This window comes from Apteryx mantelli, chromosome 5 (assembly GCF_036417845.1).
Source record: "Apteryx mantelli isolate bAptMan1 chromosome 5, bAptMan1.hap1, whole genome shotgun sequence".
In the NCBI taxonomy this organism is placed as follows: domain Eukaryota; kingdom Metazoa; phylum Chordata; class Aves; order Apterygiformes; family Apterygidae; genus Apteryx; species Apteryx mantelli.
The window spans coordinates 32109109-32253287 of NC_089982.1; the positions used below are offsets into that span (position 1 = coordinate 32109109).

At 40.2% G+C, this 144179-nt stretch overlaps 1 protein-coding gene across 1 annotated transcript; it reads right to left on the bottom strand.

Moving 5' to 3' along the window:
- Window positions 1–21550: 21550 nt before the first annotated feature.
- SLC7A11 (solute carrier family 7 member 11) lies at window positions 21551–83422 on the bottom strand. The gene is made up of 12 exons (XM_013951575.2): window positions 83060–83422; window positions 80087–80213; window positions 75874–75989; window positions 67898–68023; window positions 65062–65161; window positions 61931–61975; window positions 35614–35737; window positions 34335–34438; window positions 33748–33844; window positions 30848–30997; window positions 28924–29101; window positions 21551–23766 (listed from the first exon to the last, which is right to left on the bottom strand). Exons 1-12 carry the CDS (start codon window positions 83334–83336, stop codon window positions 23699–23701), a joined length of 1512 nt encoding a protein of 503 aa, XP_013807029.2. The 5' UTR covers window positions 83337–83422; the 3' UTR covers window positions 21551–23698.
- Window positions 83423–144179: the final 60757 nt, after the last annotated feature.

Sequence of the window (144179 nt, forward strand, 5' to 3'; positions counted from 1 at the left end):
ACTGTCATTAATGTCTGACTGGAATAAGGCCATGCCTTGCTGGAACAAAGCCATACTGGAGAAAGTGTCTTAATAAACTCCAAAGCTTGTCCAAGAGAATTCCCAAGCAGAGCTGGTGAGAAAATTTCCAGAAAAACAAGTTTTCATTGAAATACATCAGGTTCTTCAAACACAAAATATTATATGAAAACATATTGATTTCAGTTAGAGCGGCCCTAAGAAATATGGCAGATTTCCAGTCCTGTGGAGCAACTCTGAGCCATCCAGGGTCTGTCCTGAAAGCATTAAGAGCCCGGCAATTATTCCATGGTTCATAGCCCTAGCGCAGATCCCACTTGCAGACTGCCACAGGTAAGGGACTCCAGGAATTTTTCAAGATTTTTTATTTCCTAGTTTTCTCATCCATTACAATTTTCACCCACATATTTCTTTCCCTCTAAAATTCCAATTAAAAATATCCCATGCTCCAGGACTTCTGAATACCTCAGGACTGTGAAGAGAAATCTCTGTTTTTCACTAGCTCTGTTCTGTGATACTGACTTATTCAAAGATCTTATAGTAAGGTGGAAACACACAACTACAAAATACAACAACTCTACAAATACAGAAAAAGTGATTAGACCCATACTAGCAATGGTGCAGTGTTGCCTGCCTCTCTGTTTTTCTAATATTTCTTTCTTTTTTGGTGGAATACACCATATTCCAGATTTTTCAGTGGTGTCATCAGCAACTCTTTTCTGCTGGACTGTACAACCTCATAGTACATGAAGTAGGCTTCTTGAAGAGTTCAGTTGGAGTTTATGACAGGTTTAATGGTCTAGATAGTGTGCACCTTTTCTTAATCTGACTCTCATTACAGCTTGCCTGTGTGAAATGATATGAAGATCCAAAATAGATGAATAGGTACTACATCTGCAAAATGAGTATAGCATTGAACTCTGCTCTTCTCACTAGTATGGTGCAGCGCAACTGTTGAGATGACTTATGAGGCAATTCCTCTATATTAATTTAGACGACATGCTCTCCCCCTCACAAATAACCAAGGCACTCTTCTGCCCATGCTGCAAATACATTTTGCTGAGTCAGCTGTAAGGTAGCTCTTTATTTCAATGCCATAAATTTAAACAACTGGCTATAAAATATATACATTTTCTTCTTAGGAGCACCAAAAATTTAAGGTCTGCATTTTTCTGAGTGTGGAGCTGGGTTTTGTCATTTCAGTGGTGCCTGGGGGTAAAGTAATTAGTTGCTCCTAAACCTCACTTTCCCATAAAAACAATCATCCTTGTTATGTATAGACATACACATATGTGTGCATGTGTGTGGGTATGTGTGTGCATGGGTATATGCATTCCAGAAAAAAAAATTCTTAAGCCAAAAACTGAAAAGATGTGACAAATGGTCTCATACTTATGGGATGCTGACAACCATATTTACAAATGAAAATATGTTCTTGTTTGATTTTAAGATCCAAATATGCCTTAACTATTTCATCAGGTGTATCACTTGCATTTATTAAAGGAGTATCTATGTATAGCAAATCATAAAAGAAAGATTTCATTTCAGTATTATTCTGAGTCTGAAAGGGGCCTGGGTTGAAATTTCTGTCATTTTAATCCTCTTATTCAGGAACTTTGCTGATGACTTTTGCCTGGCATGCATGGTATCATGTCACAGGAGGGGAGAGGTTTGCTTTTCCCTGGAGCACTGGGAACAGTACGTAAATGTTCACAGACGCTTCATGGAATTAACTACTAAAGTGCTTGGTTCTGCGTCCTACCTCACATTCAGTACCCACCTGTAAGCCAGGTATTATGTCTGACAGATTTTATGTCCTGTCAGATTGGCAGGGACAAAAAGATGGGGGTTTTAGTTCTCTGTTGTGTGGATTACAGAGTGCTTCCCAGAGTCAGCTGGGAGTTTTACTAAAGAAAGCACTGTGCTGTAGGAACCTAGGATATTGGTGTGTATCTATATCTATATATACACACACATACATACAGGACCTACTTTCAGTCATTCTCTCTTCTTTGTCTCCTGCTCCTCTCCAGTGCCTCCTTCTGTGGTCCATTATTATTTCTGCCTTTGGTTCACTTACCACAAGTCCTATGTTGATTATTGGGTATCAGAGTGATTTGTGACCTGTGGAGGCTGGTGACAAGTGGAATAGATGTTTTGTAGACCCTTCTAACCCAGACATCAATAATACAGTTGTATGTGGTAGCAATCAGATGATTCCTGCATTTCTAATATTTGAGTGGTGTTTAATGAACTCTACATCTTCCTTCCCTTTTTTAAATGTAATTTGTAGATTTAAAGTCAGAAAATATCTGACAATATCAGATTTAAGACTAAATTTACCTCTGCTCATGAACATCTGCCATGCAGAGGGAAGGACTGTAGCATCTTGGAGAAAACACAGAGAGAATCAAAACAAACATTGTGAAGAAAATAAATACCCCCAACTGCACACCAGATATCTTAAGTTATGGAAGTGTGTGTGTTGAATCTTTAAGTTAATGGGGCCAGGTTGTGGTTGTTTTGTCTGTAAATACTGTACAATGAAGGACCCAGCCCAAAGGCAGTGATTCAGCTCCAGGTTTGCAAACACCTCTCTGTATTGCACCTCAAGCCCCATGGGTGGGATCTCCTGCTCGTTCTGAAACCCTCTCTGGAAATATCCCCTAACTGCAGAAGACTGTAGGTAGTGTCTAAGGTTAATGTTTGTGACTATTCCAAGATTACAGCCAAAAGTAGAAGTTTCAGACAATGGCAGACAACTGAAATTAGATTATTATAATGGAATGGACTTGCTTTGGTCACCATTATAATGTTTGTCCCCTTCTAGTAGTACCAATTTCATTTATCTCTAAGGTGTTCACCTCTTTTCTTCTAAATGCGAGTCATCAGTATGCTCTTGTGCTGATGAAGGGTAAACACAGACTGGGCTGCATTAGTGAGATGATTAAGACAATTATTGATAAGACATTGGAGGCAGCAAGTCAAAGAAGTGATTATTCCCCTCTTTGCAGCACTTCTAAGACTACACCTGGAGGGCTGCAACCAGCCTTGGGCTCCCCAACACAAGAAGGATGTGGACAGACCAGAGCGAGTCCAGGGAAGGGCCATGAGGATGACTAGGGGCCTGGAGCATGTGCGCTGCGAGGAGAGGCTGAGGGAGCTGGTCAGTCTGGAGAAGGTTAAAGTCTTCAGCTACCCAGTGGGTGGTTATAAAGAAGACAAAGCCAGATTCTTCTTGGAGGAGGAGCAGTGAAAGGACAAGAGGCAACAGCCACAAGCTGCATCAAGGAAAATTCTGACTGAATATTATTTAAAAAAAAAAAGAATTTCACCATGAGGGTGGTCAAATGTTGGAGCAGGCTGCCCAGAGAAGCTGTTCAATCTTCATCATTAGATGAAGGGGACATAGCAACGGGACATGGCCCTGAGCAGCCTGATCTAATGTAGAAATGTTCTTGCTTAGATCAGGAGATTGGACCAAACAACCTCTAGCAGTCGCTTCAAGCCTCAGTTATTCCGTGTTTCTGGTCTGTGAGCCTAAAAGCTCTACTGAGGAATGGAGCAACATCTGAACCAACAGACTGAGGTATAAAGAAATGGAGGAAATCAGGGCAATTTGAATCATGAGCTGTATTCATTTGCCATTTGAAATGGTAAATTATTTCATAAATGTAGCTAGGAAAGCATCCAGTTCCTGAGGCCCATTTTTAAAATGTACTGACATTGAAAGAATTCTCCCAGAACAACATCTTCCCCAGCCCTCTTCCCAAAATGTGCTCAGATTTTTTATGATATTTCAGAAAGGGACAGCCAGCCTTTAGAGAGCTGATTAATTCTGCTCCCTGTTCACTGGGGGTAAGTTAAAAGCTGGAATGCAGGCATATAGCCTGGCAATACCAATTATAACAGTAAGATGACTAATGAGATGAGTAATGGAGGATATCATGGCTTAAAATTTCACCTTTCCCAGAGATGAAAGGCTGAGAGAGATAGTTGCACTTACACTGTAATTCCTCCCATATAAGGACTAGATGGCTTTTAGAATTGATTTCATTGATTTTTTTTTTTTGCTTTTTTTATTTGAAACTCCAGCAAGAGAGCTCTTCTTTCATAGGTGTGACTTATCTTTGCATAGTCCTACAATGGTTCCTTCTTCCCTTTCCTTTTTCTAATCTGTGCTGTTTGAGAAACAAAAAGCTAATTTCGCAAAGTTTAAATGTGACAACAGTGCAAGACAGAAACATTACTCTTTTGCTTGTTATTAACATGGTTTGTCACTTAAGCTAAACAAAAATTCTTCCCTCAGAAGAAAGGTTACACACAAGAGAGATAAATGACTGCTTACTGTACAAAATGTTAAAATGTTGCACTTTCTGCTAGGCCCACATGCTCTACAATATATGTGCATTTAGGTCCGCACCCAGAAAAGCACTTAAGCACATACCTATTTCCAGGTGGCAGAAACAGTTTGCTAACTAGGAATGGACTGCTCAGGTGGGGATCACATTTGTGAATTGCACATTTATCAGCAAATCTGAATAAAATATTCTAAGAGGAACCTTCTAGATAGTATGCATATGGCACAGCAATTTCAATACTACCGGAAAGGAAATACATATAATGATAATCAATCACTGTTACAAGTATTTAAATCAGTGGAAACGATGAGTAACCAGTAACAAGTACCCCACTGTTTTGATCTGAAAGTTTTTCTGAGGCCAGGAGTTTCACAAAAGTTTGTATTATAAAGGGCAATATTTCAAGAAGAAAGGAAGGAAGAAATGCTTAATGCCTTATTTTAAAGAGCTCTAAACATCAGGATATTTCAGCAGTTCAGGCTGCTCCCAGTAGTGTGTTGAAGGTAGTCACCAGATGGCACTCTTTCATCCCATGCCAAGAGGTTTCCTTCTCTCTGTGAAAGCAATGAATGGTCCTTAAACCAAAGCTATATTGTGCTCAGTGCTGTGATTAAGGTTCTCGCCAAGTGGAATGAGGGTGTTGGAAAAAGCAAGAGATTTTGTACTCTGCTTTAGCCTCTTCATCTGTTGCCAGTTAGTGAAGTGAATAAGTAACTTCCTGAGAATTCAGCACTGGTGTCAGGGTCAAGATCTCTTAAAAAGTGGGGGTTTCCATATGCTGTTTGACAATCTTTGCAGTGGTGACTCTACCAATAGCCAGGCTTGCCTCACAAAGTAACTCTGGCCTTTGTATCCCTAACTTCCCTCTGACAAGAAGACAGCTTGCAAGACTGTAACATCTGCTGCCTCTTGGAAGTAGGAAGATGATATTAGCTCAGATGCACTGCAGTCAGGATATGCATCCATGGAAATGTTGAGAGCTGACCACAGGGAGTGCCCTGACCTCCTAAGTCACTTAGAAATTTTTGAAAGTCCTGCACATCAGGTCAGATTCACAATTCCAATTAGTCTTATTTACGTCAATAAAAATCATCATAAATACACTTTTTTTTTACAGTTTTCACTTCAAAAAGTGATACAGAGCCTGGAGACTGCCAGTTGTCTCTGCTAGGTGACTCAGTCTTCAAATCCCTGGTCAAGAGACTTGTCTCTTAACTTGGCCAAATTTGTTTCCAGTTTATTGCTCTGGGTTACTTTCAGTTGAATGGGAAATACTCCAGTTTAATCATTTGAAGTTAATCTGATAAAAATTCATGTCACTGTGGAGGGTGAACAACAATGGTAAAGAAACAGTGCAGTCTTATAGCAAAATAGCTTTTGCAAATTGAAGTAGAATTTACACCAATGTAGCTATGAATAGACATAACTTGTCTATGACATCTCTACAGAGAAAAATAACACAGCAGGGGTACTTCTCTTGGATTTTCTCATACCTCTTTTTCTGATTATTTAATGTCTTTAGCTTCATGCACTTCAGACAAGAATGGTATCAATGGCTAGTTGCCATGTCAGTACTAGAAAACCATTTCAAATTAACCAGGAGGGTAGTTTCTTGCCTGTACATACCACATGCATGCCACCAACATTTCTTTCTCTTTGTGTTAGGTGGCCGTGCATGGTCCCGATCCATGCAGTGCCCATGGGAAATGGAGAATACTTACCGTGTAGTGGGGAGTGAGTACCTGAGCCCTCACGTGGGCTGTTCCCTGCTCCACACCTTTGGGAGCTGTTCTTGCTTTCACTAGTGTAAGCCAGACCTCAAAAACCACTGATTAAGTCGGGGAAAAGGGCTTTCCTCACAGCCTTTCTTTCCCTGTTCCCCTCCCATTGCCTAACACAGCTGATATAAATATATAAAACAAGAAGAAAACATCCTCCTGCCTAATAGCAATTATTTTGTTTGTAGTTAACATTTATCCTGGGCTTAGACATCACCTATCTGTAGTCTTCATCAGCTACACACAGCTCTCTTCTGGAAACATGAAACATTTCAACTCTACTGCCATTTCTGACTTCCGGATGGAGCTTTGACTGCAGCTAAACTTAGAAAACTCTCTGTTACCCACTGACATCTTTTTTTTTTTTTTCCTGCAACTGTATTGCAGTGCAGCCACTGAAGTCAGATTAAACTACAGTATCAGGAATTGAGGAATCAAGAGTGCAAATTTAAAGCATTGTACAGACAGATCTGCTATATAAATATGTGGGTGTGTGCTCCCGCTCTCGCTCGCTCGCTCTCTCTCTCTCGCTCTCTCTCTCTCTCACACACACACACACACACACACACACACACACACATACTACCATTGCTAAATTACATTTTTTTTCATAGCTTCAGTTTGAGACAAATGAAATCCTCCTCCTTCAAGAAAATAATCGTATGAAGCCAAATTGATCTCCTAAGTCGATCAATAGAAGCTTAACTGAAATGGATTGGGGAGTTTATCAGAACTGATGTAGTAAAACTCTAATAAGATCACTTCCAATTCACACATATAGGACTAAATTTTCAGCACAAATTAATCTCATTGCTAAGGATGAATGGGAACCTTTAATAATGAATTAGGGCTGTAAAGTATTCTTTTTCTATACATATAGTAGATGTTCTTCTTATCCTTACTTGATTGCATGTTTTTAATGCTGCCTTTCTTCTGCACATGCCAGTAGATTTATTTTCCAAGTGCTTAATTGGTTTAGAAGACAAACTATTGGGTCATATTCTGCACCATTTTGCACTGAATGGTACCGGAGAGAAACAGTATGGTGGTGAAAAATCACTTACAGCCATGAATGTAAAAACATTCTTCTCAGAGTGCTTGTTGCCTACCCCTATTCCAATGAATATGTAAAGATTTTACATTAAGTGGAACAGCCGCAAGAGAAGATAGGGAGAGAGTCCCCAGCAGGTCTTCAGAAGAAGGAAGACCTGAACTGGAGTCTCCCATTGCTGGGTCTGACCATTGGATATTTGGCACTTTCTCCTTGAAATTTTTGTTTTTGAGGTTTTCTATTAGAAGGAAATGACTACTTTTTCCCCAGCTTCTTGACTATGAAATCCACAAAGAATAGGTAACTCACTCTGTCCCTGAGATGATAGACACCAAGCCACCTTTTGAGCAATGGGTCTCTTCCGCTTTCCCCACTCACTAGCTAGATGCTTTCATCTCTCAGCACACTGTCATAGGTAAACAAATCCGGGTAAACGAACTCAGGCATTTGTGCCACTAGTCAGATTGATGGTCTAGCTGGGCTTCTCAATACTTCAAACAGTGGATTTACCTCATCTAATTTGAGCTGTCCTAAAGTTAGTAGTGTATAGCTTACGTTATTCTGTAGTCCGAGGCTATTCTCCATGGTCAACAGGGAAAAATAGCTGCCTCCAGAGGAAAAAATAAGGGAACCCTTTGTATTCAAATATCTTTGAGCTGAGATGTGTCAAAAGGTATCAGTATGAAAGGCAACAAGGTCCAGAAATACTGGAGACACAATGAAAGGAAAACTCCACTAAGAGAAGAAGGCAGGTGGGTAGAAATTCATCCCACATACACCAGAACAGCTTGTCTCACTTTCTAGAAGTGCCAGTTTCTCTCCGCTGACTACAGAGAACTCCAAGACTTGCATTGACTAAATGCTTAGCTTTTAGATAGTTAAAGGCAAGTGAAATGAATCCAACTTCGAATAAATCCAGCTCCACAGCTGTGAAGTTAGCTGTTAAGCTGTTGCCTTTTTTTCTGGAAGGCTGTTCATGCAACTGGAATATAACTTGTTTGCTGCAGATTGACCAATATAAAGGAGAAAAAATGAGGGGGAGGACTAAGCACTCTCCTTCCCACTTTTAGTTATATATATGTAAATAAATGTAGGCAAAAATGAAGCAGACCTTGCACAGCTTTCCTTTTTTCTGCTCTACCTGACTTCTGTAATATAACAAGGGAAAATAAAATTAATTGCCAAGAGAAATCTTCCTAGTGCTACAGAACGTAGGGGAAAAAAAGACATAATAAAATTTGCAGACCAAAAAACAAACCTGGGTTTTGAATATGTAAAGTTTTAATAATATTAAGGGATATCCTCTGTACCAGCAAATTCTGTACCACTCTACATAGGATATAGAGTTTTGTTGTAAACCGGTCGGAAGCTATAGTACTGTCTGTGAAGTGACACCAATCATTTTGATATAGAGCCATTCAGTAGTGAGTTTGGTGTGCTCTGGGGTTAGATGACCCAGAAGACTTTCAGCACCACACAGGAAAGATGGCTGGATATTTATATCCTAAGTGTTTAGAACAACTTACATGTAGAATAAGGATCAAATTTTAACACAGCATAGTAACAAGCCTTTTCTAATGTTTTTATATAAAGCAATATTTAACAGAATTATTCATGTTTTTTAATGTTAAAACTAGCTATGTATCTTTAAGAAAATGGACTTCATAGAATAATTATTTTTATTTTAAAAAGTGTTCTACCAAGGTAATAATCTCTTAGTGAGTAAACCCTGGGGCAGTATGCAAGAACGAACACTATCTAGCAAGAAAATCAGAATGGTACTGAAGATATCTGACAGAAAGAAAATTGGAAACCAAATGCAGGACTCTAAACATTACCAATTACTACACATGAACATAATGAAAACCAGAAAGAACTGAAGAAAGATAAGATTTCCTGGACCAGAACTTCCAAACATGAATTGTTGTCTGAAAGAAGCACATTAAATGTGACATACTATAATATATGGAAAAATCAACTAAAATGGAGTTACAATCAATGTTTGAAGTAACAGAAACATGAATAAAAGAGCAGCAGTATCATGATACCCATCAGACATATATTTTGTTAATGAGGAATAAAGGATTTCTGCAAAATAGGCTGTTAATGTAAAATCTATAACTGTGCCTAGATTTCAGATAGCTGTCTCTGGAATGATAACTCCTGACTTGCTCTTAATATTGCCAAGAATACAAGAATATAAATTGTGTCCAGTACACAGATAATAAAAACAAAGTCTTTTTCATTTTCATGAACAAATTTTTTTAGTGGTGGACTTTAATTGCAGACTGTGCAGGCAAAAAGAAAAAGTGCTTTTGGAACCAAATGAATGATATATGTAACTTGTGACACTGTTCAGCAAAAAGAACTTACTGCCCCAAATAAAGTCCACAACTTCTAAATTAAGCTTCTGGAAGTTCCCTTCAAGTCTGAAAATTAAGCTCAAAACATCTCAAATTAGGCACTGTAAAACAGAGACAACCAAATCTGTGGGGTTTTAAAATATTTTTTTTATCTTTTTACCTCAAAGGAATAATTGTAAAATGGAGCATTCTGGGCACACCCTTTCGATTATCATTTAAGCTGAAATGTTTGGAATAGGTGTCTTAGCAGAACAGAAACAATATTATGTGCCTGTCTTAACCAACCACAACTGGTTTATGCATCTAATTTCCCCATTGTAGACTAAAGAATTCAAAACAATATTTCTCAAATACTTTTGTACATCTTCTGACTCTGAGGAAACCACAATTTGTTCATAGATACAATATTAGCAGAAAAAGGAGATGCAACTGTCATCATTAAAAATGCTTTGCCTATGTATTAGCTGCAAACCATACCAAGAAATTAATTTGTGCCAGATCCATGTGCATTGGAGGCAGAATGGGGAGCCACGAATGTTATCAGACTAACTCATTTTGGTGAGGCAAGTGAGGAAAGAAGCAACTTTGAAAAGCAGTACTACAGAGAAATTTACCACCATAAAGGAAGTTCATGTGCTTTTGCAAGTGAAGAAATAGGTCATTAGTGTGCCGTTTAAGAAGCACATGTAGAGGAATATGATGGGTGTCTGACTGGCTGACAACGTGACCCGTCTTGGGCCATACGTCACCTTTGGCATCTGAATTTGAGTGGGACTTGTGAAAGTACCTGCTGAAGGTTCATGGCCAGCTGGTCCATCTGTGAGCTTGTTTCTTCTTTCTTAGCCTATTTCCTGAAATATTCACAAGATGGAGACTGATTCTTTAAAAGCTGCGATTGTCTCTGTGAGCAGAGAAGCCAGCAGAGAGACTTGCTGAAGATAGGTGTGGTGTGAAGTTTGGCTCAGCCATTTCAGAGTCTAAAGAGGAACATCTTTTGGTGGAAACTCATTAATTCTCAGTTATTTCTTTAACACACTTTGCATATGGCACAGCTATCTGTTATGTGTCTGTCCCTCAGCCAGAACCAAAAGAGCGTCTGTTTTATAACTCATTAAAAAGATTACTGCCTTTCATGAAACTTGTGAGTATGTGTTTTGTCCTAATGACTGATTCTGATTTGGAAGAAAATTAAGGTACACTAAATCAAAATGGAAAGAAACTATTAGTTTTTAAACTTCAGAGTATTAACACTAACAGAAAAGGCTATCTAACTTTCTTCCCAGGTAGGTTCAAATAGGGACCAAGCACATTGTTTGAGGCTGGGTTCCTCATAGCTGTTAAACACAATAGTCCAGATGCAATCTCTGGCTCAAGAAGTCCTTGTTACACTGATTGCTGGAAGTTATTTTGGGGACAGTTATATCTGACCCTGTTTCTGAGACCCTTTTGCTCCTAGAAGAAAAGCCACTGTCAGAGAAAAGACATAGATTATATGGTCGTCTGTCTCAGCCAATTCAATGATTTTTATATTCATAGTCCTGTATCATCCATTTACAATGGACTGCACAGAATACAAAGAAATTCCTGGTTCACAAGTTCTCATTCACAGCAAAACTAATGGTAGAAACCTGAAAGCAGGCTGTATTTTCCTGCTTTTTATCACCCTGTCTGGTGGCTGGAGGCACTAAGGACAGACACATAGAGCCTAACCAGGCCCAGTGATGGAAAGAATCCAAACTCAAATACATTTGTAGCCTGAGCATAAATAAGGGGAAAAACATGGAAGAACAAACAGACAGTTTGAATGGTTTATATGAATGTCCATTTTGTATTTGTACAAATGAAGGCTGCTACAGCTTTCACCTTTTTTTAGCTCAGTCCTAGGCTATATAACTTGTCCTGGACATACCTTAACCTCCCTCAGATTTCATCCATCAGCCGCAGTTTTTCTCTGGCAAGGAGAGAAAGGTCCCTCTCTTTGGTGTCCTTGTTTAAGAAGACTTTAAGCCTGTAGTTGCCTCTGCAATTCGCCATGACTTTAAACTCATGCAGACAAAACTCTGCCCATTCTTTCTTACAGGCAATGACTCTATGAGTGTATTGCTCTGATCCTAGATCTAGCCCATCTACCTATTGTTAACTTTCTTCTTTTCTCCAGCCTCTTAAAATCATCCAGCTTCTGCAATTGCCCTCAGGAAATGAGGTTTTTTTAAAAGATTTTTTTTTCCAATTTTTTTTAAGATGTGCTGGAGTTGAATTAATTATCCCCCATGGAGACCTGAACACAGAAATACGCCCAACACTGGCAATGTTGATATGTTCATCTTTTGGGCTTATTTCTTTTATAGGGTCTATTGTAGCTCGGTATAGAAGACTTAAAGGTTTACAAGCTTCCAGTAGCTCGCAGTGGTCACAAACACCAGTTTTGGGATGGACTTTAAAAAGCCACCTATTATTCTCCAGACCTTTCTTTCATTAAATTCAACAATACCCCTGGGTAGAGTAAAAGCAGGAGTCAACAGCACCCATGCTTGAAAGCCCCACCACATAAGTCACAGGCCTAGCCACATTTCCACTGAAGCTGATGACTTTCCTGGGCACATGCTTGCACTGAGCTCTAATTGCTTTGCTGTTGCCCTACATATCATACTTCCCATTTCCCTCACCCAGACAGGAATGACTGTTCCACCCTAATTTCTCTGTGGTGCCAGAATTGAAAGACTGCGGCAGCACGGACAACAGAGGCGCGTGGTGGGTGAGCTCTTCATATCCAAGCGTCATTCCAGAATTACGGCAGCACAGCGCTCCGGCTGCAACACAGGCACTTCTTCCTCGCAGACTGTGGCCACCAGTTCAGAATTAGTATACAGAGCATTGCTGTCATACGCTGCCTCCGCCTGTAATTCTTTATTCCCTCTCACACACACACACGTATACACACATATATCCACTTTTATTAGAAGGAAAAGGTTTTATATCAGCCTGGAGGATTGTGTTTTATTTTTAAAATGTTTGCAGTAGTTCTTCTGAAGCATCCATATCATCTGGCAAAAAAGAGAATTTAATGCAAAACCGTATTTCAATCGCTTTCCTAACACTGCCACTTCCCCTACAGAAATTGTTTTATTGAATCTGATTTTTTTAAATGAATTTGGTATTCATGAAAGAGCTCAGACTGATGGCTTGGAAAGTGATGGCCAGATTTCCACACAGAACCCAGGTAGCAAAACTCATTTCAAACCTGTTGCAGTTACTTCTTGAAGATCAGTTTTTAAAGAGATTTAGCTGGTGTTTTGGTTCTAATTCAGAGAGAAACATTTCACCCGGGCGCACAACTTTATCAAAGCAAGTATTCCCACTGACATCATAGACTTATTCCCAGGCTTATTTTAAAGACATGCCGCATTGGTTCTCCCTCTATCAGAAAGCAGGCTCCATATTTTGTGCCTGTTGGGAGGCGGTGTAATGACAGACAGTGACCAATAATATGGTCAAACAGTGATTCAAACAACTGATCCAAAATCAAAAAGCTGATTTATTACCTGATAGATTCAATCACCTCATTCATCAGTTTAGTAAGAAAGGAAGGAAATGGTTGTATTTTAAGAGCAATGTTGAAAAATATGATATGGATGAAGTATGAAGTACAAAACTTTTTCTGTCTAAAAATAATGGAAAAGTCTGCCTGAAATCTTACACTAGTGGTCACATTCTCCAAAGGACTTCAAAGTCTGCAGCAGCATTTGTGTATATCCAAGAGCTAGCTTCGCATGACCTGATATGCACTGAGAATTTTATACTTACTTTTTTTAATGAGTAAACACAGGTGCAGATTTGCATCCATCCAAAAAAATTTGTGTTATGGTTTTTCAATAGCTCCCTTACATTATCTTTTCCATTTCCATCTAGCTTTGTTCCAAGTTCCAAATAACAAGCCTTCACTTCATGAATAATTGTAGTCTTTGGCAAATCAGGCCCTGATATGATACCTTACCAATAAAGATGTTCCCATTAACTATGTATAACAAAAAGAGGGACCATCTTATTTTGTCTTGTTCATATTGGGGAAAAAGAGATTCTGAGGTCATGTAGGTTTATTACAGAGAGCTTGAAAGAGTGTTCTAATTATTATTCGCTGCTTTATATGTCATTGTTAAAACTGTTAATTTCAATTATCTAAATGTTTGTCTGGCTTGTATGTCATTTGCAATAAAATTACTGGGGCCAGATTTACTGGTGTACACCATTTGCTCTGTGCAATCCCAGCCCCAGGTTTATGACTGCTTTGTGTTGCTGGAATGGTGCACTGAGCTTTCTAATGATTCTGGCTTATTGCCTTTTCCCCACGCATTCTATATCAATTTATTATTCCATGGTGGATGGTTATATGCTTTCTGCTTGAGTCTTCTTCCAAGGGATGAAAGCTTAGCCAGTGCATAATAAAACATTAAGCAAGCACCCACTCACAAGTTACTTTAGAAATAGTATTAAAAATGAAGTTGACATGCATTAAAAAATACTTTATTGATTTTTTTTTTACTTGCAACACAGGAATGCAACTCTGCATAGCTAGCCCTAAACAATACATACATACATATATTTTAAATGTGTATATATGTGTATATACAGAAAACCATGTGTATAGTACAAGAAGAAGCCAACAAAAGTAATACAGGTTGAACATAGATATATCTCAAATGACATTTCATTAAAAAAAGTTGTGAGAAAAAACGCTGTATTGGACCAGTCATCTGTGTTTTGCATGCAGGCACATTCATAACATAAATGAAACACAATTTCACCATGAGCACATCTTCCAAATGAGCCACAGTGTTACAGTGATTACACAGACCACTCATAAACAAACACAGGAATGAGGGATAGCCACATGCTGCATCTTCACTCTCTCTGTTTAGTAAAGTTGTTCAGTTTCAGGACATATTTCAAGTACAGAATTTTGGTGCAGACATCCATCGTCAAGAGTCAAGTAACAACAAATCAAACCCTAATCTGCAGGACCAGATTGTTTCAGATACCTGATTTGACCAAAAAAAAGTTTTTTCTAAAGCAGGAATAAGGGGATTGTTGGGTAAGCTAACCTTTTGACTAACCTATAACAATTTTCATTTCTAAAAGTAGTAACTGTAAGTGAACATGGAGACTAGGTATTTTATTACCCACATGCGTCTGCTTTAGATAAAGGCTTTGCATTTCCATTTTGGAAAGGAATTTGAAAACTAAAAGAATAAAAATGGGTCAAGGTGGATTCAACACAAGAGGTAATTATTAGCATGAGCTACAGCCTGAAGCATTTTGGAGTATGCATACTGCTAGATAAATATGACACTGGTACAACACTGTATGCTATTTTCTAAGCTAGCTTGCTCTTCATCATCCAAATGCCTTTCTATGATCTAAAGTAGAGCTGCATGAAACTTGCAGTCAAATGTAGCGCTGTGAGCAAGGGGTGATCAATCATCTCTGCCAAGCTGACTGTACAGGATCTGATTTATCCTGCCTCTTTCTGACTCATGTATTTATTATAAAACCAAAGATAGCTAGAGTTTAGCATCAGTGCAAAGTGCTGGAGGTTTGTTCAATTGTGAGCTGTTACATGTGAAACAAACATCAAATCTCCTGGCATTTAATGATTCATTTTAAATATATGTGGCATATAAATTAGCAAACAGAGCTGCAAAATACTAACAGCAGCCAAAAGTAATTAATGAATATTGAATTGCACTGTGAAGTGTGTCAACTCAAAATACAGCAAGAATTCCCTTAGAAGCTTATTTGCTTGTCCCAAGTTTCTGGTAGCCAGAGCACCTGACAATACTGTGCTGAATGTAATGCTCCCAATCTCCAAATGAAGAAAAAAAAAGAAAACAAACCCCAAACTCCTAAAAATGGGTAAAGGTTACTTTTTAAATGAAGCTTTTGTTAGTTGAAAGTGTGCAAGTAATTAATTAGGTATACAAAGATAGCTAATCATAAAATTCACTGCTGTGCACATAATCATTCAGTTTGTACAAATCCATCAATATCCTCAGAGAGTTTTCATAACCTACAGCAAGGTTTGCCATGTGTCTAAATTTCCTAATGTAAGTTGCCCATGTCAGGACCTCTAATGGGGTGCTGGAGTGCTAGTGTAAGGAATCTCTTAAAACACTGCAACACATCCAAGATACTCTAGAGGAGCTGAGTATTTGATGTAATAATCTTTAAGATCCTCTGTCAGCAATCTGCAGACAAAACTGTATGAGCCTCTATGGGAGGAGCTGCTTGGAAAGGCTTCAGATCCTTATGTCAGCACAACTCATGACCATTTTAGTTTTTAAAAGTACTGTTACAGCCTGGAATAGTGGTTTTCTATGACATGACAGTTTTCAGATGAGAAAAAATATGAGGCTTAAGAAAATCGAAAGTGCAGCTTAAAATTAAATACAGATGTCTCAGAAAGCTGGCTTGCAGAGGAAATGCTAAAAGGAAATGCTTTCAGTGAAAAGTTATTTGTAACCTTCAGTCAGGGTGAATGTAGGAGAAAGCACTGTGGAAATGGTAAGAAGAAACATTCTGCCTAGGAATTCCTATTTATACCTATAAAAGTTTCCTCACTTTCTTCCAGAAATTATGCCAGCTACAGCAGAACACATACATATACACAGTCTAAAAAACATCAGGCTATGTACACGCTGCTTCCTGGGCTGTGTCACAAGGCCTTTTGAAAGCCTGCACTCACTTTAAACTAGAGATCCTTCCTTGATATGTTTAAACAGCTTGATATATAGCTACTGTGAAAGCTCAAGTTCTCATTAAGACCAAAGTCATTTATCAGTACAAGTCTATCTACTATGCTATGCATATTCATTGATTAGTATCCTTAGAAATCAGCTGGATATCATAATTAAAGCAAGCCAGCCTTGCTAGTAGCAAATTATACATGTACTTTAGATCCAATTACACTGTAATGACTGAGTGGCGAATAGCTATTGGCAGCTAAAACTGCATCAAATGGCTTTTTTGAGGCAAAGCCAATAGCATGGGGAAAAATTATAAAGCTGTCCTGTAACATTTAAACTTCTTATAATAAACGTGGAAGAAAAAAAGCACACCAAAATTCTTAGGTAACAACTTTTAAAATGTTGTAAGTACAAGTATAACTGGTGATTGAAAAAGCTAGCTACTTTTTAAAATTCAGGACTGCAGCCCTCGTTTAACAACACAAGCTGTGGGCTCAGCAAGGCACCTCTCTACAGCCACGGTCACTCATTATCTTCCAAAGCACCAGCTCTACACGGTAAGGTCCACCAAAAGGAAGGGATGATGTTTCCCTTTCAGAGATCTAGCTGAATTCCTGGGAGTGGAAAAAGGCCTGCAAAAAAGCTTAGCAGTGGGCAAGAGACACTGTGAGCAAGAGACACATAAAAACACATTAAAAACATAAAACCAGTTCTAGTCACAGTCCTTCTATAACTGCATTTGGATCGTCACCAGTACAATATTTAGAAAATATCAAAGCTTTGTTTTAGGTCATAACATTGTAGGCATACCTGTTACAAGGACTTTAACGAGAATCCAAATATCTTGATAAACTCAGCTTTTGTTGAGAAAGATATTTATTCACTTGGATCTTTGTGCTTCAAGGAAAAAATTATTTCAAAAGTTCCTTTGAATAAAAAAAAAAGAAATAAAGGAAATGTAAATAGAAATTGGTGAGTCTATTGTAGTCATGCTGTGCAGCAGGTCCTTGAAAAAAGACAACAGAAATCAAATGAAGATGTGGCCTAACACAGCTTTGAAGGAGCAGGGTCCATCGCTCAGTGCAAAAAATCTATTATCAAATCAATGTCCTAACATACTGCGTATTGCAAGTTAGGTGAATCCAAAATGTGTTTAATTGTACCTTGACATCTATCGATGCCTTGAGTCTTACCTTCCAAACATAATGCACAAATTCAAATAACATTTATAACCCTGCTATAACATTGTGACATACAAATGTCCTTTAGTTATGAAAGTGCTAAGTGCCAAAGAACATCTGGACATATTCAAGGGGAAAAAAAAATGGCCCTGAATTCAAGAAGGAGGTTCAACATCAGCTTGCCAAGTCTCAGCGAGTCACCAGCAGGTATTTAAGGCAAGGAGGCTTTACTAGGCAACTCACTGCAGAAAACTGAATGAAACATAATGTCATATTCTGCAGAGCAGAGCTGTTATCTGGGCAGCGGGATGTCTCGGCCCTGCCATCGCATGGAGCAGTCCCAGCCTTCCCTCAGGACTGATCCGGCATCACCCCAGAGCCAGACCGAGCAGGAGCCCCAGCACCCTGCATGGGACACAGGGCAGCACAGGCAGGGACACACTGTCCACAGTTGAGATGCTTGTACAAAAACACCTCTGCAGACTATACAGTGCACGTAAGCCTAAATCTCTGAAAATCCAGTGCTGTTCCTGAATGAGTGTGTGCGACTGGCCGTATAGGTGCCTCTTCCAAAACTTACACCCTTGACCTCTTTGACAACAGCAGCCTTGTGGGCACTGAAGTTGCTGCAGCAAAGACTCTAATCTCAGCCTTACAACCGACGAGTGGTTAGTGCATGTTGTCCTGCACTTCCCACTGATGACTTCCTGAGGTCAAAATCCCAGACTCTGTCATTCCCATCCTTCCCTGACATAAATGCACGTTTTGTATTGGATTGAAGTGTGTTCTCTGCTCTAGGCTCTGCTCTATGAACCTTCTGTGCTCTGCTGATCATTAAACACAATGTATGACATATGTTTTGGAAAAAGTGAAATATCTGCTTCCTCCTCAAGAAAAATTAGTGCTCATTTTTCTAAGAGCTATATTTATCAAAATATATAGTGCTCTTAGAAAAATGAGCACTAATGTGTCTGGACCCTGATATATGTCTAATGCCTGAACTGAAAATTCTGGAGTAACTAAACATTAGGGAAAGTCCCTTTTGTCTTGTTGCATCAAAAAATTAGCTACCTGTGTTGTTGTTATAAACAACTGAAATCTTTTTCTTTAGAATAACATTTAAAAAGCTTACTTAAATTGAAGGCTGATTTTCCTGTGAAGATCAACAAGCAGAAGCACAGACAGCTAGAGTTACATCTTTTTCGCTGAAATATTAGAGTTAGCTCCAAAAAGACTTCCACAAAGTGCTGAAATTTGAGCCTGGTATACAGTCAGTCAAAGACAAATGAGCTTTTTTTCAAGAAAATTTATTTGTTTTTTTCTAATTGTAATTAGAAAATCTGAAAAATGTAGTGTGTTCTAGTCAAAAGAAAAAAGATTGCATGGAAAAAAGTAATTCTTATGGGGTAATTATGCTTCTCAATATCAATAGTTTTATAAGGGCTTTTAGTAACCTTATTATACTGACTGCAGCTACTCAGGGTTCATCTCACTCTAGCTCAGCTATCTAAAATGTTAAGCATCTGCCTAGTCATCCCAGCTCCTTCTTTAGAAAAAACAGAGTTAGGAGCAATTCCAGAGACCAGTTCATCTTACCTACCTTAAATACCTGTCTTAGCATGGAATGTATCACACCCTGGGGCAGCTTAGTTTTCTCAGGCTTGTTTCTCCCTATGCCTGCTGGGCCCTTAATTTATGATGTCAATCAGATGTATATTTATATCAAATCAGATTAAATGCCTTTGTTACTGTGTGTTACTATTAAAAGGTAACATCTGATATGCACTGGCGAGAGTAAAAATAAGTGACAATTTCTGTAAAATGTGAAAAATGTGCCAACATATTTAAAAATATGGTATAAAACTTCTAAAAGTTGCTTTGTGAGTTAAAAGCCTTTCCTAGAGTATTTAGGTGTTTTCTCATAAAAATACAAATTGAATGCATGTATTATGGCAATATATACAAATACATACATATATATAGAGAGACACACACACACACACACACACACACATTTTTATACATTCCTAAGAGATGTTAGCTATTTGGAAAGTTTATAAAAATAGGTATAAAATTTATTTTTTACATAGAGTTTTCACACATAAACATATCCCAATGTTTTCAGCATTTATAAATATCCACTGTCCACTAATAACTAGGGGCTAAATTCATCCATGCTAGATCTGATTTTAAAAATACCAGTGTCGCCTGTGTTTCATTAAAACTACCCTATCTTTCCAGTTAACAGCAAAATTTTCTCCTCTCTGTTCTCTTCATGCTGTACTAGCCATTCTTTTAGCATCCAAAGGGGGTAACACTATCTACCAGTCCTTGCCGGGATCTACGTGGATCTCACCACCCTTGTAACTTCACGCCAGATTTTAAGTTTCTCTGCTCAGGGCTCTTGGCATTTGGGGCAGCCGCCAAAGCTGCTGCTCCCAGCTCTCTCCAGCTGTTCGCTGCACCTACGCCGCAGCCAGCTCCTAAAGCAGCATGATTTATAGTGCAGTATTTTAAGGCAGACCCAAATCAATGCAGGTTAAGTTAAAACACTCGACTGCAAACGGCCGCAGTCTGGGAGCTGACTGACAAGCAGCCGCACTGCAGGCCGATCGCTGGGGATGCACGTCACTTTGGCTGCCCCAGGCTGGTGCGTCTCTGCTCGTGGGCCAGAGCTGGGGCGCCAGCTCCCTGCAAAGGTCTGTGCCGCATGCCAGCCTCACCGCTCAGCAAGCCCCATGTCTTTGTCTCACACCAAAAATATCCATGTTTACCTAGGTAAAAAAAAGAGTGCAGCACCTATGGAAAGCTCTACAGGAGGGATCTGGAAGTATCTCACATGACGTGCACAATAACTAAATTTTGTCACGCCACAAGCACCTCTTCTGAAAAATAAGATTCTCTTTTGCCCCCTTTGATTCCTGTGTTTAAAGGAGATTACCCAGAGCAGCAGCAATGACCTGTGAAAACCCCAAATCCAGATGAGGAATGTGTTGCTGATGCAGGAATGTAAGAGGGAACCATCTGGCTCCACTCCAGCAGCCCCTCAAAAGCCAAGGCAGACCAGCAGGCTGGGAGGGGCTGGCTGGGACAAACCTGATGCCTGCAGCACTGTGGAAAATGTGGCTGCACTTGTGCCTGTGGAGAGCTGGGAGCAGGCTTCAGAAATGAAAACGTGCCCCTCGGACAAAATTACGCCTCACACAGTCCAAATCCAGAAGTGCAAAGGTAGGTCAGCATCTTCTTAGGCTTCAAATACTGAATTGTTTCTCTAAGAGGGGTACTAAACCTCATAAGTATTTGCTATTCAGATAAAATTTTCATTTTCTGTTTCTGTTTTTAGTGGGACTTCTGCAAAAGCCCCAAAAGACCAGTAAGTTCAAAGAAGGAAAAGAGCAGCACCCACCTTAACATAAAAAAACAGAAGTTTTGATAAAGTCCATTTAATAAGCAGGCATGATAGGCAAGAAACAAATGAAGAAAAAATGTTTGCTAAAATTCTTCACAAAAGTAGTGTCATTGCCCTGACTGCTTCAGGCCCTAATAAGAAATATATATATAAAACTTGGCCTTTATTCCAGAAGAATTTCCTTTATGAATCCAAAGACAATACTTAAAAAAAAAAAAGTCTTAAAAAATATCTCAAGGCTTTCTATTAATTTTCTGTTACCCATTTCCCCTCCTTTTGTTAGCACATGCATAGCTTCCAGGTGTCATAAAAGTCCATAACATTGACTTTTATAACACAGTGGAAATCCCATTAAAATATTTCTGTATTGTGATCATATATGCTAATGGAGCTAAATCTGAATCTAGAATCTATGTGCATTTTCAAAAATTGGTTTGTTATTTTGCAGAATACTTTTTCTGTTCCTAATACACACCTGCACAATTAATGAGTCAAACGATTTCCAAAGGGACAAATTAACCCCTTACATGAAAATAAACCTAGTAAAAAAAGTCATTGAATCAGACTTTAGTAATATTTCTGAACTTCAAAGTCCACGATGGGAGAAACAAAAAAGCAATATTCACTTAAACTTACAGAGACCATTTATTTCTACAAGTTAACACTGGCTGTGTCTAAATTATCAAGTAATGCGGCGCATTTGGAGTGAATACATGGAATTAAAGAGTCCGCGTAGAAGACCCAGCATCCTTGCCATCGCTGTTGCAGGAGGTTTTGCTTCGGACCAGCTCTGGTGCGATGCACTGAACGTCCATGAGCAGAGCAGCGTGTTAGGTGGCACTTCCAGGCAGCTTCCTTTCATCGGAGAGGAATGCAGCTGTGTGCTTTGAAGATGCACCACGACGATGTGAGCTGGAACGTGGTGAATGGGGAGGGTCAGGACATGGCCTCAGAAGCCCACTCCTGACTCAGACGTAAATGCTAATGAGACACGTGCACTGTCAACATAAAAATCTATCTCAAAATGTTTGTCTAACAAAGTTGCAAATAACACTTTAAGTTACTGTAAACAGAAAACATTTAAAGAAAAAATATTTTGTAATATGTTTTCTGTGTCTTAAATTACTTCTCTTCTACATCATCAGTTACTTCCATTTCCCTATTTCTATGAAGCTCCACCATAGAAATATAGGTAGGAAAAACAAGTATAAATTTTAAGACATTTTACTGTAAACCCTTAAAATTGTAGGAGTTGTTCTGGATATATACAATACATATACAATATGCAGTCTCCCTTTACTGTAGTGGTCTGGCTACTAGTTGTGCTTTTCTCCCAATTTAGGAAGTCTGTCTTAATTTCATAAAAGTTTTGATGAAACATACAACTTACTAATAGCAAACAGTTCTAGAAGTAGTGCACTGAATATTTAAACATCTTCTTAACAGAGTGATAACAACCTTAATCTTAAGGTTGAGTAGTCTTTGACTAACAATATAAAACAGCATTTTTAAGCATTAAAAAATGTCTTTTATCCACAGCTATTTTTAATAAAAAGGGCAAAACTTCAACTCTCATTTGAGCCAAATCTCAGCTTAAACATTATTCTGAAGATGAAACTCAATTTAGTTTGATTTTATCAGTTTTGATAGCTTCTCCCTGTTTCAGCTGAGATAAAACCAAGAAGATGTTGGCAGAGCACCGCTTTCATGGTGTTCAAAAGCCCACTTAATTGAAATGTGCTCGAATAAAAGCCCACAGATTAGGCGCATGTCCTGCTCAAATCAACAAACCTGTTGTAGCTTGCCTTGCACCTTACTCATAAAACAGTATTGCATTTATTGCCATGTCTGTACAGAATTCCCACTGATTATATAACCAGTGACTATTATTCATTTCTGCCTACCAACAGCTATACAAAATAGTTTTGCCTGACTGATACCTGGAGGTCCATATTTTTCCAGATAGAAAAATATTCGTAAACCAGTGGAGGTCACATTCAAATGGTTTGTTTTACTTGTTTGAAGACGATTACTTTGTTGCTGTATTTCCTATGTATATATACACAAAGAAACGTCAGTAAAAACAGTAATAATTTTCGGAGTGGTAGAAACTTTAAAAGGTATGAAATCACTGCCCCAAGGCTAAAAGCTACCTGCCCCACTGGCAGAAATATTCGTTCTCAGAAGGTGCTCCTATATGCTGTGCTGTAACAACTCTGGAACAAAATAACCTTGAACTTGCCACCGCAGAGGTGGTAGAAACCATTGTATTTCTACATCAATGTGCTGGTGCTCCCAGTGGGACAAAAGAAGTAAAATATGGGTGCCAGTCAGAGTGACAGGAAGAACGTTATTAGCTGAAATTCAGCAGCTTTATCTCACCCTTTCTCTGGTGAGAATTAGGTTCTTCAGGGACAGCAAGCAGGATACATTCTTCACAGTATACCCGACTATTACTTAAACATTGCTTAAACATATTTTCAGTGATAATGCAAAAAAAATCCTAGTTTGAAGAACCTAGAGTTTGTTAAAATATGACACTGTAAAGAGGAAATAGTAAAGAGAGGTATTCTCTTCTTGTTTCTGTTCTTGCTTTCTACATATAAACCAACCACATTAAGAAACTTTGCAACATGATAAAATACAGCTCTGGTAACTGACTCATCCAGTATGCATCTCAGCTGTGACTTGCTCTTCCAGTTTGCAGAATACTAGGATGGGAAAAAATCTCGCTACCCTCATCCTCAGGTTGAAATGAAACACCAAGTCAAAAGCTGCATTTTCAGGTATGTGAGGATCATGATTTCTGGTCTTCCTCTGATGGGACGACTTCCAAGATGATTTGCAGCGTTATAGTTACCCTGTCTGCAAAGATAAAAGCAAACACAGAGGGGAGTGATGGGGTGGGGTGGGGAATGAGAAGGGAAAGCAACCAGGAAAAATATCTTAGTTGCTATACATCCTACTTGCACATACTGTTCATACCAGTTGTATACACTTGGTGCATAGATCATTTAAGTGTCTCACATAAAATTTTTCTTTTTAACTATGCTTCTTTGCCTCTGATCCAAAGAGATGCATATACAATGATAGCAGAAGGGTATATAGGTATAAACTTGTCCAATAAAAGTATGTATGCCTTTAAAGGCTAATTTAGAGCATGATTACTCTGCACAACTATTTAGTTTTAACAAAGTTGTAATGTTGAAATAAAACTCTGAAAGAGTTCAAGCAAGTTAATTCAGCTGTGCCAAAATCAGCCTAAACAAAAGAGAAAGAAAAAAAAAGGGGGAAATGACAATTATAATGCCTCTTTACAGGTCTAAGAATGTCATGCACATGAAGCAATTTCATATTATTTGTTTGACATTTTGGACATTTGTTTCCTTTTGGTGCTTTTGGTGATTTTCTGTTTAGAGTACTGATTCATAAATGGCATGGATTACTTACCTAACGAATAGTAAAAGAACATTCAGTTACTACTCTTTTTGCTTACCACTTTTTTTTTTTTAATAACTCATTTTAAACCAGCAGGAATTACTATAAGAGAAATTTCTGGTTTTCCATTGTTTAGCACTCCCTGTTGGCACTGACACCAATATAAAGTGAGGAGGGGTAAAACACAATGTAACTCACAGAAGACATGAGCTGAATCCACTTTCCTGCTCTCCTGTCTAACACAAATTTCACCATCTTTTACTTTCCTCTCTGGGGCTACCGGTTCAATGCAAGCCAGGTTGCCCTTTGGCTAGAAACTGATGGGGTCAGAGAGGCTGAGAGGTGATGGAGACTGCGTTTTCCTCCATCGCCCTCCCCTCTGTGCAGCAGGGACTGCCAGCTGGGAGCTGAGCCAGGAGGAAAGCCGGCAGCGGGAAGCCAGCAGGGGTTGACTCCTGCCTTCCCGCCCCTTCCTGGTTTGAGGTTGAGCAACTGGAGGAGAAGAAAAGAGTTTCTATCAAGCTGAGCGACGGTGTAAAAGTGCCACGAAAAGGGCACAGAAGACCCAGGCTTCTCCAGAACTGGCTGTGAGTTTAATATCGTGTTTGATTAACTGGACTGTGCCACCTGCTGCAAGACCTTGTCCTCCCTGTGGCTGCGGGCAGGCAGCAGTCTCTGTTTTCATACAGCAGAGCATCACTCTGCACTGCCGCAAAGCACAAGCAAAGCAATGGAGCCAAGTTTGGGAGGGGGAGTCTGCTTGCATGGGTTTTTTTTTGGTTGCAGTATGCACAGAGTAAGACAGTGTCAGGAGTATTTTCTTGAAAAAAATGATTCAGTCTGTAGCCAGGCAGTATCTCTATACCATCTGCTTTGAGTGGTACCTGGAGTTACAGGACCAGATTCTTATTTATACCAAGACAACTTAACATACCATGAGACTAAAGGCTCGTTTTCTTTCTATTTTAAAGCCCATTTTTCGTTTTCAAGAGGAGAACTCACTATAAATAAGGCCCAGTGGGCAACCTTTATAAAAAAACTGAGCTGCTATCTATAAGCACCAAATAAAGCTTGGGGAAGGAAAGAAAGCAGAAATTTACTGAATATGTATGAGACTGGGGCAGCATAATGCTGAGATGAATTCCTATGGAGCCCAACATCATCAGCTCAACAAGGAGAAGTAAACTGAATACACAATGTTATATCTTGAGTGAGCAAGTGGCAAGTGGTGTTTGTAAATAACCCTTAAAGTAGCAATTTGTTATATAAACAGAAAATCTGTTTTCCGGTATCAACTCAGGCTATGAAGAAGCCAGCACCCAGCCTTTAATTCTTCCCAGTTCAGTCCACTATAAAGAAATAAAGGATTTTTAAATATGAATCTAAGGTTGAGTTTTCAACTGAGGAAGTCCAAATGTAAGAGTTCTGCTGTGGGTGCCATGTCCTTGTAAACATTGATCTGCCTACTTCTGTAGGATTTGCTAGACTTGATTCTTTTCATTTTCAGATTAATTCTACAAAAAGAAAAATAGCAGTGGTCAAATGAAGCCTGTGCTAGCTGAAAATGATCTGTGCAAGCATGTCTGGCGCCACACTAAAATTCCTTTGGAAGACGAGAGAATGAAAAGTTATTTTTACTGCAGAGTACCACCCAGACCCTACTAACCTCACAAACAAGCAGGTTGTTTTTTATTTAACATACTAATTTAGTAAGAAGAATGGGCAATGCAAATGCAATAGAGGACAGTCAAAATATACTTTTCCAAAGAGCAAAGAAGTTCAGACTTGGAGATGGGTAATTCATTTGAGGGCTCTGCTGTTGTGGCCAGCTTGAAATCCCTTTCATAAACTGATCATGATCCATCTTCAGCCTGGGTCTTTTTCCTCACTCCTCCTTGTGGTTGTTCAACTTCCCTCTCCTCTGATATTTACAAACCCCATTTTTATTTTGCAGTCTCATGTTATGTGGGGCTGGTCTGTACCCGGGTGCTTTTGCACCAGTGCTGTCCTTTACTTAAACACATTCCCCACGGGATTTATGAGCAGCAGTCACCTCTCGTCTCAGAGCCATCTTGGGACAGCTAAACAAGTCACGTTCCTCTAAAGGTGACTTTGCAAATGGCGAGAGAGAGACCGCCTTCTCTGTTCGTGCACTGAGCTGCGCGGATGAAGCAGCCTGGGAATAGCCTTGTTAGCATGACGCTGTGTTCAGGCTAACATGCTCTGACTTCCCCTGTAGTACGACACAAAATGCTTTGTTCAAGTCTGAGTAGATTAGATCTATCACATTATCCTTTGTCAAGAAAAATCAGTTGTCTTCTCAAAGAAAGTAACCCAGTTAATCTGTCAAAAATCTACCGTTGGTAAATTGCAGTCACATTTTATCATGTTGTCCATTTACCTCAGTGTCTGGAATTATCCTTTCTTTTCTAACTTCATCTAAAGCCTTGCATATTATTTCAAGGTTAGAAATTAAAGCTTGCAGTTGCCCAATGACTTTTGTTTCCCACATCTCACAGAGGCACCTTAAATGAATTTATCCTGATTCAATGCTTTTGAAAAATGCTCTCAGGCTATGCAATGGAGCAGCCTTAACTTTCACAAAATAATTCAGTTTTTTTTTATAATGACTCCATGGAGAGCATTTATTGCTTACTCTGAGAAAAAAAGAAATATTTTTATTTATCAAGTGGATCGCCACTTTTCTCCACCCCAAACTGTCAACTTCAATTTTCTGTCATTACTGTTGTTATTTGGGGAATAATAATTGCAAAGCAAACAAGTTATTTCACCCACTGACTGGTGTCTGCTGCTTTCCCCTCTGAGCCAGTACAGTGTGTCCGTATGTATTACACAGGCATCTGGCCTTCTTTCTAGGAGAAGAGTTTTGTATTATCTGAAGAGCTAGAAGATTTTGCTTCATTGTCACAGCTGGCAGAAAAACCTTCACATGTATCCAGTCTACCTTAAAGAGAATATTTTTTCTCTCACCCAAGTAATGCAGTTCAACACTGGCATCCTGTGGCCAGAGATTCAAGTAACTGTTCCAAAACCTCTGAGACTTCACAGAAAGCGCTAAAAAAATCTCCTGGGTTTGGTAAAGGAAAATTCCCTAGTCCCTAAATATCAAGGCTGAGAAATTATAAGCAGACAAATAAAAACTATTTAATATAATGTCCTTTTGCATACAACTGTGTTCATTTGCACTGAAACTTTCTACCCGTCCCCAGGTCATTCCAAATAATATACAACTTCATGGGTTTAAAATTAAGGAGGCCAGATTTTGCTGGCCTTAAATTGACTAAAATCATTTCTGTAAATATTTTCTGCCCTATTGTCTATGGACTTTCCAGCATGAACTGAGAGGAAAATTCATAGATTCTATAACAGACACAATATATGTTATGTGTGTGTGTGTGTGTGTGTGTGTGTGTGTGTGCTATAAAAACTAAACTATTTATATATATATATAATATACACACACACACACTCATATAGTCTTTTATTGTGAGCAGTGCATTCTAAAACATCCTTTACTCAATACTAAAGCAGTGAAGACAATCCACATGTTTTTAATTCGGCAGCTATACAAAGAAACAAACTTTTGTTGAAAACTCATAGGTTTGGCTTTTGTTTTGTTTTGTCTTGCAGCAGAAAAGATTTTCTTTCTGTTTCAACAAATTATCCATCACTTCTTAAATATTTTCAAAAATTTTGCCTATATTTTCATTTCTGTTTTGAAAATTGCCTCCATTTTGGTAAATTCACATCATGTTGAGTCACAAAAAAGAGAAAAAGGATGAGGGGTTATAATAAATGGTATTGATTTTTTTTTTCTTTCTGGCTGAAGTGCTTTGAATAAGTTCTCCAACACATCAGAACTTTCACAAATGCTTTTAAAATTTTTCAGAAATGGTATCAAAATGATTCTCAGTGCATTTCAGGTGTGAAATACTATAGCTAAGTCCCTTGGAAGTCATTTTGTCATGAAACACAGCAAGAGTTTCCACAGATGTGTGCCAGGTACGGTGTATTTTGTCATCCCTTTGTCTGAAGCTGTCCCTAATGACAATACACCCGGACCGAGCCTGACCGCGCCTGCCCCTGCCAAATATTACCCTGTGGCCCACAGATGCATGGCCCCAAAGCGAGTACCGAGCCTGTCCTGTCATCACAACTGTGATGTTTATGTTTCCAAAACAATTTCCCTATCAGGAAATACTTCCTCTGTTAGCATAGGCAAATGGTCAGGGGAAAAAGGTCGGTGATTTAAAAGGAATCAGATGTTTGTTGGGGAGGGAAGTGAAAAGGGAGCAGTGGAGAGATATGCAGTCATCTGAAGTGCCTTTTGCTTGGGAAAAACTCCAGTCAGTCTCTGTAGCTGAAGGCATAGGCTGCTGTAAACCTATCTCTTTAGTTAGCTGACATTGATTGTAAGTGGCAGACCAGTGCTATAGCATTCACCAAGGAGAAACATGCATTGTCACCCCCAGATCAGAGCAGGGAAGAGGCTCAATCGAAAGGATTTCACAATACAGGGAGCCCTGAAAAATTCCCAGAGCCAGCGAGGAGGGGGGGACTTACCTAAGAGCCTTCTGAACCACTTTGGCTTCTTGTCCCATACGATAAAGAGGTAGTAGGCAGGAACTCCAGTCAGGGTTATTGCAAATCCAATCCCTGTATTGACAGGATCGGAGTAAAGTGACAGTGCAACCATGAAGAGACAAGTGAAAGAAAACAGTGCTGGTATAAATAGAGGCACCTGAAAGATAACCACACAAACAACCATTACTTTACGTTGACCTTGTTATTGAATGACAATGGCATTTAGTGTTCCATGCAATGTATATTGGATAAAACTCAGCACTACAAGATAGTTCCAGAGAATTACAAGTATCTAGAACATCCATGCAAAATGCAAGCAACTGCAAAAAGCAACTTAAGCAGAGGACTATGCATTAAGTACCACAGCAGTCTTTTAATTACACACCAAAATACTGTACTGCTTTACATCCTTTAAAATGTAAGGGCTGTAAATATGTTACATTACAAAAGTCCTTTCTCTAATCCTCCATTAGGTAAGTAAGCAGCACTAACTGTAGTAAAGATTTTCTCTTTGATAATTACCTATTAGAAAACATTTTAAAACACAGCGAGGAGCTCAAGTCACCTTTTAAAACTATTAAGAACATATTGATTTTCTTCCTAAGGTAAAAATCAAAATCTGGCAGGAGGAGAGCAAATTAAACACCATTTGACTAGTGATAAAGATATTTGATAGCATTATGCAACTGATAGCTACTGAAAAAGCACTTTCTGACAGTATGACTGATAGCGTTATCAGTGTCAGTGCTCAAAGTACAAAAAATAGCAATATCAAATTAATTCTCTCAATTTTCAAGAACACCACTACAATCACTATCTTAGCACTCCTCTGAAGGAAATGCCTATGGGCATGGCTTGTGAGATGTTTGGTGTAATGGAGAATTGGCAAATTCCTTGGAGATTATTCCCTTCCTTTCATGCCTTGAAGCATTACTGTTCTTCTTTTGTGCACTGTCAAAGCATTTTTTTAATCAAAGCAAAATGGGTTGTGCCATTGACCTTCTTATTTGCTGACAGGCGTACAAGAATGCAACAGTGCACATTCTTAGTCCTCTGTAAAATAGGCTTCTTGACTATATGTATAAATAGGGAAAGATTCCTCCACTTTTATTCATGATGGACATTATCTTTCCATACACACAATGGGACAATTTACTTTGCAAGATGCTACTTACAATAAACAAGAAGAGTGGCAGAATCAAGGCCAAAGTGACTATTGTGCTGTTGGCCAGACTATTAGCATTTTCTTTCTGGGTTCACAATAATGGTGTCAGCAAATCAATTGTGAGTCCCAAATATCACAATAAAAGGACTAGTAACTTATTTGCACATCAGATTGGCATATTCTATATGGGATAGACAATATAAATGAAAGATAAATGTTTAATATTAATGCTTATGCCTGACACGAATACTGGAGGCAAAAATATTCAGGCTTTTACCAGGGCAGATGTCAAATTGAGGACTGGCTGAAAATCAGGTTGGCACATGTCACCCTAATATTTGCAGTGTGAAGCCTATGCAAGTACATAGGACTAGGGGTATTTTCACACAGGTTGTTAGAGTATAAAGACCTCAACTTACGTCACACTGCCTCAACACGACAGGCAGGCAAAACTGAGCAAACATCTTCACTTTCACACAGCCACCTCAATTGCTCCCCCACAACCACCGGGGAGTTGGAAAGAACTCTCTTTCCAGAAGACAGCTCAGCCAGGGTAACCCTGGTGATCTTGCAGGAAAACACAAGGAGACTCTTCAGTGTAAAAGACTATTTTCTATTAATTCTGCTTTTCGTGAAAAGGAGGTTAACTTTTTATCAGAAAATGCTCCTTTACTGTCTGACTACACAATAGATACAAGGGAGAAGGATTCATGTAAAACAGGCGAGAGTGGAGGTTACCTTGAAAGGACGAGGCATATCAGGATGTTTATATCTGAGATAAATCAACCCAGCAACTGCTAGTCCAATAAAAAGCCACCTGGCAAAACTGAGGAAATTCAGGAGGCTGTAGAGATCCCCATTGAATAGCATTATCATTGTGAGAGGGTGCTGCAAAAGAAATTCAGAGCATCAGAGTTTCAGTGGCTTGACCTCTATTATTTTACAGCAGTGATATCAAACCTTTCCATGGGGACAAGAAACGCAGCCTTTCCTGGGGGACACCTGAGGGTCCCAGACTTCAGGCCTGCCTTTTGCATGTGACCACGTGCGTGATCAACACGTAGCTGAGGTGGCCAGGTGTCTTGGGGAAGAGGAGGGAATCGTCCAGGCCCCCAGGCCCACCAGGAAGACTGGGTGAAGAGGGCCCAGTCGGGGTTAGCTCCACGCCACAGGATGCTGGCTGTACCCACAGGGTTGACACCAGCTCGCGTTTGCAGCATGCCTTTCAGGCTCGCAGGGTGTAGGCTTGCTGCGCGGCTGAAATGCAAACACTTCTAAGCAGAGGGAGCATTTAGCTGTCACTCAGGAGGCTACTGAACAGCGAGAAGGGGAGACAAGGGCAACACTAGGATAAATACATCTCCTCATTAAAAAGGTATTCTGAGATACGTAAGGCATCTCTGTGAGGCAGGCAAAAGCTTATGGATAAACTCAAGTGTTGTACCTTAAGTTAGATGATTTTTATAGGCTACATGGCTCTATTTCAGGGTAATCTATGGACAAAAGGTGAATATTTGAAGCCTGGGTCAGCTATGAAGGACAGTCCACACTTGACCTATGAGACACATTGTGTCTGAAATGACACAGTCCTGGCATCTGGAGATGAAGGAATGAGTATCCTTTACTAGAGCCTCATGTTCAGAAAAACGGAAGCTCCTGGTAGTGACAGCCTCTGTAGGTTTGTAACAAGGCAGCCAGGTAAAATCCACTGCAGATGTGGTAAAAAGCTGGGCTAAATCTTTATGTCAAGAAAACTAACTTGTATTAGTTATCTTGAGTCAAAGCCTTGCCCCCTCCCCTCCTTTTTCCTATCTTTTAAGCAGTGAAGACAGCATGGATTTGAGCAAGAAGGATCAATATTTCAAATACGGGTCTCTGGCTTCCAACCTCTAATGATTTACAAAGTACTTGGTTCTTTACACACAGATATTAAAAAAACTCCTTCCATGTAAAGGTCAACAGAAATTTTACCACTGACTTATATTGGGCAGGATTTCTTCTATATAGACTCAGGCCCTAAAAGTTTTAAAATTCAGCTATAAGCATGATAATGTAACAAAGGGCCATGGCCAGTGAAGGAGTGCTATTGAGAAAAGAAACAAAGTAGTGTTACAATAGGATTGCATGGTTTCTTGGAGTTGTTATACATACATCTATCAAATACCAGCATATATGTAATACACAAATTTATGAATTCCTAAAGACTTTTTTTTATTTCCCAAGCCTAAAGGATGAATATGCTCATTTTCTGAATTTCTCCTCAAAAGCTCTTTCCGTTCTTACAGTGTTTAGACCTCTGCAGGAGAAATAAAACAAGAAAATGCTAAAATGCAGACTGTCAGCAGAATATATCCTGCAACTACTCTCTTGCATTGGGGCAAGAAGAAAATGACAATTTCTGAAGGAATGCCATCTTCATATGAGAATCTGTGGCTTTTTCAAAGGAAATTAATGCACTGGTGTAACAGGATCAGATGCAATAGTAGAATTTTATTTTCAGGGGAAAAAAATGCATTAACATACTCAGTGCATTTTATTCCAGAGAAAACAATCAATGCAATTTACACAAAAGATGTGACTTCAACCTAAATAAATAAAATGTGAAGTAAATGTTTATATAAAATGAATTCCATTAAAACTTTTCATCATAATTATGTTACCTAACTTTCAAAATTTGGATGCCTACAGTTGTATGTGTACATATAAAATTCAACACTTCGGTTGGCACTTCAGAAGAGCACTTTTAGAAATCTAGTGCAAAAACTGATTTAAATTCCAGTATAAGCATCTGATCATACTAGAGTACACTCACATACACACACACACACATCTTCTACTGAGATTAGAAGTCCACTCAGGTACAGAGGTCTGCCCAGACACATTACAGTCATTGGTCCCAAAAAAGGGGTTGAACACCCACAGGTTTCCTAAGAAGTTTGCATATTAAGTGCACATCCACTTGGCATTATGCAAACTGGCTTGAGGCCTGTACTTTGCCATTTTGTCCTAGTATTTTACCATACAAATTAACCTGCAATGCAAACACATGGCCAACGTCTAGTTCTGCCTCTATTGTAGAAATCAGTATAGGAGTTCCTCTATAATTCTGGTGTTTGTCCTCAGACAGTTCACAGACTATTGTCCAGGCACACGCTTACTCATTTTCTAATCACCAACACACAGCACTGCTGAGGGTTCCCCCTGCCATTATCTTGGTGCATAATTGTTTGAGTTTTTCACTGTAAGGTGGTATAACGAGCCTTTAGGGTGCTCCCAGATGCTGGTGCTTCGCTGCACTTTCAGCTAAATGATTCCCCCCATCCTTTTTTTTTTTAAAAAAAAAGAATTTGTTTCTCTGAAAGGCAACTAGCTAAGCACTAGCAGGTCCCTAAAAACACGGGACAGTAAGACCTGAGTTAGGTGGCAGCTATAGGTAGTCAAGTGCTGCTGCCAAGAGGAGATGAGAGAACAAGATGACTCCCGAATCTCAGTCCTCTCTTTCCTGTCCTCCGCCCTGCCCAAAGCCCAGATATACATTAATAAACGAGACTCAAGCAGTGCCCAAATTCTGTCTGAATCCTCCGGAGCAAGGCAGTAATATGAATGCTTGTGCAGGAACATTTGTTTGCATGATTTACCAAAACAATGACAGCTGGCAGAGGAGTGTGCTTGCGGACATGAATCATGGAGAGGATTTCCGGAAGGTGACCCTCGCGGGAGGCAACAAAGAACATCCTGGTGGGAAATAAATGCAGACAGACTTTAAATGTGCTCATTACTGTGGCTAGGCAAAGCAGCTCATGAAAGTCATAGAGCACAGCAGTGCTGCTGAGGCTTGTTTAAGATATTTGGAATGAAGAGAGTAGCAGGAGAAGCCCATACGCAGAAATCAAAGCCATCTCTGAATGTGTGCCCTCCTTATACTATTATCGGTGTTTCAAATTGCTTAATATTTTCCCTCCAATTTTCCTCCTTCATATGAAATAAAGAGGCCATTAAATGCTACACTCAAAGGGATCCATTTTCAAACCATTCAAAGGGTTTCAATAATGTGATATTAGAGCCAACGGGAACAAAGGGGGAAAAATCCCCACAGATGGTAAACATTATAGTCATTTTTCATTTCCTGATAAAGGGAGGAATCCTCTTCTCCCTTCCCCTTGCTTCCTTACTTTCCAAGTATATCCCATGCCTTTCAACCCCAGCAATATTAGCATTTTCTCACCTGGAGACAGCAAAAATGCCACCATTCATAGAGCCAAAGCAGGAAAGAGCAACAAATACTGGTACAGCTAAAGAAAAGTTTCCCATTAAACGTTCAGCAAACGTCTGTTAGAAGAGAGAGAAATATGCAGTGATTTTTCCATCATAAAACATGAAAGTAATTTTACTTTATTAACAAATTATTAACAAGTATTGTAAGTTTATTCGTACCCCCTTCTGCATTCCCTTGAAACTTGTCCTGTGTGTTTGGTACCTCTTTTTTTTTGTGTCACCAAGATTACTGTGGACAGGCCTCCCACTCTTACCCAGTACCTGACTGCATATGGCAGCCTGCCAACTGCGGCAATGCTGCAGAGGTGGAATCAGGCCCTAACTTAGGTTGGTTTAGATCATTATGACTTCAAAGAGAAGACCCAGCCTGAACAGGTCAAGTTCTAATACCTAATATCTTTCTCTATAGCCTTCAATTTACTTAGCTGATACCGTCCAACAAAATATGCCACCCATGCACATTTCATTGTCCTAGGTTACAGTAAGAGCCTCAATTTGGATTTTGGGCACCACAGGAGATGTGCTTAATTTTCTTGAGGTTTGCAAAACATTTTGCTTCTAAATCTCCCATGAGCTACAGAATTTGGTCATTTTTTAAATGCCACATCAATTGAAAAAGCCATAGCAGTGTCATTACTGGAAAGTACATGCAAAATTTTATTTCCTCATTGCAAGTCAGATAGCATGAATATAAAAATCAGTGTCATCACCACAAATCAGGACAAACAATCACAGAAGCATTTCCAAGCCAGGCTGCCTTGCAGCTCCTTCCCAAATGAACTCCAGTATTCACACCAACCCCCTTCTTAATGACTCAGGACACAATTGTGCAGAGACAACTTTACTGCTTCCTGCTACAAAAGTAAGTGCAGACCTCCTACTTCCTCAAATCCCTCTGTGTTGCCTGCTTCCCAAGAGGTCAGCCCACCATTTAGAGGAGAATTTTTTGAGTGTGTACTTGGCTGTAAGTTTGAGTCCCATTGACTTTGTTATCTTAAGTAAATAAAGATGGGCTAACACTATGTTATAAATACTATCAGCAGCCTTAAGTGCAATCCCATTCATCAGTAGAGAACCAAACTAAGTTCACCTGGACGCTAATGCAAAAGAGAAATCATACAAAAGCCTGACTGGATGTGTCCCACTGATTTTTTTCCTGGAAATAAGAATACATCAACAAACAAAACTGCAGCAGGGATATAGCTTCGTATTTGTCTTCTGTAACTTACCACTGCTACAGCTTTTGAAAGCAGCAATTCCCCAGCACTGATTGTAGTGAAATAAGCCACGTTTGTTAACACATAGCCAACTGTGACGATAATCATTGAAATGCATATTGCGAGGGGTATGTTTCTGAAATACACAAGGTAGCTCATTATTTTGCAATCTGGTTGCTATTCCCTGAACATGAAACAAATAACATGAGAAGAAGCCACTGATGATGGCGAATGCGTATTTGGTGATCCAGGAATATCATAATTAGAAACGACCAGTAAAAATAATGCATCTAAACCAAACCACCTAGACAAAGCAAATAGCTTTATAACCAAGAAGAGGTGAGAAATCCTTTGGAGGGAGGAATGATATGAAGAGGCTCTGGTCCCCATGTCTCCTAGACAAAAAGTATGGCCCACCTAAGAAGTCAGAGCTGCCTAATTGTATTTACATCCAAGCAGAGCCCAGCTAGGAAGGCCGCAGGTATCAGCGCTTGAACCAGCGGTAAGGTGAGTAACAGACCCGGGTGATTCGGCCCGGGGTCTCTCCGGAGAGCAGGCGCAGCGGCAGCCCCGGCAGGGGCCCGAGGCAGCAGCCCTCTCCCCGGCGCCTGGCAGGGTGACGTGCCTGCTGGCAGGAGGTAGCTGCCCACCTGGGGCAGGGGGGATACAGCATCTTGCCAGGATGAGAAACGTTCCGCATGCAAAATCCTGCCCTCCTCTCTGCAATTCTTCCCTCGCGCACACTACCATGTCCCAATGATCTGTCTCACTTTATGGGGATACATGAGAGCAGAATATGTCCCACAAATAGGAACAGTACAAATTTTCACTTCTAATAGCTTAGCTAAAGGACAAAGAAACAATAATGCACAAATAAATAATAACATCTAACTTTTACACAGCATGTCCTCCCAGATGGGAAGGCAAAAAAACAGAATTATTCCTATTTTAAAGGAGAGGAACAGAAGCACAGTGAGATACAGTGAATCCTACAGGCAAATGTTCAAATACAGAACAAAACCAGGATGTCGCCAGTGCTACTCTAGTCTCTTTCCATGCGGTATCACTGCTAGACTGAAGTGATACCTGCATCGCACCAAGAAGAGAGCCATATCTGAAAGTGATGTTTGGTTCCTTAATTCCAAACCAGCAAGCTGCTGTTTGACAGACAGGGTATATGCATTGCCTCTGAGGAGAGGCTGGGAGCTGCTGCTCCAGAGCCTGTTCCCTCCAGCTGACTGTATTAAGATTGCTTTTGAAGGCATGCAAAGGTTGCTACATCTAGCAAACTTTGCTGTAAGGGTTGCCTGATCAAGGGAGGCAGGAGAGAGACAAATGAGGAATTCTGATATACCAGAAGAGACTGCAAGCACAACCCCAAAGGACATGACTAATTAGCTCAAGGGACAAGGTCAATTTTGGAATTCAACATGAAGATCTATTATTTGCTGATTTTTTCCTCAAAGAAATAGAACTGGGTCAGAAATTAAAGATCGTCTTCACCACTAGTCCTTATTTCTCAGAGATATACTTGACATAAGGATGCCTTCATAGAGCCAAAAGGAAGCTATAAACCAAGCTTAAAAAAATAAATAATAAAGCAGGGGCAATATCACTGTTGCTCATCTTGCCCACCTTAGAAACTGTGGTGTCAAATACTATATTAACCCAGACACATAAGTAGGAAAGATGATCGTGCTGTATTGCGGTATCAGATCTGGATAGACATGATGACATTGCATTAACCCTATGCTACCTCAAGCCCACGGTTTCGGGTGAAGAAGCTGGACAGAGGGGAGCCCGTCAGTCTGTAAGATGCACTTGTTGATGCAAAAGGCAATGGCAAGGACCAGAGCAGATAACCCGGAATACAAGTGCTCTGTGGCTAGAAAAACTACAAAGTTGCTGACTCAAGAAACAGTGCAAAACTGTATGTCAATAATACGGCTTTATGAAAAATGTTTTTGTAGCTCTGTTGCCAAATATTTTACAGTCAGTTTGGTTAAGGTCCTTACCTGACCTGTAGTAAACTGAGTTCAATCCACTTAGCATCTGATTCAAGGTCAGGAAATATGGTTTCAAATCTTCTCAGAACAGAAATTTTAATTACATCTTCCACACCATGGATGAACCTTTCGATCACTGAGCTACTGGATAAAATCCACTAACCTCAGCGTTAAAAGAAAGTTTCCAGCCAAAAATAATGCATTCGAACTATTTTCACAAATACCCTTTCATTGACTGAAACCACATCTTCTGTCAAACTTCACAAAATATATTTGCCCATTCTGTTACCAAATATCTGGTTGCTTTCTTTGCTAGGTACAACCACTATTCTCTCTTGAATTCAGGCAGTCCAAATGTTTGCCTGCTTGGGATAAAACCTTCTGCCCTTCATCTCCAATACTTACCAACCTTTATACAGCCTAGTACTACCCAATGCTTCTAATTTAAATCATAGTCTATTTCCTCTAAAATAAAATGGTGGTTTAAAATAAGGAATCATCCCCTGTATTTCCAAACATGAGTATCCTTGGCCTGGAGTCCTGCCTCATTATGCTTAACAGCACTAACCCCGTTCATAGTAATAGCAACAACCAAAAAAATCCTCCCCAAACAAACTAGAACTAGTCAGAAAGTACCATTCATTGCAAAGCCTGAAGATCATAACTCCTGCCTTGAGCAGCATAAGGAATTTTGTGACTTCTAAGCTTCTGAGTGAAATAAGCAGTCAGGTTACATCTCTTTTCGTCTCCCAACAGGAGCAGGCCCTTAGAGGGCTGCAGTATGCTAGTGCATAGCACATTTGAGAGCTGCTTATTAGGCCCTGCTTTCAGTGGCAGATTTAGACAAAAATGAAAGGCCAGTTTCAAGATTTCAGGGATGAGTAATACAATGCGGTTCATTTCTTACTGACACTTGAGTTCAGATTTACACTTGGTCCTTGAATCATCTGAAAGCACAGAAAGACAGGTGTGAACCATATGTAAAAACGCTAAATGAGAGCTTTAATCATGTCTATTCTATTCATCCAATTTAAGAGGCAGTTCCCAGTCTGCAAGAGAATACTATTATCATACTTTTTGCTATGAACTACAGTTACTGCACCAGCAGAAAAACTGTGATGCCATTAGCATTAAAGATTAGCTCCTTTCCTTAGAGGATCATGGTATCAATTTTCCTGTATTTTATATATTCTCCGAGACTTCCAAATCTTCTCTCCGAATCAGGACAAATCATACCTGAGTTCTAGTCTCCGTTAAATTGCCTCTGTCTATGAAGATTTCACCTTTTCACTTCTGCATCCTATGAATCAAATGTAACATATTACCATGCTGATAAGCCAAGTTTCTATTCAGATAAGAATTCACAACTACGGTGTGGCTAGCCAGAAGTTTTTGACTAGAGCTAGTCAGAAATTTCTGAAAAATGGTAATTTTTCATTTTAAATGTTGATTCATTTAAACCAAAACTTTTGACAGGAAACTTGACCATTTGGTACAACATTTCTTAGGAAAAAATCTTAGAGCCAAGACAGAATTCTTGTCTGACCCAAACAAACCTCAGAAGGGCTAATGGTCTCAAAATCATAGCATTATGCTTGGATAAAGGATACTGCAGTATATGATCTGTATAAAGCAGACTCAGGACCTGAACTTGCATTGAAGTGGCTACTAGTTACTGTAGGGCAGGGTTCTTCCAAAAAATATTTTTAAAGTTTTCGGCATTTCTTCTCAGAATGAAATCTTACCAGGTTTCAAAATCAAGAAAATTTGTTTGCAAATTAGCTGTTTTTTGAGTAGAACTTCAGACGCTGGTGTTAGCCCCAAACCCATAAAATGTTTTCAGACTGCACTTTGCATTACTGCTAAGATGATGTTCAAGCTGGCTGTTCCTCTGGTGTAAGGGGAAGCAGCTGCCAGGAAGGTCTTTTGCAATAGTCACCTCTTCTCCCAGGACTTTAAAGAAAATCAGTATCAAAGGATAAAAATTCTGAGGAAACCTGAATCAGGAAAATATGGACCATATAATTAAAAGCCTTTAAATCAGAGGAGAGTCAGTTAAGGTAGCTTCTAAACAGCTGAATGTTGCTTAAAACTGAACTGAATCTCTACCCATTTTAAGATTTACCCCCTACTTACTACTCACAGCCAAATCCTCTCTTTCTGCCCTATATACAAAGCAATTTTAAGGAAGCACCATGACAGCTTAAATAAAAGGCACATCCACCTTGCGCTTTCAACAAGTCACTGAGGCACCTACCATCACAGAGAAATTTGGCATTGGGGTACAGCTAGTCAGCCTGTGACTGTACGGGGCTGCAAGGCATTCCCATGCAGTGCTAAGCACTACTGTATGACTTGCAAGCAAATTTCCTCCTTCTAGAGTCTGTAAGGACCCTGGAGCCAGGGCATAGGGTTCAGTTAATCAGGATATCCACTGGGCTTTGAATTTGACCTTAAGTGTCACAGAATCATAGATCTTTTGATAATCTGCTCTGGTACTGCACTACCTCCCGCAAATATTTTTGATACACACAGAGAGACAAAGCAAGCAAAAAAAAAAAAAAAAAAGGTAGATAGAGAAATAGAGAACCTGGGGATAAGAAGAACAATATCAATAAATCACCTGAGGAGCATTCCCAGAAGTCTACAGCTCATATCCCAGCTTAATGACAAGTTTTATAACAACAAACAGTAAGTGTTAAGAGCTGTGACCACTGCAGGCTGATCTTTCTATGAAATGACAAGCACACAGTCAAAATATGCCCCACAGATTCAGCTGAGTTCACAAGCATAAAATACGTTGTCTTCACGTCCTTTGTTGTTTAGCGGCCATGCCAAAATCATTTCCTTGCATTCGCTTTAAATCTGGATTTTATAAATGTTCAGTCTGAGTCTACTGTCCTGGGAAAAACTGTCAATGAGACCCAGTCAAGAAATATAAGGGAACAGAATCTGGACTATTGGAGAGTCTAAAGAAACAATTATTTGCTGGCAAAGTTAAAAGAGATAAATCACATCTTTTCTGTGTTGTCATAATGGTGAAAGATAATTTATGTTATATTTAAATAAATAGGTAAATATAAACAAATGTCTCATATTCATATATCAATATAATGTATTAAAAAAAAAAAAAGAGAGAGAGAGAGAAGAAAAGTCCTAATTCCTTCACATGGCTTCCAGAAACAGCTTTTTTTGGTTTTCATGAGCATGAACCTGTACGTTCTGTATTTCTTTAGTTTGTTGAAAATTCACCACCACAGGAGTTTCAAGATTCTGCTCAAAAGTTCCCTCGTGCAATAATTTATTCACCATTTGCAATCTGTTAAGCAATTTTCCAAACAAACTGTTCCCAGAATTTGGCACTCTTAAAATCTAATCATCCATTGCACAGTTCATAGGGCCAAAGCTTGGCTGAAGAAGTCACAAGTACAAATTTATCCAAATAACCTTATGTAGGGAAGAAAAAATACAACACAGAAGGCAGCAAGAAAGCCCTGGTAATTTAAAAATCCCAGGACTTCAGTGCAAGACCAGAAGATGTACAGCCTTGGCTTGGCAACTACCATGCTCTAGAGTCCAACCTATTTCTCTAGGCCTTCCCTGGTGGTCATTCTAGCTGTACAAAATGAACACGGTGAGCTAAGGTAATTCTGAATCCTGGACAACAAAGCAGGATTTTCTGACATAAACTTCCCTCTGCCACATGTTTTTCATGTGAAAAGCAGCCTATAGGACAGCTCATTACAGTGAAGGGATCAAATGGTTCCCACCACCTCAGAGTATGAAAAAATTACTATCTTACTCATCTGTTACAAGAGATGGAGTAAAAAGAGCACAAAAGCTTAGAAGGATGCCACCTCACCAGACAGAATCAAAGTCAGGAACACAGAGGCAAAAGGTGTGGAATTGTCACAGCACATCTTGAATCCACATATTTGTAAATGCTAATGTGGATCCAGGCAAATTTTTTTTTTTTTTTTTTAGCAGTGAGCTATTATTATTTTGTTTATCATCATGAACATGAGCCTCAGCAGGTCGCTGCTTCTCTCCTTTCACTGCCTCCCAATATGCTCCATCCTTCTGTTCCAGACTAGAATTGCTATTTGTGGGCTTGCAGTTCAGACACTACTAAATTGTGTGACTTCTCTTTATCTTCTTTTGATTGCGATTTTGTAGGGGAGAAATTAAAAAGGAAAGACTAGCTATTAAGGTATGCTCTCATTTACACCACCACATGCTCCATGGATGTTACTGCTGGAGTGAGAGTTAAAGGACCCTGTTCTCCATTTCGACGTGTTGACATCTGCAGAGATACAACAGCATGCCACTGGCATAATAGAGGGAAGAATCAGGCCACAGTCTGTGTTTAAAGAGTTTCTCACTTTCCATCACCTAGCAAGAGGAGAAAAAGGCTTCTGCTGTGACTAATTACTTGCTTTCTTCCTAGTGTTTGATTTCAGTGGTTTGGATTATAATTGGTTACACTTTATAAAAAGGGTCTTCTATGACCAGCTGACTTCGAAGGGTCAAACTGTGTTATAAATGTGCTGGGAAGGGCAGTAAATTTCATTAACTTCTCAAAAGTTTCCAATAACTTTTCCAGCAGGGTTCCCTAAAAAAGTGAATTAGCGTAAATCCACTCCTGGCTAAAGCTTAAGACCCAGAAAGGTACCAACTACAGAGATTAACACTGTTCACCACAGCATCTTATTCTAGACAAACACTTCTAGCTGCAGTATGAAGCAGAAGCAGATCTGTCAACAGCCCTTGAGAGCCTGGAGATAACTGTTACATTCACAATGTGATTTGTTTTATTTTAATAGAGAATTTTACCGTATGTTTAAATCAGAGCATTAGAATGTAAAATAAATTAGTGAATAAAACAAATCATGTAAACAATTTTTAAATGATTTATAGAATCATAGAAATTGACCAAGTAGGTCTTCGTTATAAGTTTGAAACTAACTTTAGCATAGTTCATGATATTCAGATTGACCGATTTACAATTTATTTAAAAATGTAACAGCTATAGCTATGAACTTAATCCTATCAAGAATGCTAGGTATGATCAAACTGTCTTGGCAGCCATCACACCGTGTACCAACTCTGGTTGGTTATCCAAACCGCACCAAAATCAGGCATTCATTTATGTCACAGTCCAGGGCATAACTTGTTAAGCCCGTATCTTTTATAAAACACCTTTCTTTGAAGAGCAGTGGTCTGAATCGATTCATCTGAACCTTGGAATACAAGCTAAACAGAGATCTCACATTCAATGAGATCCTGAATCTTTTTGCACGGAGTGGATAGCATTCCTGGTATTCCCAAGGAAAATTAGGACAATATGGCAGTTATTAAAGATAACAGCTAAATCCACAAAGGAAAGCTGAGGTTACAACATCAAATATTAGACACGCTGTCTCTGCTTGGCCACACCACACTGCTTGCACAGCAAGTGCATAAGTACTGTTAAGCACCAAAAAGTAATAAGCACAAAAGGCAGCGCATAGAGCTGCTGAAACAATGTGAAATACAAGTAGAATGGGGGCTTTATTTTTAAAAATGCACCTTTAAAAATGAAATGAAACATAGACTTAAAACATAAGATGAATATCATCCCCTGTGACTTCTCAGTCGACTCTTTGATAAATCACTTCCATATGTCCATCAAGTGCCAATATCAAACATCCTCAGATTACCTCAGTTGCATCCTGATTGTACAATGTTCACTACAGTTTCCAAGAGACATATGAATACTCAGACCTGGCTTTTATCTTGCACTGTAACTTGACGCTAAGTCCCACCCTTCCCAAGGACCTCAAGGTCCCAATGACCTAAGCTGGCTTTTCTTTCTTATTGTAATAGTCAGGCCTAGTCACTCCTGTACAGAGTCAGGCTTGCCCCGGGAACTCAGGATTACCCTCAGGTGTGCTTGCCTACAGATAGCTGAGGAGACTTTACTGATGAAAAGTCAGGTGCCCAAGAGACTGGGCAGCAGCTAGTTAAGGATCTGTATTTAGAATTTCCATACCAAAAATGACGGTGAAGATCCTCGGTCCTTTTGTGGGTGGTGGCTGCCACCTCTAATAATTATGTACGCTTGTTCATCCTTTGTTTATTTCTGTTGTGGGGAAATTTTATGTACTCTAGGAATTTTGTGACCTTTTCCACTAGAGACCCAAAACCACAGATTTGTCTTTTATGCTGTAGCTTGCACTCAATCAAGAGATGAAGGGAGCACCTCTACTCTTTCACAAGCTCCAGCATTTTACTTTCTTCCTTGGCCTATTTTCTGGAAGTGCTTACCACTGCGAATAGCGTAGATTATGATGAGAAGCAGTAGTAAATCACAGCGCTTACTTAGAGGCAAGGAAGGTATAACCACAGACCTGACATGGGATTCTAAAAATAAAACACCAGCCTGCACCAAGCTTATCTATGGAAATGAAGCGGCGTGGGGCAAAGGAGACACTCAAAGCATTTCCTCCAACCTGTACTGCACCAACCTGCACTGGATCTCAGTTCCAGCTTTCTCTTAACTGCTATGCACAGACACACCCTCACTGCAAGACTTAAAATAAACTCAGTAAGAAGGAAGTGAAGATGTGATTGCGCATTAAAAGCTGTTTTATTTATTACAAAGGCTCTGCTGGGAATTTGCAATGATGAAATCTCTGAGCACCTGATTTATGAACGGGAGCCTACTTTCCCCAGGCAGAATCACTTTTAGCAGGAAAAGGAGTCTCCTGAAGTTTCCTGAAGATTTACTATCAAGCAAAGCTTCAGTCCTACATGACTGCTTTCCCGCAAAGCACGAAAACTGCAGTAAGCAAAGAGCTGGCAACAACTGGGGAGGAACTTAGCAGTATAACCAAGGGAATCCAAGATGGCAAACGAGTAGATCAGGCCTCACAGCTCAGAAACCTAAGCCAGCAGAGAGTGATGACCATGTAACAATAATGTCATTGCCAGGTAAGAGATTATGGTGGTCACAAAATGAATCCCATTAAAAAATATACTGGCTGTCGCACCCCCCTTCCCATACTGCTGTAGGTACCTGAGCGTGTGCAGGTAGCGGAGCTGGGGTGGAGGTGGACACTGCCTGGATCTGTATGTATTTCTATTGTCTGCTGAGGACATATGTTTCTGATTGATGGAACAGCAAATGGCACAGTGACACTTTGAGTAATGTAATGGAGCAGGCTGGTGAGGCTGCTATCATTCTCAAAATGAACCGCTGGAGTTCAGAGCCTGGAAAAAACAGCCTGAATACAAAACACCTCGCTCACCTCCTGCCGAGGGCATGGGGGCAATGCTGCCCCCTCCTTCCTGCACCTGAACTTTTTAGGAAGCACCACTGTTAGTATATTAATAACTTCTTACGGTAACAACAAAAGACAAATGCTTCAGCATGCTGAGGGACCGAGGGAGGAGTGTGTGTCTGTCTGTGTGTGCGTGTGTAAAAGGAGTCAGATTTTTCATATTTGTTCAATTCTTTGACATTTAATTTTGAACAGGAGAGTTTCCACAATGACAAGGATCATAAAGGAACAATTTGCTGCTGTACTTTACCATTGATATTTCGGCATGAATGGAAATTGCACCATTCAGTGATGAAAAGAGCAGCTACTTGTAATAAGGAGCACCATGGAAACTGAAATATCATTTACCAAGAAAGGCTCCTCTTCTGAAGGAATTCAAAATGAGAAAAATGGTAACTGTGGGTGCCTTGAAGCATTAGCATTTTTAAAGTTATAAAAGGGTGTAAATGAAATTAAAGGGAGATGTTTTAACAGTATTGCATTACTATGAAGGGGTTTGTCCAGCGGGTAAATAGTGAAAAGCAAGTAAATAGTGAAAAGCAAGGAAACAGTGAAAAGCAAGGAGATGAGGCTCTTGTTAAGGATATCCTAGCAGACTGGTTACATTCACAGGATGGTCTATATAGCACACTGAAATACTGCAAGAAATGACTGTGATCTCACATGGACGGGAACTCCAGGAAATTCCAGGTGTGAGCTGGGCTGCTCATTTTTGCAATGTGCAGTAACTGGAGGCCCCTGAATGGTGTTCAAATGGGAAAATAGACTTAAAAAATATATATTACCTTTACTACTTTGAGAAAGGAAACGTCAGATAGCTGAAATTGTCTCTCACTAAAATTTCATAATGCCATTCTTGAACTACAATCACATGCATAGGAGAAGAAGAGCATATGTTTTATTTTTTTTAGTGTCCAAGCTGAGAAATCTTAAATGCCACCCTTAGAGAGTTAATACTGAAACCTTTCTGCAGATCAAGTTCCTTAAAGGTATTTCAGATTGGATAGTGACATGAAAGTCAGAATTATCAACCTTTTTCCAGTGATCTTGAACAGTATGGTCAATGAGACTTAGGAGTTTTTTAAGAGAGCTCATCTCTGCGATGGCATGCTGTTCAGGGTACCCTCTGTCAATGAGGCACTACTCTTGCATGCTGAAATCTTAAAACAAAAGTGATAATGATGGTTTATACAGGACTTACTACGCTTCCTCTTATTCTAACTCCAAAAAAGAAAAAAAATCGCAACTAACCTATTAAAAACTGTCCAGTGGTGCCATCAAAAGGCCAGGTAGCCAAATACCCCCAAAGCCCTATATTCTGGGATTCCATAGCACACTCTCCTTCTTGCAGTACTCCTGCTGACACTTCACGTGAAAGCAAGCCCAGAGAAACCACCAGTTAAGTGGAAGAGGATAAATTTATGTTTTAGTTCAGCAAAAATGCTTGCAAGGCCTGCTCCAGTAACCAAAATGAGCACAAAGCAGATCACAGGATTTGAGCCTTCAAGGATAAAAGTACTTTCTTAGAAGCAGGGAGAAAATGTAACCCATAAGGCTCTGGGGTAGCTCTTCTAGGCCATCATCATGTCTCTGATAATGGTCAACGCCATGCCCGGGCGCTCTGCAGTCAGCTCTGCTCTTCTCTGGGATAGCCTGTACCTAGGAAAAAGACTTTCCCCATGGCCTTTACAATTACAGACTAAGGATGCTATCATGATTCTGCTTATTTTTCACATCTACAGAAATACTTTCTTTAGATCCACAAGAAGCTCATTCTCTAATGATGTTTTACCCAGGAAAAAGCAGTTCCATGGCCTTCTACGCTTTTTGTGGATAAATCTTTAATTTTATCTGCTTTTACTTAGCAGCTTTTTTTCCTGTAAAGGTAGGTATGAAAAAAATAGAAGTGTCCGTCCTTCCTTCACTATATGATGTGTGTGACTCTTCTTTTCTCTAAAATAACCCTACTCAGAAGTTAAACCTCATCACACCAGTGTTCTTGTGCTCCACCATTCTCATGACCTATGGAGGTCTCTCCTTTGCTGTTAGATCCTTTCAAATGATAGTATCAAAACTATTCTTCTAAGGGACACTTCATTCCATTATACTTCAAAAAGTTAAATACTATTATTACATAGTCTTTGGGGTGTGTTTTTTTTTTTTTTTTGTAATGAACAAAATGTAATGACAAGGTGAAGACGCAAATAACAGTACCTGTTCAACAACAAGTGTTACAAGTGAACGAGGATTGACATAATAGACCACAGCAGTGCAACTTGTAAAATGCAGATTATTCACTTCACAGCTCCTCTGGAGCCATTATAATCCTATATAAATCCTCTTAGTTTACAGTTCATGGAAACAGGCTGCACTGTAATTTAAATGATTGAAAACCCTTATGGGATGTTAGTTAACAATATTCTTTTCCCTAAATAATATACCACTGTCACTGTGTATTTAAAATTCCAGCATACTGAATGCCAAATATCAAAGTGTAAGTTACACTGTGAGCAACCTACTTCCAGAATATCAGCACACCCATAAGCACACCCATAAAACAGCTGCCATGTAGGGAAGGGGCGTGCAGTGAAATACGGATCTGAGCACTCACTGGTTACAGGAAAACCTAAGCCTTCTCTGCGGGAAATTTGGCAAGGACGTCTGTGATCACACAGAACGCTATACGCTCTTCTAAGGGAGAGGTGCACAAAGCCAGATTGTCTTGTTTTGATATGACTATTACATAACTTATATACAAGTCAGCAAGTCACTACTGATTAAAGCTGAACAAGTAAATATGACAACCCTGTTGAATTTTTCATCCAAAAACACCTGTGATAAAAGTTGAATAAATTATTCTGCTAGCTGACCAAGGAGAACATATTTTTTTTCTTGTGTATGATAATACCATCATTACAGCTGTTTTTACTGCGCTGTTTTAATGGAAGATAACTACTCTTGACAGCATGGCAGGTGGTCATAACTGCTTATACAGTTTTAAAACTGTATGCATATGAATACCATTAAAGCATCTACTACCCTTGCTATTTTATTTTAGAAGTCTATTCCTTTATTTGTTTTCTTCTTCCATTTTGTATTTTATGCAGTCAAAGAATGCCATCCCACTTTTCCTGTCAGTTAGTTGCCAGCATCAGCCTATGGAAGTTTTAGATGATGTTTAAGTAAAAGGTTACCGTTAATGGCTTACGAGATGCTAATACTGCAGTAATGTAATACTGGCTGAGTGGTCTGCACTTGGTCATTTTTGAGGCTCAGCACTAAAGGGAAAAGGAAACAAAAGGGATACAAAGCAACTCTTCCTCCTCTGCCACCAGGAAAGGATGCCCCATAGTACAGACCAGAATATTAAACTGTGAATTAAACTAGTGGTCTTTGCTTATGTAGCTACCCAGAGGCAGCGGGTGCTTGCATGCTTTTACAGACCATGGGAAATGTGTGGGGGAGCCCTGAACAGAAACTCCCCTTTTTCCTTTACACAGGATGCTAACTATGCTGGCAGTACCCACTAGCAGAGACTGACCTAAACCTACCCAATTTCATAAGGAATTTCTTGGCTCCTACCGGAACATTTGACATTTAAGTGCTATTTGAAATCAAAATTCAAATCTCAGACCAACACATTCAGGAGAGCGCCCACAATCCCCTCCCCAACAGCTAAGCGCCTAAGTATTGCACTGGTTTGCTAAATATGGAAATACAGACATTATGGAAATATGGAAATAGAGGGATTAACGTGAGAGGAAACAAAACTCCCATTTTCAAGTGGAGGAAGGGGAAAACCTGAGAGGATCTTGCCTGCACTGCAGAGCAGCATAACCATCAAAGACGCAGTATAAACCACACGTGCTTTCGTTCCAGGTGTGAATGGTGTTATAGCAGCAGTGAAGGCTTGCGGGCTGGCCTCTTTAAGTGCCTATCTCAGATGATTTGTACTGTGCTAGTGCCGGGGGATGAAGTCTGCATCACCACACCACACCCTCATTTTGCAAGGAGAATATGCCCTCAGGGCCTAAGGCGATAAATGTGGACACAATCGGAGAGTTAAAGTGATTGTGTTCTGTATCAAAAGGTAGATACTGAAACATGTCAAGGTACATATGTTTTGTTACCTTATCCTGCTCTGAGCCCAAAGCATAATCTGATGTCAGTTATCAGCCAAATACAATTGGGCTTTTCAGGCAATGCGTTAGTATGCAAAGAGATACAATACATCATAGTTCATTGAAAAAGTGGTTCCAAAATTGGTAATTCTTACCTAGCTAAAAGGTTTATTGATTTGGCCTGATAGGTTTGACATGTCAGACTCACATTACAGTGCTGTAGCTGAAGTTATATGTATGTAAACGTAGGTTTAGCTGATCCCAATTTGGATAACAACTTTTTTGTTCCAACTGTTAATTAATCTGGTGAGTTTACTCACTTTCCTGTCTACCATTAATGTGCTGCTCCCTCACCTCTTTTCAAGTGAATTCAGTCAGGCCCCTGGGACAAACCACCTGCTTATGAAAAAGAAAGAAAAGGACTAACGAAAGCCTGGGACCTTCACGGCAACCAAGAGAAGAGCTAGCTTAACCCTAGGAGACCCACAATCTCTCCAGTAAAACAAAATACGTCTTACAGTTCTGGAGCTTTAATAGTACATCAGTCTTGCAAGAAATTTTTATTCCTGCAGTGAATATTCAGCTGCGAAACTCATAAGGAGTATACTGCCATCTTTCTGTACAGGTACTACTATGGATCCAGAACTGTATGGCCCTCGGTGAAAGAGAAACACATGTTATAATAGACTTGCATGTATTTCAGGTGCCGAAATGGTGAAAATGAAGAAAAACACAGAGCAGCAGAAACGCCGAAGGTTGTGCTGCTTTGCTGTTACGTTCCATTAGCCTGTGGTTAAAGCAGACTAGGGTTTTGCCAACTACTCGGGGAGATTACTAATAAACGTTTGTTTTACTTCTCTAGCAGGGCTGATTCACAGTAACAATGATTCACATAAACAAACAAAACATAAAATAGAAAAAAATCAAACACACCTCAGCAGGTTATCACATCAGCAAGTGAACTGAGCCACAAGGGCTGGAAACACGTAACCTGCTCTGCAGCAGTGCAACACTGCGCAATGCAAACAAAACACCAAGTACAGAGACGAGCTGTGATTGCGGCCACCGAAAAAGTTGCCATGAGCACGTACACACATCACACCCTTCGCCCTGGGGCCACCAAGCCTGCAGCCTGCTCAGGCCAGTGGCATGGGTGCCTCTCTGCAACACCCAGCCAGCTCCTGCCAAACAGCGCGGCTCTCACCGCCCCGTAGAGGCATCTCCCCAGCAGGAGGAGAGGGGAAAGCAGCTTCCAGCTGTGTTCCCTGTATGCTGCTTCCCTGAAAGGGAAGTGTCTGGGACACCACAGGCCTGGCAAGGGACAAGTGCCCCTGCCGAGGGTTTGGCTCTTCCATGCCCGTGACATGGGGCTTGGAAGACATGGACAACAACTTCACCAGGTACCTTGTCACAACACCTTACATCGTTAGCACTAAGTTGGCAAAGGAAGTCACTAGTTAAAATACTGAAGCCCCCACATCTCCTGCAGAGCCACTATTCAGATCCCCTTTCTTCACTGCACTCTGATTAGAAAAATCAGGGCCATGCATCACTGCCGCCCATGCGTCTGCTTGGCCACTCGTACCACTAATAAGCCAGTGGGAACCTTTCTTATCTACTGGAAAAGCTTTCCTTCAGCGGGAGCCTGCCTGATTGATGCATTTCACCACTGCAAATAATCTTAAAAAGTTTTAGTGTTTCCAGAATTCGGAGAGGTTTATTCAGGCATTTTCATTTCAAGTTGGGCTTTTTATCTTCAACCACAAAGTCTATGTAAATAGAAACAAACATATAAAAAGAATGGCTTCTCAAGTGTTTCCTGAATACAGACAGTATCTTAGCATGGAGGTGTCACACAGAAAGCCCGCTTTCACATCCAACTCCACCCTCCCTCCTACCAGGATGCACAGAAAGGGAACCACTGCCAACTCTGCGTCTTGGCCTACATTGGTATAGTACCATGGCCTCCACCTTTGCAATTTATCTTTTCCCCTCTCTTTTTCCCTCCATCCTCCAAGTATGTTTGCGGAACATCTCTGATTGCTTAAGTAGCTGACTACCTTTCTGATTTCTGTGCTAACACCTTTCACAATATCTTTTTTACATTTTTAAAACATGGAAGGCTATTAGTCTAACAACCTATTGGGATCAGAGACTGTATGAGACAATTAGGAGAAACAGAATAGTAATAACTTGGATAGAACAGCATTATTAATATCAATACAAATATCCACAGCTAAAACCAGCACCTCAATACTGATCTAACCCTGCATCTGTAGCATTCATTTTTGTTCTTCTTCTATTCTTCTGTTTACTCGTCCTTAAGCATCCATCCCAGGTACATGCTATAAGTTAACTCTGACCATATGAAATAATAATTCATACTACAAAAATAAAAGAGAACAAAAAGATGGAAAAGGCAACTAAATTTTTCTTTGTTATGCCTTCAAAGCTTAAGGATTCAATCTGCATTTCCTGCTCCTGAGTATTTCCAGGGCCATCAGCTGGACTTCTGTGTGAGCAGGAGCAGTTTGTACAAGGAATATAAATGTTAGAACAGGTAATTATACAAGTGACCTTGCCTTTTTCCATTTGAGAGTGAATTATTAGTCTCTTCAACTGTAATTTTTTGAGACATCCCTATTGTCTTAACTAACGATCAAGGTACATCTTTGAAACCTTTATAGACACTGCAGATTAGATTATTCTCTTTTCTAACTGATATTTACACATATTGATTGGCATATGAGTTTAAACTCTGTCGCAGGTAGCTCTTCATTGCAGCCAAGTTCTAAACAGAACTTCACACTTCTGCAGTTTTTTTCACTAAAATAGATAATAAAGAGGACATAGAAGAGAGAAAGACAGAAAGTCATCTGATTTTAACATACTGTTCGATTGTCTTCTCAGAGAACCAATTCAAATGCCAAATTGCTGTTCAAAAAGCAGCCACCACTGACAAGGATACTAGTGCCTGAAAACTGCACCCAAAGATCACTTCTGTTTCTCATGGTGTGGAATTGCACCAAAGGCCTCTGCACTGATATGAGCGCCAAAAAACATGGAGTGGGGGCAGAAAAGGCAAGGAACTGCAGGGGGAAAAAACAGAGAGAAATAATAAAATAGGCTGACTGTGCGTGACCAGTTCTTCTAGACATTATAGACTGTGCTGATTTTCAATAGGTCAGTCCAGTCCTAAATATGCAAGGGAAACGTGCAACCTTTGGAAAGCAGTATACAAATACAGCAGCTACCCGGGGCTGTTTGCAGATGTAAGAAAGAGGAAGGGTGCCCAACGAAATCTGCAGTCTTTATGTTATTTCTGCTGCAGATGCCTTTGCTCCCTTTGATTCCTATTCCAGATGACAGGTGAGTTCGTGTAGCAAGTCATTTCCCCAGCCTCTGAGTTGTCTCTGCATATATTCCTCTGCTGAATTCAAAGCACCACTCAGACACAGAAGAAGTGCACATGTCAGAGACTAGGCAGGGGATTCAGGTTTGCAGGATCTCTCTCTGCATACATGGTTTGGGTCACATCAGTCTGGACCTGTATGGCACACCTCTACTCAGGACAGCAGGGACAGGTTTTGTCCCAGGCGTGTATGAGGAATTTGTGTGCAACAATTTAGAGCATGGAAATTAGGATTAAAGGACTGGATCCGTATCTTCAGTGAATTATGAGATATTCTGTAAGGATAGCTAGTGTGCTGGAGCTCTCAAAACTTGCAGTGCCAAAGGCAGGTCTACACTACAAGAGTATTAGGTAACTCAGAGTATCGAATCTAAAAATCTAGTTCCAATAGAACTGAAGTCAAAATTACTGGGATTTTAGTTTGGGTTACCAATTTTAATTCCATACTAAGCTTCTCCCTCAGTTTTAACTCAAACTGCTAACATAGTTAATACCAATTTCCCTTCTTCATTCCAGCTGGTCGGAAATATTTTAGTGATTTACTGACCCGCACCAAATCCTACCCCAGATAATCCTCGAGTAGGGCTCAGAAGCAAGTTGCAGCCTTTTAAACATTCGTATGTCTCACATGGGGACTGTTTAATTGCATCCTCTCCCAAGGGTGCTGGCCTGGAGAGGGGAGACATAAGCAGACAGCTAAAGCCAGGCTCAGCTGAACCTACCAGAGCATCTGCTCTGCTGCTCCAGCAGCAACCTTTTCTCAAGATCCTTTTACTTGTGATCCTAAAAGTTCCCTTCTCTGATGTGCAGGACAGTGCAGCAGCAAAAGTGATATACCCTGAAGGAAGTCTGGTTGATCTCTATAGAAGCTTATTATTTCTTATTGATTTACCGGTGTACCCTTAGAATTAGGAAGCACTTACAAGAACATCTTTCTTATTACAATACTACTGTGTCTAAGCTGCAATCACAGCTGACCAACGAGGATGCTCAATTCACCCACTTTGAAATCAGTTTTGAATCCATGCCGCCTCCAGACTTTCAGCAAAAGTCAGATAAAATCAACTATAAATTAAGTAATAAAGACAACTCCTCCCTACCAGCAAACTGCATTTATGAAGCATATCATGTTACGGCTAATGATACTACCTCCCAGATACATTTTGCTAAGCAAGTTCTCAGCCTGCTGTTGTACCTGTGGCCTTCAAGCCATAAAGTCTGGAAACCCCTGTGCTACCGGAGCTGGAGCCAGAGCTCCCAAAGCTCGGTGGTGACTTGGTGTTTCCAGACTCGTGACTCTGGAACAGAGCCAGCGTGCGCAGGGGCTCACCAACGTGGTGCTCATGGGAACTGTGACTCTGGAGCAAACTTTTGCTGCTGATAGCCAAAACCAGAAGAACATTTGTCCATATACCAAAGCTAAACAAACAGGTATACTGCCACAGTCACAAAAATTGTCGGACCTCATGTGTTTAGCTGGAGGACGGCAGGTTAGTCAAAGCTTCCAGGATTTCCAGAAGCAGCAGCCTCAAAACACAAAAGGTGCTTTCTGTTGCTTTCAAGAGTGTAAAATCTTCTGAGACTGGATGCTCTGATGGATACTCCAGGAGCCCAGTAAATGTAGTGCAGATGTATAAGAAATATATACTAAAAAAAAGTCCTTAACTATAGCTCAATTAAAGTTCTCCAAGCTAGTTGTTTTGGCACCCCCCACCCCCCAAAAAAATAAAAAATAAATAACAGCAAAGCAAATCAGAACATTTGGGTCCCACTCACAAGAGGATTTACAGCTTGGAGCAAGAAGGGAATACAAGAAACATCCTTTAATTAAAACTCAATTTTGTTAAGAAAGTGCAAAAAATTAGTTCCCCTATTAAGATTTCAGAAATCTGAATCCATCTAAAAATATGCATCCAAGACTGAAATATCTAATTTCAGAAATGAGCTACCAACTATTTATAAAGAACTATAACAAGTGAGTAGATGATAGGAAGTATGCAAACAGTAAGTAGTTAACAAGCTTAATAAAAGAGCAAAAGTATAGCAAAGTTCATTTTATCAAGAACAGTTTCATGCAGGCAAACCAGCTCCCCTGTGAGCTGCTAATCGTCTCTTTCTCCCTCTCCCTCTCAAACATACACAAAAACTACTGAGTTCAATTCTTATAAAAGGCTTTTTTAGACAATCTACAAATAGAAAAACTCATGCTTGGTTTTGATTCAGTAGGATATTTTATCTACTAAATTGTTTTCCATATTTGGCAGATTCACTTCGTCATTAAAGGATTACACAAGTCTGTAGACGTAATTGTGCGTCTACCATTTTATCCCTGACACAGGGCACATCTAAACTCTGGGAAGTGATGATAGATTCATCAGTGTTTGCACACCTACAGCCTGATCTTCTGCGATGCTGAGCAGATAACTGATGAAATTTAGGCGTCTTGTCACATTTCTAGATACAGTGAAATTTAGAAAGAGTAAGACTTTGAGAAAAATGGCATGTATAAATAGGTGCTTTATAAAAATAGAACATCGTCCTTCTATAATGGAGAATAAGTATTCAAATAGAAAAATAACCCAAGACACAAATAATATATGGAAGAAAAAATGCAAGTGCTCACTTAACTGACCTGACTTTCACTTTAAGGTAATCTGATGAACTCACATGAGGAAATGGGCTTTGCAAAATATTTGAAAGATTAGCATTTGTCTCCTCTGATTATCTCCAGATAAAATATTACAATGTAATCCTATAATTTCTGCACCGAGTATTTGGCACTGTGGCCTGACATGAACAAAATGACTTTGAGTCAAATGTATCTTTTATGTGCAAGCGGAACAGAATAATGCAGGAAAGATTTCAATCCCCAGGTGTGGAAGCCATTTGGTGCTCCTGCAGGCAGCATTCCTTCACCTTAATCCAGCTTCAGGCTTAAAAGGAAGGAACTGTATCTATGCCCAGCTACTTCACGTGAAAGGCTTGTCCAAGTCTGATTTCAAAAGAAGATTGTATCCACATGGGAAATACCCCTAGGTGGTAATTACTTTCAGATTTGGGTATGGACCGGCACGCACCCACACTTGTGCCTGATGTCACATGAGCCTTTATAGGACTAAAGAAACCACACCCAGAGTTTAATAAATCTGCTAAAGCCTTCGGTTCTGGTAGTCGGCACTGACGTTTTTAAATCCAAATAATCTTAATTGGTTCCCCGTAGTCCCTGACTTACCCCCAAGCTGGCAATGACGCAAATACTCCTAAAATCAAGCCAGGAGGTGGAACATACTATTCCACGAAACGGATATAGAATAGGAGGAGGGGAGAGAAAGGAGGGAAACAGAAGAAGAAAAGATGAAATAACCCACGCCCCATTTTCACAGCACTTTTGTGTCTGAGCCAGATCTCCTGACTCCCAACTCAGTGCCTTACCTACGCTGCCTTTACTCTTTCCTGAATAAAACACAGTGATAAAGGGCATTTCAAATGATAGACACTTTCTGGTGCCTAAGATAATCGATATCAATATAAATATCCCTTTACAGAGTAGACCTTGTCTTTAAATTATAAAATAATAAAAATGAACAAAGCGGCAGAAAGCAATGACTTGCATCCTTTTCATTAACATAAAAAATACTTTTCTCTGTTGTGATTACTGGGTTTGCCACACAAATGCAGTCAGTGTCTGGACTGGCAGTGCCAGTGCAGCTCAATTTTATGATTTATTTTAGGAAGGGGTTGCATCCCAATGTGAAGTGCCAAAACTCAGATGGCTACAAATAAGTAGGGAGTTGGAATAGCTTGGCTATCTTAAATGACCTTCTTCTCCCATCCATCAGCAGCTCTACAATGCTCAGGCACTGAAAAAACCTCAAGTACCAAGTTTCCCTCACTCAGAGACACAAATGTGACTTATAGCTTTAATTAATACAAATGGGTGGCACGCATGAGATTAATTAGATATGACACTCAGATTGTTTAAACCCAATATAAAAACAGATTATACTGAACATTTTGATGTCCTGATTTTACAAAATGTCTGATGACATCAAGCCTTGGTGACTTGCTATACATCCACTGCTTCTCAGTTCCTTAGAAAAGAAGGAACAAATGAAGTGAGAAGAACACTGGAAAAATCTAATAGGCAAACTGACTAATCTCAGACCCCAAGGTCACAGCAAAGCAATTCATTTCTTGGCTTTTCAACAGCACAAGACATGATTTATCAATCTGAGGCCAGGCTTATAAACACTATACATCTCAATAATATGTTCTTTGCACTGTGTAACTTTTTAAACAATGATAGATTGCCTGGGCTGAACCAAAGTTATTTTACAAACAGAAACAGAATATTTGCAAATGAAATGCCCCATTAGGGAAAAAAAAATGCTAGATAGCAGCTACACTTAATTGCAACTGCTAAGGAATCCAAACTTTTTATATAAAGTATTTCAGACTCAGGATCCTTTAAAAATCTCCACTTCATCATTTTACACTACTAATATTGAAGACCATTAAAACAAAAATATTTCTCATGTGCAACAACAGCACTAACAAAAACTTATATTCCCAAAGAAAAATATGATTTGAGTCAAAGGAGGACTGTGAATCAACAGTTTTAGTTGCCCACTTGATCACAGTCTTCACTTCCCTTCTCTAAAACTGAAATAATATTTTCTTTCTCTTCCACCAAGAGCCTAATCTTTATAACATGAAGCCTTCAGGCTAATCATCTGCTCATACTGAGGATTTAGATCATAAAATTCTTAAAACAGGATTCTCTTTGGCCGGTATCTAACACAATCTGGCCTTGACTTTGATTAGGCTCTCTAGATGTTACTGCTGTAACGTAGAATCTCCCCTACAATCATTTTCTCGTCTGGGGTTCCTAAAAACACCTTCCAAAGGAGAGTGCTGATCCTGCACTCTGCTCCACTGGGGAGGGGAGGAGGGAAGGGCCACGCGGGCCGGAGCCACTTCTAGGGTCTTGATTGAAAAAGCTCCGTCGGATTCTTGAAAGTACAGAACAGATGCTCAAGAATACAGATGAGCTCAAAGACTATGTATAAGAAATGAGTCTGAAAGTTCAACATGCTTGATTTCCAGTCCTCTGAATTTACTGCTCCAGGCAACACGGTTCCTGTCAATTTTCAGGTGACATTCTCTTTCAGAGACCTGGCTGTTCCTTCAATCGCTTATTATTTAGACAATACAATACAGCCTCAGTTTGGGTAGGGCTGATCGTTAGAATGTAAGAAATCCAAAAAGATCAAAGCTGCACGTGACATGGCTGCGTGAGGTTATTTTAGTGCAGCTCTGCTTTGAGGATTATTCAGATATTTCATCTCAAATAGCAATCATTATTGCATGTAGAACATAATCTCAAAAAAGAGAAAATAAAAAGAGATTTGTTATTATATTTCAATGTTGTTCCAAATACTCTTGAAAATGTAATTATTTCAGGCTACTTTAAAAAATATTACGCATTAAAGAAGTTGAACACTGCAACCACAACTCCATGTGAAACTAACACCAACTTCACATTGCCTCAGGCCCTGCTAATACTGTACAGGGCAGCTGATCAGCAACAAGGAATGAAGAAATGAGTCCAGGCTTAGAAATGAGGCAACAAAAGGGGTTTTAGCAGGAGACAGAAACAGCTACTTTTACATCTCATGATCACTGGGGTTATATTAATGTCCTCCGTAGTGTGCAAAAGAGGGACTGCACCATCTCCAAAGGGAGAATCAGTGCTACTTCCACAAAATCTGTTCAAAAAGTAATGGTACTAAGTTTTAATTTTCTTTCTTCCCTTTTCCATTTTCTCTTCTATAATCCAAAGGGTCCTTTCTCTCCACGCGGCTCATTTCCACTGCCTGTGTGTCAGCTCTCTGCATCTAGGATTTCATATCACTGAGGCGTCTCAGCGCCTCAGGCCCCTAGTATTTATAGACCTAATTCTGCAATTTCTTGTGTCTAGGCAGACTGCTGAGCTCAGGATCACTTTCCACAGGCACAGCAGCCCCTTCGCAGCAGCGTGGCAGCAGCTCTCGCCCAGGCAGGTCCAGACCCCCTTTCCCAGCCTTTTCCCTGGTGCTTCACAGTGGCATCTGCTACGCTCCCGTCAGCTTTCCCAGCACTGCACATGCCAGCAAACCAAGCAATCCCTGTCCTGAAAATTTTATGGTCCAAAAGACAACCTTGCAGATGTTTCCATTTCCCTGTGCTTTTTTTGGATCTCTCTAGGGTTCTGGCCTGTCTTTCTGTCTCCCCCCCCTCTGCAATACCCTTGCAGTGGAGAGGGGCTCTGGGACTTCCCAGGCAAAAAGGGGCCTAAGCCAGGTCTGTGCAAACGTGGGCGCTTGGCAGCTCCATTGCAACTTCTCTCTCTTTTAGAGTATTTCTGTATTCCCAGTGATCTAATTGCTCTGCGCTACCCCTAGCTCTCCAGGTACATCTCAGAGCAGGTTTGCAGAAGGCTGGTTAATACTGAGATGTTGCTGATCATTCAGCTAAGCACCAGCTGTCAGTTATTTCAAAAGCTGCAGCACACCTGGAAATAAGCAACTCTGACTGATTCTCAAGCAAACATTTACCCTGGTAATGTTTTACCTTCCTGCAGAAGGAGTTGGGCTCACCTTTGTTCCTACAGGTAATTTGTATCCCTAACCACTGACAAATACTACAAATTGCACACCTGGAGCTGTTACAAACTCTAAGTGGTTCAAAGCAATCCCCCTGCCTCCTGTTTAAAAAAAAAACCTACTCTGCAGAGCTATATGTGTTCTTTAACATAAGGTATATGACAAGAATGAATGGAAAGAACAGCATTTTAGCTCAAAGAATTTATAAAAAATGGTGATAAAGGCCTAGGACTCTATGTGTTGCTCAGTGGCATCTTTGGTGGCTCACCTAACTTGTGCTGAGCTGGGCAGCAGCAGAGACAGCCACCGCTGGCATTAGCCCACCCTGCTCCCAAGCGCCTTTTCGTTGCACGAGGTGGACACTTCTGTGCCACCCTGCCCTGTCGGAAAGGGCGGTGGGGCAGGATCCCTTTTGGCGGGACGTCTTCCCACCAGAGCAATTCACAGGTGGCAACCGCATGAAAAATATTGCTGCCATTTCGTTTAATTGTTTGTTTCAGGTTCATGGGGTCTAAAACCCCCATTTACAGGTGGCGCCAAGGTCTCCTTCAGCCCAGCAGGTAGCAAGCCAGCTAGTCCGGTTATCATCTGCCAGTTGTTAGGTAATGTTTAAAAACCCCATCTCTTCTACTGTATATTCATACCCTCATGTGGAGATTGAGATCTGAGACACGCTGCTGTAAACACCGTGCATCTTCCTTTATCGCCCTCTCAAACCACGACCCAACAAGAAGAGTGATGAAGTGAAGCCTGAACAGCTCTGTGGCAGGAGGAAACAACATTGCACTTGTAAAAACTGAGCTGTTTTTTTCCAGAGCTATCCTTTCATGGAATCTAACAGATCAGCTGGGCTAGCCCGGCCCTGCGACTTGCACCTTCAGCAGCTCCCCAGGGGCAGCCAGAGTGAAGAGCAGCTCTGCCAAGCGGGGGCAGACAGGAGAGCATCTCCCTCCCTCACACCCCGGCCGCCAGGAAACGGTAAAGACCGAGAATCTAACCTGCGCTCTCCTTAGCTGCAATGCAACGCGGTCCAGTGGGTGCTTGGTTAGAGAAAAGAACAACGTCTTTCTGTCCTAAGCAGCAGAGGGCAACGTGTTCAAAAATATGTGCTCATCTAACACGAACAACACACGCGCACACAAAAGTGAACATAAACCAAAACAGCAAAAACAGAAATTACCAAGAGTTTCAGTTACCCATCATATAGTCAGGAGGACTGCAGAGAGACATAACCGTAGGAAAAGTCCCGTAGGGTGGTAGGCATATGTGTATTTCAAAACATCATACAGCACTGACGGTAACCGCTTGATAATTTACAAATTATATTAATTGTTTCCAGCAAACGCTTTTGATCACATCACCAAGGCTCTGACTACTAATCCATCTCCTCAGGCTTTACTGAAGCATTCTACGTCTTGGACCAGAATCACTTAACTCATTTATTTAGTTTCATATTTCTTTTTAAGCCAGTCTGCCATGAAATGATTTTTCAACACTAAAACAGGTGCTTTTTAAAAATATCTCTTTCCCTGACTTTATAAAACACACAGATCCTTATTGGTTAAACCAAGGTTTATTACTAGATCATCTAGCCTGATTTTATGCGTGTCACAGGACTGCTAAGTGTTAGCCGGCTACTCGTACACTGAGCCAAATGATTTGTGCTTTACTAACGCGCAGCTTCCATAAAGGTATTCTATCTCAAATTGAAAACTAAGAATGAAGAATACAACAGTGACACTTGTATTTTATCCCAGTGGTTAGTCAACCTCCTTGTTAAATATTAACGCTTTATCTTCTACCTGCATTTGTCTGGTTTCAGCCTCCAGACGTAAATTCTGTGTTTTACATCACATCAAAGAGCCCGTTAACACCTAGGACCCTGCAGAGACACTGAAACAATGGGATTTGCCAGTCTCCTGTCTGTTCAGACTGAAGAAACCACCTAAAAACTTTCAACCGGCTCCCCACTTATGATGATTTTTTTAATATGTCTCAATTATGCAGCTTTTAATTCATTGAGTGCACAGTGCTGGGGGCCTTTTTAAACAGTAATTTACTTGGTATCGAGCCAGGTATCTTACTAAAAAACCCTAAGTAATTGATATCAGTCCAATAATTTTTATCATGTAAATGATTTCCTCAAAGAAAAAAATGTGGTTCAAAAAGACATATTTCCTATAATTTTTAGAAAGGACTAATATTGTCTTACTGCTGATTGCATATTCCAAAATGTATCTACCGATTGCCAGATCGAACTCTCCATAACAGCACAGCTTTTCTTTCCATATTTTACAGACAGGTGATCTGAGAGTGCTCAACTCTGGTTTGAAACAGGCTCCCACCAATATTCCCAGTTAGGCTTAATTAGATCGGATGCTGTGCTCTGTGTATTCAAGATCCTGCAACTCTGAGACATCTAAAACAGGTAGAACTAAGTATTTGATTAATATTTAAACTTAGCAAAACTGTCAAATATTGCACCAGATAAGTTTCTTGGGCAAGATTTCCCTGACAGGATACCAGTAACTTCCACTGAAAGAAGCCACTGATGGTTACTTGTATCCTGAAGGGGAGAATCAGAGCCCTGGAGATCTACTTCGTTTTCTGCTTTCTGTGCACATAAAAGCAGAATACATAACAAGGTCATGACAGGCGAAAAATAGCAAATCTTCAAGCAGTTGCAATTCAAATAGATATCAGATCTGCTGGAAAGCAAGCAACCTGACCAGCATGCAGAATTTCTGAAGATCACTACTTCTGTTATAGCATTTTAACTTTTATAACCATTTTTCAGAAGTCAAGAAAAACATTAGGTACATACTTTTCAGGGTTTTCCACTTCTTCAGTAACAAAATTGAGGTAAAACCTAGAAAAAAGAGTTACAAAATGTATGGTAAGGGGTTGGTAAATGTTGATTCTGAATTAATTTCCCAAAGAATTGACAAGGTGCTTTTAGTTAAGCAGCGCTGTTAGTTAAGGCAGACTCTTTGCAGCCCCAGTTTTGGATTAAGGAGAGAGTGAGATTTAACGTTCCCTCATCCTCACACTCGGGAAAGGAAGCTGGCTTTTTAATTCTTGGAAAGGACAGCAAGGCAAACAAAAGACAAAAGCTATGTAACATCTGTGTGGAATGGCATTACGCTTTTTCCCCGATGTATTGCGCAAATTATGGCTAACCCTAATCCTGCACACAGACACACACAAACACGTGTAAAGGCTGTAGCCTTTTACATTTCAGGTTATACCAGCAAAAGTCTTATCAGGGTACTCGGCAAGGTCTTTTCAGCAACAAGAACAAACGAAGCCTCAAAAAAATCGCCTAAAACCAGGATTTTAACACTAGTGTGATGCATTTATAGTCGCAAATGCAGGATACTAATCCTGCACACCCTTGCACAACCTCCAGAGCAGGTTGCACTGTGGTTGTGTTCCAGCAGCATGCAAGACACAGATACATGTATGAATTTGCAATAACTCTTCACGGGGCTCAGCCCTGCACACAAAGCAACCGTAAGCCTCAAGGTCACCGAACCCACTGTTCTGCACGAGTTAACATTAGGGCTGCACACTGCTGGATCAGGCAGATGTGCCTGCATCAGGCTGGGGCACGAAGTCACGTTTGAGCTAATTGAACAGACCAGTCAATATAGCGTTTATGCAGCCTTTCTCCGTTTAGGCCAGATACAGGAAGATAAATGTTATCTGACCCAACTTAGTGTTACAGTGGATAAGCAGATGATACCTGATCTGGTAGTAAGTCTGCGGGAATTTTTCTCCATCACAACTCTTGGGACAGATCTGGGTTAGCAGAATAAGTTTACACTGGTTCAAGGCTTTGAACTACTTGGTTTTGTGACCCAGCATGAAAATCTGTAACACTAGATTTGCCATCTTACACATCCACCTGTTTCTTTACTTGTCAGTGCCTAGAGCACAAAAAAGGGGTCGAGATGGATTGTGACAAATAAGATATTTAGCTACTTGTATCCTTCTTTAATTTGGTGGTCCTACATCACTCCTTTGATTAATGCAAGATCTATTTCCTTGCATTCTCTCTACTCATCCTTTTTCACCCAGCATTTTATATACCCAGTAGACTATACTTGCTCTTTGCAGGATGAACTGACATATATAGGTGATACTACCTTTGTTTTGTATTTTAAAGCGGTATCATTAAATGTTAATAGTGCCATAGGCTATGCATAAAATTCTGCCATCATCCTGGGACACAACACCAATGCTTGCAATGCTCCTTCACATTCAGCTTATTGGATTGATTTAGCCCCCTGCAACTGATAGTGCAAGGGTATTGACACTCCACTTAATGGTCTGCTCTTCTGTGCTCCGAGGCAATCAATTCGAGCTGGTGACAAAGACAAATAGGCAGCAGGGAAGAATCACTAGCCAAATTAGATCTTTTCCTGCTAATTTCTTTTATCAGTGGCAAATAAAGACCTTGGAAAAAAGTCAGAAGGTGCAAAGGAAAAACAGAGATGATTTTTATTTTAGGGGTTTGGAATGTTAGGTGGAAAGGGGAAAGAAATGAGAAAGAAACAACAGAAAAATAATGATATTTTTGATACAACATTTTGCAGTAAGCAAACTCTGCCTCAGTAGTGAATAATATTAAAGGGCTTTTAAAATTGTCCTCTTACAAAAATGTACAGTAAGGGCAATATTTTAAAAGCAAGAATCCTAACATGTATGGATATGAGAGAGAGAGGTGGCTGTATGAGGGAGAGGAAGGGAGCAAGGTAGAAACTGTCCATATAATCAGTTCAATTTCTCTGAGGCTTCAAAATGCCAGGCTCTTTTTTCTATATATATCTATCACAGATAAAGGCTTCAGATTCTCTTGGGTTTCCCCCCCACCATTTAATATAAAAGTTCTGTTCAGTACTTCAGTGTGCATGTTTATAATGCTCTTGCAACTGAGGAGTTACAGACCAGCGGAGAATTCAAATACTCAGCCCATTGTCCCCCCAAAATTAAATAAATAAAGCCCTTATCACTCAGCCCTCATCTTTTGTGCAAGGTAAAGGACTTCACCGCCTGTGAGGCGATGTAAAGGAAAGGAGAGACCTGCAGACAAAGCTATCTCAAAATAAATGCAGCCTGCGCATTGTAGCCTTTCTCCACACTTCTGCTGCAAAGCACATTGGCACTGTGCAATGCGGAGCCCTCACTAAGCAGGAATAAATCATAAGGGAGATTGGAAGGAGAGCAGCGTCTTTCAAACCAGCTGCCGCGTAGTTTGGTGGAGGAGAGGGAACGGACTTAAAAGCAAGTTCTGAGCAGGTTACTTGAAGGCAGCTTCTCATGCCTCCGCTCACAATGAATAGTACGTAACTTCTATTGAAGCTACTTGCACTTCTTGTTAAGCGAGGTCCTGTCTGTTAGAGCAAAAGTCATAAGAATCCATTTTTTATCCTTGTTTTGTGGTCTAACTGAAGTTATCATGGTTCCCTTCTTACTCTTTAAATACTGCTTTTACAAAGCAGGGGCTGAAGTCCATCCAAGTGGAATGGAACTCCATAACTTTTTCACAGCTCATAGGTTTGCTTTCCGTGTAATTGCTGACTTGTTCAACAAAATCAAAGCTTTATTAGCACTTTTAGCTTTTTATTAAAATAGCTAATGAGAATTCAAGAACATTCCTTTCTTGTTGCCTTTATTTCTAATCTTAAGAACAGAAATATGTCTGTGATTTTTTTACAGGACAGTCAGTGTTCACATATTGTTTATTGTAAAAGATTTCTCTTTCCCTAGCAGAGCTGCTTGCAGAATAACTACCCAGCATATGGAAAAGTGGCAAGATCTCCTCTCACTACATGACACAGTTTGGCATAAGATGTAGAATGTGCTACTCAATTTTTTATAAAAATAAATGTCTCTGTTAGAGCATATTAGCGTTTGTTTCAGAACAAGTACTTATACGTTTGAACAACTTACCAGCCCGAGTAAGCGTACATTCCTGAATAGAAAGCAAGTGGTAACCCCATAACACTAGCATCATTCCCCGCAAAGGCATTTTTAAAGTGCTGTGTTTCTCCTGCAACATCAACAGAAAATATCAAAAAATAAGCTCTTTGGTCACCTACTACTTTAAAACAAATAAACATATCACACCATGGAACATTTAATCACCCAGACAGGTCGCTGACTTCATGTTCTACCCTTGACCTTAATTTCCAACCCAACCCTTGCAGCCAGATCCTGCCAGCAATCATAAAAGGCTTCTGTTTGTGGTGTTCCTAGTCACGCAAAAGCAGAATTTGACCGATTAGGTTTTTCCAAAGCATTCTGGGCTTGACGACACTGTTACTGCACCGTTGTCTCCAGCAGTGCCTTACATCAACACGAAAGAGCAGAATGAGGGCTGCAGTTTCTGCTATGAAAAACTTCACTTGTTGGTTAACATTTTAACCAGAAGGAATATTGCTAGCATTTCACTTACAGGCAACATTTTTAAAGTAAGCAAAACCAGTATCTAAAACCTTTCTACCAGAGAAGTTCTTAGCATTTAGTAATTCCCACCCACATAATGTTCATCACTGTGTCTTATACTATACTAAGAATAAACTATGTATCTAGAAATGCAATCAGCTGAGAGTAAACGTTTTGAAAATAATGTGTGGAAGATAGCAGGAGGATGCAGGAATAGGTGACTGCCAAAGACACTTGCCAAAATATCACACTCACCCTGAGTCCTAATATTCAGTAAAGATTGTTTAGAATGTACTTTTAGTGATGGGGTAAGATATTGACAAAATAAGTTATTTCCCCATCAGTACATATCCACTCTGGCTAAAAAATGCAGTTTTCCTCCTTCCTACCATATGAATATTCATAGCTGAACAATGCAACAAAGAGTTTCCACAAAGCCTGATTAAGAATATAGTTCACTTAATATTGTAACAGACTTTACCGAGGAGGAATTTGCTGGGCACCACAAATCCAAGTTACAAATTTTAATTGTGTGTCTTTGCAACCACCCTTGAGTCGTGTTATTCCATTATTCTTTTACCAGGTGGTCTATAGTTTGTAAAAGCTCCCTACAGTATCCCAGATTTCCTGAGCAGCTATGAACCTCTGCAGAAAAGCAGCAGGAAGAAGCAGAATTCATCCAGACCTAAATTAGCCATGGGTCAAATTCTCAACTCATTAATCAGTTTTTTCTCAGCCCCTTGTCAAAATTCCCACTGAAGCGGAGGATTTTGGAGTCAGGGAGGACCGAGGCCAGAGGAAGGTCCCAGGGGGGATCGGTAATACTGGCTGAGACGTGAAAGGGCGGCAGAACCCAGCCAAACCCAGGTCTGGCCTGACCCAAAGGTACAGAAAGATGAGGGACAGATGGCAACGGAGAGAAACCTTGAACACGAAAGGAGGTGAGGGAACAGGCACTGCAACTGCCAGAGAGAAAGTAAAAAACGTGAAAACAGAAATAGTGAATCAGCAGAGCTCTACATAGGGAAACCTTTATTTCATGGGCTATTGCTAAGCACAGAGGGCTGCCTGTGTCCCCGAGAAGCTCTGAGCTCACTGCGGAGCGCAAGCACCGTGCTGTTGACGCAGATTGGAGGCTTTGTGAAGCGTAATAAAAGCGCCTCCCCGGGGACTGAACCAACAACTGCGATAAGTTTTGTTAGATAAAATCTGCCACCAATTCATTAAAAGCTGTTCCCCTTTCTGACCCTCTGCACTGAATGGCTTTGTGTAGTTATTATCTACCATTACTATAATGTGAATGAGCTGGGGCTTGTCTCCAACTCACAACCTCTGCTGCTACAGCTGCATCAGAAGAGCTTCTTCAGGTAGCTCAGTGTATGCCAGCAAAAGGAGCTTTTCTGCCAGTGTTACTCTACCCAGACGACTTCCACAAAGCCAAGAAAAGGCCTACATAGCTGCATTATCCATGCAGCTGGTGCGCGCAGAGCGCAGCTCAGGAGGACAGAGGTGTCTGCTCACACTTCTTGCTCACGTGGCAACATCAGCAAAGTTTGTAGAGTAGCCCTGGCCTTCTGAATTCTTCTGCTTTCCTTTCCTAGGCTTGGTGAGCCCCAAACCTCTGTTTTTAGCTGTATGTTTTAGTCTTTCACTTGGAAGAAGTAAAGCACACATGCGCCATGAGCGTCCCATGGAATTGCAGCGAGGAAGTCTGTAAAAACAATACCAAGCTAACTACGGTGTCTCTCCCCAAGACACCACCTTTAACTCATACATTTAACTCTGACAACGAATAACTGCAACTGTCCCCAGTGACTGATCAGAGATTAGCTTTCACAACTTACATCGCCGAAGTGGCAAAACAGCCTCCACTGTTCAGACCATTTCATACATTCCCTGATTTTGATCCCCCGACAGCACAGATGCAGACTAGGACTCCGTGGTGGTGTGGCTAAAGGAGACGCATTCTGGCTGGACAACCCTTTCGGGCTGGACCGTGCTTTGAAGAGGGGCATGCCCCTCGGTCACTACAGCCGAGTCTGCCCCTTTCACAAAGTTCACGCCAAATGCCATCTACCCGCAGAAGAGCAGTCCCGTCGCTCATTTGAAAATGGAGTCTGATCTGAGTAGTCTCATTGGCATGCTCGAAGGAAATACCAGATCATCCCAGTGTAGTTCCACTGCTAATCAGTTACATGACAGCACAGAGCTTCAGTTAAACAAGCAGAGACTAATTAAGAGATTTTGCTGCTATAAGCATTATTGGGCAGAGGCAGGTGGGGAAAGACTGGGGAGGGTAAAGATGAAAGCACTTTAAAAGCATTTACTTCTCATTTCATACCTTTAATTAGCTGGATAACTCCAGGGACTATAATTATCAGAATTGCTACAAGCTTGCAAAAGGTAAGGAAAATCTGAATGCGGGCGCTCCAGCTGACACTTGTGCTATTCAGGACCATCACCACTGCTGCAAGGGAAAAAACAAAAGTCAGAGAAAAATACTCATGCCACTGAAATCACCGCAAAACTATTTGCCAACAGAGAGGCTGCACAAACAGTGGGTTCTGATGCATTAAAGGAAATACCCTAATAACCTCCTCCATCTGCCCTTCTCCTACTTCTCACGTTTCCATTCCAGACTCCCTGTGAAACGCATGAGCTGAGCCCCTTTCTGACCCACTGCTCTGCCCATCCATCTCTTCATTCTCTGCCTGGCTCCTTCTGCACCAAATTAAAGCTTCATTTACTTGGCATTGCTAACTGTTGGTCGATGATGGGTTGACAGAACCCTGCCTTGGATGAAAAAAATTAATTGCACAACCCCTGTCACACCGGATTTCTGTATTGGTGCTGGTTTGATTAGAGATTTGCATTTTCAGAAACAATAACAATTAATAATCCCATTAAACTTTCTCACCCCCATTTAGGTCCCGCATAAATTTGTCACTCACTACCTCATTTACACCTGCTCCTCTCTTTGCTATTCCTCCTCCATTAAAGCCACACCACAGGAGACACAGGAGGGCCCCAGTCCCAGTAACGTTCCCATCTGCGCTGGGAATTGGCAAAGGAGCAGAGACTTTTTACTGCTTGAAAACAAGGGCCAGGTCTGTGCCTCAGCAACATGAAAAGACATAAGTGAGAAGTGCTTTTACATCCTGCTGCCTCAACTCACATGTCCTTCTGGGGCAGTGAGGGCATTTTCTGGCCTTTACTAGAGCGTTGACTGACAGAAAAACAATAGGTCTTATAATTTTAGTGTCACTTATTCTAGCTTATTTAAATGATTATGCTGGCAAAATGGAATAAATAAAACAGTTTGGATAAATGGATATTTACCAAATGAATGGAAAATGTGAGCCGTTTCATTAGATAAAAAAGTCATTTTCCCCTTTGCTACAGAGAAAGGTGGATGTGGTAACACAAGCCTGTTCATTGATCTTTTATTTCCTTCCATAGCACGGAACTAATGAATTAGCTTTTCATCAGAATCCTTCCTCACTTCAAAAGTCTCTCAAGAGCATTTGTTTATCTGTATAATCAGCCATCTCACACATCATGGGACGCATAAAATCACAAGTCAGTGTGTCCCACCAGAGCCTGGAAGCTAGTTTGTGTTAGCTAGCATTGCAAGCACTGCAACCAAATTAGCTTTGGTTTAATAGAAAAGTGAGAAAAATTGCAAGTGATCTCCATTCCAGTGTATTTTTAGACATTTTAATTAAAATTAAAATCCCAGAAAAAAATGTATACAGCGAGTATTTCATGGAATTTTTATTTGGGAAAGCAGGGTTCCCACACTTAAAAAAACAAAAATCAACACAAACATGCAACATCACCGAATTTGAATTTTTCACCAAAAAAGATTTTAAAGGTCAAAATGCTTTCCCATTTCTGTATTTTACCATACTTCGGAACTCAGAGGTCTTTTCTGAGTCACAAAAAAATCAGCCAGGCTTCTGCGAAGTATCACTCAAGATCCAAATACTTATTTTTTGCTTCATTACTTCCTTGTATATATATACTTAGCAAGGAACAGAAAATCCCAGGCGCCTGATTCACTACTCTATTGTCCCAACGTTACCCTGACATAACTTCATTTATTTAAGTGTTGAAAGCTTCCTCCAGGTTGCTGCTGAATATTAGTGCTGAGGCTTCCCTCTTTACTAGGGCTTGATTACAGGGCAAAAAGGTAGGAAAGGTGTTCATATATTTTACAGCTGCGTAAGCAAAATATATTTAAAATAGCTATTTCACCAGCACTGCTTCAGTTATGAAGAAAATTCAGTGCCATAAACAAGCACTGGCTTATTTCAAATTTTCTGGAAAGTTCAGTATATAGCAATTTTCCTTTTCCACAAGACAAAGCCCAGGTGGAGACTAGGCCACATGAAAATGTCAAAGAAGAGTTTTATGTATAGGAAAATATCTGCAATTTGACATCCAGCTCCTTCAGAGGTCAAGTTCACTGCAGCAATCGTTCTGTTACCTTAGTCAGGTCAGAACAGGTAACATGAGCAGCCTCACCTCAAAGGGAGCCTTCCTCCAGTTTTTTTAATGCATCAGTTATCTGCCTGATATAGCTTTGAGAGTGTCAGTGGAGGGCACACTAGTATGAGCACTAATTTCAATTCACGTAGAAACTCATGGCCTTCCTTGCTGGCCAGCCACACACAAATCTCAAGCCACAAATCTGTATATGAGCCACATTTGTTTGAAAGAAAGAAATTCAGGGTGCATGAAGGCAAGCTGCTTGTGAGCAGGTTGCGTTAACCATTCTCCATCCCCGACTGTGAGTTAAGTCAGCAAAACGGTTCAGCGGAGGCTTTCTGATTGAACAGAGTGCACGAAATGGGCACTGCAAGGATCCTAATTTAATCAGGAAGACGGAGGAACTCCGTACCTGCAGTCAGCCCAGTGCACAGTCCCATTAGGTTCAATGGTGCTCTACAAGAGCTCTTGCAGAGCTACGTGCTCTAGCTAGCTCAGGTTGCAGAGCTGAGAAGTTCTCAGAAGATTTGAGATTTTGAGTCTGATTTTGTTTTTTCAGAATTTCATTTTATTGGACTGAGCTTAATGGACTATAAGTATTTACAGTTTTATAATATTTAGTCTTTGCAGTTGCATGTGCACAACGGACATAAGTGGGGTTTATAATTACATCACGTATCAGCGGCATACTGGTTATGTTAGTAACTGGATAGTGAAAGGCAATGGAGAAAAAGTCATGAAGAAAGTTGAGAAAGAGAGGGAAAATAATAAAGCAATTGTGCCAGCATTCAAGATGGAAATTGTATCTTGGATCGAGGGTCATTATTCAACTGCTCTTCTATGAATAGTTTCTTACAGAGATACTTCAAGAAACTCATTGCAGAGACTTTGATACAGGATCACAGTGAGGATCAGAAGGAAGCAGCAACTCCCCTGACAAAAGGACAGAAATGTGGGATTCATCTTTTCTAAATTTGCCAACCAAAAGTTAGGCATCTAGTCTCCTTCCATGCTCAGTGAAGAGATATATACCTCCAGAGGGTGATTAATAGCACCTCTTTCAGAAGCCTATCTAAGATGAGATGAGTTGCCTTGAGGAACTCTCTCTCTTTTCACTCTTTCTCCACTGACTTTATAGGTAGCATAGACAATTAGCTCAAACTAAATACCCACCTAAAAGTGAGACAAACACTAATCCAGGAAAGTATGGAGGGAGAACAAAATGGCGTTCATGAACCATCAAACACAACGGTAACACTGAGCATGTTGCTTTTCACGATCTTTTTTCTTCACATAGCCACAGCCGTAAAAGGATAACAAAATCTAATGGGAGAAGCAGCAGTAGCATTACATCCTGGCCTTCTTTCAGGCATACGTACCATTGCTGCAGCGGGAAGCTACAAAGGGAGCTACCCTCCACTAACTTGTCAGACTTTTATGGCCATGGCACTCATAAGCAGAAAGAGCCCACACTAAGCAAAAATATCTCAACTTGTGGATTTTAATGCATCAATTAAAATGAAGTTGCAGGAGGCACAAAAGCACCCATCAGAGCAGCTTTTGCTATTCCAACAGCCAAGAGATGTCTTAATTTAACTGCTTGTCTGAAATCTGTCAGCAGGAGAGTTCAACGTCCACAGCATCTGCTGTGCTGGAAAAAAAAGGGAACTAAGTATAGACTCACATACATACCCAATTAATGCCAGCAAAACTTTCCAGAATATTTGCCAGCAAATATTGATAGATCTGTACAGCTGACCTCACTTTTCAAGCATACTATTGTCTCTGTCTAACTGTCATAGTTTGGGGTATTTGTTTTTGTGGCAAACCTCCAAAACAATGGAAATTTTACATTATTCTGGTGTCAAATGCCCCAGATATGCATGAATGAGTTTAAAACTTTAAAAACACGTGTGAACTGGTAACCTGCTCCAAGCCTCTCCATTTTTAATAGCTGAAACCTGTTTATCTGCCTTCTCCTGATATGGAGACCAAGTAAAAAGATTAGAACTGGCTCAGTTAAGATTGCATATCTATTCAGGTTATACATCAATAATACAGTTCAATATCTTTACACAGTATAATTTATCCCTCACTGTTATTAATTTATTTAAGCTTACCATTAGGAGTAGAGTTAGAGGATAGAAATAAAGCAATAAATGAATATCGATTTTTTTTTTGCATAGCCTATCACCATGCTTTGCAAAGCCCTTCTTTATTTGAAGAAATTATAAATATGGAGGAGTCTATCAGCTTTTATTTAAAAACAGAAATGAATTTCTAAATGTTTCTCCTAAAAGATAGTGTCTTCAGCATCAGAACAGTGAAAGCCCACATGCTTACTGCTTTGCGCCGTAGGGCTGTTGTGTCCAAGGAGACAAACCTCCAGCTGAAGCAATTCCCACAGTTGGATAGTTAGAAGGTCTCTTCTCTTTATGCATTTTCTTTTGGAGTTCTTCCCTATGCTGGGGCACAGGTTCCTCTCCTCTACCTGGCCACTTACTTTCACAGAAATTATAGTAACTGAATATCTTTGAGACATCTACTTTATCTACTCTTCTCTCAGGTTTGGTTAAATTGACTGAGTTTAGAAAAAGTTTATGGCAGACGGACAAATAGACTGAGATATGTATATGCACCATTTGCCTAGTTTTTTCCCCTTGCAGAGATGACCTGAAAAATACAGAGTAAATTAAAGTGATTTCTAAGTTTGAAAAAAACAGGCAGCAAAATCCCACGGCAGCACAGGAGACTCAGAAGGCAGGGGTACCTGAAGAGACAAGCCTACAAGCGCCCTTTCCTCCATGACCCCTGGGGCCATTGACATGTTTGGACTTTTTGTTTCCAAAAAATAGCTAATCATCTGTGTGGCCCAGTGGAGGGAATCACAGTACCCCGGGACAGAAAATTTGCTTGTTCAAAATTGCTCAGGGCAGGTGTGATTTCAAGGGGAATTTTGTCCCCAGCACAGGCTTTGCTCCTATACAGCAATAAACCAAAAATGAGGCTTCCTTAAGGGTCCCCTTCTCCAGCAGTTCCCCCTTTTATCTCTTCTCTGATCTACATCACCTTAGCAGCACTGCAGCTCCCACTATACCGCAGAGGCACGGAGGTGCAATAGTGGGGGCAGTATGGGCTGCAGCTAGTAGAGGAGCATCAGTATCTGCCACTCCCCGTCAAAATCCTGGTCGCATCCATCTTGGGCAACTTTTTTGCAACTCTTGAAAAGGCATGGCATTCCTCGCAGAATCATTCATACCATTCTTGCCTGTGCACAGAGTTGTTATGCACTATTCCACCTGGCCCTGCCTTACTGCCCTTTGTAAATCTGGTTTGCTGAGGTGACCGTAAAGGGGAAAGAAAGAACTGTTCTCTGTATCATTGTGGATAAGACATGGAGTAATAGGCTTAAATTGCAGAAAAGGAGGTTTAGGAGAAAAAAAAAAAAGAGAAAAGCTTTCTTGAAACAAGGATAGGAAAAAAATGGGATACAATACTCAGAGACTGTAGAAACTCCCTCACTGGAGGTTTTACGACCAGTTTAGACAAACCTCTGTCAGAAATTGTTTAGATAAGCTGATTGTGTTTGGGGGCAGGGGATAGCCTGGAGACTTTTCAAAATCTATTCCAGCCCTTTCTTGTGTGATCAGAAATGACAAGGTAAAACTACAGAACAAAGTCTCATTCAAGGACAGCGTTTAATGGTGCTTCTTACCACCTTTCTCCCCATGCAATAAAGATAAGAGATATGCAGCAAGCACTCCGTCATCAGACACAGGCAATAGGAGAAGGGATGAGAAATGGATAAGACGACAAAAGGCATGTCAGCTGATTTTCTGATTAACTTAACAAAATTTTCAATAAAAGCAAACACTGCCTGTGGCACCATTAAATTGGATTATAAGATCTTTAGGGTTCCAATATGTCTGTTCAGCCCAACAACATCTTAATCTTGCCTATCACTCTGCTTATATTCACAGTGCAAAAAATTCATCATAATTGCTACCACAATAACTAATTCTGACAATACAAGAATAACAGTCATATGCTCTGAGATCCCTGAACCCAAGTGCAGTATACGATCAAAAACCACTACAAATTAAACTCCACTGTAAAGCACACTGCAAAGAATGAAAGTAAACCCTCATCTCACATATCGCTGTTTTTCTCAGCACTGTCCCATTCATGATTGCAAACTTTCTAGGAGAATCTCTAGTTTCTGTGAAACAAGCTCATCCTACCTGCTCTGCGCAAACCCGTGGTCACCATAGGAACAGTCTGCTGTGAACTTCTACCTCCCTTTAGGGCGTAATTATTTCAGCATAACTCCACCCCCCTGCAACGCTACTTCTTTGTTTAATTACTTTGTGAAATCCTGGCTTAGCCCACAGATTTTCAATTAAATTAAAATTAATAAAAACCTATTTTAAATCATTCACGTATTGTGTTTGAATCACATGCACTTAACAAAACACTTTAATGGAGTCCTTACTTCACATTCCTTCTGTCTCAGTGACCTTGAAGTTATTGAACATCTGTTTCACCCTTATCTTTTACTAAAATATTTTAGACAGATGTAACTATAAAAAGTCATTGACCTCAAAACTCAAGCTCTTAATTCAATTATTCCTGTGAAACCTATAGTTTGTGCATAACTAAGTCAGAAAGAAATGTGGTCACATACTGATTTTTTTAACACTCGTGGTAGAACAGAATTCCTATCAAGAGAACTTCTACAGAAAAAATCATAGTGACCTGGAGGCTGGAAATTTCAGTGTCAGTTGAACTCTCTACCCCAAAGAAACAAAAAGTCATCTGAACCTATTATTGTGCAAAATTAAAGTGGCCTTTGGTGTGCCTTTGATCATTTTGTATGTCTTAATTCCGTTTTCTAGTCATTTTGTTTTGGACTGACCAAACTGAAAGGAACAATCTGTTACTAATTACTCAGGTCTGCTCTGCACTCTCCTCCCTGTGTATGTGTGTACACACGCACATGCGTTACCCCTGGTGACCGTCCAAAATCTGAAACCATCTTTAGGGCTACACACACCGCCCCAGAGTCCCATTCACATCCAGGTTGTCTTCTCCTTTCGCTCAGCCTCGCACACCAGCCTGGTATACCGTAAGGCTCCTGGTGTAGAGAGAGCCTCCCTACTTCCACTGGCAGTTATCTGTTCTCTATATCCCAAAAAGGTCCATTTACACTAATTGCAAAGTTAGAAAGAATAGGACGAGCTACCGGTAACACACGTGCACTTTCACTGAACTGTACACACTGCTCCCAAAGTCAGTTGGGTTTCTGCGCCCTGAACTGCACACACACACACGTATTTTGTGTTGCTTTGCAGGACAGGGTGGGACCTGGGAAGATGAGTTCACGTTGCCTGTGGGCCAGTCAAGAGAACTACATTACTTCTCGGTATCACACTTGGCATGCAATTGCCTCTCAAAACAGCAGCACTGCAAAGCCCTTCAAATCAAGTAATCGTTCCCCGTATCTCTGGCACTGGCTCACCATCTCTTTAAGGACTGAAATTGCTTCCACCAAAGTAATGAGAGTCCTGCCATTAATTCAAGTGGCAACAGGATGATGCTTGGCAATAGATTTTCCCTGCCATTAAGAAGCTCTGTTATTTTTTCAGTACTGCGTATGTTCACAAACACACATACCCAGGCAAAGCATCATGCTGATGCCCTTGGCACTGGATGCACAGTCACTCTGTAATGATTCACATCAAATGACTACCTGTTCAGCGTGTGACTATTTATTTTTTAGTTTACATCATCTTTACTTTTCCCTGAAACCTAAAATTGGATACTTACTGATACCAACAGCTGTAATAAGTTTAATTGCAAGTTCTGGGATTTCACACTGCATAAAGAAAGGTTCCAAAATATAGCGTCCAAATGCCAACGATATCACTGCTGTGGCAGCAGGGCTAGGGTAAAAGTAAAAACAAAACAAAAAATCACAAAATTAATCTACAATAGTAGGTAAGCAATATTCATATGGGATCAGATTGTAACTTTATTATCACAGAACTGTGAACCATATTTAATTTTGGTGCATATTTGTAACTGTGCTACCATGCACCGTGATTTCTGAATGTAACAGAGATCATCAGGGAATCATAAACAGTTTAGCTTTCCTTAGTGGTTCTGATCTTGACAGCAACACTTCTTATCAGGATGGAGTCGTTCCTGCAACTTTTGTGTTGTGAAGCAGCCATAAATAGAATGCAAATATATCAATACAAATCTTAATTTACTCACTTGAAGTGAATATGGCCAGAACTAGATAACATGGGCAAAACCCTGTGTAAAAGTTGATGAGGACTGTATTTTAGTGGCCAGTATATCTCACCCCTCATAAATAGGAGCAAATTAATTTCAATGGAGCTGAGAATTCTGCTTTACTGAAATAAGTATCCAAAAAATGCCCAAGTTTTTTTGAATGAAAATGGGTTTTGCTAAAATGGAGACAGACTTTTTAAAACGTTTGTTGCTTTTATTGACTAACAACCTCCCAGCACTGCAAGTGAGAACAAAAATACCCTAAGTACAGAAAACATCTTCCATGTGTCAAAGAAATGTGAAGGAAGGAAGGCATGTGGTTCTTGCATTTACAAACTGGAAATACTCATAATATTCATAAAGCCTTGCTCTTTCACACAGGCTGTTTGCCAGAAGCCTTAGAATTAATATATGTATTAAGAGCAATTTACCCTGTGTCTCAGATCAGACACTGTCTGCATATCTAGTGGTTCTGTTTGCATTTGGTTTGTGAGGACACTTGTACCCTTCTTAGGTTCAGCTGGTGGTATCTGTGCTTCCATCACACGGTTACATGCAATAAGGGGGAAAGGGCATATGAATCTGCCTCTCGTGATTTTTGAGGTAAACAAGGGTCCATGCAAATTTGCTATGAAAAATCTCCAGAATTTAATAAAACAATGCCCAGCTACAGAACATCCTACTCATCCTCCAGAATCTTAACAGAAATATAGCTGCTATAAAATTCTATGGAAGGGCTTAAAAATTCTACAAAGAAGTTCTTATTCTTCATTGAATGATAAAGGAACTTTCCACAAGAGACTTTTGCCTCTGAAACAAAAATACTTTCTTAGCACTATGACTCAACCAAAATGTCACACATTGTGTTGGATCAAACTGCAGAGGAGCAAAGAACAGAAGTGTCTTCCTAAGAAAGTTTCTGCCCTGACAAGTGAATGTTGCTGCTTGCACAACCCACACGAACAAGAATTGTTCCTTTTACTGACCAGCGAGGGACCTCACAACAGTTGACCTAACACTCAGGGACTGAATGTTCTCTCATTTGAGTTTTATACATACATGCGCTGAATTTACTTCTGCGGATTACTTCTAATTTGAATGAGAAGATCACCACGCTCCCAGCATTTAAATATAGCAGTCTGCCAAAAATAGTTTGAACTGCCCTAGATCAGATGAAAGATCAGATCTTTGGCGCCCTCTGAGACAACTTTCTTCGTCAGTTCCAGCTCCTTCTTCCAGAACTTGATTTCTCCCTCTCACTTTGAGAAAGACCTTTTCTAAGAGGCACTGGCAACTAGTGCCACAACATTCATTTTTAAAAACAGCTCCTAAATTACACTGCCAATAAATGTCCATGCCTCTGCCATTCCCACACTTTGGGGAAGTTGTTGCTGGCAGTGTAGTCCACAAATTGAAGTGGTAGTTGAAGGAATTGGGCGTTTTCCTTTTTGTTGCAATCATAAAGCAAGACTGGCAGGTCCCTAACACCAGTGCGCTCAGGAACGAACAGCAAGAGAATTAGCAGCTTTCATTTAAGGACAAGTAGCACAAAATGCCACAGGGAAAGGAGCAGGTATATCGCCACCAGCACATACCACAGATGAGTGAGTCATTTGTTTGGCAGCGTACTCTCACCCAGCCTGTGTTTAGCAACCACCATTTTCAAGCACTACAGACAATACATTCACACAGTCTTCTTCATTTGTTTGTAAGCTGGTATTTTTTTAAAAAACGGATCTGTGATATACCTGCAACATGACACTCGGGGAGAAAAAACATTCTGAGTTGTCCTGGATGAGGAGCAGCATAGTGAAAGGCACTAGGTGATGACCTAGACCTAGGTGACGCTAGTACAGTTTAATCAGTATGTGCACAGTGTTTAAATGTGCCCCAGACTGTAAAATAGTGGCTGAAAAGATATGAGAGCAGGAAATGTTTATTTTTGGTTGTGCCTGCTCCACCAGCCTGCAGGTCTGATAATCCTGCAATCTTTCAGGGGAAGGAAAGGCTTAACTGAGTAGTGTGTGAGCAACTTCTCCCACTAAAAAAATAATTAAAAAAAAAGCACAGATACATATTTGGTCTCAAGTTCTTTGATAACAGCAGCCAATTAGTTTACCAACACAGGAGTCGGATATAAAACTCTAAAGAGAGCTTCGGCAGTGCTGCTCTGATCATCACAAGTTATAACAAGTCTGTCTCTCTAGCCGCCGCTCAGATATGATGATTAAAGACTCCACTGATGTTTCTTCCCATGCAGGACGAGTATTCTGGGTGTGGGGCACGTTGCGATGACTAACAATGTTTTTATGGCTCTCTCGGGACACTGACATGCGTAAAGAAAAATTTGGTGAGAAGAGGAATTTACGAAGCCTGGTTTCTTGTGGATCTTCCTGCCTAGGTTAATAAGGTCCCCCTGTCAAATAAGGTGCAGGTTAACAAGGGAGTTTATTACATTGCTCCCTTTGTGGATCTTCTCATGTGCGATAATGTAGTTATGCCCCCACCACTGTGTTTCTCTCAGTGAAAACATACGTCTTTTCCCTCTACCTGGTCTCCTTTTCAGCAAAAGTTCATAGGGCTGAGACATCTGCTCTGCTGTCACATTTGATTGAAACACTGCAATTAATTCAGAGGTTACGTATGGGCAGGGAGGATGTCAGGGACCATCTGACATACACAATGATTTCCTCCGGAAACGAGATAAGAATTTATGGATTCATAATGACTCAGCACTGTTAGTGCTTTTAACCTCGACAGTCCGTGCTGGGACTTGTCAATATTATGCAAATGTAGTTACATTTGGAAACGAGGCCCACGCTGGTGTGCCTAGTTTGCGGATCTAGGAAGAGAGGGGAAAGGAGCGCTAACTAGCCGGCGGCAGGAATGGAGCATTCCTGGAATTTATTTTATATGAGTGAATTGCCCTGTTCTGCATGTAAAAAGCTCTCCAGCCTCAGCAATACTGTAAAAAAATTTTTCAAAGGGTTACCTTTGGCTTTGATACAAAGATCTACTTACATTATGAAAACTTGCTTGATATGATTTGATGCTTCTGCATGTTCATATTATAATTCACCTATACAGTGTCAAGGGCTGCATGAAGCACAGGATTACACATCACATCAACACTTTGGATACTTTATGTACGTAAGGACTTAATACTGCTTTACTTTTGTTAGTGCATTTCACAGTAGTCAAGAAGTAACTTCTCCAACACCCCACAAAAACAAAATACGGGGACCTGACTTGAGATATTGAGAGTACTCAGTACCTTAAGATCTAAAAACTGCTGAGCAGTAGCTTAACTAGGAGGTATTCCTCTATCCACAGATAATAGCAGCTGCTCCAAAAGCCAGTGCCAAGACTGAGAAAATGCAAAGGTAACTTCTCTGTTCAACTACACTGTATACAAACTAACTATATATAGGCATGGGCATTATTAGTAACATTAATGCATATGGTAGGCTTAGCAACATTAAAACAAGTAGCTGAATTTGTGTGACAGGCAGTTTACTCAGAATCTTTTTTTTTTTTCCCCAAACATACTTTCTTGAATGCTTCAATGCTGACAAGCAAAATAAAATTGTTAAATTATCTGAAGCAATCTTATTAAAAGAACACAGCTCATGCATCAAGATTTATCTGATTTCTTTGCACATTACGTATTTGAGAATTTTCTTTAGGATTGAAAGTGTGTTGGCATCAGAAGAGAAATAAAGAAAACCCATGGTGCACCTACCGAATGATGAGCAATTCAACCCAGACTCTCACAAAAGCAGGTAATGGACCAAAGGCCTCCAGGATATAGGTGTAGTGACCACCAGATTTCTTAATGCATGTTCCTAGTTCAGCATAGCAGAGGGCACCTGTGAGAATTAGAGGGTGGTATCACCAGAGCTATTCAGAAATACCTTTCAAAACAGATATGTTCCATGAATAATAAATAAGGTAAACAATGGTGCTGCTGTGGTATCCCAATTACTTTTGATACATTTTAATCATCTTTTTTTCAAACAATTTTATGATTTTTCATTCATTCAGCTAGACTTGCAGTTAACCAAGCTGTGTATGTATCCAGTCAGATTTAAGCGTAAGTCACCGAACAAATTCCTTACTATTGAGGCGTTTCATTACTCATCAGTATTTTGTGAACAGGTAGGACAAAATGCTGGGTTATGCCAGCTACCCGGTTCCCCAGCCAGCCTGACGGTACAGCTAAGTGAAAAGCCTCGGACACGTCAGCTTGCTATCACGCTATCAGGATGATCGCCTGCCTTCAGCGCTAGCGATCACTGGTTCAGCCTCTGAAGGAAAGCCTGACACACCTGCGTGCCCTGTCCTCTGCCGTGGGCAAAGCAATCAGCTGGCCAATATCCCGAAGCAGGAATTGCAGGTTAACTATTTCACTCGATAGCGTTGTCAATACCTTACGCAGAAGAGCTGGGGAATGGCTTAGCCCTGGCTTTTCAACACTTGCACGGTTGCGTGTGTGTGCTATGAATGCAACGACAGCTCAGTTAATTTCTGCATTGCCCTTAAATATAGACAGCTTCATGTTTCCTTAGCAGGAGGCGTGTTTCACCCATTGGTGAAGTGGCAGCTCTCGGTGAGCTCCCCAAGGCAGCCACCTGCGTGGCACGCATCCTCTGCCCTCGCGGCGCCGGCAGCGGCGCGCTGCAGCTATAGGGGCCTGCAGGAAGCAATCCCGGCCCTGGCACCATCTGCTGCTGCTGCTTAATGGGCCATCACCCAGCCATGAAGCCACTGGTTCTCTGCTCTATGGGGGGAGCGCGGCAGGAGACCAGAGGTGTACCAAGTCTCATAAACATAGGCAGCTCTATTAGGAGCGCCTGGGAAGCCACGGGGAAACAGTAATAAAGTTTGTAAACACTCATCACATAGAGTTAAAATCAACAAAGTACTGTGAAGTCATTTAGGCTCTGTTCCTTCTGTGCTTTTGTGCTACTACACAGTAAGATGAAAACTGCAGTTGCCAAAACACATAGCGCCTACAAGCCCATTAGAGCTGTATGACTTTATGACAAATTCCACCCCTGCTCATTTGCTTTGCTTGGGGCTTTGCGAAAATATGGTAGCTTTTGTCTGATATTCTTCAGCTTACCTGAAAATGTGCTTAAAGAAATTCTACAGCCACGTTTAAAACACCTGTTGATGTTTTTCTTCCTGACAACTTCTTCCAGAGAGATTCAGGATGAAATCAAATTATGTTTCACTGAGAGCCTCACCAAGACCTTAGGTGATCTTTGTATGAAATTTTACTTTGCAGGGAATTAAAAACATTCATGACAAAAATTATGAAAACATAACTGTAACAATTCCATTTGGAGAAAGAGGTAGTATTTTTTGCTGGGCAAAATTGTACAGTTCTTCACATCTCAAGATCTGGAAAATGAGCTAGAAAATCTGTCTGATAAAAGAGACTGATCTTTTTGCTACAGACTTTGTTTCCCAGCTACAAAACCACTACTATTAAAGTTAAATCTAAATATGCAACCCTTAAACAGGTTCTGTTTTAACCAAATCTAAAGACCAAAGTCTCATGACAGGGTTACAAATTGCATTTGAGGTCCTTCTTTATAGGGGGATTTTGGCTACAAGCAGGATTTCCATGTTTGTGCAACAGACTATGTTGCGCATGGTATGAATACATTTAACATTTGCCCAAAACGGGTCCTAACTTTCCTTCATTGTCTGTTTGGCTTGGGTGGACTTAGCCTTTAAACAGTCAATGCTTCTTTTAAGCTCAGAGCCAATTCACACAGGGCAGCATTTGCATGTTCCATCTATTAAGCAGACACGTGTTAGTCAGTGTTTGCCCTCATTACCTCCTGCCAGAAAACAAGTCGCCTGTGTTTTAAATAAAGCCAATATTCATGTTAGTTCTTCAGCTTCTCTGAGATTAACTCATTAAGCAGGTCAATGGACCCTCTGTTCCTCAGCAGCAAGGGTGGGGTTTCCCGCGCTGAGCGGGGGCTTTGTGCGCGGGACAAGTAAACCGGCATTCTTCGGAGTTTACTACTGTTAAAAATAAAAAATGGTAAAAACTGTCACAATAGGCGGGTCAGGAATAAAACTCTTGTTAGCGATTTGTTTCTGTCCCCACCACTTTTTGCGACACAATCTTTCCAAGCAGCATCGCCAGCGGGGAACAAAGTGAAAGCAGAAATCCACGTCTGGGGGAGGGGGGCGTTATTACTATTTTGCTCCCTTTCGTGCCAATACGGATTATGTCCAGCAGGAGTTATTCCTCCCAGAGCTTGGTCTCGCCCCTGGGGAACCGAGTCCAACTGCCTGAACATTTCGCAGGTGTCCAGACAGAGTGGCCCGTATCCCCAGCACCTTGCAAGCAAGCTCTGAACTACTTCTTACAGCCAGAAGAAAAACATTATATACACACAGCACGCTTTCTGCCATAACGCTGGACGTTTCCTTTTCCTGTTACTTTCGGGACCCATAAGAAACACGGTTTGTGCTTACGGTCTTTCCAAAGGGCTCCTCTGGTTGCAAGGGGAGGCATGAGGGGCAGCAGTGACCACCAAACCTCTGCACCCCAGACAGAACCTGTCCAATCGCGAAAAAAGCTCCTGCAGCCCCATTGGTCCTCGGCACGGCGCTGCGCTTCGATATCCAATGGCAAAAACCACGTGGGCCACCGTGCTAATGCGGCAGCTGCCCCTCCGGGGCCACTTACCGAAGAGGGAGAGGACGCCACAGGCTGCCCAGACGCAGAGGGACATGCCCACGCTGCCCGTGTTCTGCAGGATCCCCTTGGGCGAGATGAAGATGCCGGCGCCGATGATCGTGCCGATGATGATGGATATCCCCCTCAGCAGCGTCACTTTCTGCTTCAGCACCACTTTCTCCTCCTGGGCCGGCTGCCCGCTGTCCAGGGAGGGCAGCCTGCCGTTGGCTTGCCCCTGCGAGTAGTTTCCATTAGAGGCTGCAGTGACAGCAGCTTTCCTGAACATGCTACAGTGCCCCCAGCACACCCAAGGCGAGTGCAGGCAGAAAGTTTGTAGCACAAACTGAGGGTTGGTTGGTTGGTTGGTTGTTTTTTTTTCTTTCTTTTTTTTTCCCCTCCTCGTGTAACTAGCTGCTTAGTCCCTGCCTCCGGCAGCTGCCCCTGCACCCAGGTAGGAGGCTCTCAGGGTGTTTCGCTCGTCCCCGCAGTCTGAGCCCTGCTCAGCAACACCTGTGCCTGCACGCTGCTAGCTGGTCCTGCCTATCATTGGAAACCAGCTCGGCTTCCGCATGGACTTGTATTTAAGCTCTTGTCAAACCAAGTTACTCCAGCTGAATGATGATGCAAATTCTCCAGGTTTGCATCAGCCATTTGAGAAACCTCTGGCATTACTCAGCATTTCTCTTTTTTTTTTTTTTTTTGAAACGGTAGGGGCATGTTGCACAACCGACCTGCGCGTGGTGGTGGGAAGAACAAAGCACTCGCAAGGAAACGGAGCCAGTCGAGCTACGCGCGCCGCCGGCGACACCCGGAGACACGCTCCCAAATTTTTACAGCAACTTGCAGCGAGAAACAAAAGCCTGCCTAAACACAAAGCTGGTCTGAGCACGAGGGGAAAAGAAATCAAACAGGCTACGTCAGCTCTGGGTCCTTTCCAACTTCTTTCTCCAAAAACTCCTCTTAATGAAATTAAAGTTTGTGGGGTTTAACTTTCTGTTCTGTTGCAATCGATCAGCTTATCTCGAGTCTACATTACCTACCTGGAAATCTGCACAAGGACTCTGTGTATCCACACACCAAACACACATAAACCCTTGTTACCCCACGTTGCCTAGCAACACACCCAAATCAGCCTAATGAAAAATCTAGGTTATTTCCATAGTACAGTAATTTTCATACATGCAGTGTTTCTGGGATGTTTGTAAACCACTCGGCAACAACACTTCCCCTGAAGAAATACTATTAACGTTTGCAGCAGTACCTTTTTTTGTGATCTGACAGGATGAGGACAACACAACAGAGCACAGGATCGCCAGTGACTCAAAAATCAGTGGTTTTCAAGTTATCATAGAGCTCCTCTGACTGGATAAACAGGTAATCAGATGCATAAATACTTTTCTTTCACTACCCGATAATTCAAATGCAAACAGGAGAAATTAAGCTGCTAGAAAAAGAACACTCTCATAAAACAGAACAAAAATCAATAGCCTTCAAGCACTTGTAACCTAATCAAGGGACAGCCTGTGCGGTATATGCCAAAGGGGAAAAATCCTTCGTAGCGTAACTATTGCAGCTGCTCAAGGCTTCCGATTAGATCAGTGCAAAGAGAAATGATTGCTGCAGTTACTGCTCTTACAGTTACTGCTTAATTAGGACCTAAGATTAAAGAAAAGAAAAGAAAAAAAAGAGAAGTTTGACATTTTGTCGTTTGAAAAGGAAGCACTGAGCTCAGTGCACAACAGCGCTTTCAAATTTAGTTGAGAAACAGGAGATGCTGGAGTAGCAACACACTGCATCTGTAAAACCTCAGTGTTTTTAAAGACACACATTTTAAGTAATAATTCACCTCTAATAATTTGCACAGGGACAGAACGAGGCATAAAAAAGTTTATCTGGTTTAAATGCACGCAGGCACGAATGACAGGGATATTAGCTTTTGAGCACATGCTGCTATTGCTTGCCTATTTTCTGAACACATCCTGTTTCTTCCTACATCTGCTCACACACGCAGCAGCTGACCCTCTGCGTCTCCACCTAGTTTCTCCTCCTGGTCCTCAGGGCACCCGGTGCCGGACCTGTCGGAGGAGCTGCCACCCAGACCCACCGCGGCCAGCATCGCCTCTTCTCACCCAAACCAAGCCAATTTTCACGGCACCAGTGAAATGCCAAGCCATGAGTAGGTGTTGTGCTATGCAGAATTGTTTTCCCTTGATGTGCGCTTCGTAGGCTGTGCGCCAGGAAGATTATAAATGCCTGAGCTAAATAACTAGATCGAATCAAACCAGGAAAAAGCATTAACCACAGAACTGGGCTTGCCTGATGATCTTTATTTTAATTTTCCAAGGCTGCTTACTGAAGAACCACATGACATCTTAAAACATCTAATAATTTAAGGTAATCATTCTTAACTAATGCTTATCCTTTATTTAAATGGGAAGACAGTTCTGAGATCAAATCAGAAGTTCAATAAGCTTCCAGACGATCCCGAGGCGACTCCCAGCAATCCAGACGTCTGCACCAGCTATTAAGTAAAATCACTGGACATTATAATGGCCTCCAAATTTTGTTTGACCACTAGCCAGAAGCATGTAAAGATGTTCTGAACCCATGTTTGCCCGTTGGATATAGCTATTAACACTCTCCCACATGGGGAAAAGGGTGCTTGCTTCCTCTGTGGGGCAGGGTTATCACACGTGCAAAGTTTAAGACTTTCTGAACTTCTCACTGAATTTTCTATGGTGTGAATTAAGGAAGGCTGGATGCAGCAAACTTTTTTTCTAAATACTAGCAGCTTGCTAGTGATCGTGCTGTCTGCAGCTTTCCCTGTTGCATAGACCACTTCTCTCTGTTAAAAACGAACAAAAGTTTTTTAAAAAAAAAAAAAAGCACTTTTTGTCCTCTGAGTTCAAACCCTACTTCAGACTATCAGCTCCATCCCTTAAGGGAATATTCATTTGGCGTTGGGCGATTCCTTGTTGCTTTCTGGAAATTGCATGAGAATTACCTGCCCCGGACCCCTATCCCAAGGAGGGCACAAAGCCGGAAAAGGCCCATTACTGTCTGCTGCCCCACATTATACAGTACCCTCACAAAATCTGACCGGATACCCCGGTACACCTCCCGCCAGCCACTTCCATCTGAATTATTCATCACAGACCATAGTGATACTAGGCAGTATCACTATGCAAACACAACACACTGCTCAGTGTCTTTTCACAGAGAGCTCTTCTGAAAGCACAGGGCTTAACCTGCCCAGCACTCAAACAGTCATGTTCTTCCATAAAAATCTGCTATGAAAACAAAAGATATACATTGCAAATTTCTTTAGACTGATGAATTTATCTGAAGCAACAGGACATTCTTTCCTCAACAGGATGCTCTGAAAATAAAATTTCAACCTGTAACAGCAACTGGCATTGTGCACAGCCTTTTAACGTTTCTCTTTGTTTTTCCCCCATTTCATAGACATTTTCCCCTGAACAACCACTTTAAAGCATAACCTAGATGACCACTGTGCAATGGTCCCATCTTGCATCCTCCCAACAGCACTGAGCTATCCATCCATTGCCTGTTTCAGAGAGGATTCCTAAGGGAGAGCACGAGAGCCTTCCCGCGCCTCCCGTCTGCAAAGAGCTGAAACAAAACACTGCAAGGTGCCAGCTCCGCTGTGCCGTGCAGGCTTTCCTGAGCGCCACTGGCTGTGCCACTTGGACCCATCACTGGGTACATCCCGCTCTACCTTTCTGCCTGCTGCACTGCACTGCACTACGCCAGCAACTAACATACGAGAGCACCGTGGGCAATGATGTTACTGCAGCCTTGCAGAGGCTGCAAATACCTGGTACAGAGACACCTCAATTTTCCCGCAGTCGTACAGCCTCTGCCAAATACCTTGACGCAGCGATACCGCTGATGGTGAAGAAGGAAGAATCCTGATATTTCCCCTGGGGAAAACCTTTACGGGAATGTTGCAGCACACACGCAGCAAAGTAAATGACCTAAAATTCAAGTTTGGACTTGAGCTTCCACTTCTCAAGCCCACAAAAGCTGCTTAATTTCTAGGTGTAGCATGCATACCTTGACAACGCTTCCAGGCATTTGTATATCAGCTTATTGCATCAAGTAAATCAAAAGAGTCACAAGCCGAGCCCGCAGGCCACACATTGCCACAGTGCCTGGAGACACGGGAGTAAAAAGGGAAGTATACCAAGACCAAAGGGTTAGGAAAGCCCCAGACTCTCTTGTGTGGGTGGCATGGCATGAAAAGTTCTCTAATCCACACTGTGTCTTTATGCTTAATTTTGAGCTGTTTGCAAGCCCAGAAAACCAGCCCTGTAGGAAAGTGCTCCTGAGGTTTCAAATGTCAAAGGCGGGCAAAACACCTAAAAGTATTTGTTTCATATGGATAATCTAGCATTGAAAGATTTCGACCAGGGATTTCTGTTGCTTTGGTAATGTTGAGAAATAGTTTAACTAGTGCTGATGGGGGGAAAAAAATCAGTAAGATATTTAAAAACTAAGGTGTCAATGGGAATTAAGTTGGAATAGTATCATCATGAAGTACACCAAGGTCTCAGGGGATAAGACCCTTTTTTGTGTTTTCAATGAAAACTTGAAACTGTGAGAAAACTAAAACAATCTGTTGTTCTCTCTACTACAGGTCAAAGCTTTGGTTAAAAATTAAATTATTGGGAATGTTTGGGGTTCTTTTTTATTTTCTAGTCAGAGACTAACAAATTACTCACTTAGGTGTTTTACATTCCATTTTGTGCTGGATACCAAGAAGTTATTTAGAAGAAAAACAAAAAATATAAGAAGGAATGAAATACATTTCCAATTCAGAGGCTTTAAAAATAAAACAAAACCCTATAAGGAATCCAAAAGCAATTCAAATGTTATTTCACATATTTTCAGTAAAATGCTTCCAACAAAATACCTATACAGCCAACAAATAGAAATCCACTTCCAAGAAGACTGCAGACAATGACAGCAGATTAGAAGGAAAATGCTTCTGAAAGTTTCTCTGTCTCCAATTCACTGATAGCTGCCTATCAATCTTGAGGTGGAAAAGAAAAAAAGGAACTTCAGAAATCCTGCCTATTTTCCTCACTATTAGAGCCTTATTTCAAAAGGCAACCATGATGATTTCAACTGAACTGTTTGACATTTTAATGGATTTTTTAAAAAGTGGACAAGAATCAGTAGTGCCTGGTGCCAAGCAAGAAAGTTTCCAGATGAGAGGCAGCCAATTCTTACTGAAGCCCTATGTATGTGAAAACATGATTGTGTTTTATGCCATCTCGTTATTCATATTCAGGATATATGCAACTATAACCTAAGTAATGTTGTACATAAATATTATTCTTAATCTTTCTGTGTTTGCATTCTCGTCAGCGGAGTGAAACAACAATTTTCAGAGTCACTATATTATTGTTCCTCGGCTTTTGGATGCACACACTGAGATACCCCATGGCTTTCAAAAAGTCAGGGCCTCAGGGTAAATTTCTGCCACAATTGCATGTGCCAGATACCTGGCACAATGGCAAGATTCCTGCTGGCTTCAAGGAGACAGGATTTTGCTTGAGCTATCTCAGGCTAGGCTAGGCACATGGACAGAATTAATCAGCACTTCTGAAAAACTGGGATTTCTAAAAAATTAAGACAGAGTCAGCCATTAGCACTGAGAAGTTTTTTCTTTCCTAGTTCATTTCTCCTTTTTCTTGATGAGGACTCTTCACACTAAATAAAAAGCTTATAAAGTGAAAAAATCATGGAACAGCTGCCTAGATTACCAAACTTAGGTGTGGTTATTTAATTACTCCCTATCTGCTTTTATTGTATTTTTTCATACAATTTATACAGTATCATTTATAAAGGCAAATAGGCTCCTGGGGCATTTACCTTACCCCTCTATTTAGCCAGGCCCTATACTTTATAAGAATCATGTTTTTAAACTATGAATCAAATCCTTTTACAAAATCATTTAACGGAGTTAATGATACTTATCCCTATTCATACGTGTGACAAGGAGATTCACCAACTGAATACTGTTATTAAAATAATCTACCAACATCTTGGAAAGGAGAATTGCAATAAGTTAAGCAAAGTTGTAGTTTACTCACCATTCTACACGGAAATCTTTCAGATCACTTGCCTTAATCTGAACTCCAATTCTTTATTATCACCATTAACAGAAGGTCACCCTTATTTCCTGTCAAATTTAAGCAGCTCATTCCTCTCTAGTTACATACAGCTCAGACAACGTGGAAGAGGCATTCAAAGTTACACAATTTTTCTGAACCAGAAAACTGCACTCTTATCTAAGAACCCGAGAATCATTGTAAATGGATTTTTAGTTCCCTTCTCGTCTCTCTCTCAGTTGTCCAAATGCAGCACTGGGTTTTGCTTTTAGCTCATTTAAAATAGTTTTTTGTCTGGAGACCAAAGCAGTCTTGGCTATGGCCTCGCACAGGCCATAGCCTTCACAAGAAGGTCAGGCTCCAGGCAATAAACTGCCTGGTAGTTAGGGCTTCTGCAGCAGCAGCGGCCTTAGCACATGCACGGAGAGAGATGGGCATGTGCATCTCAGTACAGGCATGAAGCAGCAACTGAGAGTTTACCACAGAAGGGATTTAAAAGCAGAAAGGCAAAAGCACTACTCTGTGTGTGTGCAGAAATGCTTCACTGGCGATTGATGGTCAATCATTCACACTGTCATCATAATTTAACATTGAAATGTGGCCTATGGATCCTACTGGGAATCATTTTATTGGCATCTAAATGTGCATACTCTGTCTTCTTGAAGTATTAAAAACTCCATCAGACAGAGCACTCGTTTGGAGCACCGCCAAGGTGCTTCAGCAGTTTATAGTAGTGCAGCTCTATATATTATTTCTACATTTCGATAGAGAAAAGCATTTTAGTGCTGAGGTCAGCCTCTGTTTCTTCTTTGAAAGTGAAGTTCCTCTTTTCCACATTCATAATACAGTCTTCAATGACACCATCTATTAAAGCGTGGTAATTTTATCATGTTTGGCGATATTTACTAATAAGATTACGAAGCTAATGTAGAATGGACACAGACAGTGTGTGGACAGGATGATGGGGGTACTTCTGTCTTGTCTACCTTAGACTTTAAAATTCTGTGCAAGTCAGCTACAATGTCAGAAATCTGCCTTCTTCCCCGTCACTCCTCTGTCCAGATGCCAGCACCACATTTACAGAGAGGTACAAGCTATCCAGGGCCCTGGACGTCAAGCCTCCAGGAGAAGAAAGAGCAGGGTCATAGATTTCTAAGTACATTTCCAATTCACACTTTACATATAAGTGCAGCAATATAGGCCTCTTACAAACAGTCAACAGAAAAAGCCCCTCTGTGTAGGAGCACCAGTTCTTGCCTTTTTCTCTCTTAAATTTAGTATAGTCCAAAGATTAAGAGAGAAAGCTCTTTATCAAATGCCTCAGCTTTTATCATAGGATCTTTTACAACCAAATGCACACTAATTTGAGCATTTTTTTCTTCTTTGTTAATATCTTTGCAGCTTAAGGAGAAGAATTTAGAGATCGTGTAAGAGCATGCGTTGATGACTCCTGCCATAAAAAAAAATCCAAGATGAAATAATCTGTATTGCTCACACTTTTCCAGAGGGTGCAGGCCCCTCAGCACAGGGAGGGCACCAGGTGCAACGGGACATGAGTCTCTCACTCCTATCTCACACACGTGCCACTGAAATTTGGAACCAATACATAGAGCAGAAAATGTATACAGTTGGCAGGCTCCAAAGCAAAAGCTGCATAACCTGCCACACACTGAAGGGACCTTCCCCTGAAGCTTACTGCCCTCCAATACATAGATGTCTCTCTTACCAGGTAACCCATCAGCTTTATGGGTCAAACTGGTAAAACTGAGTAAAACTAGTACATGAAGTTATCTATGGACATTTTCAAGTAGCACAAATACAGCCCTGCAAAATGTGCTCCTGTGGGCTAGAAGAGGGAGAACAGAAAGATGCTGTACCATAAATGATATGAACAGTTACTGGAGAACAGGTCAAAGTACCACAGATATTTAAGTCAGGAACAAACTTGACCTGACTGATTTCAATTTCTATTCAGGTTATGCAATGCAGGCTTTTATTTGTTTTTAATAAAGAATTTGAAATAAATGTTTGTTTGAACAGGAGTATAGTCTGAGCAGAGAGATCATGCTAATTATTTGAGGATATTTTTATTAATAATTAATTAACCTCAATTCTTAAACCCTTTCCGAGAAACTAGGTAAAGTATTGCAGCTTGGGTTTCTGAAAAGCACGTAGCTTTCAAGGCATGTCCTCACACATGATAGCAACAAGCTTGGTACCTGGGGTATATTTTGCTATTAGCTGTTCCTTTCTTTGTATTTCTCACCTGTTTTCCCATTTAAATTTTACTTTTCAAATTCTGAAGTAAAGCAGGAGCCATTCAGAATCTCCTCTTATCTTTCCATACACGAGAATAAGTACAATGAAACCTTCCATTTTAAGCAGTATCTCTTATACATAAATGATAATAGCATGCTGATGCCTTATTGTATGGTCATTGGATGCAACCATCTTCTCACTCACCAGGAACTGAAATCTTTACTCCTTTCCAGAGCAATGAATGCCCAACTCTCAGTGAGTCTCAATGAATAGTGTATAATTCATTCTTTGATACAGATATATGTACAGGTCCCAGCTATTTCAGGTAAGCCCGTACCAAGCAAGCAGTTTGTCCCAGAGTTTTTACTGTCCTGCCTGCCCCTCAGGCTATATCAATATTGCACATTTGACCAGGACTTGAGCAGCAACCTGAGCCAGCACCACGTGTCCAAATTAGAGGACAGTCAAGCACAGGCTTCAGCTAGGAAGCAGCAGTTGCCAGACTGTCTTTTGGCATTGGTGCCGTTTCTTCACCTAAGCTGGAATCTGCCACGTCTGCTCCCCTCCAAGGCAGGACCAACCATGGTCACTTAAACCACAGATAACCTTCTCCCTTTCCACTCAGTGGCCCCAGTATCCAAGACAGATGAACTAACGGGCTGAATAGTCAGTGAATGAGGACAAAAGACCAGGGCTCAGACCTTGGCCACACACGCTGTGCAGACCCTTGTAGCTCCGTCGTAAGCCTCATAAAATATCAAGCTCCTTTCTTGTTCCACCCTATCTATGATCCCTCCATGTGCACTCTCCTCATCCATTAATCAAGGAAAGCCAGATTAGTTTTTCAGTATATTCACTCTAAGTCCCCATTCTCAAAGAATTTAAATCCTCAAAATACCTTTTTTCCTCAGCCAGGCTTTAGCAGAGATGTGCTGGGTCTGCAAACTCATGTAGAACAACAGTATTCTCTGTTTTACTCTAGACAACATGGCAAGAAACAGAAATACTGTTACAACGTGAAACACACTACAATGGGTAATTTTGGAGTAATTGCACTGACTTTCTGATTCCTACCAATGTGACAGACAGAAGAGCCAGTTTCTGATTTATTTATTTATCTATTTATTACTTTTTGGGGTATTTAGAGAAATTTATATATACTGACTTATGCTACAAATACAGAGCTGAGCCTGGGTTTCGGAGCACCCTGTTAGAGCAGCTAGCTGGTGGGGAAGGTGTTCCTCAGCATGTCAGATGAGAGCTGTGTGCAGAGCTCAGTGCGGTCACTCCCTTTTAAACCTGAAAGACTTCATCGTTCCTTTATGACCAAGGAAGAACAGAAGAGCGCTGACAGCCAAAATACTAAAGATGGCCAACGGATGCCATAGCCAGAGCAGAGAGTTTTTGATGGGCTCTTCTCTTCGTACGGGCAGCCTTGATAATCTGTAGAGAATGGAGGACATTACTGTGAAACACGATGCCAAAGACTGAAAGGTCAAGGCAGTAAGGAATTTTATTTTATAGAGTGTATTTGGTATTATATTTCTAATACTGCTTCTAAAGCTTTTGGGAGCACACCAGGTGACACAAGGTGAATTCATCTCACCACAAAGGGTACGAAGTCCAGGTTTCCTCGACGAGTTCCCTGTCCCCTCGTCTTCTGCATGGCCCAGGCATGCACCACGTGTCTGGGAACCTACGTGCCCATGCAGATGAGCCTCTCCAAGACATGGGAGCACAACAATACTAAGGTTTCTGATAGCTTTTTATATACCCTATTTTATCTGGTGAGCTTATCCCACTCCAGTCTCATCTATCCACATGTACAAAATCCATCTCTATAAACTTCAGGATTTCCTAATAAGTGAATTCATCGTTTTCAACCAGAAAGTGAATTAACCTTCTCACTCTAAACAGTCCAATGTATCATCTGCTCGGTGGTATATTTTCTCTTGATTTAAATAAACAATACAAATGAAATTTTAAATTGCTTCAGCTAAAGATTGAGGCTAAAATTCCTAGCCCCACATGCATCAGGAGCAGAACTTCTTCACCATCTCTGCTGCTGTAGTGAGCACAATAAACTCAAATGATCCAAAATGCCCAATCACAGCATGTCTTGTTGGAAAGAAAGCTGCAACTCTGTAGGGTAAAAGAGCCATACATCTGTATTTCCTCTCTCTAGTTCCTCTAGCAACTGACTTTGGAGGGCTGAGGGGAAGGCAGGGAGAACAGCCAGGAACTGTACCAACCTCTGGCACTTTTGTTGTTTTGTTCCCTGTTTTGGCAGTAAATGTTTGCATTAGTTTTCTTGCATTCCGTAACTGTATCTATCACTGACTTAGTTTATAAGGGAAAATTGTCAAGAGTATGCAAAAGTAATTCCAAAGTTAAAAAGCAGGAACATTCAACCTCTATATTCTGAATTTTCATATGACTGTTGGCAGTTTCTATAATTGAAGCAGCAGATTCAAAACTCTGCACCACAAAAATATATAAAGAGTTGTAACAGTACATAAGTTTACCAGATTAAAAGGGAACCTGCAACTATTTTATTCAGCAAATAAAGCCTGAAAGTTGAAAAACATTTTGAGGACAAAAAGAAGGATGCATTTCTTCTTGCCTTGAAAATAAATGCCCAGGTGCTTGGCTATCACCAAGAGCATGAACATGTCAGCACACCAGGGAGTATCCCCGAGTGGATGAAGAGGCTTTCAGGCTCCTTCCTCTGCAGCCAGTTGACTCTCAGTGCAGTTTAACAGAGCCTAGGGGTTATATGGGCTTGTCCCTGTTCAGGTATGAAAAGAAACAGCCATACCTAAGGTACTGCTATGAGGACGGAATGACAGAAGTAGCAGTCCAAACAGCAGGCAGGCATCAGCACAACCCCAGCACCATCAGTGCAGAAGCAAAAAGCCCCTCTCTTTAGGTCCAGAATCTGCCCCTGCCTAAATACAAATTGGCCAGATTGTAGAAGAAATACCTGAGCCAAACATTTCCATTTGAGCAAACTGAATTGTATTTATTGGCGATACCTATCATGCTGAGAAAGGGCCACTTCTCTCCTTCAGAGAGAACAGCGTGCAGTTTGAACTTCTCAGTTACCAAAATCTCTTTCCCACCTAGCTGCCAGGCAAACTAGGCAGCCTCACATGGTATCATGATAGCACGGTGTGCAGTACAGCCTCTCTGGTATTTAACATTAAACTGCTGCTTACAGTTATGCCCAGTACAGAGCCAAGTTTTACTGACTTTATCTGTATGCCATCTCTGCTTCCACTCTCCTTTTCTGATTTGAAAATCCAAAACTTTGGGGCTCTTCAGTAAATTCTCTGCTGTTCTCCCTCTGCTTATCAGAAGGCCATTTTCACTCTCTGAAGTCTGACACCATCCTGAAGAGCAAAACATTATAAACAGATTACAGGCAGTGTGCATTCAAATAAATTACATGTTTAAATGCGTCGGTTAAATTAGAATGCTCAATTAGAGAGCTAATTGTGTTGAAAATGCAGTTGTGTGCACAAACGGAGGGCCACTCCCCCCGCCCGCCTGGCTGTTTCCATTCGCACGCTGCCCCTGTGCAAGCTTCATCTCTCAAGTAACACCTGGTGGATGGTTTGTCTAAGTGCAGCCGTAAGATCCTTTACTGCTCCTTCCTTTAGCAACAACAACAAAGTTGGTTTCAGATACAATTCGACGTGCGCCCTGAGTTGCGCTACCTGCTGTCACAAGTTAGGGCCGGAGTAATTTGTGGAGCCGGTTCCCAGACCCGTCAGGGTCGCACTCCCAAAGGACTCTCCCTCTGGTTGTAACATCTCACTTTTCAGGATGCTTTTTAGTCATTCTCACTGCCTTCAGCTGCACGAGGGAAAAAGTCTATTTCTTTTTGATTTACATGCACATGGGAATTTCACAGATGACTTTTTGAGTCAACAAAGAAGCTGTGCATAAAACAATAACAGACACACTTATGCTTATAAAACACAGTATTGAAATTGCTATTGCTCTCATTAATACCAGCTAGGACCTGGAAGTCAAGCATGACAAATAGTCTGTCGGAACCAATAAATCAAAATTTGATTTAAGAACAGTATGACGAAATACACCCCCATAATACTCCACAATACACCGACGTGTCATTTATTTATGACATATCATCCCACAACCATGATGTAAGAACGACCTTTTCAGACGTATTGTCCATGTTTTGCCCTCAACTCAATTTCTATAGTTTACAATGTATATTGGCAACAAAACTAAATCAAGCATTTATACACAGCAAAATTCAGGCTCTCATAACTGATGAGAACTGTGAAGAGCTAAATCATTTGTCTGCTGTTTCCAGACTGGTGCCTGTCTCACTTCTTACATTATGAAAGGGAACCTCAGTAAAGTTCATCAGTGTCACTGTGTTAAAAATTCAGACAAAATAAAGACAGTATGATGCAACCAAAGAGATAAGAAATAAACCCCACTGGAGTTCAACATACTGGTAGCGTTTCAGGCAGTCAGCTGTTCATCTCAGGCTTGTGCTTAGATGTTACAGAAAAATTAATGGTAAAAAAAAAAGCAAGCCTGACCATTTTCTTTCTTTTCCAGCTGTTTGATCTTTCTTTTGAGTTGTCAAATATACGAGTTTTATTTTAAGGCCTAACACCATTTTTGTGATACTGTTTGTCCATATTGTCAGGATCCAAATGCCCTAATTATTTGTAAAAGTGTTCTCAGTCAGCCTATATTTCCTCATAATCCATTTAAGAAACCTACCAGGAAAGAAAAAACAGCAGAAATAACCCTGTGTCTATAGCTCTGAGCATTTATGATAGGAAAATGCAGTTCCTCGAGACATCTAAAATTAATCTGGATAATCCTTCAAATGGCAGTATATGAACCTATTCTGACTTTGACAAGGGAACAGACAAAATGATCTGTTAATCTACACCTTTTTTATTTATTGCCTCTGTGGTCATTCAAGAGGGAAAGCATTCAGCATTATGCTCTGCTTGGTCCTTCCAGAATCTGTAGTTCTTCCCCTTCAATATCTCAACAATCTAAATCCAGGAATTCCACAGTGTGTTTTTGGGGCACACGCTACAAATTATTGAATTCCACCTTGAAAATAAAAATCCTGTTTGATCTCTGTTCAAAAATTGCATTTAAATCCACATTTCTGACATGTCATGTTGAACCACTAGTCACAGTACAAGAGACCATTTGAAATGCACAGAAATAGGGCTAGTATTTATCATTTGGCCCTAGGTCTCTGAGCAGAGCCAGCCTGCTTAAGTCAGTGAGTGACATGAGAGGGGCTAGAAACTGCTTAGAGATTTTAAAAGGTTCTTATGACTGTCACTAAACTTGCTGCTCCACAACAGATTGAAAAATGTGAGAGGTTTTCCAGCTGAAGTCATGTGCGTGTTAAAGAGGATTAACATGAACAGCCAGCTAGCAAATGCCAATTTCTTTCTTTCCTTTTTTTTTTTTTTTTTTTTGGCCTCCTATTCTATCTATTTCCCCCTTTTGCAATAACACATAAAGGAAGCTGAAAGTCTTTCAATAGGTGCACCTAGCGCAATGAAATTCTGTGCTACAGACTGTGAGGACGCTGATTGCATAGCAAATCTCACATGAAGCAGAGAGCATTAAATCACAGGACTACTGTAACCAACTCGGGGTCCCGAGCTGTTCGTTTACACAATCAGCTGTTGGGAGATTCTCTCTGCACCCTCTCCTGTCCCCACCATGCACATCAACAAAACCCGCTCAGTCAGAAAGACCCCTGTGGGTTAGCATATAAAGCCATTTCAGAGAGAAATAAGAGAGAAGTGTTTTGGGTCAATCAAACTCAACAACACAGACCAACACCTCCACAGAAAGAGACCACAGCACTTTCAAAAGTTGATCAGCTGGCCTCATCCACTGCCCAGTCTTTGCCCTCATCTACACCTTCGAGAAATTAATGACATCATGGTTTGGACTCCTTCGATAAATGCTGTTCAAACACAGTACATCCAACCACGTTGGCTCAGTAGAGCAAGAAAACTGGAGAAACAAACACTGTAACTAACAGATCTCACCATTTTTTCCAGGCTTGGATAGTTTAATCAATTAGTTTTTCACTTCGTCATCTCCAAGCTTTTCCATGGTAATCTGATGCATTCCCTTGGTGCATTCTCATCTAAAAATTAAAAAAAAAAGAAATACAAAGGGTTGGGTGGTTGTTTTTTTTCTGTAGTGGAAAAAAGTGGTGCCAGAGATCTGTGGTTAAAACACAGCTGATAGTCATCTTTCCCTGCTAGGAACATTTCTTTTCATGATACAGATGTCGTTGCTGGTTACTCACATTAACTGTTGAATACCAGCTTAATGTCACCCCTCCACCACCACCACAGCAGTTCATCAAGGCTCGGTAACTTGAGTTCCCCCAAAACATCTCCTACCTGCAGGTCACAAAGAGTTGATTATAACTGCACTTCCACTCTTGACACGAAAGTTGCATCTGAATTATCACTATATTATCACTGTATTTAATAGCCAGAACACGTACCCTGCATGAATTTGCATGAGCTCTTTTCAGACATAATTTGCCTCTGGCGGAAAAAAAATATTTTCTATATTTTTTGCTTGTAATTTTTCTTTTGTTTTAGACCAGCTATTCAGAAACAAAAAGTTGTGACTTTAAAATTTTTTGCTTTCAATTTACAGTGAAGTTTTCTAAATTGTATTTTTCCACAACTTTAAGGAAATATAAAAGAAAAGAAAACAAATCTCAATCTTTACTGATTTCTAACACAAGATTATATTTTCTACTAAGGTTTTATAATTCACAAGAGCAATCTGACATCTGTACACACTTAAACTATGAACATCTCAACATTTCCCTTTTAAATTCTTTGTGAAGTAGTTGTCAAATTTAAATGCCAAGCATGAGGAAGATAAATTTCTGAATGGGACCTCTGAGAGACAGATTGTAGCACACTGTAACTATTACATTAAGTTTTCTCCAGGTGGGAAGAAAGCCAAAGGCAAAGGGGACCCCTGGGTCTCTTCGGCTGTTCATTTAGGGCAGAAACCTTTGTAAAGCTTAAACATTTTAAACTAATTCCCCCAGAAAAACCTCAAACAAGCTGTGTTTACCTTTTTTAGTATGACTCTCTTGAAATATAAACTCAGCTGAGCCAATCTGAGCTGTAAATGGGGAAAAGAAGGCAAACCTGGAACGTTAGCATAGGCAGAGACTGATCATAAATTAAAAGCATGGATACCCTGAGATCAGTGCTTTTGTGCAGCACCTTCCCTTCGTGCTCTTTTGTGAGTGAAACGACCTTGATTTGGGCCAGCTGTGCTCTCAGGTACATCTTCAAAAATGGGGTAATTTAGATATCAGAGTAAAACAAGCAGAATATTTTCCTCTGTAGTTGTTTTGTTTCTAATCATTCATATATTCTTTGTTTAATTATCATGCACCAGACGGTCTATCCATGCTCCTTGTTTCAGAGTTTAATGAGGACACAGTCCTCTTCCAGAAATACCTGCTTGCAGCGAATAAGGCATTCATTAACTATCTGAATGCTATTCACTTTTCACGGGAATCTTTAACTCGTGTTTATTCAGCTAGAGGTTTTTAGACATATAAAGCACAACTTTGGCGTACCATTGGCCATGAACTTTTCCAATATATATTTAATTAGGAATCAAAAATACCTGCATCCAGACAGATTTCAAGTATCAAAATAATGTAAAGCAGCAAGTTTGGCAGACTCTCATTTTGAAGTAAATAACAGTTGTAAACTGAAATTGGCGTCCTTACTGTTAGTCCCAGTACATATTTATATGTGAAAAGCAGAGAAAGCAAATTAAGAGGCAGAAAAATTCAGCTTCATGTTCTCTTTTGGAGGAAAATGGAAGGAGGTCCATAAGCAGCTTGTTGCATTCGGTTGTTCAAAGAAACGTGCACTGGCTGCACAGCAACCTCTGTCATGGACCATGCAAATGCTGAACCCTATAATATAAACCACCTCCACTGCAAAAGTGACTCTACTAGCTGGTAGTAGCAATCAGGAACAGAGTAAGTTTATTAATCATTCTACACAAGTTGCATAAAAGAAAAAGGGAAACAATTGTATATATTTACAGACTGGAATTGCTAGCAGCGCTGAAACAAACGCATGGCCAATTCTGCACGATTCAACTACGTTTATTCCAGAATCTTATCCAATCAAATAATCACTGACTAATCTCAATATGTAACTGTGGAGATAGTCACAGTGCTGATCATTTTATTTTTACATGGATATCAAGCAATTAGTTTTGCTGTAAATAGAAAGCACTCCACCCTCCTTTGTCTGCTGGGTTCAGTATACCCCATTATTAATATATAATTTCCTTCTATTGCTTATTTTATACCCTTCACCATAATCTTGTGCTTGTGGCATCTTTGCTGCGAAAATCATTACAAATCAGTGAATTATAAACAGCAAATTGAGTTTTTACTTCTTTTAGAGTGTTTGCCAGGTTTTATAATGTAAAACTTTGGTAATTTTCACAAAAGTTCCTCCCACGTGAATAACAAAGGCGGCAGAATTTTTCATTCTGCTTTTAAAATGAGCTAAACAATTTATAGCCTCCAAATGACTGTAGACAACAGGAGGGTTCCAGGATTTCTATTTCTACCACCTGCCTGGACTCTCGCTTCCCCTTTCTTATATTCACAGCTAATGGCACAGTTCTCATTGCCAACCCAGGGACACACGTGCTTAACTTTAAGCTGCTAAATAGTCCCATGCATTCCAGCAGGATTTAGGCTGCAAACCCTTCAAGGTTTAGCTCATGCCTAAATGTAGACGAGAATGCCTGCACAAGGGGAAAGCCTCGCACCACCCCACAGGCAGGCAAGCAGCGGCACCCACTCCTCCAGGGTGCTCGTGTTGCTGTGGCCGCTCCATTTCCACCATCCAACACTGGGTACCTCTCCAACCTGCAGCACAAACACATCAGGAGACTCTGCCAGCTCCCAAAACCCTACTGGACCCAGTGCTATGGAAAATAAAGCCACATGGTACAAAATGCTTCTTGTCCGGCTTTATTGATGGACCAGAACCAAATACTCCCGATAATGGCAAGCTGAGCAAGATTGTCACCACTTCGGTAAAACTATTGCATTCACATACATGAGGACGGCTGACTATTGAAGCCCTTCCTAGCCTCTCTCCCTTCATCCAAACATTGGTAGATGTGCAAAACTGTCTCTTTAGACTGCTGTAACTCCCACCATGCCTATCAGAAGACACTGTCTATATGACGTTTGCCATTACAGCTACATAGCTGGCAATGGAGGGGAGAATAAATCACTTTGTCAACCCGAATAAACATGATAGCAAAATCCCTAGTGTGGAAACAGGTTCACTAACAGCTGAGCTTTTTTGCAGGTTTAGCTTATGTCATTTGTCATTTTTTGTACTATGCAAATCCTTTGCACCTCTGCTAGACAGCTCCTCCACCCTCGCCATGTTAACATCATGACATACGCTAATATATGCTACCAAAACTATTCTAGCGCTGGCAAACCCAGCATGAATGCTCAGCAACCCCAGCATTTTGTCATTTGCATCAATTCCACTAGGAATAGACACCCTCCCTGGAGAAAGTGGATTCATTACGGTACTTTGCTTTTCTTCTTTCAGGTGCGGGTCATGAGAGACAGACAGGGGTTAGACTGGGCTCGTAAAAAGGCACAGAACATGTGGAGCGTGCCGCAGAAACTGTCTCGTATTCATCTCTTGCCCCGTTCTCAGTTAATATGGAAACTATGCATGATTAATTTTTTAAAAATTGGAAAAGATGATGCCTAAGGCATCTCTAATCAACATGCTGGCAAGTTACATACAATTCTGCTGTAGTCCTGCATGGTAAATAAGCTACATAGAATTTTAATACAGCAATTACCACCTGCCACTTCAAGATAATGATTACCTACCAGCCCATTTAGGACGTGTGTGTATGTGCATCAGCAAGAGAGATAAATTACAGGCTCATTCAGGAAGAGGAGGAGGCAGATTTGGATTCTTTACTGGGTAATCTACCCTGTATCACTCCAGCAGGGTAAAAGAGGTCCTCTAGGAGAACTAAATTTATAGCAGAGTATATCCACTACAAGGCCCCTTTACACTGCTCAGATAACAGTAGAGTAATATAGACAAGAAACAGGCCCACCCATTCAAGTAACAACACCTAGCATTAAAATAAAGCCAGTAGTCTGCCAAGTGTACTAGCACAGACATATTTTGGGGCAGAGAAAATGTTCATAAATGAGGAGACAACATTGGGAAAGGTGGAAAAGCGGCTTTTCAGAAAACTCCTGTTAAGGGAAAAAAGGGAACTTTAAAAAGCTGCGCTATTTCCCTCTGTCCTGTGCTTGTCCTTCTGATCTATCCCTGAGCTCCTCTGCTCTTCAGACATATCCATACAATCTCTCTGGGCCATAAAGGGCTTTCACAACAAAAGGTGGTGGGGTTCCTCTGCTTATCTAGCATTACATGTCCCAGCTTTAAACCAAGTGCAGCCAGATGGAGAGTCAGAGGTCACTGGTTATTTTTAAGCTCCATCTCTCTAGGAAAAGCTTTTCCCATGGACGTTAACTATCAGTTGAAGTAATTGTGTGTACTCTAGTGTATGTCAAGATATTATTATGCGAGATCCAATCTACAGCAAGCTTCTCTCTAGCTGCACAGAAGTAATGCTGTGAATTATTATGACACACTGACGGACAAAATTTGGCAGAATCTTCTTTAAGGCAGAAAAATGCAAGAAGCTGCCCTCAGATGGCAAAAAGTTATCCCTGACTATAAAAGAACACCTAGGCAGAGTTTGCTAGGATTGGGACTGCAAGGGATCACAGAAAAAAAACAACTTTTTGCTATATGCCCCTTCCCCACTCAGGCAAGGGAGCATCTAAGCTTTGAAAAACAGCTCAATTTTCTAATTATTTTCACAATGGTGTGTAGATCTACTTTTAAAAAAAAAAGATAGTGAGAAGCATTTGTAATGTATCAGAAAACTGCAGGGTTTTTACCACCTTGGATAGATGTTGAGATAATAAGAATAAATTTGTTGTAGTTAGTCTCCCCTGCATTTTGTTTTTGGAGCATGAACATAATGCATGCACAAAGGAAGCACACTCTGCCAAAATATTTGAATCTTAGTGCTGTATGTAGGATATATACTACAAGCCTACGCTACTTAAATTAGTAGGATAAACAACCATTGTATTTACGCTATAGATAAGCATGAAAAATCCTATATGACAATTTTCAGATCTCTGAGTACGAAATTTGTCCTCCTCTAGACAACAGCAAGAAAGTCTTAAAACAGAACCAAAAACTAGAAGGTATATTTAGAGTCAGAGTTTCAAAAATCTTTTTAGAGAAGTTCCTCACACAATGCAATAAAGTAACACTAGTAATTATGAAAAAAAAAGTGGAAAAGTTCTATTATGGATTAAAAACTGACAAAGAGGGCACTTTTTAAGGTAGGAGATGTTGAGTCACAGTATACTCAATAGAACTGCAATAACACTAATGCTGTTTGCTATGTTTATTAATGAAGTGGGAAATGGGGTAAAGCAGGGAATTGACAAAATTTGCTGATGGCACAAAAGTAGTAAGATTACAAGAAAAATTCCAAAGACCCAATAATAGTAAAGTCTGGGGCAATATGGTGCCAGATAAAACTGAGTCTAAGCAAAGGGCATCTATGAACAGACATGGCTTATGAGTTATTATAGTTGAAATCTCTCAGCACTCACAAAAAAGAGAAGAGCTAAGTACTTACAGATGAAGAGCAACAGTGGGGACTTCTACTCAGTGCATAGAAGAGGCCAGAGGAAAAACATTCAATAACATGCTTGAGAAGATCCTTCCTGAGCGTCTCCAAAAATACACTATTTATTACAATTTGCAGCTATATAAAGACCTGGAACTCCATTTCTACTCTTCATCTAATGCTTTGATCTCATACACAATCCCAAATTGCCTAACTCCTAACTTTGCAAACAGTCCTTGACTTTGTTCTTTCAGCTTTCACAAGTCGCCTGTCCTTGGAGCGCACCATCAATTACATCTGAAGTCAATGCAAACAGCACCGACTTCAGAGGAGTTACACAAATACGCACAAGATCAGAGACAATAGTGGTGTGTGGACAGCAAGTAGTATTTAATTAATCCCGTTGACCATTTTGACCGCACAACAGCACAGTCCATCTTCCTGAGCTGTGTCACTTCTGCAGGGCTAGCAGGATTTTGTTTTAGGAAAAATGAAGTTCCGTTTCATTTTCCCCCTGAGAATAGCACATACGATTCTGAATACCTAACAGCAGCTGAGACAACTGAGGAATAAAAAACTAGAATTTTTTACAGAATTACTTTGCAGAGTAGATCCTCCTTTTAAAACTTGTTTCTTTCTGTGTTTAACCTCTGCTTCAACAAGAACACATAGTACAGGGCAGTAGACAGTATTTACCACTTAAAGTCTACAGCTTCTGTGCCACTCTCTGCTGAAAACTCTCTCTATATAAATGAATGTTGGAGATGGCCATTTTATAAGGTTGGGGCATAAGATGATATACGCCTGCATTCCTCATTCTCCACTGACAGCTGTCTCATACTTGGGTCTTCCTTCTGGAAATTGCATGTCATGGCATAGTATTTTAAGTATTCCAGGTCAAAAAGATTTGAGATCCGTGAGGAAGTATTTCTACCTGCTCTGACTTTACTGTTAGCAGTTCAGTGTCCATCACACGCTCAGGCATAGCTAAAATCAAAATGAAGATGTTACTGAATTATTCATCAGATTTATCTGTATCAGATGATATTGATCATGTTTTTTATAGTTTTACTTCCACTTCAGGATCTTTAGGATTAATATTTCTTTTTTCGTAGAAACCTCCTCACTAATTTATAGCACAGCAAGAGGCTATCTTAAGTACATTTAATTGTCAGGGTCACATTCCCAGCTCTTGATCTTTCAGTACCTAAGTCTCCCCCCAAATGCAGCAAGGTGTCAAAAGAAGAGGAAAATAACATCGGAGCAGAATGCAAAGAAAGAGGATCAGTCCAGGTTGCAACTGAGGTTTAAACGTTCAGTAATTCTAAAACTGTAATAACTGCAGCAAGAAAAGATACGGAAACGTGAGTCTTGTAAAGGAACCTTTAAGCTGCGTATGAATGATCAGAGCAGAGGGCTGAGCTGTGCAGTCACCTGTGCTGCTACAGCAGCCATCGCCAATGGTAGTTTTTTTGCTGAATAGGGAACTGCTAAAGCACAGGCTTTGAGCAGAGGGCACAGCAGTAAGTTCTTCTCACCCTCTGTCCTGTTCAAAATGCTTGGACACTTTTCACTATAACAGGTAATGATTTTAGTATTAATAGTGATATGCAATGCTGGCACCAGTACTTCTAGCTGTAGGATAATGCAACACTGTAAAGCCACCTTCATTCTGCTTTACTGTTGGACTTGAGAGTAGTTAGATGGATGATGCCAGCAGCAGCTTCATCAAAGCCCAATAGTTGTAGAGTTATCTTTCTTTTAAAATGCATTTCACAGTTTATATAACCTGTGAATTAATTTCTGCAATGTGTGAAGTATCTCTGAAAGTCACACACTGGACAAAATGGGCTTGGTCTCCCTTTAACCCCAGAGATAAGTTTCAAAATTGATGTTATAGTTCAATTACATTATTCTTCTGATAATGTAACAGCAGATGAGGATGGGTATTAAGTCATTACTCAAGTTTGCAGTTGGACCTGAGTTATAACATGCTTTTTCAGTGGTGGTGCAAGGGAAAGATGGTGTCACTTTTTAAATCTAACAGAGAAAGAAGGAAAATTTCCAAGTATTCACAAGTGAACAAAAATAGATGAGACTACAACAGGTCTGATGTTTCATTAACAGGTTTATCATAGAAGATAAAAATAAAAAAACCACATAAAATTAACTGTAGCTTTAAGTGAGTAAAAACTACTGTATAAGCATAACAAGATCCCTGTACAGAATGACAGAAATATGTTGTCCCTAGAACAAAGTTCCTTCACTGGTCTAAATGAATGTGCTAGTCTGATACTTGCAGAAAAAAGCAATCTCCATGTATATTTGCTGAAGGTTTGATTTCCCAAATGAATCCCCTAGAGTTTTCATGGTGCCCAGAGACTGTAACTTGGGCCCGGCAAGACTTCGGTTCTTACGGCAAAAGCAAAAGCCTGTTGAAGATGAACAAGTATGCATGCCTCCTTTCATTTTGCAAGGTCACAAACATGCTGATTACAGCACAGAAGCAATTTAGGAAGAAATACTGCCTGCCTACCTGAGGGATGTGGTGAGTCATGATATAATCTCCCTCTCGACTTCTGTGGAGCTACCAACAACATCAGGTCACTATTGCAGAGGCAGTTTTTTTACCATAAAACTAAGAAAATGGATGGTGTCGTACTAAGAGAGAAAGCTGAAGCTGTCTTTCAGGTAATAAGATCGATGCTACACAAATGATCCAAACTCACCAGTTTTAGCATCACTTCTCCATCCCCAAACCACCAGCTATGCTTCCAAAAAGCACATCCCAAGCATTACATAAAATAGCTTGTCTTTCACATGAGCCATAAATCCAGAGGCCTGACCAGTTATGATCAATGAAGATCTGGTAGCAACTTTATGAAAGCAACCATGTCAGTGACAGTGTCCTAATTAAATTTCTAATCAGGTAATTGTGGTTGAGAAACCAGAAGCTCCTTGGGGCCCCTGCTCCCCACCTTCCCCAGCTTCTCCGTCTCCTCTGTGAAACTTGTTAATGCAGTCATGCAGCCTTAAAAGACTCCTACATTTCAGGGCTGGTCAAAATTAACTTCATATAGCCCCATCTTTCCAAATGCTGTGAGACTCAGTAAGGAAAAATAAGCATATGAATATGAGATTTTCTCTCAGAACGCACTGTATACAGGTGAAGGAATGATTTTATCTATTATTATTATCTTAGACTGTCCTGGGGAGAACTTTTCTCTTTCTAAATTCAAAACTTATCAATAAGAAAAGTAAAATTCCCAACTGGATAACTTGCATCAAGTTTTCCTGTATGCTTGCCTTAATATTGCCTCTCTTATTCTGCAAACAGCCTTTCTTAGGCTCCAGGCAGAAGAGTTTATGAGCTCCCAGCAAATCCCAGTTCCAGGGGGCTTCATGGCCCATTCAAGTCTAAGCGCCCCATCCTATCTAGCTGCTAAAGATCTCCATAGACACATTAAAGAAAGGTTCATAAAGCAGAAAACTTTTACTGGTTTAACTGTAGCATCTAACATCCAGGCTCACAGATACTCTGTTATTCTGCAGCTCATTTAAACTGCTGCTTTCCTTGTATTGTATTTGTTTTGGTCTACACAAGGAGCAAAAGTCCTTTCCTACCCTGGAGTTACTCTGAAGTAAATCCACCGAACCTGTGGGCACCTGTATGGACACAGCACCTCCTGATCTGAAATCAGAATTAAGCCTAAAGTCAGGATTTATAAATCTGGTGGTAAAATTTATGGCACCAATTAAAGATGACACATTTTAATTAAAAAGAGAAACTGTAGGGTTTTTTCTTTCTTTTTATAGTTTTGTGGCCAGACTGTTGCAGTAATTGAGGACTCATTATTATAATCTTCATCATAATTATTTTTCTTTGTTGAATGTTCAAACAAAGTTTTGTTTCCATCTTCCATTTCGTTTTACAGATTTTGATCTTACTAGCAGCCTGGAGAGCCTTGTTTAATTCTCCTACATGTTAGGACCAAAGAAGAGAGCTAATTAAAAAGAAATACTGGGAAGCACAAAGAAGGTTCTAGGGAAACAAAGAAACAGAACAACAATTGCCAATAAATACCCACCTAATCAGCAAGCAGAATTATTGAGGTATTATTCCAAATAGCATTCTCCTTTCCTGACGAGTTCTGCCTTTCCTTACTGGGTCTGGAAGTGAGTTTCTAACCATATTTTCATCAGACCCTCACACACCTAACAATTTCTGGCCTAAAGACTTTAGTCCTCATGATTAGAGCTTGTCCAAAACCAGGAATTATTTACGTCACAAATTCCCCTCTTTCCCCCATTTTTCATCCAGCTTTACACTGCATGTTACAGGATAAAGTCCTTAGCATTTAAGGCACTGCCAGAAATGAATTGATGCATTAGCAGCTAACATCTCCCATTCACTTCTGTACATTCATCTTGTCCTAAGGGGAAAAAAATGATTCTGTATCTAAGGAAGAAATGTATTTGCTGTTATTATTTCAATATAAAAGAATTTATTTGAAAATAGGCATAAGTTTACATATATATTTTCCCTGAAAATAAAATGGAATCATTTGCTTTGACTGCATAAAGTAATTAAAATACTGTGTTGGCCATGTACTTAAAAAACTACTGCCCACCTATAACAGACAGTAGTTCTTGGTCAGTAAAATACTGTATATATACTAAGGTAACATCTGACATTTTTTTTCCCTCTATCATGGCTTTTACATTTTTATCAGCTGTAGCAGCTGCCATTTTATAAGGCAGATTTGATATAGTATGGAACCAAAAGAGGCACTCTTTCTGATAACTTTTGGAAACCTAATTGTGATGCTTTTCTATTTATTCACCTACCCTCACATAAAGAAAAAACACAGAATAATTTAGAAAGCATATAACTCCTCTTAGTGAACTGAAAACCAACATGACATGCAAACTTCCTATTTACTGCAGAAATTATGAATCCTGAATATGAATTATGCAACAAGTGCTTCAACCCAACTATCCTTCCCTTACAATGCTGATGGCAAAAATGTTATCCACAGATTGGGCCTTGCTGGCTTTTTATAGAAGTACCAAAGACAAAGTACTGTTCCACCAGTAAGGGAAGAGGAGAGTAGAAAGTGTCAAACTAAGGAGTTTATTAAAGTGGAAGAAGGGCCAGGAGGTCTCTGTAATTCTCGGCACTTTGAGAGCGATTCAGGTGCCTAAACACTGATGCCTTTGCAATTGCATTTGCAATGCTTTCAGGCATCTTCCTGCCTCAGCTGACGTTCCAGATGGGCCCTAGTGTCCTGTAGCCTCCGTATCACATCCGCCAGCCCTACAGAGGTTTTCTCAGCAATCTAAAATGGTATATGTGCCCATGGTTAGGTACCTGGATCCTTCCCTCTTTCATCTGCCCATGGTGTTTCAAAACTGCCTGTGAGCTATGAACTTGTAAAAACACTCTACATAGCAATACTGCTCCTGCTATTGCCACTGCTTTGTCCATCACCACCTGCTGTCACTCAATATTTAATTTTAGAAAAAGGTCTACAATTAAGTAGTTGGAGGTTAGACCATCCCTGAGATCAAGTATATTTATTCTTGTATTTATGTATCAAAGGGACCAGACTGTGAGAGACCACCTCCCAAGGCGCTCCAGAACAAGGCACATTATAATCAAATTGCAGCTCCCAGGTCCATGCGTGTGGTCCAGCTGCATCCCAGCTCCACCGAAAGGAAACCAGGCCCCTGGCCTGGACGGAGGCTCAGGCATGTTCCAGCAGGTCCTCGGCACCTCAAAGGGGACTTGCAGCTCCAGGGTGCGCCACAGAGCTCCTCTGCAAACTACCCAGGTGCCACCACTTACAGCATCCAAATAGCATTTCCTTTCTAAAATTCACCCATACAGAAGTAGTAAGAGGAAGCAAAGATCAGAATCTTGAAAACTACAAGAATTTTGCTCCCTAGCTGGTGGGGTTTCAGGAGACTCTCTGGAAGAAATTACCAGCAAAGACACTTGCTTTGAATTACAAAGAGCAACAGAGAGACAGACTTGTTAAGCTTTCAAAATTGCTTTCATTCCATTTACACCAAAGAAATCACACAGTGCTCAACACTTCTAATTTTCAGTCGCAGCTAGCCAGCCTTGATCCCATGGTCTCTTATTAATTTTTCCTTCTCACAGTCCCAAGCAGCTATATTAGTTCACCATTTTAACGTGCTTTCATCCTGTGTAATTTAAATTCCAATGGCCAAACCGAGCACTTCTATTACAGGCATCTCTTAAATTGGATGAAAGGCTTCAGACTGCTTCTGTTAAGAGAACAGCTGATCATTTATTTCTGATATGCTTTCTGTATGTATTTGAGACCCTGCTGCTGTTTTACATATAACAGGCAATCCAATATTTTTTAACAGACAGGAGTCAAAAGGACAATAAATGAGAGCTGCAGTATAAAGCAAATAACATCCTGTGGATGCAAATCTTATTCCACAGAGATGTCCTGAAATGGTTCTTGTGTACTCCTCTGGCTTTTTCTGTAGGCAGAGCTCTTCATTGCCTATTCCATACAGTTTCAAAGAAAGCAAAGGTAAAAAATATTCTGGTTACAGAATAAGGGTGTTTATACATATTCAGAAATAGCTATTGCAGAAACTCATATCCTATCATCATGTAGGTATAGACAGTAACACGCACGAACATCAGGACTACAACATCAGCTTTTGTGTCAAGTTATCCTCAAAGGTCACCAAATTCTCCAGTAAAGCCAAAGCAAACAGTTTAAGACTTGCCATACTTTGGCTGTCTATTGCTTACATGACTGTGGCTGTAGTCCTGGTTTACCTTAATGATAGCACAAAACCATTTGCAATTAAAAAACAGTATTATTATACTTTACAAGCTGGTAAACTGAGAAAGGACAACATTTTGAAGCATGCCTAGACCTTAAGTAGGTGAATGTTCACATTCACAGCTCTCTGCTCCTCACCCTGCTCCTTCTCCTGGGTTTATGATCATTCTGCATTTGCCAGAAACACACATTTAACTGCCAGCATTCAGGGTTGTGGAGTCTCCTTCTCTGGAGATATTCAAAACGCGCCTGGATGCAATCCTGTGCAATGTGCTCTAGGTGACCCTGCTTGAGCAGGGGGGTTGGACTAGATGATCTCCAGAGGTCCCTTCCAACCTCAGCGATTCTGTGATTCTGTTAGATGACTAAGCTTCAACAGGTCACGTAAGATAAGATTCGTATCATCGAACTGTAGATTCCACCATGGGCTCTGTTAACACACAGCAGAGGAAAATAGGCATTTTAATGGCATGGGTCATATGATGTGTTTCACACATCTAATTTAAAGTGAGATCAGTCACGCCCTAGACATTCATCTTCTTTTCCACTGACTATAAAGGGGGAATCTAGCAGTTTTCTCAGATGAAGACAAATATCATAGGGGTCTACATCTGAGCAGATGAATCCCAGCCAGAGATGCAAAGGGCAAACTCTCACTGCCCAGGGGAGTCCCCTGAGCTGGTGCTGACCATGCTGGTACATGATGAGAGAGTGGCAGAGCGCCATGCAGCGAAACTGGTCTGGGTCCCAGAAGCAGCCAAGTGCTGCACCCAGGACAGTAAGCTCTGCTGTGCCAGCCACTGCTTTCTGGACTGCTCTGGTTGCACAGCAAGCATCAGAGGTACAAGTTTAGCACCTCAGCGTGAGGTGCAGAAATATTCCTGTATATCAGAAAATAGCATCTTATTCCTATTTGCTCAATATAAACAAGCAGCTACTATTCAGCTTAAGTGAGGCCCACTAATGCACCATTTATAACGATTCTTCCTGTCAGAATGCTTCCAGGCATATATCCTGGGATCAATTATATGTTACATGGCTAGAAAAAATGTTATTATTCATAATACTAAAAATATGCAACAATAAAATGAAAATAAATGCCACATGCACTGCAGAATGTGACTTTTTAAAAACTGGTGCAAAAACCTGTATTTGAATGTATCTGGATAATTAACGGTAAACAACAGTTTAATTTTTTTAAATGCCTAGTGGTTGACAGCTTCTTATCTTCACAGCTACAGATCGTGATACTTCCCTTCTTAACTGGGTCTGCAACCATAAACAAATCCTAGGTATCACTTCAAGAAAATACAGTTCGGTTTATGAGACCTCACATTTAAAGACTTCTGGAAGTGAATAAAGAAAGAAAAAATAACTAAGAACATTCCTGCAGTAAAAGCCCCTATAAACAAATGCTGGAGAACAGTGAATAACCTTCTAATAATACTCAGTTAAATAAAGCCTTTCGAATCAGGAAAGGTTACTTAGCCTATTGAGAAAGAACTGGTGCTATGCTTGGATGTGCATTAAAAGGGAAAGATCAGCCGAAAAGGCTTTGCTCATCTTCCATCTCGGGGCACTCGGCAGCTGCATTCCCGTCAGCTTTAGGCGCTAATGGGGCAAGGAACAACAAATAGCTATTTAGAAAGGCTCACTTGAGGATCTTCGTTGCAGCAGCACAGGCTTTTTATTTTTAAAAAAGTACTTGAATTTTGAAGTTAAAGTTGTCAATAACCAGCAAACAAAAGGTTCATTCTCTGTATTTGTTTTCTCTGGTTAGTGTCCATTTTCTGGGAAAATATGTTTTGGATGTGACATCAGGTAAAATAAATGATTATATGAATGTCTCCAAATTGTAACGAATTCATTCTAAGTTAAAATGTGTTTGGGAGTTATTTAACGGCTCTAGCAGTTAAGATTTTACTCAAAAAATTTCCTTCAGAAACTGTTGAGCTAGAGGACCATGTCAACAGTTTCCAGAACAAGGGGATCATTTCACAAGCAACACTACATTTACAATAACTGTCAGTCCTATAAATTTAGCCTCAGGCATTAGATGTCAAACATAAAAGTCGTGTATTTTGTTTCTAGCACAACAAAAAAGGATTGCAAGTACTTGTCTTCCTAGGAAAGAGAGAATCATATTTTCATCTAATGCTCTCAGGGTCTCCGTCACTGACACCTCAAGTCGGCATGCAATGCTTCACACTTCTGAAGTCCATTAGGATTATCTACTCGTATTTGTAAGGATTAAATTCCAAGAGGTAATAAGGGAGAGTGAGACGAAACGGAGAACAGGAAAACACACATTAAACTTTCTGACGGCGACTGAGCACTCAAAGGGAACCGGTTACCCCATAATTCATTCGGCTGCGCTGCTTCTGATTTTTGCAGAGGAGCCAGGGTGACCACAATTACAGGGCCGCATGCTCTTCTAGAAGTTCAAACCCTCAGGATATTAAATGCCATAACAAAGCATAACACCTGCCCTGGAAAACAATCCTGACCTAGCAGAAGGAGTGACTATATTGTTTTATAGATCGGTTACACTTATAATTACCAGAACTATAGAAAACTAACACATGCCCTACAAAGCAAGTTGCCCAACATGTCAGTGCTTAGCAAAACACTTTGGGCTAGGAACATTATAAACTGTACTAATAAAGACATAGTCCTAGAGTAGCTTTATCTCAGCTACCTTAAATTAATAATACCATTAGTCATTTGTTTTGCTGACTTTTCGGTCCCGGCCTTCTCAGGACAGAATAATTTTGCTTAGCCTACATTTCTGTGAGCACCACGGTGAAAAGAAGTGGAAAAAAACCTTTTATAGAAAATCCCAGTCCATTTAAAACCTTAATTTTTTTGAGGTGAAGGAGTGTCAATGTTACAACAGTTTCCAGCTTGGGGGAGTTCTTTCTGACATTAATAAAATATGATAGGAGAGTCTCCCCTCAAATAAATCACATTTTCTCACATTTCTATCCTATTCTCCATTTCTTTGAAATGTGGATGATCACCCTAGATTGTAGTTCAAAATGTCTGACATATGGACTATATTTTATAACAGGATGCATTCAAACCAAGTACCGCTTAAAAAAAATAAAAAGAAGACATTAACTATAGATAGTCAATATCTGCTGCTGTCTTAATTTCCTGAATTTAGCCTAGGATATTTGTATATATAGAGGTCATATGAATAGCTGGATTATATAGCAGGTGGCAACTGAAATTTTTCATAGTTGTAATAGGAAATATGCCATAGCCAGCCAAGCATTAGGCACTTTCTGGATTTTCTTTTTCCTTGAGGAATGCCTTGCCTTGTAAAACAGAAAGGATTTTGTTTCTCTTTTATTTAAAAAGAGTAAGGAATTCTGCTGTTTGGATCACTGATGAAATATCACTGGTTTTGATCATTCAGGTATTATTTCTGAATTTGTGATCTGTCCATAGGTGTCTTCATGCAGATAGAGGTTGAATTATTTGACTTTTTATCTTAACAGAGGAAAAAAGGAGAACATGGATGCAAGCATCTCAGTTAAAAATTACTAGGTTTCCCAAAAAAGTGTTAGCTTAGTTTGAACATACCTTTCCTTTTACCAGTCGGACCATAATAAGGTACATATCAAGACTGCCACCTGAATGACACGTTTCTGAGCTGGGCACAATATCTGCATGCAGGAAAGGCTCTCAGTCACTGAGTGACAGCAGCTATTGCAGCCACTTATCCTTAAAGAAAACGTATTTTCTGCTAATACCTGCAAGTGCTCTTCTAACAGGAATTTCCAGAATCTGGATTATAATGGCTTCAACATGTTTTATTGATCTATTTTATTTCTTTATTGGAATATGGCTAGAAGCAAGATGATCTGTTTTATATGATGTTCTGACCTTCCCCTACGCTTGGCAAAATCTCAGACATAGCTGAAAGTATGGGTGTCATGTAAAAGACAGATTTTGAAAAGGCTTTTGAAAAATCATTCTCCAGTTAAAGGTCACTGAACAGTGGTTAAATTATATAAGGGGACTGGGAATTAACATTATGCACCTTTGGCTGTTTTCCTGCTTCACAGAATGTGAGAACAATTAATAATGCAAAGAGCTTACAGCACTTAATGATGCAGAGTGCTTGGCAGAAATACCCCTGCCATTTCCAAGATACCACAACAAAGACTGAACCCTTTAAAGGAGGCATGCTTTGCTGCCTGCACTGAATTTCATCGTGTTCCTTCATGATTTTTAAAAGCTCTACCCTACCTACAGCCTCTTTCCTGGAGAAGAAAAGACCAAGAAGATTCAGAATTCCTCCTGCATAATTAACTTCCCGTATAAAGAATCTAAAGGTCTACATTCCGCCCACTGTTACACCCGAACTTCTAGTTAACTAAATAAAAAACAAAAAAAACAAAACAACAAAAAAAAATCAGGAGAGAAGGGAAGATCCTTTCCTGGATTAATAACTGCTTAAAAGATAAGAAAAGAAAGGACCAGTTTTTGCTCTAGAAGGAGGCTACTGCTGGGGGCTGTGCTACATTCTCTTCTGTCCAGCATGTGCATAAATAAGTAACCTGAGAAGAGGCAAGGTTACAGCTATTACAGCAAGGTGGCCAAGTCTGTCAGTGACACAAAACCACTCAGGTGAGCCAAACCTAAGCTGGCTGTAAAGAGCTGCAAAGAATTGCATGTCATCAGCTGACAGGGCAGTAATATGTTAAGCGCTGTACTGGTGAGCGCCTCTCTGTAAACATCAGAAATAGTAATCCTAGATATACATACGCAGCTCTGGCTCTTAACCAGATAACACCATTAGGGCATCCTGAAGTCAGTGTAGAAAACAACGGCTTAGCCTTCGTCACAAGACAAAGAAAATGCTTGAAATCAGGAATTACTAGGAAGGGAGTTGAGAACAAACCAGAAAACACATCCGTGTCACTGCTGCCCAACATCTGGGCGAAGGCAGAGGTGCCTGGGCCTGGGAAAGGACCTGCTATGGTACTGTCCGTGTCCTGGGGAGCAGACAATGAAGAGTCTGAGAGCAGAATCTAAACACACGATATTAAACATCAGGGAAGGGAATATATCACAACAGCAACTGAGGTGATTGAACAGCAGTGCGACTGCACGATGCATTCTTAAACTTGCATACTTGTTTGCTAGAGAAAGGAAGGTCACAAGAATTGCAGAAATTAATTTGTTACTTAGTTTACCACTTCTTTGAGGAATGCACTCAAAATAACAAATTTGAATGAGAAAAAGGATGGAGCATAACAAATATTAAAGCTTCAATGGTAATCATGAAAACTTGATGACTTCACTTGCATTCTCTCAACAGCAATTCTTACAATAAAGGCTCAAAAACATAAAGCTGAACATGTGAAAACAAGAGTTAGGGATGACTGGCTGAGAGGAGAGGAGTCACAAAATCTGGGCACTCAAGGGCTTGCAGCTGGCAATACCTTCAGTCTTTCCCACTCTCCTCCAGCAGCATGCCAGAGCTGCGGGGTTTAAGCTCACGTTGCAGCGCAACTGGAGACATGCTGGGACGTGTTTGCTAGCCAGGGCTATGCGGAAAAGAGTCTGGGAGTCTGCTAGGGTCCAATCCATGAATGTGGTCTCCGAGGCTGACCCTTTCCATCCTGAATGGTTTGGAAGCCCACACGAGATATCATTTGTTTTAGTTAACTTCAGACGTTAAACTGAGACAGAGAGAACAGGAGAGAGGCCCTGAGCAGAATGAAAGGAATAAGGAAAGCAATGAAAGGAGTAAGAACACACCTAACCTTGCATATGACTAATGCACCACCAGCACTCAGTTCAGAGAGACAGAAACAGATTAAGTAACTGATGACCTTTATTCACATCTTGCCTTTTCTACCATTAATCAAAAATATCTAAAATAAACTTTGGCACAAACCCATGCCAACTCCCACATTAAATTGAAGCTTTCCCAAGCTAGACATATTTACTTGATCAAATCTATCTTTCGTACTCACTCTAGAAGCAGAGTGATCCAGTAAACTTGGGTAATGAAATAACTTAGTTCATAGTTTTAATTATCTGAAAACAAACTCTTTCATTTAGGAGGTCTGCACAAGGTTGAAGAGAAAAGGAGCAGAGGGAAACTAAGAAGGGGAATGTTTTGTCTTGGGGAACTAGCAACTTCATTTGGGGGGTTTTGAACAGATTTCTCCTAACTATTGTTTAAGTGTGTTTGGTACATAACTAATCTGAATTCAACCCTGTACTTCTACAGATAAGTATTTTCTTTGTCAGGTCTAACTTGGCTCATTCTTAGCAGACTAAGAATGAGAGGGGAGATGCATCAGGCCTCAGATTTTCCTATGTTAAGGTATGTACCCAGTAGAGCATCTTAGCAAATAATTATCTCCTAACTGTAAAATAATGGGATGTGAACTGGCTGTAGGAAAAGCACAGGGTTTTTGGTAGAACAAAGTCTTAGACAGTATAAATACATAAAAATGTGTTTTACCAGGACTACTGACTTTTTGCCTGTTCCAGGCATCTGCATTTTATAATTTCCCAGGACTCAGGGTGACTGGGAGTTGAGAGGAGGCTCCACTCCAGCCTTCCCACTTTGGCAGGGGCTGAGCACCAGCAGTGCTACTCCTGTGTTTCTCACTAACTAATATATATGTAAGTAAGAGGCAATAGCTGAAAAACAATAAAATAAAAAAGATGGATAGAATCAGGAAGAGAAATTTGTCTCTGATGAAGCCTCTCATAAAATGGTCAGTCTCACTTACTCATATACCCTCTGGTTTCTCATGCTCTCCCCCTGAAACTGAGCTTCTCTACGGGCAGCACCTGGATACACCATAGCTGACCCCAGCAGAAAGTCTAGGTGCAGCTGAGGTCAAGTCCTGGAGGCCGTGACAGACCACGTCACCAGGTAAATTTCAGCTGGTGAATCAACCCCTTCCATCCGGCTTGAGTTTGGGAGGTTGGTTGAGAAGGTACAGGCATAACTGACAAGTTTCAATAACTTCTGACTTTCTAATAAAAATTTTGACTGCAATGGAAATTTCTCAGAGGCTGGCAAGACTTTTTATGTGACCAGTATTCCTCAGCCTGTGGTCTATATGACAGTTATCATTTCTAATAAAACCACATAGAGATTCCTACAGATGAAAGCAAGCTGCCAAACAAAACAGAAGAAAATACATATTATAAGCAAACTTTCAAAAGTTAACAATTTGGCTACAATGTCCAGGACTGTCATTGTTTTTTTTCTTTTCTTATGATGATAGGTGGTTCTTAGATTAAAAGTGATATTACAGTGATATAGAGTACATTGCTGACCAGGCTAACTCCGTGGTATTTGGATGGGTAATTGCTACCTGCAACTGAATGAGCATTGTATTTAATGTCTGAATGGGAAGAATAATTCCTGAGTCACAGTGGCAAAGCATAGTGCAACATAAGCAGAGAAAATGACTGAGCTTTGTAAAATGAAGTATATGTATTGACAAATCCAGTAGGGTGGAGAAGATGGAAGAGAAACCGAGAAAGCAGGAGGATAAGCAACTGTTGAAGTTTCAGGCTACAGTCCTCCATCCTCCCATGCTGTCTGTGCTGTGTCCTGGAGAAAGCAACACAGCTCACACTCATGTTGTCCGAAGAGTTTGCTTTTGCAGTAGGCCTATAGTTGGTATGTCTAGCAAAGCCAAATCCTTTGATCCTGTAAATCTCAATCCCATTGAGCACAATGAGAAACAACTCTCATCCTGGGAAGGATGTTTTAATCAAGGCTAACCTGTGACCGCAGGGCTCTGATAGACATGCAGCAGCAGATTAAAATTGGACAGCCAAAGCTGTTACCATTCCCGGCCTTCCTCCCAGCTTACCTAACAGATGTTGCTGCCCCCGAGGCAGGGATGTCTGATCCACTCGTGAATCAACTCTTAACCCATCCCAGGCTTCAGCTCAGCATTTTAAGGTAAACTGACATCAAAGCTGGTTTGCCATCAGCAGGGTGGAGCAGACAGCTGGGGGCAGAAACAGCTATAGCCAGCTGATGCTCGTTCACTGCTGCATTTCTGAGCACCTTCGGCCTCACTGAATAGCAGGCTGTTCCCAAGGAAGACCATCCCTCCTGGATGTCACCAGAGAGGGAGATGATGCTCCTCTCTCTGCTGAAGGATTTACTTCTTCCTTATCTGCACACCTACTCTTCACTTCAAAGAGGACAGTAATTTGGGGAAGAATTCACAGGGCAGGGAGAGTTAAGCCTTATACAGCTGGCAGATCCTTGCTTTAAAGCACACACTCAACCTTAAATATGTGTCCTTTTATCCTATAACTCGGTGTTTCGGTGGGTTTCTAAGACTAACCAGAAATAGCAAATTCATTGCCTACTGATCTGTATCTACTGATTAATCAAGGACCAATAGGCATCTTTTGGAGAAGTGTAATTTTGGAATAACATTTCTCTTATAGTTTCACAGGTTATTTAAAATAACTATTATTAGGCTACTTAAAATAACTACTTCAATAGACTGAGGGGTTTTTTTGCATATATGTATAGCTACCCATGAGGTCTTTTTTAGATGTGCGAGAGCTTGGGCAAATTCTGCATGGTAATAAGCCTTGGAAGAAAATAGAAACAAAATTCAGGAAGAAGCATCATACTCCTTTGCTCTGCTTGTATTGCCTACCTCATCTCCTTTAGCATAGACCCCTCCCTCAAAGAGTCTTTCCCCTTTAAATCATGCCCTTGAAACTGTATTCCCAACAAGCTCCCTCCAGAAGCCAGCATGATCTGTAAGAGACTGAGGATACTGCCATAAAAGTAGTCAGTAATAAAATGTAATTAAATTGGCAGTCAGGGTGCTTTATATTTAAATCAAATTGACAGATTGAAGACACAAAGACAAAACAATTCACAGGAATCCCAACTTGATCATTCTGTGTAAAATCTTCTTCATCTATTTTTTTTTTAATTTATTTATAAGATCTGGGAGTGTGAACTTAACAGTGTCCAGATAAATCCCAAATAGATCATTTCATCAATGTGAAAATACACCCAACAGATTAGCTATTTTCTATACATTTTGTCATGAGAAGTTGCACTTTGTCTTTGGATAGGTTATTTGGATGGTTTTTGCACTTCTTCTCTGAACCATTTGACATCAATAGCTTTTGGGACACCACCCTGGGCTAGGCTCACTGCTGCCTGATGCAACATTTCAATGCCTCCAACAGGGTTTGCGTGGGAACAAGCAGTAACTTCTTCACTTTTCTCCTGTCTGAGTAAGAAAACAGACTGCATGCTCATTCAGCCAATCTAGTAGCATCTGCCCATAATTTCTATATGCTGCCTCTGCGGAGGTGGTAGGAGCTGTGGGCTGCTCAGCATTCACTGGCCAGAAAAAAATGCAGGTCACAGTGGCTATAAACCTACTCAGGACCCGCTTCTGCCTACGTGCTTATTCCTGTCCTGAGCTGAACAGTGCACTCATACACAGAAGCGCTTCCCAGTACCTAAGCCATGCAGAATCCCACAACCTACCAATTCACTTCAACACCTGCGTGCTTAACAGGAAAAGGTCTGGTTTCCACATAACTCCAATCACACAATAATATTGTTCATGGATAAAATTACAAACATTAATTTATACTTTGTTTTTTTTCCCCAAACAACTGAAAATTTACAGCTTTGTAGATACGCCAGGCACCATATTCCTAACTGGCTCTAAAAGGTATTCTGAAGGCAATATTTTGTTCTGTAATTGTATCTATCTGAACCAGGGCTAAAGAAGTAACCCTCGAAAGGACAGTCCTCCTAAAAAGAGGGGTAAACATTTTAGGGGGGAAAAAAAAGGTATTTGTATACATGACTTAGACACAGGCTGTGAAAATCTGAGCACACTGAACTCTGAAATTTTGCTTCTTAAAGAGTTCCTGATCTGTTTGCCTGAGGACACAATACTAAGGACAGTATTATTTATAACATACAATAAAAGCACAACTTTAGGTCCTTTTAAAAAGTTACTGATATTGATCTTGGGTTCTTTATACAAGATAATATCTGTTACTTTCCTAAACATTTACTGGATCGCAGCTAAATTTATTTTTTCCTATAAAATAAAAGTGTGTCTCGCACGATTTACTTTTTTATTTTTTTATAATGCCATATTAAATCAATTCAGAGACATCGACAACAGGGTGGTAAATATTTAAGATTACATCTTCTTTCCTACAACGTTATTCTTTTCCTTCTCTCTCAGATCTACTGTCAAATAACTCAGTTCCTCTTTTTATTCTCACTCTTCAGACACTGTCAGCATCTCAGCTACACTAAAATCATCAGTTTTTGCAAGAAAGATGAACAGACATCAAGCATCTGAGAGAGAGTTTAGGGCATGATCCAAAGTTATTGGAGTTAATGGAAAAAATCCCACTGTCTTCAGTTCAACTGGTTCAGCTTTAAGCTCCAATTGTTTATTGCCATTTCTGGTCATTATATGCCAGAGCCTTCAATAATATTCACTACAATGAAGCATTTATTGGAAAATGACATTAGTAAATGGGACAAAGCATGACCAGATACAAACCTCTAATATTCATAGCACCACTCCTATCTAGGGATTGCTAGAAGAGCAAAACAAGTATTTCTTTTCATTTCCCTGTCTAAGAAAAACTCACAAAAGATTTCAAACAAACCTCGAGGGAATTATTAGGAAAATAACATCATCCAGCAGAACTAGGATAACCCTCCAATTATTACTGTGATCTGGAACTCCCAGCAGGTTGACAGCTACCTTACAAGAAACACTACTGAACATCAGGCAATCATTACACATTTCCTTTGGAAAAAAGCAAACTTTAATCACTCAGGTTGTGCTTGGGTAAGATTTCACAAAACAAATGCCATCTGCAATCCACAAACATTTCTCTGGAGAAAGCTTTGCATGTTTGCATTTCTGTGTGTGTTGTGCCAAGCAGGGGCTTGCTTTGGTTGGTTGGTTGGTTGGTTAGTTGGTTGGTTATTGGGTTTTCCTGCTGTTGTTTTGCTTCTCCTACAGCACAAGTTTGCCTCTTTTGAAATTCTGATGCAAACCACAGCACTAGGACAAAGCTCAACATTTCAGGGATCTGCCTTTAGCCATAATTATAGACTCACCTTTGTGCTCTGCACTTTCAAGGGTGGCAGTTGCTATAAATTACCACAGGTGAAAAAAAAAGGAAAAAAAACAAAAAAACAGAATTCTTGAAGGGGCACCAAACAAGCTACAAGTTTGTCCATTGACATTTTCCTCCTGGATAACTCAGGCCAGGAGGTCAAAACAATGGTTGACTAACAAGACAACACACAGGGAAAAGGTTACCATTAATAATGCAACAGAAGATCACTATGCGGCCCAGTAACATAGGAAAAGCATACCAAGATGACCAAAAAGACACAGGGGTCATGCAAGAAATGACTAGACGCTATTCAGAGAAGCGATTTTCTGAAAAGGATGCAATGTTGTTAGCTAAATGTCCTTCCAACTGTTCAATGACTTCAGCTCTTTCCTTCAGAGATAAGAAATGTACATCTGTTAATGTTTTGACTTTACTATTAACATAAGCCAGTGCTTTGATGGTCTTGCTAGATGACTATCCTTAAGAATCCCAAATTCACCTACTAGAAATGGAGAACTAGAGAAAAAAGAAAGAGGAAAAGGAGGGGGACTTTGCAAATGGTGCCATTCAGGCAACTCTGGAGAAGATTGCCTACCCACCACAAACACAGCACAAGTAGTGGTGGGTCGGTCAGAAGACACCACCCATCTCATACGGTCATCCTCAGCACTCTTCTCCAGTCTACAGGCTAATTCAGCCTTTGGTCTAACAGTAATATCCTGATGTTACCAAAATGTTTCATGAAGTGTTTCTGATATAAGCTATTGTCCAAATCAGCCAATCTAACCAAATCAGCCTCAGAGGTAGCTGAGAAAGAACACGGTTTCTGGATCTCTGAAGAACCAAGTCCTGTACAAAACATGTAGAATTTCAGCAGCATTCTCATAACCAATACTGACATATAACAACTCTGTACCCAGCTTCGACATAGCCTTCAGGCCTAGGTTTTCTTTCCATGAACGCTGGAGTGCATCCTTGGTACTGGAAATCCAAAAGCTCCAAGAGGAAGCAGTATAGGTGTAGTGAGGCTAAGACATCAGACCCCCGGACAAATAAAATAAACATACTCTACTTTTCTCCAGACATCACTGGATTTCAAATCTAACATGGCAGCGACTTGAAACCTACACTTTGAATGGTGTGGATGTATTCCTGATTTCTAAAACAAATTCCATTAGCAGAGTTTTGATAAAGAAAATGCCTTCCTACAAGACATATGTAATTTTAAAGTTCCAGGACTGTATAATGACAGGTATTAGTGAATTGCAAACCAATTTCATTTTCTTGAAGCTCAGTATCTTCTGATTTTTCTCTTACATTACTGTAAATCAGGAATAACTTCAGGGTATTCCAGTGAGTTACAACACTGCAAGGCTTGTTTAAGGGAGAAGAGAATGATGCTGTCTATAAACTATAAATGGGGCAGAGAGTTTGAGTAACAGTTTTATAAACAAAAGCCCTTCATATTTATAATGCATGACCAGGAAATTAATCTGTCCTGTATAACGAAGAAAAAATAGCCCATCTTACTACCCCTTTGTATGAATAATAAACATGAGGTGGAAGTCAGTGGCTGATATGAAGGAATTACAAGATAAAAAGTGAACATGGTTTTCCTTTCTTACAGTAGCTTTGAAAGTGGCTTTGCAGTTTAGTTGTATGCAGAAAATTCTCCTGGAAAAGGTGAGTATGTAACTGTAGTGAAGAGACAAAGACAGTGTTTAGGTAAATTGCCTGTTTAGTAATCTTTATTGCTAAATAATCCCTTCCCCTACCAGTGACAAAATGGAAAATAGTTTCAGAGTGCCCTTGCATTTTCTTTTGCCTACCTACAAAATATACTTACAAAGATCCTTTCAATCATAGCCTTCAAGTACAGTACAATAAAACTTATTTCAGAATTGCTTTTGGTGAGGTAGGTAAGAAAAGCAGCATCAGCAGATGCAAGTTCTGTCTGAGCGAGGGAGATAACAAGACTCTCTTTCCTAATACTCTCTCTAATTCTGATCCCAGTTTTGTGATTTGAGCTGATCCTCTTTGCAGGCTATTAAAGACTTAATGGGACTATGATTGGGACTTACTAAAAACAGCTAAGAGTGTTACCTATCTCATCAAGAACTAGCACTAGGATTGCATTAAGTCAGAAGCCTGTCCTGGCTATAACTGATGGTGTCTGGAAGACCAAACAGGTTCTTCAACACTAAATGTGTGAGGCATAAGCAAGAAAGTTGAAGAGAGGAATTGGTTGGATCTTTTTTAAAGATAAACCATTAAGAAAACCTGCAGTTATTTTAAGGAAACTACCACTTCAAAAATGATAACAAGTTAGTATGAATTTGGCAGCATGCACAAACCAGTAAATTGTGTTGCTGCTTTATCTTCGACATCACCCTGTTGATACAGAGGTCAAGCTGTCTTGCATTATATATTACTTCTTTGCTCTCTGAAATGTCAAGCATTTTCCTCAGAAGCACAAGAACTATACTACAGAGACAGAAGAGAAGAGAGATTTACACTCGTATCCCAACTGATTCATTTTCAGAACAGTTAAGCCACATCCTGGGACCCCTTGCACCTCTAACAGTCTCTATGCCTCATTAGTTTCAAACATAGCCCTAAAACTACAGTATGTTAAGATATAAAATCAAAACTGATCTGAACTAGCGTTCTGAACCAGTGACACTCCTGCTGCACTCTCTCTTCCTACAATGCCATATCTGAGGGGAGAAGATGAAGAGCTGGTTCACAGACCCAGCCAAGAAGCTGCACAACACTAATTTGCTACCCCTGACTGAGGAGGAACAGTTTCACTTAATGTTGAGCCTCTTTCTAATCAATGGATATCTTATTTCTGTATCAGAGATGTACTAAAGAGCTGAGAAGGAATGAGGGTGCAAAGACAATGAGTTTTGCTAGACTTTGAGTAGCCTTTTCTACTCCCAGAACCTTGGGTTTAGAAATCTAAAGCAATGGGGAAATCGAGGCACAGACAAGTAAAAGATGTGATTTTCAGAAGCATTTAAGTGATTTTTAGGTGCACAAGACCTTCAGGAGGATTTAAGCTAAATCCTATGACTTAGCTCAAGACTGGTTGAAAAGCACACAAAAGGACTGCAGCTCTATGACCACGGTCATCCAAGTCATTGAAAAGAGGAGAATCTCCAGATTTTGGATTGGCACGCTCTTTTCACCCCTTATTTAACAAACAAGTGAATTTAAGCTAGAGTTAAAGCAGAGTATTCCTGATTCAAGTGCTCTGTTACATCATCAGATTTTGTTTAGACAGTTTGAACATTAAAAGTGACAGAAATCAAATTTTGTCCGAGCTTAAACAAGGAAATGATATGGTGCCAAACTGTGTGGCAATTCTAATTATGCCACTTGTCCTTTCTATCATCTTATACAAACTGATGCCCTTAAAAAGCAAGAAAGAGGGAGAGACAGAGAATGAACAAAGGAAGGGACAAATGACTTAATAACGAAACACCTATCTTTAAAGCACCTAACCCAAACAGTGTGTCGAGCTGCAAAGGAAGCCTGCACTCCTCCGTGAACACACATGTCTGTAAGCTAATTCAAGCAACTGTTCTGTGCTGGGGACCACGGAGGAGCAGGGGATGAACAGAAAAGGTGTTTGGGTCACACGATAGCAATCCTCAGGGCCCCTGAGGAAGGGGCACGGCAGGTCAGGAACAGCCCCAGCTGCTACTCTGATCCTCATCTCTTTTAGGATTAAGCCTCCATCCAGACTACAGTGAAATGCCACCAGCACCAGCTAAACCTGTTGGCAGTGACCAGCTGTGCCCTGATAACCTGTATTGCCAACGGTGCCACATGCTCCATCAGCCTGATCCTGAATCACTGAAGTGAAAATTTATTTCCCCTCGTCTGTCGACCAAAAACCAGACCAAATCAAAACCCTTGTAAGACAACGAACAAGATGAGAAAGGGGAGATGAAGCAATGAAGGGGATGAGTTCAAATGAACTAATATTTATTATGGAAGGATTTATCATCTGCCCTTTGCCAAACGGCAAAAAATACTGCTCTGTTTATACACATATGTTCACTTTTCCCACAAACTTCCTTCATTCTTATCCTAAAGGCTGCAAAAGTTTCAAACCTCTCCACATTTATGACTGCGAGTACACCCTGGGGGTGGCAGCAGCCCACCCTGAACAAGGTCAGCATCAGGCAACAGTCTCTGCAAGAGAAATGATCAAACCATCAGAGATGAACGGGCACTGAGAAACGCCAGCCCCTGTCCCTTCCAGTCCACACCTCCCTGCTTGCACACTTCCACACAGTTTTTAAAAGCTGGTGTAAGAGCCTGGAGGATCAGAAGAGACTGCGGTCATACCCAAAGCTGTCTTACTCAGCAGCCAGCACTGAATCAATGAAGCCTCCTGCAAACCTCACATCTCACACTGAAGGAAGAATTTTTTGTTGAAAAGAAAATAGAGCAACTTTGCATAAGCTACTGATCAAAGAGGTATGCCAAGTTATTGTTCATTTGACAACTTCTTTTGTTAAGTTGACCTCCAGATAAAACTTAGGCCTACAGCTTGGTTAGCAGGACACCTAGTACACTGCCGAATGTCAAAGCAATCAGAACCAAAGTGCATCTGTTTAATATCCGAAAGATTATCTTGCTTTATAACACATGAACAATCAGAGGATCAGACTGTTTCATAAACACAGGCGCTTTTTGCTCCTGTAATCCACTAACCAGAAGAGAATCCAGCCTGCATAGTAAACAGACCAGATTAAATTGTTAGCTTTCACCTACAACATAAAAGAGAGATGTCATTTGTGCACCTCCAGTTGCAGAGAGAAAATTCAGTTCCAGAATAAATACAGTCTTGCCAATTCCTGGCATTATAAATTCATTAGTCAGCCTTTACCCCTCCCTCAAATGTCTTTTGGAAATCTCTTTCTCATGATGCATCCCTTTGTCTTGTGGTATCTGGACACTAAGGAGGAATTAAGCTCATGTTTTCAGGCTTTTCCCCACACAATAGCTAAGCCATGAGATCTAAAACTCTCTCTCCTCTTTTTCTAATAAAAAATTAGAGTCTCCCATCCATAATTCAGGACTTCCGGAAAACTGCAAGGGCATCTGATTAAATGTTAGCACTTATCAACAACTTGAATACCTCTCTGTCATGGTGGAGAGAAATGAGTGGGGAAGTTAATTTCAACACAAGACTATCATTAAGAATGAGAAGTACAATAAGCATTAGATCAGTTTATAGTTTTGTAATGTTTTTATATGAACCCATGATACAAATAAAACACAAGAAACTGGTTTTCATATATGACAGTCTCTTAAAGATATAATTCTCTGCAGTTGCCCACTTTTTCTCTGTTTCTTTGGTTGGAACCAACCCGCTGTTGCTAATTCAAGCACAAACTATTCGACTTGCTCTAGGCACACAGGATAAATCTCTGTGGCCTGCAATACTTGTTTTAGAAATAAAAAATGCTAATCAGTATTTTCTATCTACATCAGCTCAAGACACTCCAGCACTGAGACAGTATTTCAGCAGAATTAAAAGAACAGAAAGGTAATTCTATAGCTCATAAATTAACAGACAAGGAAGTTTTGATTATCTTTAATTGAAATTAGGAAGTACATAGTATCCATGTTCATCTCCACTCACTAGAAAACTTCAGTCAGTTGTAATCCCAACTCAGTCCCCCATTTTGTGGCTATAGTTCATATGTATATGTTCCCCTGAAATTCAGTGCACCTGTACGTTGCAGGTGACCAAACCCCAAAAGACAGAGCCCACACAATCTAGCCCACACAAACACATGGAAAATAAAGTTATAGAATGAACTTGTAAGAATTAATTTGGGCTTATACCATTTTTCATGCATTAAAGAGAGTTTGTACATGTGCATGTAAACAGCACTTCATCAAGAAACAGCACAAGCCAAGGTAGCTGTGTTTGAAAACTTGAATTTCAAATTAAGTTCTAGGGGAAACAAAAGCAATATTGGATATCGATTTGTTTATCTATTTGGATTATCCTTATTCTTCCAAAACCAGTGTGATAAGATCCTTTCCCTGCTACTCCCATTCCCTGTATTAGTGAAAGAAAGCAGTTCCTGAAATATGCATGGACAACACCTATTAAAAATCTCAATTACTATACGCACACATAGCATTCACCTGACCAGAGATGCCTACATCTGAATCAACTCTTCTAGACTTCCTTTATAGCCAGTGGAAAGAAATAGGGCACAAGTAGAAAGGAACTGAAAATGCATCAGAGGAATCAAATCCTAAAAATACACATCTCTCTCCTTCGACTACATAGGGAGCCCACGGTGGCTAGCTCTGATTCAGGCATTAACACTGGAGGCATCTGAAGTCAGGTGAGAGGAATCCCAGGAATCCCACAAGCTGTTTCCTGAGACTGCCTGTATGTAAATATTCAAGGATGGGACTTCATAGGGAATTAATTTGACTGAGATGAAAGTCAAATAAATGGCTGAAAGACAACCCTGCCAGAAGATGTTGGTGCAATCTGGTATTTCTCTGATACAATCATAAATGTATACACAAAGAACACAAAACAAAAGAAGTCATAATAACCAGAGGGAATGTCCTTGCTGAGAGTTTCTAGCCTTGTCAGCTACCATTTGGCTTAAAGAAAAAGCACTCTCTTTCCCCCTTTTTTTCCCCACAAATGCCATATTACATTTATGCTATGCTCAGGGTTTGGAGGGACAGGCTTCCTTACTAATCAAGTTTGTTCCTCTTGTTCTCCAGCTAAGCTGACTTCCCTCCATAAATATTCATTTATTATTAATCTCCATTTTGCAATGTAAAATCACTCCTAACATGTCATTTAGATTCCTTTCCCTTATCTTAAATGAAGGATGGCAGTTATATATACCAGTTTTAATGAGGACTACACTAAACTGTGTCTATAGAATAATCTCATACAACTAGAAATACAACAGACAATCTAAGAGATATCTTAAATGTCCTTTCTAAATAAAATGAGTGCACTTCAAACTCAGAAGAGTATATATTTCATGAATTATGAATAGTTACTAAACTATTATGCAAATGTCTTTGCAGGATGGGAGCTTAAAATTATAAAGAAAGAGTGCAATGATTTTATTCTCCTTGTTTTTTTCAAAAAAAGGTATATAATACTCGACATGCAAATTCTTCTAAGTTGTTCAGAAACCATACTTCTGAGGGAATACAGAAAACTTTGCATTTATTTTTAATCACCGATACAGATTCTACTTCCTAGTAATTTGCCATGAAGAAATGGAGAGTAATTAAAGACAACCTTTAATATTGGGAGAGCAGAGAAGAGTATTTAACAACAGGGAAGCATTATGAATGAACACTAAAAATGGAAGAACAAAGTTTTCTTCTATTTTAATTTACTTTAAAAATGTGCTTCTTTTTCCTTAAAAAAAGTGAAATAAACCAAAATACTTTGAAAACTGTTTGTTCTAACTATAGTTAAAAGCCATCCAAAATCACCAAGTGGTGTTTAGCAAATGAGATTTATCATACATAATATTAAAACCAAAAAAAATTAACAATAGAACGTATCATACAGATTTGCCTAGAGTGCAATATTAATTAGTTTCAGCTCAGTCTTTGTTGCAATCCCATTATAAACTCCTGAAAAAAAAATCATTCTTTTTTTCTGCTGAATGCGCTCTTCCCTACCTTAGGAAACTCATTGCCCATCGCTGCTATTGCTGCTGTTTGCAGGAACGTTTTGCACAATGTGGTATATGGGTCACCAGGCACAGGTCTGGCAGCAGTTTGATGCATACAGTAGGTATTTCCTACAGCTTTCCTTCTTCATTAAGAAAGATCTGTGATAATATATTTGTTCCTGTGCTATGAATAACGTGATGTATGAAGCCAAGAAGTTTGACTGTAGATTTGGGATGGCCCTAAACTGTTCTTTGAAAGAAAATCCCTATTTTAAAAGGCTATGTGTGGGACCATCCAGCGTCCCATTCCAATCTCATGCTCCAGTCAGTGCTCTCTTCCTGCACACGTCCTCCCACCTCAGGACAATGTATAAATCTAATCTTAGCATATTAAATCTTCAAGCTACTTTGTCATCACTAGGACTTGACTCTGTTTGGAGTCAGTCAGAACCCCTTTTCCCGAACGAAGACGCAGCCCCTGGGAAGCGAGACCGAGCCTGCCCCTCGTGCTGTCACTCACCAAGGCATTCAGCACACACAGTTGCCCAAGACAGGTCCAGGGCATGAAGGCAAGCAGCAGAGAGCAAGCTTGTAAGTGCCAATTAGTGTTAAGATTCAAGCTGACTCAGCTTCAGTGGTGAGATGCAATCTAAGTTCTTAGTGTACCAGCAATTTTCTGCTTTCTTGTGCCTATCCTCTCCCTATTACCATGCTTCACAGTTAAGATCTTTTTTTTTTCCCCTTAATTCCAAATATAGCTATTGCTTCCTTAGGCTCCTGCCTCTTCTTACTTGTTCATCTACTTTTTGTATTACAGGATAATGATCTGTCACCTAATATTAAATTATTTGCTCTCCTAATTGCCTGTTTTCAAATAATAGATTGTGGGGTAAGGTGGCTACTGTAGCACTTTCCCGGGTATTTCAAAATAATACATTAGATTGATATATTAGAAATGAAAGGCTCAAACCCCAAGAGAAATCTAGTCCTATTTATTTATCACAAAAATATTTAATCCACAATGTTAAAATATTTTACAATGTTTCTGTAGTATTTATTCCTTCATCCCCTCTCCAGCATCAGCTGCTTTCATTCCCAAGCCTGTGAGGTTTTCTCATTTTCAGTTCAAACATTCAAAGCATACTGAAAATCTAATGCCACCATAACTCTGTACTTCAAAACAAACAGAAAAAATATGGTTGCATTCATTGATATTTTTTCCACTTTATAAGAATTCCTCCTGTATGCCAATAAAAAAAAAGAGTGGGGGGCAGGGGGAGACTATAGCTTACTAGTTGGAGATACGTCCTCCTACAAGACACAGGGGCCACAGAGGTAATATACCGAAGAATGGAAACTCTCCAAAACTTGAGGAACCTCAGGTGATGAGGCAGATGATAAGATGAGGCAGATGATAAGGCCTCCTTATAACAGGGAGGAGGCAGAAGCAGAGGTGCCAGTGGGATGCAAACATGTGGGAAACTAGGTCCCCCACCGGTCTCCTCCAGCTCTTTTTGGATTTTCATTTGCATTTTCTTCAACTCTTCCTTGACACTGCAATGAATCAATTACACAAGTGGAGCAGTGGGGTTACCCTCATCATCTAAACAGACTGAGGGTGGAAAAAGACATGGAAAAAGTTAACACTGACTAAAGACCTGAATTGAATAGGGACATTGGGAGTAGCCAGATAAAGCTCCTCTCTGCCAGACCTTTCTGACTTGAGAAGAGAAACCTTACGCACTAACACTCACTGACATCCTCATTTCACAGACATGCTGCAGTTTGACAAAAAGAAAGTGCAGTTTTGGAGAACAGAAAAATGAAACCTTGCGTCATCACAGGGCACTTACTTGCAAAGGCTACAAGAAAATGCTATAATGCCAACTATAGTAAATTTGTGGTTAATAAGTTAAGATTCAAGGGAATCCTTAAAATTCTTAGTAAGCTGTGGGACATATTGAATATAGGAAGCCTGGGAAGATTTCAGCTACGTCTAATGTTTTGCCAAGATAGGCGGGAAAATAAAACAGGAAAAAAACAGCTAGACATTGAGCCTACATTGTTCTTTAACTCAAAACCTTGAAGATTAAAAAATAAATAAATCTAAAACAGTTTTTACACAAATTGAATTGCACTATAAGGAAAACTTTAATTTTCTTTGTGAATTACAGTTAATTACTAATATTAACAAAAATATCTGCATCTGCCAATAACTAACAGTGACTGAACATAATTTCTCCAAAAAGTAATCACAAGATACTTCATTCCTAAGCTAATAATATAATCAACAGATGATGGAAAAACACTTGCAGAAAACAGCCACTTTGAATCCATTAACTATAAAACCTCATGAAAGGTGATCACTGCTACAGACTGCGCAGCTGGCAAAAGATACTTTGACAGTGGAAGTGCAATGCTATAATTGGATGTATAGCACAAGCTGGTCAGTGTGACAACTAATGCCAGGTCAGGGGCTGTCATCTGCAAGGAAGGGGAACACCCTTGCTGCTGTTTCCCAAACATTTGACTTTCATGGTTTCTCTTTTTTGTTTTTTTTTTTTTTTTTTTTTTTGGGGGGGGGGTTATTTGTTGGGTTTTTTTACATGCTTAAAATAGAGAACAGTAAGACCTGACTTGTAGTTGCTAACACCACTGTCAGCCTCTTTGCATAAAATTGGGGGGAGGAATCAGGCAAATAAACACATCCCTTTCATTATATGTTTGCATACCCAGAAGAAAATACTTTCTAGTCAAGAAAGGCAGTCTGTGGTCATACTTCACGACTTCAGTCTTTGAATCACAGGCTTATGCTTATCCCACAGTACCTAGTGAGAGTGAAACTGTTTGCAAAAAAAGGCACGCATATTGTTAAGTAATGCCTTGTTCACATGCTCAGACTTGCATTTTCCAAGTGATTAAAAATAAAACCAGATAGACCCCAACATTAATATTTTAAACTGTTACCTCTGTAGCTGAAAATAGCATTTCCATTCTGCTGCAAATGTCAAATTTGCCATAGTTACAGGGAGGTTGCAAAATCAGAGATGCCAATGGGAAATTAGGTTCTCTGTCTGCCTCCTCCAACTCCCGTAATTTTTTTTCTTGGATTTTTTTTTTTCCCCTACACAAAGGAGTCCTAGCCCATATTATTCTACACAGTTTTAGGAGACTTGTTTTAAAAGACACTTCTTCTTAAGCAGGGACATGAGTTCGAAAATACAGATCTTCAAAACAGAGGCAGGTACTGCACAAAGGCAACAGCTAAAAACAGTTAAAAAATGAATTTCTGTTCCAACCTCAGTGAACAGAGCTAGAATTTTACTACAAATTAATTGGCTCCAGTATGAATACTGGGGTTTTGTTTCATCCATAAAATGTGATACCTATTCCGCTCACGCCTGTCACTTCAAAAAAAAAAAAAAAAAAAGGGAATTAATTTTCTTTTCCTTCTCAATGTGAGAACAGGAGAAAAATGTTCCCACATGGTTCCCTATCACTAACTGCAATTAACAGCGATACCTTCAGAAATTTTAAAGAGCTCTGAGAGGTTTGACCGTCTCCATGACTCCCATGCCAAACGAGATGGACCAAACGGTGACGCATCTGGCCGCTGCTCTGGGTCAGGCCCTGGGTGCGCATCGCGGCCTTGTTCTTACAAAGAGCGCTGGGCAGAGCGACAGCTAATAATGAGAAGCAATAGGCCACTGCTCTCAGCCACTACTCTTTTGCAACAGTTTTTCAAGTCCCTTCATCCTTCTCCTGTGAGCCAAAGCCTGTTGTGACAGATGTAATAGTGTTTTTACTGCCATGGAGAATAATAAAAGAGATGCCATTAGCCTTTAATTTAAGGTTTACGACATAGAAAATTTTAATGAGAGTTAAATTAACTATTGGCATTTATCACAATAATTTGTTCTGTAGCCTCTGACCCTGCAAGACAATAGCGGGATAATAAAGGCTTTGGGACATGACTGAACTGGGAGCTGGGAGAAGAAACCATCAGTTAGCAGATGCAAGTAAGCAGCCTGTATAACACGAGGCTTCTTGTTTTAGAGACAAAGAAAATCCAGTGATGACTATTTTACCTTTGAGATACGTTCACACACAGCAATCACGTCAACTTTCATCTCCACTCACTCTACAAGTATATGCAAAATTAGGTTCTGAATAGTATTTTTATGATGTTTTAACTAGGAAGAATGCTTAAATCGCTACTGCACATGATGGCATACAAAACAAACAGCCAACATGACATCCTCACAATACAAATCCTTAAAAGCTTTAAAGATGATTTACAGACATAAACTCAGCTCCAAAATACTTAACGTATGAAGCAATTATTTTTTAAACAAAATAATGAAAAGGAGATGTGAGACAATAAGGACAGAGATTCTAACTCTGACTTAATGGTTTATTCAGTATAAATTGTGAAAACTTGTGGAATGTTGCAGCTTTCCTTGCCAAATCGTATTTAATAACTCATTGCAGGCAGTCAGATTCATGCGATGTAGTTTCATTGGATTTCCCATCAGGGTCTGTATCAGAGAGCAATTGCAAACGCATTTTTTGATATTAATAAAATGATGATACTGCAGCACACCACTGCTAAAAGCCTACACTCTGGAATTTTCTAATTAAAATGATGATCTCAGCATGCAGGAAGCCTCATCAATATTAGCATGAACCTACACAGGACACAGGACCTACTCCAGGATCCATGCCCAAAACTGCTGTGTAAAAGTACAGCTTGATTGAAGCCATTAGCTCAAATTGACTTTAATGTTATAAGCTGGGATGACTGTTATATGTCAAGCCAAGTGTCAGTTGAGAGTTTCACAAGAACATGCTCCCAAAGAATGGAGGCAAAAGAGATGGTTTTTAGCATTATATCCTGTGTTTGGGCACTGAGCAGTAGGCAATATTTATTTAAATGTACTTTTTGCTAATTGTACAATCATGTGGAGAGGTTGGAATTATGAACTTAATCACACAGGCCTTAATTAGACCCATTTCTATTGATTTTAAGAGGAGTTTTGCCTATTTAAGGAGTCAAGGCTCAGATATTTCTTCCTGCACCCAGCAGTTGATCATTATTTTTCCCTTGAAGCCTGATTAATAGCTCATATACTGTAACTTTTTTCCTGGCTTGTGTAACTGAATTCCTTTTCATGTGTGTCTCGTCATTTTTATTATCTAACTGAGCTATTGGCAACAGTATCATCCTGCCTCAGCAATTTCTATAGATTAAATAAATGCTGCATGAAAGTGCATTTCTCTTTATCTGTTTTAAATTTGTTGTCTTTTAATTTCAATGTCCCTTTGTTCTTTTGTTATGAGAAAGAGTAAAAGCTAACATTTGATTGAGCTTCTCTGTACCATTTCATATTTTATACACCACAAACATCTTTTACTGTCTCCTCCTTCCTTAACTAGGTCAGGCAAGCCTTATAAATACCTCTTTGCTTGGTAGCCCCTATGTCTTCCATTGCCCTCTGGATCTCTTCTATTTCTGCCATGTCCTGCTGTAATGCGACTAAAACTGTATGTGGCATTCAAGGTTAGGAGAAAGACATACCTTCTGTTCAGGTAACGCCAGTTACGTATTTCCTACATAATTTTGTATCACTCTCTTAATAGCATCCATTACTCCGTTTGTACCAATTGCTACTGCAAACCTTGCCGTCGTCACTACTGAACTGACCCCAGGGTCCTCAGACCCCTATGCCACACTTCCCTAAGTCAACATATTTTAGTGAATTCGGTCAAGAGGTGAAAACCTAACAAAAAACCTAACAACAAAATGCTGCAGCATCAACTGTCTTCTTCAGCTCTCATTTCCCACCCACATACAGATGGCCCATGGTCCTGACTGCAGTCCCTGGACATTATCAAACAACGAAGGAAAGTAATTGCCTCGGCCTGGATGCACTGCAAACCAAAACCCTGCCCATGCAAACACTTATACACATACGTGTTCACAGGAATTAAGTGAAACCTGTGCCCCACAGCCCGTTAGGCTGAGGGTCATATTTATTTCTGTTTCACAATTTTCAATTACTTATGCTCAGTATGTGGGATCTGGTCTATTCACAACATTTCCTAAGGTATTGGTTATTTCTATCATGTGGATAATTATTTCTCTTAACAAATAGGTTACTTTTTTCCACACTAACAAGGCAAAAATGTTACCTGCAGTTACAGCTTCTGTGCCATAAATTATTTATCATTCTCATGAGCCTGTTTGCTTTGGAGGAGGGAAAAAAGGATTGTTAACCTAATGAGAAAAGATCCTACTATCATGTCAGTAGTTTTCAGCACAGATAATTTCTTTTCCAGTACTTTTACATTACTGTAAAATGAGAAATACTTTTTAGTTTTATTTAGGAGCATTTACTTTTAGGTTAAGAGATTGTGTTTTCTCAAGGTGCTTGAATTTTTTTTTTATTTGTGTTCGATTCATATCTTATTTCTCACAGTGCAGTAGATTAATGCAGAAATATGTAGTCTGCTATGTTCAACTCCTCTGCTACCCTCTGCTAAATATGTGATGATATACTATTTACATTCAGTGCACCACTGCCCTTAAAACTACTCCACAGTTTAAGGCATAGCCTTAAAAAGCTAGTGAGGCCCTTCTCTTATTCATCTCTAGCAAGTGGGCTCAGCACTCAACTTGAGGATGGAAATTGTGTCAGCAATACCAAGTGCCCTCTAATCCGTCCACTAGATTAACTGCTTCTCTCGTCTGATACATGCAGACTGGAAGTTCCTTGAGACTGGCAGGTGCTCAAGATGCTAGAAGATCTTCTAAGCAATATCACAATGGAACTGTTACATATATAAATATATTTGAAATTTCTGGACACTTTTTTTTTTAATTCTTCTTTTCAAGTGGCGATTTTCAGGGATTTGGTGGGGGGATGCTCTGGTAGTTTTGCTCATGGATAACTCAAAAGCAGCTGGCCCACTCCGTTTCGGACATGCCATCACACATCTCAAAGATGCCACAGCTGGAGACAATCAGATGTTCATCATCTGGTAACAGATCATTTGCAAAGGCAGGGCCCTAGCTACAGAGCTCTTTGCCAAGAGATATCACACTGCACTCGGCCTTATTGCACTTAATTCTCAGACACCAAAACCCACGCACTGTTTTTAAGGAAACCTTCCCTAGAAATAATGAGCTGAAAATTACAAGAAAAAAAGAAAAAAAGGAAGTGCAAAGTCATTGACCTTGTTCCACCATTTCCTCTCATGGCCCTTCCAGACATCTAGTTTTGTAAGACATTTGAAATGTTTAAGGGAGATATTCTTTTGAAATACCATACACGGGATCAGATTTGTAATACACGGTGAAAAATGAAATGCAGATACCTAAACAGAAGAAAATGCAATTAGATATAGGTGCCAATGCTCAGCAGCTGTTTGTGAAGGGAGGAGTTTTGTAATGGGGTAGTAGACAGCAAGGCAACATCTAAACCACCTCTGTCAGACTGAGACGTGGATGGTTTACTGTCTCGAACAGACCCCTCCGTCTTCTCCTTCCCCCCTCACTTTGCTCTGGTTGCAGGGACAGGAAACCAAGGCACTTGGATTAGAAATGAGCAGTGGCACTCTCCAGCCAGATCTGCAACCTGCATGGCCAGTAAGAAGACGCACCATTTGCCTTTTCTTTTCCCCCCCCCCTTCTTCCCCGCCCCTCCCCTATTGCTTCCAGTTTTGCTTTAGCCTAAGCTACTTGCAGGTTAAAGTTAGGTACGTGTTTAAGTCTCTGCTTCTTAAGGATGAAGATTTCTAGGAGCAAAAGCATCAAAGATCCCATTAGATCCAGCTCAGCGAGCCACAACCAGAGTAAGGAGGAACTCAAGAAACAGCAGGCAAGCATATAGAGGAGCACATTCATTATACACTTAAAGATACCACACTGAAAAGCAGTATTTTTGGCTTTCTTCAAAAATGCTAAAAGAGTGAAGCTAAACCGTTTATGAAGGAACTGGTGGAATTCTTGAATTTTATGTTTTTTCACTTTTAGTGCTTTTACACAGAAATCTTCCAATATCTGTTTTAGAAAAAAAGCCTCAGATTCATTTTTAAACAATTTTGTTTTAAAATATGTGAGAAACTTGTTGAAATTAAAAAAAACTTTTTTCTTTTGGAAACTAAAGTAAGTATGTTGACCAAACAGGTATGAAACATAACAAACCTTCATGTGGTTACCTACCTGCTGGTTGTTGCTGCTTTTCTTGCATAAATATTTGCAACTCTACTGAAGTCCTCTTTGTACATCTGAAAGAGGAATTCTAGATTTTGTGTATGAAGAAAATATATTTGGATACTCCTGCTAACAGAAGCACCCTATCGGAGCTGCTGTCTATAGCAGCTGTCATCTGCATTTTTATTTCTAAAAAATAAAAATCCATTTCCCTTTTGTGGAAATAAACATACAGTTGCCATCCAGAAACAGACAGGTATTGAAGGGATTCAACCTAGGTATTTGGGGAAAGTTCACACTGTATTGCATTACAAGAAGGGCCATGAGAGGAAACGATGGAACAAGCAAGTGCCAAAGGTGCACCGACCGACACAGCAAGAACTGTACGAAGGTTTCCTTAAAATCGTATTAACCCAGCGAAACAGTGATGATGAGCAGGACTAATTAGTTCTGGTCAGCATTATACATACACATGTACAGTCTTCAAGGGAACCCTGCCCATCGCTGTGTTACAGGACACAGTCGCACGCTATGAAAGCAAGAAACCGTGCTGGTGCGGGAAGCTGTGCTAGCACGATTTACCTGGCAGTTTGGGTTTATCCGCTCCCACTGGTGTCACTATGGTAGTTTCACCACTGATTTCAGTGGGAGCCAGTTTAGGCCAACACCTGCAGCTTTTGATGAACCCACCCTACAGACACAAACATTTAGGAGTAAACACTGCCAGCATGAGCAAATAAAAAAATTAAAAAGAACTAGAAGATGGAAACTGAGGTAGTTGTAACGGCTGCTGCAAGTCAGCCACCCTGCAGCCAGCGATGGCCAGGGGGAGCATTTGTTTGGGCAAACAACTGCAGTTATTTGGAAGACGAGATTTCATGCTGGCTGTGAGGAAGACGATCCTCTCTATACAGTGGGGACTGGGAGTGCCCTTCAATTTGTTTTATTCAGCAGCAAGAGGAGAAAGTCCACACCCTGTCCCTGACCTGATGGTTAAGCTGCCACGTAAGAGATGGTGAATGGATGGTCAGAAACTAGAAGTCAAGCTATGCAGATGGAAAAGGGAAAAAAAGCAATAGAGAAAGCCAGCTCTGGAATTGAAAAGAGACAGAGTCCACTAAACTTCCTCTGATCCTTAAATGCCACAGAAATGCATGCCCTAGAGAGATAAGATGACAACATATTTCTTAACTAATCCTGATGGAGGAGGTAGCCTGATTTGCTGAAGGACACAGTGGGAATGGGAGTCTTAGGTCCTCTGCCTTTAGAAACCCAATTCAGTCAATCTATTTTATAGCCCAAACAGAATACAATTAGACAGTAATAGTGCAGTAATCACTACTGCACCAACACCCACATGACAAAATGAGTAAATCTATATTATTCATTTGGACTAACAGAAATGAAGAGTAACTTACAACCTCATTGTAAGAAAACACTGTCATGCAGTCAATGCCTCCCCGCTTTGAAATCAATAACTTTGCTGTGCTTTGGCTTTTCTGAGGCAGCAGGAGACCATTATCCTGTGACAATGTTCTTCCATTTACATCATCTCTTTAGAAACAGTAGAAACGCTCCATTGGTAGGATTTTACCAGTAAATATTGATTTAAGATGAAAAAAATAAAACCCCATAGCTGTTGTTACTTAAGCCATCTAACTTGAGCAGAAGAATACTTCTTGAAAAAGACTTATTTTAATGAAGAGCAGTATGACAGAGAAAGAAAAATGTTTTGTAGAGTTAAAGCACGTTTGCTGCTAAATAGTCTCTTTGTACAATTAGGATTTGCAAAGTGGCAAAACACAATCCAATTAACTGAGATAGGTTCATGTGATTAACATCAGGCTGGCAGTATTGCTCTCATAGTTCATCACTAGCTTTACTAATTAGGACATTGCTAAGCAGGGACATCTGACCTTGCCTCAGCCAGTTCAGATTACGGTTTACCCTTCTGAAGCCTGAATCAGCCTCAGTGCTTGCTTCTTTCCTTCTTTACTGGTGAACACTTTCCTATGTTATTTTGGTTCTTTTGAAAGTCATTCTAGCAGTCATCAACCAACAACAAATAATTAGTGCCTCTCTGATCATGGAGTGAAGGACAAAAAATTGAAAGCAGATAAAACAGCTTTCAAAAGGGATATTTTTCTGCTCATACTCTGAATTCACTGCAATATTAAAATCAGTGCAGGCTGAGTAGAAAAGTGGCCAGGAAGCAATTTTAAGTTTCAAGTAGCAAGAAATGAAAATTATCTTTGCTCGCCAAATAGTAACCACAAGTGGAAATAGTGTCAAGTGGAAATGGTGTCAGAAATGTTGCTCGACAGCAGCTCAGTAATCAGAACAGAGAGGCTACTGCCGGGAGAGCAGTATCTGCAATTCCAGTCTTGGCAGCATCCCTGACCCATGACAAAAGGACAAACCATAGTCGCTGATTGCCCTGCTTCATCTTCTGATGCGGGCAGCTGCCTTCCCCATGCTGTTGTGGGTGTGACTGCAGCACTTACTATCAAGGGCCAATTATTTCTGCTAAGTAGAAAAACAGAAAGAAGACTTCTAGATACTGTCTTTCCCATTATAGCTTTGTGGTTAAACATCCTTAGAATGACCGCTGACAGAATTAAAGACTTCAGGATAAAAGAAAGTACCTGCAGCTTTTTGATGGTGATGAAGCAGGAGCTGATAACCAAGCAATTTTAGAAACATTTAGTTATCAAGAGAAAATATTACCAAATTAAATTTTGTCTAAAATAATGCAGTACATCATATGGTAGGTATCAGAAACAGAACTGCTTCATCAAATATAGTACTTAGAGAGCAAAAATAACTCTCATTTGAATCAATTTTTCCATTTGACATCAGCATTTCACTCCACATACTTCCTAGATATGACTGCTATATTATACACATGAAAATAATGAATAAAAGTTAACTATAGATCTTGGAGAAAAAAACCCAGCAGCCTAATATCAGTTACTACCAAAATGTGCCTACAATATTAAAAAAAGGGTAATGAATGTATTAGTGGAACGGAGAGAAACAGTGAATTAGTGAATTTAGTGAAAAAACAAAACCTCTAAATACAAAAGAACACTAATTATGGGATTAGAAGGGATTAAGTGACACAGTCTGTGATGACAGGGAACTTGACTCGATTATCCTCGAGATCCCTTCTTGCCCTGCGATTCCAGTAACGGCACAAAAGATTCCAGTGATCATTTCACAGCTGCACAAATGTCACAGCAGTCTGTTTAGCTTCTCATCTAACCCAGCTGTTTTACAGCTGATGCAAAGCATTTTCCAAAGAGTACAAGCAGCGTGCCATGATCTCCACTCCCTTCCTTCCTCTGCTTTACCCTACTGTTCAATGTATCCAAATGTATTTACCCTACTGTTTTCCTCAACTCCTTGATCTATGTCACTTCAGCGATTAGAAATGCAAGTGCCAAGGATGCCAAACCTTGCATGGATTTGTAGTTTAGACCTTGACTAACTTGATGCTGCTGAGTTAATCTTCACTTGTTTCCTAAACCAAGGCATATTTTCAGATACCACGGCACTGCCTCAGAGTATTCTTGCAGTACCAAAGCTTGCCAGAAAGCCTCTGTGTAGAACTCCACAGAAAAAACAGATTTCAAAATACTTCCATTCCCTCTGCTCTCCAGTAATATCAGAGAAGCACCAAAAAGACCAATTTCCAGTTCTAGTTAACACCTGGATGCAGAATCAAGCACAGCTAAGATGAAAGGCTGCTTGCTGCTTGGATTTGAAAATATGGATCTGGATCAACCAGACATTATACAACCAATTCTTGGACGAACGTGGCCAAATCACCCCTTAATTGGGATCCAGATAAATCAGCCCTTCCTCCTGTGTGTATGGAGTTCCTCCATTTCTGCTCTTCTCAGCACAGAGGTGACTCCAAGCCTTCCGTTTCCTTTCTCTGTGTTCACATTATCTGAGCTCTTCTCTTCTAGATCAGATCATTTTAATGTTTTCTCCCCCTTCCATAAAAAGCAGGATTTTGAACGTTTGGTGGAAGTAGTCCAGTCCTTCATTGTCCCTTACTGCACAACTGCGGTTCTGTAACAATTGCCAAGAATAAGCCCCTCTTACCACCATCTCCCCTCTCACCAGACCCATGGCCAACTCTGTTGGATGGACAGTGAGGGACAACCTGGTACCTGGCACAGTCTGGGAACACTGGTCAGGATGACGGTTTCCATGAACAGACAGATGAAACCCAGAACTGACCCACCTGAGACGGAAAGCTGGAGGACCTGAAGGAACAATGTGTAGGGACAGGACTTCACCTTGTGTAATTATTTGCATTTTCCAGTAAGGTAAAAAGAAAATGTTGGAGATTTGAAACTGCTGTGAATCAGGTTACAATGCATAGTTTCCTTAATTCTCAGCACAGTGCTTTCATGCTGTCCCCTTTTCCTTGCTCCCCACCATGCCTCGCAAACCAGACTCTCCACAGGTACCTTCTGCTCAACTCTGTATTGCTGCTCAATGTATCCAAAACCAGCCTTTTGTTGACCCACTCATCCTCACCTTGAACACCACAGCCTGACAAGCCCGATGGCTTTCTGGCTGTCCCTGAAGAAGCTGTCATTGGGCTCCTTCCTTTAACAGGGATTTTAAAAACCCAGTCACACCGAATCTCCCATAGATTTGCTTGAACAGAGCTCCAGAGAATAGAAAAGGAGGACACGTCCAGGAAAAGAACAAACTGATAGTAGCCCTAGTCACATACAATTTCCTGCCATGGATGGCACTACTAAATGATCATCTGTATCTGAAAAGGAACTGTTCAACTAAGTTTAATGAAAGATAGTCCTAGTGCAGAAGCCACTGGCCTTTCACCTGGATATTAATTTCACGGAGAAATATTCCTTTGGCAACTTACCTTGGGATAACCAGGAGAACCTCCTATTTTCTTGTTTGGAATTTTCTGCCCACAAATGCAATTTATACCTATAGAGCTTGTGGGAAGCACAAGAATGTGCCTATACTACACTGTCAGAAAACAGTCATGTAAAAATGTGCTTTAACTTAAATGGTTTATATGGATCACAAGAAATAATTCATTGCATTCCTCAAATTCAGAGGACTCTGCCAAAATCTCCTCTTAATGAAAATCAGTTCAGGGAAAACATTGTAACAGAAGGTGATGGCTTAGAATAAATCTTTATTTTAATTTTATATAGTGACACTGCATTACTTTCTATATTATACTGCATGCATGCATGTAAATTTAATCTGTGCTACTTGACATTATATGCATGATACAATTATCTTACAGAAATTTCTTTGCTATTACTGAATATATATTCCATTGTAATTAATGCTACATAAAACGAGTTATAGCGTAAGGCATGAAAATGATATATAAATACATCAATTTTATAATGAACATTTACTAGCAGAAGTCTTCAAGTCCAATGTTTTGCCATTAAAAATACTCTTCCTCAGAGAAATAGTATTCTGTATGGTACTTAAAATGAGCTATAACAATCTGTGTATATGATAAATTCAGTTCATTTCATTCAGATCTCATCTTCTTCTCTTTTTGGCCCAAATGGGTGCAAAAATTTTTATCTTTTTTATAGAGCTTGAAGTTTGAAAAAGCCTAAAATACTAGCAGCAAAAAAGGTTTGAAAATTTCAAGTCTTTTCCTGCCTTCCCTTCCCCTTTCTTCAATGATGTTTTAAACTATTCTGATTAAATCCTGAAAAAAGTCAAGGCTCACCTAGAAGATTTTTTGTAATGAAGTTCAGGACAGAGCACATTCATGTTTTTCATTTTGTGACAAGTATTTCACACAGTATTCATAATTAGCTTAAAATGTGTTTGGGTTATATTGATCTTTCTCAAAGAAGCTACAGCCCTTTTTCCCCCCTCATTCCCCAGTGGCAAATAATAATTATGCAGGAGGTGAGACAGGATAACCATAACAATCCCTTCTGGCCCTAAACTCTGTCCCAGCTATGAATATAGCATTATATCTTTGATAATGTTTTGAAAGAACTACATTTTAATTTGAGATGAAACAATCTGCTTCAAAATTTCATCTGAAAACCAAAAATAGTCTCCATCCTCTACCTTTTCAACACTTTTTCGAATCCTTGACAAGAAAGAAAAAAAGACAAGAAGAAATGCACCTTATCAATACCCTAAAAGTCTGTCTTCACCAGTTCTCCATCATGCCAAGATCATCCGTTGGCTACCAGAGCTTCTGCCCTCAGAGAAATCTTGTACAGAGGAAATAAAGCAAAGCCTCTCACAGGAGAAAACGTCAGCTGTGAATCAGACTCTCATTTTTTCAGCATGAAACAATTAGCTTTCCCAAATGGAAATGATATCTCCCTGGTCACAGTATTCTTTAAAAAAAAAAAAAAAAAAAAAAAAAAAAAAAGCTTTTTTCTGCTTGAAACATATGCATTAGAGCTGGTTTAATAAATGTTCTTCCTGTACCCTGCTCTTCCAAAGTATGGGTTAATTACAGTATATAGAAAATCTAACATATATACTAGCTCTACACAGGAACAAAAATAAAGTCCCAAATTAAAAAAAGACTGAGGTACATGAAATGGGACTTAATAAGAAGTGGGACACCAAAATTGCAATTGTTAACATCCCAAGACACCTGCTAGCTATCTGCGCAAGTGTACTGTCCCATCACTGCTTTGAATTCAGCTTCTCCACACATTGTCCTGACTTCCACATCTCAGCACAGCCTCCCAGTCAGCAAACTCCAAAGTCCCTTGAATAGGGGCTCTCTCATGTTGTGTTTGTACAACACCTAGAGAAATGCCCTCCTAATCTTGATTGGATGCTCTGCTATGCAAATAAAAGTGAGATATACTAGCAAATTCATTCAGGTTAAGCACCCTATATTTAAGCAAACATAATGTAAAAGTGCATCTTACACTTTATTCTTCCAGTTGCAGAACAATGCAACATAAGAGAGTGTAATATAATGGATTAGTGAACTGAATCCCTTAAACATGCCAG

Bases quoted from the DNA above. Each gene is read 5' to 3' on its own strand.
- SLC7A11 (XM_013951575.2), bottom strand. From the start codon at position 83,336: ATGTTCAGGAAAGCTGCTGTCACTGCAGCCTCTAATGGAAACTACTCG. The intron at 61,976-65,061 runs GTAAGTTGTTCA...TCTTTTTTCTAG, and splicing joins ATGTACGCTTACTCGGGCTG to GTTTTACCTCAATTTTGTTA. The intron at 35,738-61,930 runs GTATGTACCTAA...TGTGTATTTCAG, and splicing joins GAAGTGGAAAACCCTGAAAA to AAACATACCCCTCGCAATAT.